Here is a 140,707-nt window from a genome sequence, read left to right as displayed (position 1 = left end):
GCTCTCCCCATAGTTACTCAAATGGGCTGGCATTCCCATTCCCTATATTCTTTAAAAGAATCTATATTAAGTTTATTTTAAGGAATCTATGTGAACTTAGATTAAATCAGCAACTCTTAACTGGGATCTATGTGTGACAATGGAAATTGGGTGTGGTTTTGTTTTGTGACTTTTATTTTTCCCTTAAGATAAAAAGTAAAAAAACCCAAAAAACTGGGGTCTGATTAGTCTAAAAAAACTACTGTGAGGAGGTTTGTGGTTTGGTTTCTTTTCTGTTATTTTTAGATGATGGTCCTTCCTTACCTACAAGGCAAAATGAAGAATTCCGGCCTTTCATTAGAAGGCTCCCAGAATTCAAATTCTGGTGAGTGGATCCATCTGCCTGTGTTCTGGTTTTGAAAAATACAAATATCTGCATGACATTCATGGTAAACTGGGCTTGAAGGATTAATTGTTGCTATTATTTTTCAGGCATTCTGCCACTAAAGGAATCCTGGTTGCTATGGCTTGTACATTCTTTGAGGCTTTCAACGTTCCTGTGTTTTGGCCAATCCTTGTGATGTACTTCATTATGCTATTTTGTATCACTATGAAGAGGCAAATCAAGGTAATTTGGCAAGAACAGAGAATTTGTGATGTCAGGATTTACAGCATTGCTTCAAACTGGCCATCCAGTGGAGCCCTTCAGGGGTTGAATGTGCTGCACACGTTTATTTTACTGGAGGAACTTCAATAACTAATACTTGAACATTAATTGTGGGGCATGTTTTGCAAAACTTTACTCTTGTTTCCAAAAGGTTTTGAGTGCAGTGTCAGGGTTTTATGCAGGTTCTCATCCACTTCCTGTGGCTATTTTGGATGCAGAAGTGTTGAACCATTTCTGGTGGGTGAAAAGGAAAGTTCTCACATGGTGGTGTGAGGAAGTAGAAGGGAGAAGGGGAAAGAACATAGGCAAGTGATTCAGAACATTTTAACAAATTTCTTATGGTTTGGTAGCATTAAAAAAACCTTAACTTTTTCTTAGATATTCAGAATTTTGGGCGTGTACTGTGATGCAAAGTGGTAAATTTAAGTTGAAAGGGTAGTAAATAATTAGTTCCTCTGTGCTCTCTCCAGTCTCCCATGGTTCCCCAATCAGTAATCTTCACTGCAGTGTACAATTTGTTGGGTAACCCAAAATCTGAGATTTATAAACTGCTCTCCTACTCCTATTTACATTTAAAAACTCCTCTCATACTCCTATTTACATTTAAACTGCTGTAGGATTAGCTGTTTCTTTACCTTTACTAAGAACTCTCTTTCTGGAAGACTCACTAATTTACAGTGTGTATTAGAAACCATTTTTCTAGATATTACATATATTTCTTGTCTCAACAACTGCTGTTTTCTCTTTGCAGCACATGATAAAGTACAGATATATACCCTTCACACATGGCAAGAGGAAATACAAAGGGAAAGAGGATGTGGGGAAGACCTTTGCTAGCTAGGAAGAAGCAATCAACCTGTTGACCAATTCTACTGCTCACTAAAGGAAAGATTTTGAGCCATTGTAACAATGCCTTTTTTCTTCATAAAAGTGATTAACAGAGTGGTGACAAAGCAGTTGAATTTTCATTTTACGAGGATCTTGCTATTTTTATCTGAAATATCAGATTCTCGAGGAAACTGGCATTCTAACCAAATTGCATTGAGTTTATTCTCTTTTGTAAGAAGTTGGAGAAACTTTGGAGAATCCCATGGATTTGGGATAATGTATTTCTTTCAAAATCTGTTGCACTGGAGAGGTTAATGGCCTAGAGTTGGATATTTTTACATAGTTCTCCTGCTCAACATCACCCTGAAGTGCTGTGCACATCTGTGGAGGAAAGTGTAAGCTGGCACACGTGATGCTGTTTTCTGCTTCATGGCCGTGTGCTGTTTTCATAGAAGAATTCAGTAGACCTAAATTAGATGCAGAACTTAAGCCAGTTTCCTAAATGCATGGTATTACTGAGTTATAACCAAACAAGTATAGATAGGAGTAAGAAATTACTAAATTATGGGGTTTGCAGTAGGGCAAAAATACTCATTTAGCTTCTAAAGCAACTCGTTTGTGTTGGGTTTTAATGCCAGTTTCACTGTTCCATCTCCCAGCAGATGCTAAAATTGGGCTCTTTCTGATGACTCAGAACTTTGTTCAAACTCTATTACAGTTTCCTTTGAGGACCTGGAATTATAAAAATATATATTTTAATTGTTATTGGTTGGAGTTTCTTTCATACGTAATGGTTTCTTCAATAATTGAAGTTGGATTCGTGCAGCCCCACAGGACGTGCCCAAACTGGCCAGGACAGAACAGACAGTCATGGGGGTTTTAACACAGATTTTCTTTTTTTATGGGGGGGAATAAAATGAGAGATAAATGGACCTGCATGTAAACTTTTTCATGTGATACAACTGCAGTTTTATTAAGTGACTTTTTAATTCCAAAGTTTATTAAAAGACAGTGTTCCCCTTTACTTGTTCTCTATCTTTATATACATCTCTTGCTCTAACACTATTTATGACTCCTTTTCAGTAATGGTTGCCCTCACTTTACCTTCATGCAATGCATTTTTCAACTCTTGAGGGAGCATTCACTTGGGTTAAGCATGGTTTATAAACCCATTTTTAATATGGTCGGGAGCTACATCAGAAGAGAAAGAATATATTCCATATTGAATCTAGGAGAAAGAATATATTCCATATTGAATCTAGGAGAAAGAATATATTCCATATTGAATCTAGAAGAAAGAATAGCTTTATTCTGACACACAGGAATGTAGTACCACCTTGCACAGGCAGTTTCCAGTTTAATGAAGCATTTCTTGGACCAACCCAAGTATGAGGAGACAGAAGAGGTTCCCTTTACATTTGGTAGTGCCGTAGGTAGATCAGTTTCTGAGGATGGAACTTCTCTCTGCACAGTGGACATTCTGCCTACAGAAAGAAAAGGGAGTAGGTGGATATAGTGAATAGTTTTATTAAAAAAAAAGGAATAGATGGACATACTGAATAGTTGTATTTAAAAAATCTGAATACAAGTGCTTAGCTACTTTTAGAAAATAATTTTTCAGTCCCAGCTGTGGTAGAAGCTCCCCTGAGCTGGCCCAGTGTTGAGTGCTGAGCTCACCCATGCCATTGTCACTGTGTTTCCAGAGCTCCCAGTGCTGGTGAGCTGTGTGTACTCACCCTGGTGCTGCACCAGGCCGTGATGCACTCCCAGCAGAAGAGGTGCCCACAGGGGGTGGCTGTGCTGTGCCTCCTCTCCTCCAGGCACAGCGTGCAGCGTGACTGGCGCCCGGCCGCCGCCTCCGTGCTCCTGCTTCTAATTAACACGGGCACAGGGGGGTTAATTGTGTTAATTGCACTCGCTCTGCTCGGCAGAAATGCTGGGCAACACATCCTGGGGTCAAACCCTTGCTCAAGGATCAGCCCTTTTCATGGAGGTCGCAGAAACACCAAAGCATGAAGTCCAAGACACACAAACCAGCAAATAATTACTTGTGCTAATTAATGAAATGTTTACATCAGACTGTAACCTAAACTGGGGTGTCACTCCTGTTCTTTCCCACCCCTTTCCTAAGAATTAAGAACCACCTCTTGCTTACTTCTGGTGGGTGAGGTTGCGGTGCAGCCTCCACTCCTGCCTGGCTCTCTGCTTCTGTTTGAAGCTGTACATCTGAACTCCAATGGTCAGCAGAAGGTGGAAGAGGGAAATTATTCCAAGGAACTTGTAACTTGATCTGATGCTCTGATCCTCTCCTTGCAGTCCTCCAAAATGCAGCTAGAGAATTCACAGAAAAAGAGGTGTTTTGTTACTGTGGTTTTAGGAAACTGTTCTCTCTCCCCATCTGCAATAGACTTAATTTGGGATTCTCATAGTGTCAAAAAATTGACATTTTAGGACTTCTCAACCAGCTGTCTCTCAGGAGGTGTAAGCACCTTCAGTCAGGCTGGACTTGGCAGCTGTCTATCCACAAAAATTGCAGTTTTAATTGGTTTGGTTTTCTTGTGTATCTCTGAGCAAACAAACACCTCTTTCCTGCACTGATGCTAGGAATTGTTAAGAACTCTTTTGTCTGTACACATTTCTGATGTTCTTTTGTAAAGATACAAAATTATCTTCATATAGAAAAGTGCTACCTAAATGTTTACTGGGTGTTGTTCAAAACAGTATTTCCCATGGATTTATCAACTCACCTCTCACTCCCAGTGTGATTGTGGCAGACAGACTGAAGTTACACAGTAACTTCATACACAGAATATGTATGAACATAATAAACATTGATGTTTATTACCTGTAACCTCCTGACTGCAGGGACTCATCACCCCCCACATAAAGCAAAACCTTCCTTCTCACCCCTCTGCTCTGCAACAACAACCAAATTTCTTATCCCTTTTATACATACAGCACCCCAGAAGAGGCCAAAATTCTGCATCTTGAACCAAACCCACTTACATATGAGATGCCTGTGACCCTTTTGGACAGGTGATAGAAGGTGCCCTGGATGTAGAACACTGCCAGGTGGAGCCGGTGCAGCAGGGGGAGGGATTGTTTGAGGACATCCACGACTTGGGAGGCTCTTTTCTTCTGCTGCTCACTGAGCTGCCCAACCTGCCTCCGAATCCAGCTGCGAATGAAGCTCCTGCTGGGAAAGCCAAGGGCTGGGGGGTTCTCTGGGCTCCTGCATTCCTCAGCCTCCACCTGCAGCTCGTGTTGGAGGTGCAGCAGTGCCTTTTCCAGGCAGTAGGGCACCAAGGTGTGCAGGGAAATGAAGAGGGCCCGACGAAGGAAGGAAGGCACCTTCTTCTTGCTCGGGTCAACCTGAATGATGTTCACATACTCTTCTCCCAGGGTCTGATAACCTAAACAATGTGTGTGACAGAAAACAGGGTGAGAGGGCAGCTGCAGCATCATTCTGGATGTGCTGAGAAGTGGGGACAGGCTGTTCAGGCTTTGGAATTTGGAAATAGTTTTTTTTTTTGTTGAATTAAGATAAGCGTCATGGTGACATCCAGTATCTGCAGTTGTAGGCTTGAAGCAGGATACTTTCCATGGTATCCCTGATTTTAAAAAATTCCTATTCCTGCAATCCTGCATTTAGAAGAACACATAGATAGAACACATCTATCTATGTGTTTGAACCCAACAATTTCGTGCTTTCATATTTACCAGAAGGCATTTATCCAAACCAAACCAACCCCCAGGATGATAAGAACAGACTGCTGTTGGGCAGTCTCAGGTGGTGATCAGCAGCACTGACCCCTCAGCTTTCAGATGTTGGCAGAAATGATAAAAAACGATAAATGCCAGAGAAGGTTACCTGATAGCGTGGTGAGCACGAAATAAGCCACATCGGAGAGCAGCTCCACCTCCCTCCTCCACGCCAGCCACGGCCGGGCACCTGCGGGACGGGGCTGTCACTGCACCAGCGCCGTGCTGGGCCGAGCCCTCACGGGGAATTCCTCCCGGTCCCTCCGACCCCCATCCGGAGCCGCTGTGCGGCGGATCCCGGAACACCCGCGAGGGCTCGGGACGGATCCAACCCCCCTCAGGCATTACCCGCCAGCCCCCTCAGCGCCGTGCCGGCCCCGCTGCGCAGCCCGGCCCGGTAGAGCTCGTCCTTCTGCCCGCAGCGCACCAGCCGCGCCGGGCCCGCCGCCGCCGCCATGGCGGGCGGACGGACACGGGGCCTCAGGCGGCGCCGCGGCTCGGGCAGCGGCGGAGCACCCGCCGGCCGCGCAGGGATATCCCGTCAGTGAGGGGCGGGAAAAGAGGCGGGAAACGCCTCCCCTACGCTGAGGGGGAGAAAAGGGTGGGAAAAGAGGTGGGAAAAATGGGAAAAGGGGCGGAGAGAGTGGGAAAAGGGGTGGAAAAAGTGCCGTGAGGGGTGGGGATGGGAGGGAAGGGAGGGAAAAGGGGTGGGAAAAGGGGCGGGAAGAGCGCCAGGGGAGGGAAGGGCTGTGAGGGGTGGGGCGGAAAAAGGGGCGGGTAAAGGGGCGGGAAGGGCTGTGAGGGGTGGGAAAAGGGGCGAGGAAATGGACGGTGAGGGGCGGAAAAAAGGGGCGGGAAGGGGCGGGGAAAGGGGAGGGAAATGCTGTGAGGGGCGGGGAAATGGGAGGGAAAAGGAACGGGAAGGAGCCCCGCGATCGCCGCTGAGTTGCTAAGATCGGTAAAAGTGAGATCTAGAATGTTTCAGTTCTAGAACACAATTCACACGGAACCCACCGAATCACCGCTCCCCAGGCAGGTTCCCTCCACAACCTTGTACAAATTCCAAATTCTCCAGCCCTTCCACAACTTTTTTTTTTTTTTTTTTTTTTTTTTTTTTAATTAAACATCATGTTGCCCTCCACTATCTGCAGTTTTAGGCTTAAAGCAGCGATGCCTTTCATGGTGTCATCTATTCCCACTTTTAAAAAATTGCTTTTTAAAAAAATTGGGGTTAATTCAGAAGGAAGGTGTGTTTAGTGTCCTACTACTGCTTTTTTCACAGCTGCGAAATGAGCTGTTTGTATGGGGAAACTGAACAAGCTACCCTTTGTTTTCTTCCAAAAACAACAAACGCAACCTCCACACGGCAAAGCTACAAACACATCAACATGTCAGTGCATCCTTCTCCAAAATCCTGGTACCAGGCGGATAAACCTCTACCTGTGTGTGTATTTATATATATTTACACTCTGAGGTCTGGTACATTCATTTTTGCCAAAATACCTTTTTTAAATTTTTTTTCCTAGCAGGTTTTAATGTTGCATTGTTATAAATTCAATTTTGCAGCACTCTGAAGTGAAAGGACAATTAAACAGCTCCACATTTAATTAATTTATTTGACAAAACTATTTAACTGAAAGTAAAGTAGGTGTTTTCCTGAAGAATTTACAGATTGATATGTCAGGAACTCACTGGAAAATTTTGGGAGAGCAGGAGATTGGTGGGTTTTTTCTTCTTTTTACTGAAAAGCAAAGAAAAGCTCCCTGTGGCCAAACATAACCACAAATAAACTGGATATTTGTAATCCTTTCAGCAGCCTATTAGTGCACAGATCGTGGCATCAAAGTTCTAATTAAACTGCACCAGAAGTGGTACGTGATAAGTAAAGCTGTGATGAATCTTACAGATAAGCAAAACATTTTTAATCCCTCCCTCCCTGCTCCAGGCGCTGCTCAGTTTTTATTTGTTAGGGTGTGTCGCCATCAGTGGAATCGCGGATTGTTCCCTCTGTAAAATCAATGGAATTAGGAAAAAAAAAAAATTGGCAGATTTTTCGCCGTTCAACAGCAGGGGACGCACCTGCATAAGGAAATATCCCACGGGAAGTGGGGTCTGGAATGGGACATTTTCACACTTAAATCTATTAAATAAGAATCTCGAAGCTGCCACCTTAAATTATAGAATTTTTACAATTTACAAACTTTACTGACCAATCCTTGGATCATTTCGTTCAGGATTCCAATCCAATCTCTCCTGGTTTGATTTTTGTTTAAAGGCAGAGCTGTGTGTATCTCCCACATCCAACAGCTCAATTGTTAAGAAAAATAGCAAACATATTTGTTGCCTTTTTGCTGAAGTGGGTAAATGTGATTTTCTTATTTTATGGGTCAAGAAACAAAAGAAAAGCTTGAGAGTTTTTTGGGGTTTTTTTTGCAAAGCTGAAATCCTGACTAATGACCACTCAATTATTAGATTGGAAACCATGGATAAAGCTAAATGTCAGACTCTGCCAACAAGTGTTAAAACATTTGAAATGTGTAAGTTCTGTGTATCTGCCCTGTTTGGCTTACTATATGGATTTTATTATATTCTAAAAGCTGTTTTGTGTTGTTTTGAGGGGCGGGGGTCCTGTCCTGAACTGAGGAGGTGCAGCATGCCAAGTAACCTTCCCATTTTGTGATATGCTTTCATACATATATTCATGCATAGATAAAAACACACACATGCATAAATAAAACACATGGATAAAACCACACACACGTTGGCTGTTACACTGTGATCCGCCAGGAAAATCTGATTCAGATTCTTATTGCAATTATTCAATCAGAATACAGACACTCCTCTGGTGACTTCAGAAAACCACCATTATCCTTTAAAACGTCGTTGCTGTGTTTTTGATTAAGTTTTTGGGAGTTTTTTCTTGATTTCCATGCCATGCTTCTCTGCTTTTCCTTCTAACACACCTGACAGGGGAACGAGCTGCTTCGCTGACGTTACCACAAGGAAGTCCAAAATGTGAAAAACCCTGGGTGCTCGGCAATGATTAACCTTTCCTCCCACAGGCTACTTGTCTGCGCATCACAAAATCTGATTTTTGCCTCTGCAGACCTGCTGGGAGACACGAGTTCGGGAGCGCAGCTTTCCAGCAGGGCAGCGGGCAGATGCTCCAGCTCCCAACCTGCAGAACAGGTTCGGCCGATGCCAAAGGAGCGAAACGCCTGCTCGGCATTGTTGCCACCCTCCCCTTCCCCCTGCCTCCTCCCACTCTGAACTTGTTACCCTGGAGCTGAACTGTTCGAGCAGGGGCTGCGAGGCTGCTTTGTGACCCGAGCCCTCCGCGTGTGAAAGCGGGGCGGGATTTCGCTGCAGACTCCTCTCTCCTCTCCCGGGTTTGTCCCGGGTGTGAAGGCTGGACACACAGGAGCGGGGACAGCCCGTCTGCACTGCCCGGCCGGGACAGACAAAGGTGTGTGTGTGTTTTTGCTTGGCTACTTTCATTGCAGCCATCATTGGGGTGTCATTTTAACACTTTTGTTCGCTCTTGGGCGTTAGAAACAAAGTTTAGAGTACGCTCCCCCAGCCTTGTAGCTGGAACAGAATTTGCTGCCACTTTTGCTCTGCTTTTTGAAGGAAAAGGGAAAATGGAAAGAGCATCATGTCTAATGCTTGTTTTATTTTATCATGCTTTCTCTTGTCCATGAAAATGTTCTGGAACCTTGGAATTCTGTTAGTCCTAAATTTTTAGATTCTCTGAGCTTGTAGGGATGAAGCAAACTGCATATGTGATTCAAGTTTAGATTTTTCTAACTGGACAACTGCTTTTTTTTTTTTTTAAATGAACGATTACTGCATTCATTCAGAACTGATAACCTGAGCCTTCCCAGGTGTACGGAGCCAAAATGAAAACTGACTTGGATAAGAGAGGTTGGATGTAAAATAAACTCCAGGTATTTAAATAAAATACCAGTTTAGCAACAGAACGTGGCTGATTCTGGGACTGAACAGCCAAGTCTTGACTTGGGAGGAAAGACATGCACAATGCTTTGAAAAGGTATGCATGTTTTTATTTTTGAAAATTTTTGAAATAAAAAAAAAAATCTCATTCTTTTGGGCTATAGAGAAATAATTTTCAGTTATTTCCTGGCATAAAAATGTGGGTAATGATTGCAGAGATGTGGAAAATTAGGATGGCTGGATTGCTGGGGCTGTGTATGCTCCAAATGCCTCAGGCTTCAGGGTTCAGATGTAGGTCTTAAATATACCCTGAATCCTCAGGGTGATAATTTCTAGAATCATGCTCTGTTTCATGGTAGAGGTAGGTTGTCTGTTATAAAATAAAACAGAAGCAGAGTACGAGTCACTGCTGGCTGTGGTTGGTTGGAGGTAGGAAATTGATGCCATGTTCAGAACGGAGCTCAAAGTTAACTTATTGTTTCAGAGAATGTGGGGAAAGTTTTGTTTACTGGGAGAGCTTTTCCTGTCCTTACTGAGGGTGCAGAAACTGTGCTGGGGAGAATTCCTTCTTGCCAGTGAGATTAGAGTGAGAAACTGTTCAGTGCGAGCGAGGGGAGGCCAGCGACTGCCGAGCACGCTGAGTTATCTGAGTGCTGTCAGTGTCACTGTGTTCTGGTGGCCTCGGGACTGCTGTGGGGACAGGGAGAAATGTCAGCTTGGCTCTGAGCCCTTCAGCAGCAGCACTGCTTGTCACAGCCTCTCTGCTTGGGGCACCAAGGGTTCATTACAGAGAGCACAGGCCATGGCCAGATACAGAAACATTTGGCATAACAGACAAATATGAACTGCAGGCTTTTTTATTCAATAAGCTATATTTCACCAGAACTGCTTCTTTTTATAATATAAACCTGGATAACTGAATCTGGAAACACTCAGGGCTCACTGAATCTTATATTTAATGACTCTGTTGGCAGGATGATCTCTTATAATGCAGTGTATTTTGATTATTCTCAGCCAAAGAACAAGTTTATTCTGGCTTTGTAAAAAAGAATGATAACATTCCATTTTATAGCCAAGCTCCTACATTGTCTGAAGAGGCTTTTGTTTTCATTCATCATTTCTGTAATTTTTCTGAATTAAAAGCTACTCCATAGTTAAAGTGGCTGAGAGTATCTTAGTGGATGGTCCTGCAGGAATAACAGAGCAATAAAATATAGGGCATGCAAGGCTTTTCTGAAATCCTGTACTCATAGTTTCAAAACAACACAATCTCAGTTTGGTTTTGAAATGAATGGTACAGAGCCCTCAGTTCCTAGATATAGCTCAAAGGGGACAACATACTTGTGAGTATCAGTAGAATTTGTTCTTGTTAATTTGTCCAGAGCTGAGAAAATTACTGTATAAATGAATCTGAGTGGGTTAGAGGATGAGGCTGAAGAGTTTTTTCAGGAAAGATAGTCTTGCAGTTACTAAGGACCATTTGAATTTACTGCAATACAATTTTCATGCACCCAGATATCTCAGTTCTGCATTAGTTATCTTTAAAATGACCCACTTCTTCCCTTGATAAGTTTAAATAGATCTGATCTTAATATTGAAATAGATTCTCCAGTGTTATGCCTGAATCTTCTTTCTCTTCCACTGTCTTGACCTCATTTTTGAGTTCACCTCTGCTTCCATTGCTCCCTTTGGACTCACTGGATGAGGGCAAACCTTGTGCCCATCCCTTGTGACAATTGCAGGTGGCAGCTGTGACATGAGCAGTAGGTGCTGGCCATGCATCCAGGCTCAGCTGGCAGAGAAGGAAATGCATGACACGAGCCAAACCCTGTTCTGGGGGTTCAGCTATCCATGGCCTCTGTGTGCAGCTCCTCAGCCACTGAAATTCTGCTCTCCACATCACTGCTTAGGGCACAGACTCCAAATCCGTGGGGAATTTCCAACCTTTTGATTCATTGTTTAATCTGCCTTCATTTTGTGGGGGTGGAGCAGTTCCCCTCAGCACACAGAGTCAGTGGATAGGTACCTGCACACTGCAGGCTGTGACAAACCTTCACACATGCTGGGACAAAGTCCTCAGCTTCCTTCCTGCTCTTTGCCGCCTGGAACATGAGAGAAATGCTGGGTGCAGACACCAAGGCAAGCATAGCCTGAGTGAGGATTTCAGATCCATTTGCATCACAAATACAGCCTGAAACTTGAGAGACTGATTTTGGGGTACCTGGTTCTGATCTTGGTCCTCATTTTTTATAGTTCATCACAGCCTCACTTGTTTCCATTTAATTAGGGAAGGCTCCTGTAGCATCTTCTGACATCTTAACAGTTGTCAAGGAGCTCTGGATTGCCTCAGACATGGCAAGGGAATTCAGGTGGGAAGGTGAGGGATCTTTCCATGTTGGCATTCCTGGGAGGGATTGAAAGTGCTGCACAAGCTCTGTAGTCCCCATTCCCTGAGGTGTTTGCCAAGGGCTGTCAGGTAGAAACTTACAGCAGCACTTTTTGTGTTGTCTGGTGTTCAGAGGATGTCTCTTTTTGTGATCATTCTGGTGTTCAGAGGATGTCTCCTCTCAGCTCTCCTTGCAGGATTAGTTACTGTAAGGTAATTTAAAAGAATCTCCTCCCTGCCACTTCTCCCCTTCAACATAACCCCCCTCACCACCCCTACACCTTGTTGTTCCAGATTTCCTACTGCCCTTAGATGCTGGAATGGATTCTCTGGAAGTTTTCTCTGCCCTTAACTGAAAACATGTAATTTGTGCTTTATTTAATAATAATAATAATAATAATAATAAACCCAAAACAACAACAACAAAAAACGCCTAAGGAATGGAGCCTGAGGAAACAATGGCAGCTGCAATTGAGGTGCCTGGAAGAAGTTCTATGGCCTGCAGAGGAGAACCTCAAAAACACAACTTTGGGATGAGTTATAATGGCATTATTTGGTAGGATTGCTTCAAGGACTATGTGAAATATTTTCTATTTAAACAACTTAAGAGGTTTTTGTCTCCTACACTGTAAAGTGACCTATCCCACTTCTTCCCCTCCTGTGAGTTTAGACTGAGATGAGGTTATTGAAGTAATGTTATTTATTGACTAACCAGGTGCTGAAGTCCACGATAAGGCGGAGACCAAAGCAGAGCTGTACTTTGAAATTTATTGGATCAGGCCCTAAAGACTTGGTGCCTTGTAATTCCCACGTGTGCGCGTCACTGCCCTGTGTTTGACAAAATGAGGATGGATTGAGTGGTTCCCAGACCCATTCCTGCTAATAGAGAAGGGGATTCATAATTTAAGAAATTGGTTTGGATTAAAAATTTAAACTGCAGTGTTCTCTTGAAGTTGCCAAGCAAAGCATGTTTTTCTTGTTTGCAATATTCTCTTGGTGTCTGTCTGCCTGTGCTTAGGCTCTTGTGCTTGGCCCTACCAGGCATCCTCAGGAGAAAGCTGATGTTTGACTTGTGAAAGGTGACAAGTTGCCACTTTAACTCCCCCAGCATAAATTGATCCTTAATATCCAAGAGATTCATCAGTGCAGCACTAAGATGTACAGAATTAAAGCAGTTTGATTATTCTTAAAAGAAATTCCTGCTCATTTACACGAAATTGAAGAAGAAACTTTTTCAAAAATCAGACTTGTGGGGAGTGACCAAGCCTGCCAGCACAACTGACAGCATGAGCATCATTTGAATTATAGACCTGATGACAAGTGGCATTGGAGCCCACAGTCTATCTCTCCTCAGCATGACTCACAAATTCCCAAGCGCAGCAGAACCTTTTCCAGCAGCCCTCACTTTCCGTCTGTCTCCCAGCAAGGAGATCTTCCTCCCTCCTTTCTTCTCTGAGGCTTCTTGTTTTTTGTGGTCTAGAGTATGAAACTTTCATTTTCAAAGTTCTTTTGAGCCGAGCTATTGGATGAGATGTAGAACTTTGCTTAATTAGTTCCTTTTGCCTCCTAATAGAAATTGCCCGTTCTCCCTTGCTAATACAAAATGCAAATTTTCTTCAGAAGCAGGAGGCTGCTGTGTTTCCATTGTCACTTCAGACAGGTCTGGGAACTGGCTGGTGACAGGGAATGATGGTGAAACCAAGAAGGGTTTTGGCAATTCAGGATAAATAGGGCAAGGGAGTACAAACAAGATAAAAATTGTTACAAATTTCACATTTTGTTTCATAAAGCGAATGCTAAAGTCATATGGCACAGCTCATACAAACCTGAAATAAATAATTTGGGTTTAATAATAAGTGTGCTTACTTGCATAAGGAATTTTTGGTTACATCATTGAACAAAAATGCAGGGCTCCAGCTCAGGCTGTGAGGAGAAGCTGACAAATGTTAAGTGGGATGTTCTGGGTGAAGGTGAACACAGAAAGGAATCTTGATGTCCCCTTGTGCTTTTCCTTCACTTTCTATTTGTTAACCGAGCTGTTTGCCACAGGACTCAGTGTCACCCGGTGCTGTGAGTGCGCCCGGTGCCTCTCCTCTCCTCTCCTCTCCTCTCCTCTCCTCTCCTCTCCTCTCCTCTCCTCTCCTCTCCTCTCCTCTCCTCTCCTCTCCTCTCCTCTCCTCTCCTCTCCTCTCCTCTCCTCTCCTCTCCTCTCCTCTCCTCTCCTCTCCTCTCCTCTCCTCTCCTCTCCTCTCCTCTCCTCTCCTCTCCTCTCCTCTCCTCTCCTCTCCTCTCCTCTCCTCTCCTCTCCTCTCCTCTCCTCTCCTCTCCTCTCCTCTCCTCTCCTCTCCTCTCCTCTCCTCTCCTCTCCTCTCCTCTCCTCTCCTCTCCTCTCCTCTCCTCTCCTCTCCTCTCCTCTCCTCTCCTCTCCTCTCCTCTCCTCTCCTCTCCTCTCCTCTCCTCTCCTCTCCTCTCCTCTCCTCTCCTCTCCTCTCCTCTCCTCTCCTCTCCTCTCCTCTCCTCTCCTCTCCTCTCCTCTCCTCTCCTCTCCTCTCCTCTCCTCTCCTCTCCTCTCCTCTCCTCTCCTCTCCTCTCCTCTCCTCTCCTCTCCTCTCCTCTCCTCTCCTCTCCTCTCCTCTCCTCTCCTCTCCTCTCCTCTCCTCTCCTCTCCTCTCCTCTCCTCTCCTCTCCTCTCCTCTCCTCTCCTCTCCTCTCCTCTCCTCTCCTCTCCTCTCCTCTCCTCTCCTCTCCTCTCCTCTCCTCTCCTCTCCTCTCCTCTCCTCTCCTCTCCTCTCCTCTCCTCTCCTCTCCTCTCCTCTCCTCTCCTCTCCTCTCCTCTCCTCTCCTCTCCTCTCCTCTCCTCTCCTCTCCTCTCCTCTCCTCTCCTCTCCTCTCCTCTCCTCTCCTCTCCTCTCCTCTCCTCTCCTCTCCTCTCCTCTCCTCTCCTCTCCTCTCCTCTCCTCTCCTCTCCTCTCCTCTCCTCTCCTCTCCTCTCCTCTCCTCTCCTCTCCTCTCCTCTCCTCTCCTCTCCTCTCCTCTCCTCTCCTCTCCTCTCCTCTCCTCTCCTCTCCTCTCCTCTCCTCTCCTCTCCTCTCCCTGGCTGTGCTTGGCGTGCCTGGGCGTGCAGGTTATCTCCGTGCAATTCCTGCTGAATGCAGCTGCATTCCTTCAATGAGCAGCGTGTCACAGGCAACCACACCGCAGCTTGAAAGCAAATCCCAGCTCTCGCATTTAAATTCTTTAAAGTGTTATTTTTTGCCTCCCATTTGATGGCGCTTTGATCTTTTATCCATTGATCTGCTTCCTGATCAAACTATTCAGGTTTAAGGGATGGCTTGGTTTTTGTGTGTTTCATCCGTGGTATCAGTGTATCTGTCCTGGGAGGATATCAGAGCTTGTCTGAGCTCTGTGGGTGCCACACAAAACCTCCCTGAACAAAAGCAGGTCTTGTGGTGTTAAGCTTTAAATACTACAGTGATATAAAAATGGCTAGAGAATTGTTAATGGTGTACACAGCTTTTATTGTCTGTGAGTGATACAGATCCTGCCTCTGGGGCTTTAAGTCCTTTTTTCCAAGGGAATACAGAACCTCACACAATAATCTTAGGTAGGGCTCTTAGCCTGAGCAGACAGTTTAAATCTTGTTCATGTGGTCTGAACAGATAGAGTTGCTCTCTTTTGGCTGTTTGATGTGTTCTGCCAGTGAGCAGTGCTGTTCTCAGAGCCACTGTGGTTCCTACTGTAACAGAGGTGAGGCATTTCCAGACAGTGCAACTGAGATTTTCCATCATCCAACCTTCACAACAAATTTTCCAGGAAAGCCAACGGAGCTTCTTTCATTTACTTTAATAGGAAATCTGCCCCCTGAATGTTGTTCTGAGATACCAATCTGTATTTTTAGAGATTCATTGTGTACTTTTCCATTGGCTGCGTGGGATTTGTGGGGATTGGTTTGGGAAGACACAGATATGCTGAAGAGAGGGAGGGGAGGAAGGGAACTCTGAGGAAGCTGTAAAAGGTGGGACTGAGTGCAGGAAGAACTTTTGCATGGAAAGTGAAAACGTTCAGAGATCAGCTGCCTCAAAGCAGCTTCACTTTCAGATCATAACAAAGCATAAAGAACATGAATTTGACATAACTCGAGACAATAAAATATTTAATGAGCCACTCAGCTGTTTTCACTGGAATGATGCTGCTCTGGCACCAGCAGGAGCACCCGTGCCCATTCAGTTCTTCCTCACCCTCGTGGTCATGTTCTTTGGTGTCTAATTAGTCACACTGATTGAACTTCCTCCAGAGGAAATGGCCTTTCAAATAAGCCCTGAAGCAAAGAGGTGAGAGAGTCAGCAAAGTAACTCCCCACCAGCTCAGCTTTCCCAAAGGAAATGGGCTGATCTTGGCTTGGTGTTAGCACAGTTCCATCTGTCCTGTGAGCCTGGATTGATCCCAGGGTTAAACACTCAGTGCACAGGTACCAGAAATGGCAATTTGTGGCTGGTGGATATAAAACTGTGGTCAGGAGTTGCCCAGATGACCAAAGCAGATGATAACTGAGGCAGTGCCTGTCATCTGCAGATGGATCTGCCCAGAGCATGCAATCGGGCAGCTCCAGAAATGCTGCTGGGTGCAGTTTTGGCTTTTTCACTGGACAAGTTTATTTAAGTCCTGACATGCCATCTAACATCTACTTTAGGTTCCATTCTAAATAAAACAAGTCAGCTTTTTATATGTAACTGTATTCTTGGTATAGATACAAGGATTAACCTAAAGAAAAAAAATATTTTTGGATGCACAAAATGAATACATGAAATGTATTAAATGAATGTATGGAAGTGTATTAAATGAATACCTGAAAGTGTATGAATTGATTTTGCTCAGTCTAAAGCAGAATGCCAGCTCTGTATTCTTTTACCTAATTAAGTATATGCCAGGGCATAATGAAGGGAGACAATTACAGGGACAGGTGACAGCATGTACAAGAATGAGTATATGGGGGGCACAGGATGTATCCTTGATAATGTTATCTTCCTCCCCTCTCAATCCAGTCAGCTTTGAATCTGCCCTAAGTTCATGATTTGGGTTTTGATTCCTCCAGCTGTGCTCTGTAATACAGATATTCTTTGCCAAGTGAATGTCACTCTCTGAGATGTCCATAACGATTGCAGAGCCACAGGATGCCCTGTGAGATATTTCCCATTTAAATATGGAAACAAATGATTGTAATGATGCTGATTTTTTCCAGGGTAATTATTGCCAAGCACCGCTGTCCCTTAGACGAAGTTGCCATGTATTTGGCTGCACTTAGAGGGTGTTACTTCACTGTGATGCTCCCTCTGAACAGAGGAGTTTTAACAGCGTGAGAATGGAGAAGGTGGGGCTTGGTGAAAAGATAATGGCAGGGAGGAAGTGACTTCCCAAAGAAGCTGAATGAGGGACCAGAGACAAGGAGAGAGGCACAGCTTCAAACAGGCAGATGCTCCAGCAGGGCATTCTCTTCCTCATTTTTTGCTACAAATGTCTCAAACCCCCTCCTCTATTTCTGATCACTGTAATTAATAGTGAGCTTCATTGCCCTCTCTCTTTAAAATAATGTCAAACTGGATCTGTGCTTTCACAACAAAACATGTTAGGGCAATGTTTCAGAGCTCAGCTTGTAATTACAAACTGAAGGAGCCTCCCAGAGATTCAAACAGTTACCAGCAGCAGGTAGGATCCCAGGTTTCTGTCTGCTGTGGTTGCTGTTTTGGAGGGAGCCTTCTTTGACCCTCTTCCTCTACGGAAGGCATCCACTGAAAGCTTTGGAAAGGTGAGTCTTGTGTAGAAGATGGGTAAGGAAAGGGAAAGGGAAAATGCCAGACAATGCCAGAGATACAGGATGGAGAGCTGACAACAGGTAAGAGGAGCAAAGAGCTTCGAGGGTTGGAGATGGAAGTGGATGAGGGAGCCATGCACGCAGTCCATGCACTTGTTGTGCAGAATGACTGAGCTAAGTGTGTATGTACATATTACACCTCTGTGTGTCTGTGTGTATAAATTAATTAACCCCAGCATGAGTGCTTTGGCTTCTGGAGAAGTTGCTGCTGGCAAAAATGGAACTTTGTGTGTGGAAAATCCTGGGGTGAGGGAAGAAAGAGTTGGTGCCTCTGTCTGCTGAGGTCAGTGCATTGCACATCACCTAAGTATGTTCCTGTGGTAAATATCTCACGGTTAAAGTAACTTCCACTGTTTAAAAAATGTCTTCTCCAGGGAATCCACATGCAAGAAGATCCAGGGAATGTTTGTAACTCCTGTGCTCCTGGGAAGGGCCCTCACACCCATCCTGTCAAGACTGAGCTCCGTGGTTCTTTCTCCACACTGATGCTGCAAATCCTGTTGGTCAATGAGTGGAATATGTGGCAAAAGAATTAAACCAGGACAGTCTCCTGAATGTGGAATCCCAGAGAAGGCACTCACTGGCACTTCCAAAGCAAGCAAAGCAGCAACATCCTGAAATTGTTGCTTTTTCTCGGCTATTTTCATTGCTTGGCTGAAACTTTCTGCAGATATCTGCACTGAAGTGCTTTGTTTGACTTGGAGCAAGCTGTTGCTACGCTGCTCTGAAAGCTTGAGATGGCTCTGACTTCTCCAAAATCTCTAGCAGGGGATTTGACACAAAGAGAAGAATCCAGTCTCCATGAGGGACACTGCTGCCATTTCCTCTCTGCAAACATCCTCCCAGTGGGTGAGTGGAAGGTCCCATCCTTTAATCTCATGGTTTGGTATTGAAAAGGCACTCTTTTCTTTTTCTCCAAATTTACTTTTATTGTATGGATATTTCATATGGGACAGCTAGTTTTTCTTAAATTTGAGGGAACTGTGCTTGAACATTCCTCATTCCCTTTTTTCTGTGTAGTTTGTATTGTGATTAGAGTTTGGGTAAAGTGTATTAAAAAAATCCCCAAAACAACCATTGCCCTGTACACTGAGAATAACTTTGAATCAATCTGTCCTTGCTGTACAGTCTGCGAGATTTCAGCTGTGTGAACAGACCTTCATGTGCAGGATTTGTAAAACCTGTAAAAAATGTAGATGAGTATCCTGGGATGAGACTGTCAAGAGATTGCAACTTTTTTCCTTGATCCTTTCCAATGCTTCTGGAAAATGTTTCTTGAAGTTGATGAGGCTGGGATTTATAGTGCCTGAGGTTGTGGCTCTGTGCCACGGAGTTGTCTGAACTGAGCTGGGAGATGCAGGGCTCAAAGAATAACTATTGTTGGCTGCTGCTCTTTTTTCAGTGTTGACAGCTCGCACAGGGGAAAATGAGCTCTTCTCTTAGGAAGCTCTGGAGATTACAGATGTGATTGTGCACATCAAGTGTAGACTGGAGATTGGGTAGGAGGGAGGGAATTGTGTAACTGATGTCTGTGGCAGATGAATTTGTGCTATGGGAGACATCTGAGGGAGGAGGGCCTGGGTTTTTTTGCATTTAAAATAAATAATAAAAAGATTATTTAGCCTAATATTTAAATCAAAACTTCATTTATTCAACACAGGACTCATTTGCTTGAAATGCATTTAATTTACTGCCTACAGTCATGAAGTAGACAGCACTGAAAGTTTTGGCTGGGTTTTCATAGGACCTAATTTTGTAATTTTGGTTAAATATCCAGCAATTGTGAGATCAATTTTGTTTTTTGTTGGCTTCCAATTTGTGCTGATAAGTATATTTTTTACTAGCTGAATATATTTATATTGTAGGTGTACTAAAAATGGCCTGTCAGTGAAATAATTAATCCATGATTGATTGTCATTATCCTGGTTCTTATCTTTCTTACACATTTACTGATGTTACTTTTCCTGCTAGAGCCATCAAGCCATTATCATTGTCCCAGTGTGCTCCTTATATTGATTTGCAAGGAGTTTGAAAGAGTAAAGTGCAGTAATTTGGATGTGAAATGGGTGTATTGCATCATTTGTGTGTTCTGGCACCACACAAGTGAGGTGATCCATTCCAGTTATGGCTATATCACACAAACTGACTGTTGGGGAGCTCATTTTTTATTTGTAGGCTGAGGACTCTGGATGAAGCTCTGTCAGTGTGCAGACCTAGGACAAAGTGCAAAGCAAAGGCAGAAACAGCTGGAGGGAGAGAAAGTCTGCATTGTGCACTTGCAACATTCCAATGCAAGTGGGTCTGGACCTGAACAAAAGCTGGGCTCAGGAATCCCTTTGCAGGCTGGTTCAGAACACCCACTTGAGCCTGGCCTTGTCTCCCTGTTTAACTCTTTCCATGGCTCTGCTCAAGTGCAGCTCTGATGTGGCTTTGCCTCTGTGCAGTGACAGACTCTGAGCCACCTGCACAGAGGTGACAGCGACAGTGCTGAGCTGCTCTGGAGCCTTCAGAAACAACATTGCAGCTTTGTCAGGCCAGCCTGCCAACTGCAACGCCTCTCTTTTCATGTTTGGGTGAGTTTATCTGCCAGAAAACTTAGGGAAGGATGGAGCTGCAGTTAAACCACTGGTTGCAATTACTCCACAAAGTCAATTAGTGCCCCTCAATTGATCCTTTGGCCCCACAGTATCACAGTTACCACAATCTCCTTCTGTGCTCACTCATCTTGGAGCTCTTGTGCAGCTTTCTGATGTTTCATCAACTGAGACACTTTTCAAAACCTGTTGCTTTTTTGCAGTAAAATCTCCGCTTTTCTGTGTAGGCTGTACATGGATGAGGAAGCAGATTGCTATGTAAAAAGGAAATCTGAGTGGAATGCAATTAACTTTTACGTAATTTGGTTATATATAATGTCATTAGTCCTTATTACAGCAGCATTGGGAGAGTCCAAAATCAAGGAGGGATATGGCAAATTCAGTAATCCTCTATTTTTCAAATATGCTCTGGCATGTCTAGACTCACTTTTCCCTTGTAATCTGATGAAAGAGTGCTGTGCACAGACATGCAAAATCCTGTTTGCTGAGATATGTGGTACATCAGATTAGCCTGGAGAAGCACTTGAGCTGCCCTTCAGCTGGGGCTCCAACATCTGCCTGGCTGTGGGCAGCTGCTGCCATGGCAGGGCTTGGGCTGGGGCATCTCCAGAGCTCCCACCCAAACCCCTCCATGGCACAAACTGAGCAGAAGGACAGACAGACAGGTGACATTTTGCGAATTGGCACCAGCTGTCTGACAGGAACTTCAATTTGAGTTAGATTTCTGTGAAACTGCCCAGTTTCACTGGTTTTTCAGCCAAAAATAAAATGTGACCTGATGCTGCAGTTCTGCATGTACAAGGCAGTGAGGGAAGGATGGGACCTGGTTTGGGTTTGAGTTTTGTTGGTCAGGTTGAATCCAATCTGAGCAGACACACTGTTATTTATCCCTATAATGATTGAACTCAAACATGGCATTCTCCTCAGGGTGCTGTGACACAGACAGTGGTGCTGCACAGCTGTGACACCAAATCCTGAAGGTTTTGCACAATGTCGACTGAGAGCTCTGTTTTCAACACCTTTTTTCCTTTCTGAATGGAGGACAAGGCTGTAGTGTAAGGAACACTGAGAGCTGCTGTTTGTCCTCCCTTTTGCTGCAGAGGCAGAAATGCACAAGTGAGGTTTGCAGAATGCACAATTGTTTCCTTTGTTGGCAGTGTCAGCTTATACTAATTTATGTTAATGAGTCCACAGACTGTTGTAATGAAGATATGAACCTCAGCACACAATACTGGACTGCTCAGATCCAGATTCTAGTTCTGATTCTGTTACTGCCTTCTTGTTTGGCTCTTTTTGTAATTGCATTTTATCCTTTTTCTGTCTCTTATTCTGATTACAAATGAGAGCTGCTGTTCCTGCACAACAGACACTTCTCAGTCATGTTTAGCTCTTTTTTTACGTGTTCTGAAATACAAATAATAATAATAATGTCCAACCTCAGCAATTCAGAACTGAAATAACTCTGGTAAGATCTAGAGAGTGGCAATAGTGGGTGCTGATATCAGCTGCTTGGGAGCTATTCTGCAACATGCAATCTGCAGACCACAAAGGAGTCTGAGCCCTGGAGATTTTTAATCTTGGTTGGTGGTGGCCTGGAGTAGATCTGAGGACTGATGGAACAGTGAAACTGAATCAAGTTTCATTTTGTGAAAAAGACTGGTTTTGGACGTCCAGGCTCAGTAAAATTCTTTAATACTGTTCAAGTCTTAGAAGGAAAATTGTTTGAACGCATTCAGCTTTTGAGAATTTTTATACCACATTAAGAGATGACAAAATTATAGGAAAGTGTCCCTTTGTGTGAAGCAGAGCGCACTGTGAAGGACAAGGAATTGTCTTGGGGCCACTGCAGGCAGAGGTGACCTTGGCTGGAGCTCAGCACCCAAGGGCAGCTCTCAGCTCTGCCCATTCTTTCACACTCCATAAATAATCCTCCTGCACCTGATGGAGGGCAGGGATTTGGGGATCGTGTGTGGCACAAGGTGCCTGGAGGATGTCTGGCTCCTCACTGCCAGCAAAGGGCTGAACAGGAGGTTCAGGAGTCCAGGATGAACTACTCAGCCCAGGACCTTGAACTTCATTATGACTGTAATACTGCTTAAGTGTTTTGTCTTTCAGCTGATGTGACTCAGATTCCTTTTTCCTGTCTCTGAGGAATGTATATTTGTTTCCTCAATAATTTTAGTTTCAGTCAAGTGACCATTTCAAGCCTTGCCATTTAGCCCATAGAGATTCAACAGGTAATGAAAATCTCTAAGGCTTTCTAGATTAACTTCTTTCTTAGATTTTTTTTGGTTGGGATTTTTGTTTGCCTGTGTTTTTGGTAAAGTGCATTGTAATGTAGTTTTTGGAGGCTCTGTGCCAAGATGCCTAAAGGTGTTTAGTCTCCTAACTCCTATTCAGGCTCAGACATTCCTGCTGCAATCTCTTGGAAGGCAGGACCTAAATAGCAATGAATTGTCACCTGCTATGGAGCAGGGAGGCATCTGCTTTGTCCCCAGCTCACACAGCCTCTGCCCTTGGTGGTGATTTTGTTTTAGGATCAGGAAATACTAATGACCACCTGTCTGTGCCTCAGTGAGGTTTGTTAGGATAAAGGTGGTAAATGTGACACGAAAAGGAATGTGCCCCATAAAGGTGCTTCTGACAGAGCTCTGCTTTGTTCTCCTTCTCCATGGTCCACAGGAATATTGCAGTTTGGCCTCACCTTTCTTTGCTCTGTGCTGGTGAATCATGAGGCTGTAATAAAAAGGGCAGCGTTACCTGGATACTCAATTTATGTAGCAGCTCTGCTTTTCCTGTAAAAGTTAACTGGGGAAAAGGAGATAAAAGGCACTGACTGAACTCCGTTACAGAATCAGTATTTTTTTCTCTGGATAAGAAACTGAATCACCTCAATGTTACCATCTGCTCCTTCTTTCTTCTCCTCTGCCCCCCTAAGTGCTCCTGCCCTATGTGATGTACCTCTCCCTGCCTGTGAGGATTTTGTGTAGTGGCAAAGGGACAAACCCAGCGGAACAAACCGCACGGTGTGCGCTCCATCCCCGATCCCGGACCCCGCTCATGCCGAGGCTGTGTCGCGGTTGCCATCTGCTGGGTGAGCACTCTCACAGCTCCATCCTGCCAGAACCCAGCCCGGCACCTTCCCGCTGCCTCAGAACCACCTGAGCGCCGCTGCCCCTGGAGCTTTGGTACCTGGCATCCCTTGAGAGTCACTAACCAGGCCAACTTCTACTTGTAACCACCGCTCCTTGCAGGGCTGAGTGAAAGTTCTTGATAGGTGTACCTGGTAGCAGGGAAGTTACCCTGGTTTGACCCTAATAACAGCGAATTAGGTAAAAATTGTGCTCAGTCAGATGGTTGGAATAAGTGCAGCATGTTTAGAGGTAGTAAACCAACTTCTGGGTTGACTGAAGCAGTGCTGGATCAATTAAAAATGAGGTCTTTACAATGCTGCGAGAGGAAAAATCTGTTCCTTTCATTCATTCATATGAGTGCTCAGCCTGTGTGTTGTCAGGGATGGGAGGGGTGGAAATGCAATATTGTTTAACAGTGTGCAACGATATTGGCATTATCTGTGGGAAGTTCTGGAGATGCTGCCATTAGCTGTGAATAATCCTGTCAGTCAAAGCCACTCACAGGGATGCTGCTCTGAGGCTCTGTAAACAAGAGCTGAGTCTCTCCCTCTTACACTTTCTCACAAGCAAATTATTTGTATCTGCTGATAGTTCTGGTGAACTTAGCCCCCCTGAAAGCCACCAAAAGCAGGTACAGCTAAATGACTACTGGCCTGTGTGTCTTACAGCATGGCTGGCTTTGGTTTGCATTTGGAGTTTGGCAAATTGTGTTTTAAAATCATGACTGTGATACTGTGAACCTCCCTGGCTTTTGGTGTTACCTCCCCAAACATTTCAATGCCCTTCATCTCCAAGCAGTTTTCTATTTATCTTCACATCAGAATCTTATCTGTCAGTTTGATCTGAGGTTAAATGCTTCATCAGAGAGAGGAATGCTTTGTTTCTTGAGAGAACAAATAACTCCAGTTGTCTTCTGAAGCAAACCATGGTGGTTTTCTCCAGTTATCAAACTATGAGGAACCACTTGATGTGTGGCTGCTGCCATCTCCCAGGCAAATCCAGGATCCTTCAGCTGCATTGCTGGCTCTGTAGAGAAGAAATGAGAATATTCTTGAACTCATGATCTCAGAAGTACAAACCACGAGTTAAACCTGTGTAGCCACTGTGAAGAGAGGCTGTCCTATTATGGCCCTTTTGTGCTGAAAATGCTCTGCACACAACAGAAGAGCTGTGAATAGTTTAGAGGAGAGTGAGTGAGATTGTTTCTGACATTATCAGAACCACTGATATTTCCCTGAAGTAATAATCTTTTTCCCTGCTGAAATGCTGCAGTTCCAGGCATTTGGCTCCGTGAAGAAGACAAAAGGTTTTAAACCTGTTTAGAGACGATTCTAATCCCCTTTACTGGTGTCTCTCTCCCTGAACTGAAAGGGGGGATGTTGGTTCCCAGGAGAACAGCAGGATTTGTGACTGGATCTGAGGAAGAAAAAGCTCCAGCTTGTGTCACAGTGAATGAGCTGTGGCAGGAACTTAGAATGAGTGGGACAATCACTGAAAGTCAGAGGAAAGTAATTCCTCCACATAAAGGAAGTGTGCTCCAGCACCAGGGAAGTCATTGGGATAGTGGCAGATACAGGAGCTGGGTTGCTGTCAAGATAATGCTCAAAAATCAAGGAATGAAACTTAATGAAAGTACAAAAATGCTCATTTGCTAGAATTAAGTATGAAAATAGAAATACATTAGAATCACTAGCATTCAGATCTATGATTGCAGAACAGGTTTTGTCCCCATTTACCAGCAGAAAAAAGGAAGAGATGGACTACAAAGTGCTGTTTGAAGTAAGGGGGGAAAAAAGGTTTGTGCTTCACCCTGCATGGTGTTCTCTGGAGGAAAATGGTTAGTGTGGAAAATCTAGTTAATTTGACTCGTTTTTCTCATAGACCTCTAAGTAAAAATTTGCATCAGAGAGGTTTTACTGTGGGCAGGGATTAAAAAGTTGAAACTCTCTCAAGAGATGCAAATATCTACAGAGTTTGATATATACATACATGCATATATACATATATTCATATATTTGTGTTTATGTAATAGTTCTCCCAGGAAAACACTAAACTTGGGGAAACCTTTGCTGACCTGGCTGAATGTGGAACTGGCTATGGGGTGGTGTTACTGAACTCTGTTTCTTTTTTAGAACAGGTGTTGAGAAAGTGAAGCAAGATCATTTGTTGTTGTCTCACTGAAAATTCACTGCAGAGGAATGAACAGGATTCTGTTCTGTTACCTTGAAAATGAAAGTGTTTGGGGATGGTGGGATACACAGGTGCACTCACATTTCATTCTTCTAGCAGCAGTGAATGTGGTTTCATTGCAAATAATTCTGTTCAATTTTGGATATACAGGGTTAGAGGTGTTAAATGTAAACCTGAAGAAGCAGCAAGCATTAATTGGTGGAGAATAAATCCCTACTGGAGACCTTTGTGAGTTTTAGAAGATGTAGGGACTGAAGAACGAATCTGTGACCCTTAGTCCCTCTGGCATTATTGAACAGGGGCACCTTGTGTGGTTGTAGATCATGGCTGGGGCGGTGTTGACTGGAGTTCCCAGTTAAACAGTGGAAGAGAAAAGCGGAGGAAACGTTAAAAGAAGGAACATGAGCATTTAACAGCTGTCAGAGAGAATCCCCTGTAGAGGAGCACACATTTCAGTGTCATTTCAGTGACAGGAGACACACCAGCAAGGAGCTGTCAGCCAGCAAAGAGTTAATTGTTCCAGCAAAAAGTAGTTTAGATCAAATCCTACCTCTCGTCTCTCCCCCGCTTCCTCGGTGTTGTGTAGAGGAAAGGAGCTTGTACATCACAAACTGACAGAGACTCCTCAGTGCCTGAGCTAATAAACGGGATGAAATTCAAACTGCCTTCTCACACAGACACAGACTTGCAGAAGAGGGAGCAAGACGGAGGGAAAATGCAGAGTATTTTTACTTCCTAACATAGGAAATTGAGAAAAACCCTCTTATCTCTACAAGATGATGGATTTAGGAAGCCCCTCGCAGAAACACAGTAGGTGGATTTATTCTTTTTTACCTCATCCACTAGAATTTTTGCTAGAAGATAAATTGTACTTGTGCTTATGGGCTCAGTTGTTGTTCAGTAGTACTTTCATAGCATCACATTACTCTTTTTTTTCCTCACTTGCTCAGAGATATTCAGCTATTTGACCCTGTTTGTTAGAGGATAGTATTTTTTAGATCTCATCAGCTCACTGTCGTTTCAAAAGATCTTTTATCTTTAAGAAGGCATGTTTTATTAATTATGGCCATAGTATCTAGATAAATACAAAGACTGCTAAGTAAATGGAAATCCATTCCACTTACAGCAAATGAAACATGTATTGCTTCGGAGAAACCATAATGCTAAGGACAGAGCAATTCCCAATTCTCTGAATGAATTGTTTACTCCAGAGCATTTTCAGCAGCTGTAGACATTGCATTTGAGTGTGCCTTGCAAAGTTTACTGATGGAGGAAGGGAAGGTTGGCTCTTAAACAGCAGAAACTCCACCACGATGCACTGTGCTAAACTCTGCCCATCGTTTCTTGGTGTCATTACTCACTGCTGTGTGCATAGAATGATTTCTGCTGGCACACAGTGCTGCATTCCTGCGTTCTCTCAGTGATTTTACAGGAGTTCTGCTGGTGTGGATTATGCTGCTCAGGTTGGGCTGTGCAGTCATCTCATCTTTACCTGTGGTGCACAGTTCATTAGAGCCATTCCCATGTGCATTCCCAGGTGGTTCTGCAGTGCTGTGTACACACGTTTGTCAGCTGCGTGTCTCGTGGCAAAGTGTGTTTGTGCAGAGGGGGCTGCTCCCTGGCTCTGTGGCTGCTGGAGGATCACACCACTGCACCTCTAATGATGGTTGTAACACTTCAGCTACCCTGGGTAATGAGCTATTTGGAGGAGATAATTAATCAACTAAATGACTGACAAGTAAATTACAATCAGCGCTCGGAATGCATCTCTGTTAGAAGCACCTGCAGGCATTCAGGTGCTGTGCAAGCCAGGTCCTCAGCTCTATTCTGCATTTTCCTTCTCTCTGTGGGCTTTATATAACCTTCCCCACTCATCTCACATGCATTTGCACAGTCCTACTGAGATGATTAATCCTCAGCTGGAAGAGCTTTTTTAATAGTACAAGTACCAGATTTTAGACTCAAGCTTCTTACAGACAGTGTAGGGATAAAGTCTGGATTCTCTGCACTGCAAATCGTGGTTGTGACGTCCTGTAAATGTGGCTGTGAGATCAGAGAGACTTTGCCAACAACTATCACCAGAGGGTCTCTGAGTTCTTCACTGTCTGCTTCAGAGCCTGATTTGCTCTCCTGCCCTGAGTTCAGGTGGCTGGACAGGGTGTGCTCTGAGCAGTTTGCTCTTTGCTTCTCAGTCTAAGTTGTGAGCTGCCTGCAAGCACCACACAAGATGTGCAGATTTCCTGCCTTGGCCAGAGTAAAATTTAAAGCAATAATAAAAGTTAGAATTGTGAAGATTGAGATTGTTGTGAAGATTCCATGCTTCTTTTTTGTTGTGAAAGGTGCAGCATAAGTAGGTAAATTAGGGACAAGAGACAGTGCAGTAACAGACTGTGCCATTCATTTCTATAGCAGAAAAACAGCTTTTCTATCAGTCTCCAGCACCCGAACAGGTGATGCTTCTCTCAGTGGATGAGCTGCACTTACTTGTGAGAGGAGGAGGCTCAGTCATTTCCCTGCAAGACGCTGCCTGGCTTGGCACAGCTCTTTGTGTCTCAGACTTGTTGTTCATGCAGCGCCCTGTGCACAGAATTCTTGTGCCCATCAGCCTGGTGGGACATGTGCAGGTCTGTTTGCAGTTTCTGTGAGGATGGAACAGCGGGGGCTGTGCTGCTCTCAGTGTGCCCTGGTGCCCTGGGCAGGGTTTGTGCTGCTCTCAGTGTCCCCCTGTCCCCCGGGCAGGGTTTGCGCTGCTCTCGGTGTCCCCTGGGCAGGGTTTGTGCTGCTCTCGGTGTCCCCCTGTCCCCAGGGTTTGTGCCGCTCTCAGTGTCCCCTGTCCCCCTGTCCCCTGTCCCCAGGGTTTGTGCCGCTCTCAGTGTCCCCTGTCCCCTGTCCCCAGGGTTTGTGCCGCTCTCAGTGTCCCCCTGTCCCCAGGGTTTGCGCTGCTCTCAGTGTCCCCCTGTCCCCAGGGTTTGTGCTGCTCTCAGTGTCCCCTGTCCCCTGTCCCCAGGGTTTGTGCCGCTCTCAGTGTCCCCTGGGCAGGGTTTGTGCCGCTCTCGGTGTCCCCTGTCCCCTGTCCCCCTGTCCCCAGGGTTTGCGCTGCTCGGGCCGCTCCAGCGCCGCCCGCCCGCTCCCCGCGCTCCGGTACCCGCGGGATGGGGACGCCGCTGTCCCCTCCTGGAGCCGCTCCTGGGCCACACCGAGCGCCGTTTGCAGCTGGGGCTGCTCAGCACGCTCTCATGTTTCCAGCTTGAGAGCCAGCAGCGCTTGGAACCGAGCTGCAGTTCTGGAGCGTGTGATGCACAACCTTACTATAAACGTAGGAACAACTTCAGCAGCCTTTCTTCACCTTTTTTCTTATTTGCAGGCTTTGTATTTTCAAATGGCATCTGTTGCCCTGACTGAGAACTCTGTTATTGAGAATTAACAGTGTATTTCTGGTGATAATTATCAATTCACTTGTGACCTTAACTCCCAGTTCAGGCTGACACAAGATAGCAAAGACGTTTGATACCCCATGTGCTTCTGGCAAGATTTTCATTTGGTGTTTCGTTCTTTGCCCGTGTTTCTGGGCCAGCTTTCATGCCATGCCCCTGCTGTTCAGCCATTCATGTTCATAAGGTGCTAGCTCTAACCCTCTTAAAAAAGAAAACCCAGCTGAGGTCAAGCCTGGCAGTACAGCTTTGATGCTTGCTGCTGTAGCAGAGAATTCAAAGTTTAGTCCCCCACAGCTCTATCCCCTCAGAGCAGTCTCTCCATTTATTCATACATTATTAACTGGTGATTTGAGTAACAGATGTGTATGGGGGGGCATCCATAATTTATTACAAGGATGAACAAACCCCGTGGACAGTGAGGACAGGCTGAGCTCCCTGCTCTGGTGGGGGCAGAGGGTTCCCTTAAGGAGAAACAGGAGGGTTTATGCACCTTTGGGAGTAAAATCAGCTTTGGGGGAAAATTCTGATCCTGGAAATACCCTCTGAGAGGGCAGAGCAAGCATAAACTGGGTGCAGGGTGTCACTAAGAGCAGTGAAGCTGCTGCTTGCAGGGTAATTTTTTGCTGCTCAGGCTGGCTAATCAGATAAACTGAGTTCTGTGCTTTCATTTAATCAGTGCAAACAGCTAAAAGGGGTGACTGTAATTGTGATTTAGCAGTGACAGGCAGAGATATGTGCAGAGAATTGACTTGCAGCAAGCTCCTGTGCCAAGGCAGGACCTGCAGCACCTCTGTGCTGTTTGTGGGACAGCCCTGGGATGTGACCAGGCCTTGTGCCTCTTGAACCCTCTGATTTGCTCTGCTGGATTTTGGGTCAGGTTTATGTGATTTTTCTGTCTCCAGTCAGAAAAGCTCATCTTTTATCTGCAAGACTCAGGTCCAGAAAAATTTTATACTGAACATCTTAACCAGAGGTGCCTTGAGCAACTTGAATGAAATCCCTTACTTTGGCTCTATGGGGTTTCACCAAATGGGAAATGCTTTGTAGAGTAGAATTTTTTTAGATTTTTTTTTTCTCAGGTCAGAACTAAAGTATTTCACTAAAGGTTCAAATAAACCTATTCTGTCAGTTTTAGAACAAAATATGCCGATTTTTAAATTGATTTAAACCATGATGTCATGTCATGTCATGTCATGTCATGTCATGTCATCTCATCTCATCTCATCTCATCTCATTTAAATTTATATATATCTAATCTATACTACATACTACCAGGTACATCTAGTCTATAATATATATATAAATAACATATACTATATACTATCTTATGTGCTTTTTAAGCCAGTAACTATTTTGATGAACCAAAACATGCTGATTCAAAATGCATGGATTATTTTGGGAACTTTCCTTTGTAGAAATCCTTAAACCTTCCCATTTATTTTCACAGTTTTCTGCTGCAACACTGCCCACTGATGCTTGCAATACCTGAAAGAAATCTAAGCATATATAGTTGTTATGAGACATGAACTGTGACTTGTAATAGCAGTAGAATAAATATAATTGCTAAAAGAAGAGAAGGGACTTTTGGAACAAACCCTTCTGGTCCCATATGTTTTAATTCTGCCTGTGCCAGTCTGCATTTGTGTCATGGCTGAGTCTTTGGTTCCTTCACAAGGTGATCCAAAGGAAGACTTTGGCACCCTTAGAGGTTCTTGGAAAGAAACTTGAGTTTTATTCTTGAGTCTCTTCCATGTCTAACTTCAAGCCCATCTGTGAAAGCCCAGTATTCTGGGTTAGGATTTTTTCAGCACAGGTCTGGTGTAATATTCTGCTGTTTCTGTGCAGAACAAATGGCAATGGAGGCATTGAAGGAACTGGGGCACAGTCAGTTCTTTCACTGTTGGGTTTTATGAATAAACAGCAAAGACCAAAATGTCACTTTTCATGGTGTTCTCATGGCAGTGTGTGTGGTAAAACCAACACAGCTGAGTCTGGAACTGGAGCAATCCTGGCTCTATCCACACACAATATGTGGAACAGCAGCTCCTGCAGCAGGCTCTGCAAGGAATGTTCACATCCCACACTGGAGAAGGACACAACACATCCCCTGAGCAGGGCATTACCTGCTACTGAGCACCAAAACACCTCAGCTGAGGGGGGAAAATCAGTGAGCAGGACACAACACATCCCCTGAGCAGGGCATTACATCCACCCTGAGCACCAAAACACCACAGCTGAGGGGAGAAAATCAGTGAGCAGGACACAACACATCCCCTGAGCAGGGCATTACATCCAACCTGAGCACCAAAACACCTCAGCTGAGGGGAGAAAATCAGAGAGCAGGACACAACACATCCCCTGAGCAGGACACAACACATCCCCTGAGCAGGACACAACACATCCCCTGAGCAGGGCATTACATCCACCCTGAGCACCAAAACACCTCAGCTGAGGGGAAAAAATCAGAGAGCAGGGAACTGCAGCCCCCCCAGAAGCTGTGACCTGGAACAGGGAACCAGTCTGTGGCTCCATGGGCTGGCTCCTGGGCATGGCAGGGCACAAGAATGCAATTCCATTTACAATAAAATGCACTGGGTGTTTTGTAACAGTCCCTAAGTGACAGCTGGGAGAAGGGGGATGAAAGGGGAGGTAGGTGAACTGGCTTGCAGGTATGAAACAGAGCTCAAGGATTTGAGCCGTGTAACGCAGTTTAAATTCCACATCTCTCCGCATCTTGCAGAGAAACCTAATTTTTTAAAATCTCCACAGGCTTCTCGGAGACAGAAGATGCTAATTTTAGAAACGTGGCAGCTCGTCTTCTTCCCCACCCCCTTCCATTTGCTGCCAGAATGCTTAACAATCCAGTAAACAAGCTGTAGGAAAAAGGGGAATAACCTCAAGAGCTGAGGTTGGTGTTGGCCCCTTGTCCGTGGCATTTTTGGGGAAGGTTTTGCCCCCTGCCCGTGGGTCATGAGTTTGAAACCGATTTAAAAATAGAAGAGTAACAGCTGAAGTGACGGTGAAAAGAAGTATTTAAAGGTGCAGTAATCGTGGCTGGCAGGCCCTTTGCTGACCTGATTAATTCTGCACCAGTACTCAGGATAGTCTAAATTAAAGCATTGCATAAGGAGAGTGCTGGGAAGTAAAGGAACAAGCCTGAAAATTTCATGTAGAACTCGGATATCTCATTTCTGGTTTCTCTACACGCCGAAAACGTGACACAGAAATCTCACGTACCTGCTATGGGAGTTTGTTCTAATTACAAAATACAAATACACCACAAAAAGGTCTGATTTGAGATACCTTTCTACTGTGCAGAAAGGTTCTTCTTAATGAGTACCCAGAGTCCTAATTAGTGCAGATAGTGACTGATAATTTCCACACTCTGTACTGCTCTTCTTGTGTTGCTGCATCTTCATCCTCTGCTTCAATCTTGTGTGGGCAAACAAAGTTTGGACAATGTTTATCCAAACCCACATGTATTGAGGCTGCAACCCTAATTATCTCATTATCAAGCCTTAGAGTGCAAAATGTTTTGTCCTCATTTTGGCAACAGGTGGAGTGATCTGAGTGTTTCATGATGAAACTTTTTTATTTAGGAACTTCTGGTGCAAAGCACCCAAAATTCCTGTGGCTTAAAAAGACCCAGCACTTCTCCACTATTATTATGCAAGTCTTTTATTGTACCTGCTCTTGTGGGCACTTGAAGCTGTGTGTGCATAAATAGATGGGGAAATGTTTAAAATTAGGTATTAATTGCTGCTTCAGAGCATCTGTATGACTAGAAGTTTTGTGTTAGACCTACACAAGACACACTTGTGTGCTCAGTCTAGAAAATCTGCTATTTTTAAAGTAGGAAATGTGAGGCACTGAAGTGTTCATTGCATTTGGAACACGTGGATAATAAATCTGCTTAAATTTAACATGCATCATAATTTCAAACACCCTCAAGTGCCTGGAAAGTTTAACAAAGCATGAATGCCTCATCTACTTTGTGCCTCACAGAGCAATGCATTTATCTTTTCCAATTTATTTGGGACAATGGAGCAGAGTGCAGCACAGCTGTTTTCTATGGATGCAAGCATATGTGTCTTCTATTACTAATTAGTAATCAATTCCACCCCACCGTGCCTTTTTCATGGCTCAACTGTCTGAGAACTGTGTCTGTGCTCAGAAATCCATGTCACAGTTGTGACTGAATGAATTGCAAGTTTTGATTTTGGGAGAAAATTAGCTCAGGAGATTTTGTCATATGTGTCAGAGTGCTGTCTGCTGAAAAATGAAATGATTAATTTATTTCTTGGCTCCATTCCTGTCTTGGGTATCTCATATCTTGTCCTCAGCACACACCAAAGATGTGATTTACCCTGAAGCAGGTTATTATCTGTTCACAGGGACAATCCATGTAGTTCAGCAGCCATCATTCTGCTCTGGTTGTGGTTTTTTGTGCTTTTTGCACAGCTCTCCCACGGTGCTGACACTGGATTCTCAGAGGCAGACAATGGGCTGCGGGCTGGAAATGTGTCACAAGCAGAAACAGGACCAGGAGCAGGGAGCTGTGAGCAGGATCCCTCCCTGCCAACATGGAAACATGGAATAAACAACTGTGCAGGGCTGCACCTGAGCAAGAATATGAATGCAGAAACATGGAATAAACAACTGTGCAGGGCTGCACCTGAGCAAGAATATGAATGCATTTCTGTTTTTAAGGGGAGAAAAAAGATTGCGTGGAGCAACCAAGGGATCTGAGGTAATTGAACATTAATTTCTGTGAACTGTGTCTCTGTTGCTTGGTTGCCTCTGGGATAACCAGACTCACTGGAGTGACTGAGGTTTAGCACCTCACTGGAGGAGTTGACAAAACCAAGTAGAAAAGGCAGGGAAAGTACAGTCACAGGGAGGGGAAATGATCTCCAGGATCATAATTCCAACACAACTCCTTGCTAGGACACCTGGAACATCTCCTGCCTAAGGTGTCCAGCTCCCAGCTGTGGCTGTACAGAATTCCTGCACTCTGCAGGGCAGCTTACACTGCTGCCTGTGGGCTGCCTGCAGCTTGTCACATATTCCATGACACCACAATGAGAGCAATTGTGCAGCAAGATATAACACAGGGTTTGACTTTCCAGTTATAAACCTCGGAGGGACAAAGAGGAGCGGTGAGCCAAGGGGTTTTTATGTTTTCCTTTTAGTGATCTGAGAAGAAGTAGCAGGAATTCCAGCAGCAAGCACATCTGTCTGCAGCTGTCACTGCAGCACCTCCAGATTTTATCACCTGCACACAGCACAGCCACTCACTGAAGTGTTTTTGTCTAAACAAAGCTGTCCAGCCAATGATCTTTCCCTCGTTTTCAGATTGTTAATCAGAAGTTTGAAAACACGTTGAAAATTTGTTTATAAAACAGCACAGGAAACAAGTGCTGCAGAGAGCTCGTGGTGTGTGTGGGGCTGGGGTTGTGGTGCTGTGGACTGTGGTTGTGGTTCTTGTCACTGAAGTGGTTGAGAACTCAGGACTAGCTCAGTCTGGTTGGTAGCTGAACTTTACTTCTGAAGGGTTTATAAGGCCCCAAGATCTATTTGGATCTGGTTTTGCCTTCTTTCATTACTGCCTTTCCCCCTTCTCTGCTAGACAGGAGCATCTTCCCATCTTATGTAACACAGATTTTCTTGGAAGAATGTGTGTTCCCTAAAAACCTCAAACAGCCAAGATGATTTATAGGTCTATAAGAAAATAGGCCACCAAAACACTTCAGTTCTTCCAATCTCCAAATCAGAAAAAAGATCTAAGACTGAAATAATAAAGATTGTAAATGTTGTTTATTCCGAAACTGCGCGGTGAAAAAAAAATCAGGTTAAACCAGCTCAGTTCAACCAACTTTCTCAGTGTTCTCTTTCCTTCTGGTGCTCAGTAGAAGTTTGGGAGAAGGGGGGTGAAAGGGAGACCCAAAGGAATGGCTGATACCTCTGAGAGCCGAAGGACTGGTGGTTATTTCTGTGTTATAAACAGACTGGTGAGCCCAGGGAGGTGAGCTGGTCACTGGCAGAGGCTTTCAGGAGCAGGTACAGTTTTGCTGTTGAGTTTTGATTCCTGTCCTGCTGTCAGACAGGATGGGAGCCTGCAGCACTGCACATGTGAAGGACATTGCCTTTATTCCTCTGCCTGAGGAGCAGCACAAGGCAATGGACAGCACACAGTCCCACAGTGTCTGATTTTATTACAGAAAGAGTCACAAAACTCATTTATGCAAAGCATCTCTTTGGTATTTACAGCACATTCAATGCCAGTCATTTTGCCCTCTATTTGTGTTGACAATGGAGAAGTCATTTCTTTCAAGCTGTGAGAGTTTTGATAGCAGCCTTCAAGGCAATGGTTGTTTTAGTTGAACAGACTGTTGGTGGTTGTTTTTACTGTTTCTACCCCACAAAGATAATTTTATTTGGAGAAATCTATCTTGTATACAGTGTGCTGGGCCTCTTCACCTTTCCTCTGCCGAAAGTACATGGGAAGGTATCAAGGGGACCTGGGGAGAATTTCAAATTACAAAGACAAAACTATTGCTGCAGTAGATTGTGCAATCCCATGGCATCATCTGATGCAGGGCTGGAAATTGATCATCCTACTGGATGTTGAATTTTTTGTTGTTGACTCAGGATTAAATATATGGAAGGATCTTAGAGTTTTCTAGTCTGATAGTGTCCGTCTTGGTTACTGTCTGTAAACATTTTGCAATAAAGCCTTAATTTGAAACTTCCCAACTCTTCATATGTTAAGAGAATGGAGATTTTGTTCTATGTCTTGCCACCTGCTGTTCTCTTCTGTGGTAAAATACATTGGTAACTATGGGAACAAAAACTTAAGAACAGACACCCACATGTGTTGAAGTTGATTTATAGAAGGTCTTGAAGTGATGCCACGGATTGTGAGAGATGGAACTCTCTGGATGGAGTTTAATGGCTTTCAAGGAGGGCTCAGTGTTTGACTTGCAGAAGTTATTTAGGACATCCCTGACGTTGTGGATGTTCCATTCTCCACTTAACCACGGTGTAACGTGGTGGTGCTGCATTTCCCAGCTGGCTCATTCAGTCCACAGCAGTGCTAACACCCCTCCCTTGTGCTGGGCAACGAGATCTCTGTTATTTCTGTCAGGAAATAGGTATTGGAATGTGATAAAATGTGGCAGCTGGAGCCTTGGGATGAAGGATGTATGTGTAGGTGAATGTGTAGTCAGATTATAATGTAGCTGTGCCATCAGCTTGGGTGCCTTGTGCTGTTTCTCTGGAAGTGCCCTGCTCCTTTCCAGGCAGCCAGGATGGGGCTGAGCCCTGGCAGAGGGCTGGGACAGCTCAGGATCCTCTGTGGAAGTGCAGCCACACAGCAAGGGCAGAGCTTTGTCAGGCCATGGCCCAGCTCCCCTAACCAGGGCCAGCTGCTCAGTGCCATCACCCTGGGCTTCCTCTGCACGTCCTGGAAAGAGGGAATGGAGAGAAGTCCTGGAAAGAAGGAACTGAGAGAAGTCCTGGCCCCTTTTAGTCCCTTCTTAGGGCTTTAAACCTTAGTGAAGTGACAGCAGCACTCCACCAGTCACTCTTCTGCTCTGCTTGGTAGAGCTGGAGAGCTGGGGATGGAGGATGAAGGAATTAGGGCATGCTATGCTCTGTGTGATATGGAACTGACAACGGGGCAGGTTTGCTCCATGCCAGCACTGTGCTCTCCAAACTGGAGTGCTGGTGACCTTTCCCAGCCATGAATAAACTTCTGGTGTGAATCAGAGCCCACAAATCCAGATAAAAGTTTGTCATTGGTTTCAAGAGTCAGCAGATTGTCTTTGCACAGAGAAATTTCCTGGTTTAGACAAGACATTACTTGGAATAAGAGAATCTTTTAATGTAAAATGCTTTGGTCTCGATGATAGCACAGTCTGTGTTCTCTTTATTTCAAAAAATTTGCATGTGTTGTGAAGGCATTCAAATGTTTCTCTGACGTTTGTTCTGTGACCCTGTTCTAACTGCACAGCAAAAAACTCCCAGAGAAACAAAACATTTCATTTTATGGAATTTATGTCATACAGTAATTAGCTACTGATTCTGAATCTCTAATAGTCTCAGATGGGATTATATTTTTCTTCTAAAGAAAGCATAGCCTGGTGAAGCAACAAGCTTTGCTCAGTTTGATGGGGTAATTAGTGAATTAGTTGATAATTCTTAGCTGTAATCTTTAAATTTGCTCTGTCTCTTGATCAGGCTGTGAGGAATAGGTGGTGTTGAATGGGAGGTTTGTGTCTAGCAGTGAATTGAGTGTGAAGATTTCCTGCCCTGGGATTCCCCAGAGGAATTGTCTGCCAGGCACTTTCTGGGCTCAGCACTTGCCCATCTTCTCCCTTCTGAAATGAGATGGAGATTTGTTGATAACCCACACTTGCCAACAGGAAATAAGAACAGAAATGAGAGTTACTTTTAGGATAAACCTGGCACATTGTGTGCAGTGCTCACCCTGACAAGCCTGTGTTGAAGCTGCAAGAGGAATTACCCAAATGAAAGTGGTGTAAATACAGGAGGCCCCAGAGGCTCCTGCAGTAAGTGCTCCTCAAGTGCTCCTGGATGGGTTGCTCAGGAGATGGGACCTCAGGGGACACAGCTAGTGCTGAAAGCCACTAAACAAATAGGATAATGTTTTATTGAAAGTAAACTTGAGCCAAGTCCTGGAGCCATTCCTTAGATGGCAATGACCATGGATTTGTGCCTAAATGAAAACTGCAGGGGGTTGTGTCAGATCTTGCAAAGATCTTGATCTTTCTGCAATAGTGATTGATACCTGAAATGCAAAGTTGATGTAGGATGGAAGCAGCAGGAGAATGCAGCTGCAGCAGCTGGGAATATGAACAAGAGTCAACATTCCCAGGGTGGAGAGCCTGAGTGGGGTGGGAGAAAGGGACTCTGTGAGCATTCCTGCGCTGAAGTGGGTCAGGATGGGGAGGTGCAAGGCAAGAGGGAAACACCAAACAGCACAACCAGATTGGCTTCAGCTCCTGCAGTCAGGGGGCAGAGGATCCAGAGAGATCCTGAAGGACCTGTGTGGGGTCACTGCCTGATGGCAGGAATGCCCTGGAGTGTCCTGGGTGTTGGGCAGGATGCTGTGACCCTGCCTACCCTGCCCAACCCCAGCAGCAGATTCCTTTCCCAGAGGGGATTCTAACTTTTCCCAATCCTTTTTCCCTTTATCCTTTATCATTCCTGTTTAAGTAGACTTCAAGCCCTCAAAGGAACAAATTGTTTTATCCTGTGTATTTCAGTGGCATGTAGGAGGGGCAGGAACTATTCCTGGTTGGAATTTTTAGGCAGCAGCCTCACACCAAGATGCTGAAATTCTTCTCCAGGATTTAGACAGAACTCAAAGGTCTGTGTCTGTCTCCTCCTGCACTGTGCTTTGGGACACAGGCTACAATAATGTGCATTGTTTCCTAGCCATATCCCATCAGTTCTGCATTAATATTTCCTTGCAAGTTAAAAAGGTGGGAAATTTGTCATCTTTGCCAAGAAAAGGAGTTAGAAAGAAATCCAAAAAGAACAGCTTGCCTATTTTTATCAGTAGCTGCAGACTTGCTTTCTAAACTTAAGCAAGTCTGGGAGGATCCCATAACAATGTGTAGGATGCTGAATGGACACAGGGGAGGCATTAACATAAAAAAGATGTTGGTTTTTTCCCCCTCTTAAATGAAGTAGCACCTCACTGACTTTTGCTGCCTACTGCAACACATCCCAGAGGAATTAAAAGTGAATTATCCTCCGTGCTTCTTTGCTGACATCCACAAGTTTTCCCTTCAGTAAAAGGGAAAGGAGTAAATCAAGAAAAACCATCCCCAGGTGCTGCCTGGGAGCAGGGAGGCAAAGAGTTAAGGAGCAGTTATCCCAGGTGGCTGAACACTTGAGTTGCAGGGAAAGGCTGGGAACGTTCATTGAGCTCCTGCACTGGCTCCTACCTGGCAGCAGCTCCTGCACAGGGAATAAAGGATGAGGCTGCTCGGAGCACAGGCAGCAGGCATCCCCAGGAGCCCTCGGATGCTGCAGTGAAACCACGGGCAGGGCTCCTCTCCTCCCTCTTTGCAAGAGTCTTTTCAAAGATCAGGGATGTGCATATGGTCTGTGCTGCTTCCTCTGGTGTTTTCACTTGAATCTCTCACTGGAATATGGATGATGCAAGCACAATTAAATGCCTCAGTCCTGAAAAAGGTAAGGGGGAAAAAAAATGTTGATTTTAACCACCTTTCTGAGGGAAATTAGTTTTGCTGTAAAGTGTAGTTTACAAAGCTTCCTTGGACACTTCTTTTCTGTTATTCAAACTTAAATGCTTTAAACAAATACAGCAGGTTCTTAAGGGAGCTTTTGCTGCACCTTTGCCTCCTACTATCACTAAAGCTTAAATAATAAATGTGTCTCTAATGGCTGTTTCCTCCTGCATAAAGTGTGCAACGAAGGAGTGCACCAGGTATGTTCATGTTCCTTTTCTGCTCGCTTCACTAGCTGCTGTCACCATAAGAAAGGCTTTCTATTTTTAACCTGAGACCTTCTGCTACCCACATTAGAAGAGAGAAAAGAGACTCTAGTACTGTTGTGAGTCAGCTGTATTGTTTTAATTTTTTAAAACAGGTGATTTGCTACTCGTTAGATGTAGTTTCTTTACACCCATCCAGCAAGAAGAGTGCACAGAATCAGTTGGGGCTGAAGTTTTCCCTGGTGGGATTAAACCAGGGGTGAAGTCAGGGAAGTGCCTCGAGCTGGGAAAACTGTGCTGCAGTGTCCTGCATGCTGAACTTGGAGCTCATCCCTCCTCAGCTGATGGCTGATGAATCTATGAACCCAAGACCGATTCTCAAAAGCCCAATTTTTATTTTTAAAAGCTTTATTTCCTCCTTGATTAACTCAGGAAAAGCCCAGAGAGAGAAACCCTTCCCTGTGATGTAAATTAATTGACTTCAGTGCCTGGCTGCTTGTCTGTATGCATTCTGTTATTTTATGCCTGTTAGGCTTGTGGTTTTACAGGAGTTATGCAACAAGTCAAGGAGGATGTCTTGGGTTCTGTGTGCTCAAAAAAGCTGCTCTGGACACTGGTCTCACACCTTGGTGTCTTTGGGAAGCAGAGCATATCCCTCACTCAGCTAATCAATGCTTAATGCCTGTTCCTCAATGCCTTTTGAAGGAAGAACTCCTTAAAGTTCTCTCTTCTTTTCTAAAAATCATTTCTAGATGAAAACTTCACCAAAGTGGAAAAATGCTTGGCTCTAACTTGGTGTTTGGCTGTCAGAATCAAAGCTCATACCTGTGAGCTCTGGTTTGGGTTTGCCTTGTCTTTGTTATTAAAATATCATAAATAAGCTCCAGCAATGCCATTCACTGAGAAAAGGACAGCAGGTAACTCAGGTGTGGCTGCTCCTGTGCAGTCACTCATCACTGCAGCAAATACTGCCCCAGAAACTCAAGAAGGATGTGGAGGTGAGAATTACAGCAAATTGACTTTAAAGGGTCCATTCTAGAGCAGAACTGTAATTAAAACAAGAAGAGGGTGACCACAGAACACCACATAGGAAAAGCTTCTGTTGTACATAGAAATTGCCTTTGTTTTTTCCATAGTTTTCTGGCCATTTTGGAAATTGTTTTGTTTATTGGTGAAATTAATATACAATCCAATAATGCTTCTAGGCTGCAACAGATTTAATGAATCTGAGAAGTATGCAAACAATTCAGGTAATAATGAGAGAGTCTCCATGTGCATCACAACAACAGACAAATGTTACCCAATTTCCTTGGAGATTTGTTCAGAATGAAGCAGAGATGATGAGGTGCATTTGGGCATTGTCAATATTTATTTTAAAAGCAAAAAAGCAGATTTTAATACTTGGCATAAGAATTTATTTACCTGTACCATATTGCTGGCATAGAGGCTGGAGATTTGGGAGCGTGGAAGCTTTAATTGAGCAATGTGCTGAAGAGGGAAAAACTATTTTCTGTAAGCAAGATTTTTTTTTTTTGTTTGAAGGAAAGAAGGTGGTTTTCTTAAATCTTCAGAACGTGTAAATCCTCAAGTTTTGGATGAGTTGGCTGAAGTGGTATATTATAGAATCCTGGAATGGTTTGGGTTTTGTTTTGTTTCATCCCTCTGCCATGGCAGGGACACCTTCCACTATCCCAGGGTGCTCCAAGCCCTGTCCAAGCTGATCTTGGGCACTTCAGGGATCCAGGGGCAGCCACAGCTTCTCTGGGCACCCTGTGCACCCTCACAGGGAACAATTCCATCCCAATATCCCATTTCATCCTGCCCTCTGCCAGTGGAGAGCCTTAACACACTTTTAATGACTGCATTTAAGAACAGAAGTGTTCAGGACTGAAAAGCAGAACAGTTTGGTTTTGAAAAGGTCACGATGGGACAGCCTGAGTATTCCTGATCCAGTTATTGTTCTCTGAAAATGCACCATAGGCAGTGGTACTTTAAACAGACAAGGTCCTCAGGGAAGGTGTGATGGAGCAGGAACTGTGTCACCCAAAGTCCTTTTGGCTTCTTCCTACTGGGTTCAGCTTCCAGCTTCTGAAAACAGGAATGAGAGAGGGGCTCTCACCTGAGGATCTCCCTGGAGATCACCCAGGTAGCAGCTACCCAGGGTGATTCCAGTAGGAAGCTGCTGAGGGTGAGATTGACTCTGTTTGTGCTTAAACCATCTCGGTGCTCCTGCCAGATGGTGTCCTTCTAAGCCAGGGAGTGGAAACACCTGGAAAACAAATGGGCTCACTGAAAAAAGCAGGGCTTCCATGGGCTGAAGCACAGGCAGGTGGTTGTGGTTCTTTTTAAGGGTTCCACTTCTTGCTGTCATCTGCAGCATTAAAAGGAAATGGAATTCTCCCCCCCCCCTTAGATATAAACCAGTCGTGATGCAACTGAAGCCAGTAATTCCCCAGTGTATGGAAGCCTCCAGAAGCCTTCACATGATGGTCTGTTCAAACACTCACAGTGAGAGGCACCAACACCCAAGCTCTCAAGGCTTTGGTGTTCCACTGACTTGCCACTCCTTTTTTAAGGGGTTCTGGCTGACTAGAAGCTGAGGAGTCATTGATGATATTCTTTGTTCCCAGTAATTCTGAAATGCTCAGCTATCAGTAAACAAACAGCTGATACTGTCAGTGCTGTTGGGAGGAGAATGGGCCATGTCCTGAGAGAAGCATCTTGTCTGGGGAAATCCTTCAAAAACGTGGCAGCTGGCAAACATCTTCCAGTGGAACAGCTCATGGATGTGGCTGCAGAATTTCAGCCTCCAAACTGCTCCAGACTCCCAGGAACAGCATTTGCACAAAGTTACTGGGGAAGATCAATACTCAGGTGTTCTCTGGTTCTCCACATCACTGCTCCTGATTTTGCCTTTTACTGAAGATGTTTCTGCTGATCTAACCCTCAAGTAGAGATGGTTTCCAGATGCCTCATCTTCAACTAGATTTAAAAAATTAGGGAAACATTGCAAAGAAAATGTCATGTTAATGCTAAGTGCACATCTCCAAATTAGCTGGTAGCATACGTGCAGATTGCTGATTCATATCCCTTCTGTCCCTGACAATCACTGGTGGGGGGGGTGTGAATCCAGTCCAGCTAAATGGGAAAGCTTTCCCACTTCAGGGAATTACAGAGGGATAATCAATATTGGCCTCTGTAGGTCTAAAGACATTATGTGGCAGAGAGCAACTAAATTTTTGACATGATGTGATCTGCCATGGAGTGAATGTGGACCTGCCAGTACTGAACAAAGTCCAGAACCGCTGTTAAATGTGGCTCTCTGTAAAATATTTTCCTGAAAGCCCATTTTTCCAGTTCAGCCAGCGAGCTGACACTTGCATCAGCCTTCAAATGCCTGCTTATCTTCTGGCTCTAAGCCCTGGGGAGAAATGAATCTGTCAGGATGCTTTGTTTCGGGCTGAGGTGGATATTGGAGGCCATAGCAAAAGATAGAAACAGATTTCCTGTAAGAGCTCAGGAGCAATTACTTTGCTTCCTGTACATTTACCTGAGCCCTGCTGAATCCAGGACCAGATGAAATTGGGGATCAGCTGTGAGCCTGCAGCCCCTGAGCTTGCTGTGGGCTCCAGCTCAGCACCCTGCACTCTCTGTGTTGTTTTCTGCTGGTGATTTTCTCCTCTGGGATTGCACCATGAGGTTCCTGCTCAAAGGAAACCACAATTATGGTCATCTTTCAAGCCTCCAGAAGGACCTGCCATTGGTTTCTGAGATTTACAGATGCTGGGTTCTGTTGAGTGATAAGTTTTTGGTGAGTTAAGGGAGATTTAAAGAACAGCCTGATAAGGCTGTCTCTTGGATGTCACAGAAGCTGAGAAAAGCACTGAATGAAGACAGAGACTGAGTTATTCCTAGAGCCATTGCAGCTCCTTTTTTCCCCCATCTTTCATGAAACTGGTCTATATTTGAAGAAATAGGGAGTCTGTCACATATTTCAAAATGTACATGGCTCAAAAGGAAGGTCTGGAACAGTTCTCCATTTATACAGACAGAATACATTAAAATTCATCCCAAATACAGAAGTAAAATTTGTGAGTTAAAATCACTTTCTGGTGATGCATTTCAATATTAGGTCTTTCAACGTGTCTTGCATTCCTGTGCCCATTTTTCCTTGGATTCTTGAATTCTTAGAGGGGTTTTCCTAGAAGGAGTAATCATATTGATGGATTGCTTTTGTCCCAACCTGCCCTAATCTCCCTCTCTGTGTTTATGCCCTATGGCCCTGAACAGATGGTCAAGCACTGAAAGACCTTTAAATGTAAAGGGTTTATGATCTTACTTCAATTAGGTGTGTAGGAACATTTTCTTACACGAGTTGGTGGTTGGAGACAAGGTGACCTCAGAGCACCATTTATAGTCTTAAAATCTTCATTTTATGCTGACATTTTTCTACAACTGACAAAATTTGTTTGTCACAGCTTTGCAAGGAAAAGACTTCAGCAGCTCAAATCACTGTTCTCACTTAATTAAAATAATTGCATCATTTTTTTCCAGATGAGCCCAAGAGAACTAAAACCATGGCAGGAGGCAGAGTAATTGTCATTAAATTAGTGCCGTTGTTGCTAATGGGTCCCCATTCCACAAACACTCCTTGAAGTGAATGAAGTAATTTAAGGGATTTCACAACTGGTTCATTTTAATAATGGGACTTTCCAAACAGTTTTGGGGAGTTCATGGTTGTGGTTGCCTAAAGCAGCTGTGCCAGGGTTTGCCCACTGTGAACTCCAGCATGGAAAGGAGCACCAGGAAAATGTGATTTACAGCCTCTCCCAGTGGATGGATGCTGAAGAGAGGTGGATTTCAGACAAGCTAAATAACTTGCTGAATATGCAGTGCACAAATATTACACATGGAGGCCTGGTGGGTGAGGCACAGGGGCCATGGAATAACCTGAATTCCACTTGATCTGGGCAAGATGTGCAGTGTTAATCTCGAGGGGGGATTACTGTGCTTAGAGGTGCTGTCCAGATGGTCGGGCAGGCTCTGCCCGTGCCCATGGCAGAGGGTGGAGCTGGAACAGAATCAGGGAAAAGGCAGCTTATGCACAGTTGGGATAAGGTTGTGGCCCCAGAGCAGGTGCTCTGGCCTTTCTGAGCCAAAACCATCTGAAAGTGATTGATTCAGTCAATTCTTGATAGAACTAATACAGAAGTTTTTAGCTGAAAGACAAAAATAGAAAATGTAACCGTGAATGTCTTTTTTTCCCATCAGCATCTGCTCCCCAAATCCCTCTTCTTGGGAAGAGCCCACACTGAAAGCAGTGGGCAGCTGTTGCATGCAGACACAGCTGTGAAAATGCAGAGTGCATTGGAAACACAAAGGCAAATGACTCCAGCTGAGAGAAGAGAAGCTGCAGCAGAGCTGGCTGGCCTGGCTGCCCAGTTCATGCTGCTTTAGCCCTCTGGGAAGCAGCATTTCTGGGGGAAAGGGAAGGTACATAAATCACATGTTTAGGAGTAGTGAATGGGCATCATTCACCTTTGGTTTCTCAAGTCCAGTCATCTCCTGCTGCTTGTGTTTGTGCCTATGTATGTGGGGTTTTCACCCTTTACCATAACTGAGAGTGTTCCTGACTTGTATTTAGTGATATTTTTGCTTTTGGTATTTCACAAACATCTTTGCATTTAGTGCTTCACAAGGTGGTAACAGGCTGGCTAACTCCTATGAAGATCTTGGCTGGGGTAGCTAAGATGTAGCTGTAAATGGAGTTTCTGCAGTTTTTATAGGGTATTTTGACTGGTGAAAGTGCAACAGGAAGGGTAAAAGTGAGAGAGAGATGTGCCAGAAGGCACTGATATCTTCTGTTTCCTCCTTGTATTTTATGACTGTCTTGCTGTTAATAATTCTCTTGTGATTCTACAGCCATTAGGAGCGAGATTTCCCTGGGTGGGAAGTGGGGAATGGGAGCAGCTGCATCAAAGATTTTGTGTGTATCACTAAAGCTGCCCATGAACAGCTCAGTGTTTCAGAATCAGCCTCCTGTGACCAGGTCAGTTTGTCAATCTGGTGAACTGGGTCTGTAGTGTGTCCATGCAAAGGCAAAGGGAGTGCAGGGCTGGGAAGGCACAGGTCTGCTCCTGGTGGATTTGCAGGTCAAACACATTGCCAGCTCTGTAACATTTCACGTATTTGGCAGTCAGGATATTGAAATTTCTAGGCTTGGCTTTTCTACTTTGAGGTCTGCAGCTGTTTCCTTTTGTATTACATAACTGTTCACACTTTTCCCACCCCTCAGCAGTCAAGTGAATCCCTCCATCCTGAAGGATTGCATTTGTGATAAACCCATTTGTCTCAGGAGGATCTCCATCCTGTTCCCTTTTCTCCCTCTCCCAAACCATATGTGTGTTGTGCTCCTGTGTCTTCCTCAAGATGTTCTTTCTGTGGGCTGGAGTCTGGCTCCTCTGGCACTCTCCAAGAGACTTTCTTCCTCTGCAAGATTCTGACATTCCAGCATTGTTCAAGTGCTCTGAGTTCCATTTTTAGCCTGGAGACTCAGACAATGTTGGTTTTAAAATCCATTTCGTGGCATGAAGAGCCTTTGTTACACTCAGACAATAATAAGTTCCTGAAGTGCTGTGGAAAGAAGTCTTTAATCTCCCAGTTGGGTCAGGTGAGCAAGATTGCTCTGAGGATGTCAAGAGAGGCAAGAATAGAAACCCATTTCAGTAGGCTTAGATCCTAAGTCCTCAGCTCAGTGTGCTTAAGAGTTGGGAGAGGGATTGTGTCCAATTTAACCCTTCATTATTCCCTGTTGCTTTTCCAGTGTTATCCAGTATAACAAATGGAGGAGCCTTCTAAAAGATTTTATTTTCCACAAGGATTTTCTTAGGAGGCCTGAAGGGGTGTATGGATAGTGAACTGAAATAATTTAAATTAACCTTCTCTGTGCGCTCTTAGGATTAAAAATCTAACTTTAACTTGAATATTGTAATAGTTCTTTTCCAGTGCTATAAATCACTGGCATTTCTCTCTACTTAAATAAAACCAAATCCATATTTGAAGCCCTGCATTTGCAGAATTCTAATTATGAACCATGAAACCAATATATTGAGCAATGCTGCAATGGGAGTTACATTTCCCTCTTCTCCTCCCTTCCCCTTGTACCCAGGTTGATAACACATAAATGGTGAATGCAGACTCTGGGATGTCCTGGCAGAGCTGATATTTGAATTTTGAAGGGAGAACCTTTAGCATTCTGTGCCTGCCACTGATTTTGTTGCATGCACAGCCTGGAAAACTGCAAGGAAACCTGATTAGTAGTGCAAGAGGGGGAAAAAAGGAGCTGAACAGCTGCAATACTTTTGGTTTATGCAGAAATTGGCCTTAACTCTGTCTCCTTGTAAATGAGAGCCTCTAAATTCTCTCTCCTTTCCTAGGAGGAAAGTGACAGTCTCACCATTTAAAGTGGTGTTTCTAAAGCATGGACATTACACAAAGATGTTTATGGGTTTATTTGGGGAATTCAGAGAAGCAGGTGATAGAGAAGACAATGAAACTCACAGATCCCAGCTCTCATCCTGGCCCAGGCTTCACGTGAAGGAAGGATTAGGATCTCTAGAACAAAGTTCCCTTTGTTCTTCCCTTCAGGGCAGAGTTTTCTGTGGGATGCATACATCCTTCTGAGCACTTTGCAGGAGAAGTTGCTCTTTCCCTGATGACAGTTTGCAGTCATCTCACTAAATTGCTCCTGAAAGATGCCTTAGGAGGGTGGAAGTCTGTGGTTGAAATGTTTAAATAAATAGTGGCAAGAGTGTACATAGCATCACTGCCTCCCGTGGTGCAGACCCAGCTTTATTCTAGTTTGGAATTAATCTGTGGTTAAACTCTGAGTCAAGCCCAGTATAAGAACTCTGGGCATTGGAGGTGAAATAAACAACTTGTAATTGAGAGTGAATCATCTCCAGAATTAACTACTCCAAAGCTTTTTTCAAACTGTGAAAGGAAGAGTAGGAAGCACTTAATGAATGTGTTTTTAAATGGGCAATTTGTGTTTAGCTCATCAGGGTAGAAGCATATGAGGCTCCTTGTACAGATCACAGATGGCAAGAGAGATTGTCTATTGTACTTAAAACTTAATGTAGCTTAAGTGCTAACCTATGTGACAGATTTCTGTATTTGCAGCTCAATGGGTGCATTTCACATGGAATGAGGTAGTGACTTAGTGCTCTTTAAAAATTCATCCTCACCTGCTTTTATCTGTCAGTCCCCGAGCCCCCTCAGTGCTCCTGGTTCTGTTCCAGCAGCTCTGGGCACAGGAGCTGCCTGGTTGTGCCCTGAGCAAGATCCTCTGTGGCTGTAAAGACATCCCTAAATAGAGGGTGACATGGAAAGATACTGGGGAGGAAGGAGAAGAAGGAAGAGGAGGAGAAGATGAAGAAGAGAAGCAGAAAAAGAATGCAATTATTTGAAACTTTTTTTTTTTTTTTTTCCAGTTGTAACATGTCACCTAAATCCCTTGACTGGATAGGGCAGGAGCACAGCTTTAGGATTAGTGCCTGTGATGGATTTAGGATTTGAAGCAAACATGTGTTGCTGTGTTTCCATCGTATCTAGTTTTTGCCGCCTAGAGAGAAATATTCTTTCTTTTATCAGAAATGCCCATTAAAATAGTGAGGAGAACCTTCAGAGAAGAGAAGAAGATTGGCACTATGATATTTTGAGGAGCTGTATGAGAAGAAAATGTGATTATTCTTTTTTTTTCCAGCCCTGGAAAGAGACTGAAGAGCTTATGCACCTGGGCAGATCCACAGTGAGAGGCAAGGGTGGCTCAGGAGGGCAGAGAGGGGAATGGATTGTGCTGTTAACTGTGCATTATTTACTGCAGGGGATGTTGTTGGCTGGTTTTGAAGAGCAGGTAGAGCCCCTGAAAGAGTGGAACCTGCAAATCTGTTTGTGACCAAAGAAAGGAAAGGGTTTTCTCCTTGTGGGAATCACTGTCAGGAGGAGGAAGTGGTGGAGGAGCCAACAACTATAAATTGCTGTAATGTCTTGATGATGCCAAGCAGTTGGGAAAGTACCAAAGGAAAAAGAAAATCAGCAGGAGGAAAAGAATATCATCAGGAGGCCTTGCTGTCCAGAAATGGTTTCATCTACATGCCAAATTGCCTCATGCTCCATCATGTGTCTTCTTTAAAATCTTGAACTGAAGCCTACCCAAGCCTCCAAAGTAGTCACAGGTAGATCACAATAAAAAGGATTTTATTGGGATTTTAATGTTCTAAATCTGGATTGTGAAAGAGGCTTAATTTAGCTAAGAAACTTTTCTGAAACAACCTGGAAAATACCTGAAAAACACCACTGGATTTTGGAAATCAATGGCTATTTTCTATTTTTCTGATAACATTTTTATTCTGCTACATGGAGAATGTGTACTATAAAATTTTGATACCCCCCAAGGCCATCAGTGCTTGTTTCCAGTCCAGCTCAGAGATGGATATCTCCAAATCTCCCTTGCTTCAGAATAAGTTCTCAGTGGCTCGTCTGGCTGAAGACTTTTTCTGGGTTGGTGGCAGCATCGTCGCCTCTCCGAGATGGAAAATTGGCCACTTTGGTAAGATCTGAACCCCTGCATTCCCTGAAATGGTGACACCTTTAAATCTTTCATGCTGAAATCTTAGTTAGTGGCACCTTTGTGTAGCAGCAGCGTGGGGAGCAGAAAAGAAGGAAGGAGGAGGCAGCCCTGGTCTGATGTTAGTGCAGTTCTTTTTGTCTTCAGCAAGCCCCCACTTATAATTTCATTATTGATTTATGTTCCTCAGGACAAGCTAGAGAAAGCTGTACATTTTGAAACTTGCTGACCCTTTTAAAAATTCTGTTGCATAGACTCTGTCTCCTTCTCCTTACCCACAGCACAACAGTTTTGCTATCTGCCAGTACTGTACACCTCTTAACTCTTCCATTTTATTTGTAGTTAAGAGCTTTAAAAATGAGCATTTGGCAGTATCTGTGCTGTCTTGATCCACACCTCCTGCACTGTTTAGAAGCTGTTTTCTGAATACAGACACACAAAACTCTCAAGCTTCACTGGCTCTGTGAGAAGGATCCCCTTTGGGTGCTCACAGCAGCCTTTCATTTAAATAGCTAATAAACCCAGCAAACCTAATTAGAGATGGCCAGAGAAAACAGCTGTTCTAGTAAAAGCACTTTAATAACAATCTTCTTGGGCCACTTCTGCATGGCCAGTGAGGAAATCTGCAGCCTGACCAGAGCCACCCATTCCTTGAGCACTTTTCTGTCCTATTTATCTGTCAGCTTCATCGATCAAAGATTTTTTTTTAGCAAGAAAGTTGGACACATAGATAGCTCAGCAAGCACTGGGAATTTTTGCAGAGGAGAAACACCATCCTACTCTGCTTCTGCATTTCCCTGGGTGCTGGTGGCTGATGGAGGGATGGAGAGCTGACAGCCTGACCTCAAATCAAGCCCCTAATTTCCACAGGATTAAGAACATCTCCCATTAACACCTCATTAATTAGTGGTGTGTTTTAAAGATGGGTTCAGTCTTACATCATCTCTTGACATAGTAAACATTGTCCCAACCATTGCTGGCAGAATCATAGAGAAATGTTCTTTTCCAAAGACACTTCCAGATTTTTTGGCCAATGAGCAGAACAGGAAAAGTCCTGGACTTCAGTGAAGCTTGAGACACTGAGCCAACAAGGGGCACAAAGCTGTGCTGGGAAAAAGGTGGTTGGTTTAAAAGGTGAGAGGGACCTGTTCATTAGGCTGGAGGGATGTAAAATGAAACAAATGAAGATTAATGAGTTTGGATGTGATCTGGTTTTTAACTGGATCCAATGCAGTGATGTGAGTGAGCCTGGTGTGCCTGGGCCAGGAGCTCCACAACCAGTTCTTAGGCAGGACTGGCAAAATATCTTCTGGACAGAATTCCCAACACACTCTGCTGGATATGTACTTGGATACATTACATATTTTATATCATTATATTGATATATTGATTTTTAAAAAGATTTTATGCCTCCTGTCTGGAAAGCAAGTGATATTCCTGGCAGGAATAGCTGCAGCCAGCTCTTTGGTTTACATATTGATGAGCCACTTATAGCTGTGCAACCATTTCCAGTGAGACTTTAAAAAAATGGGGCAGTCATTATGTCTTCAATGGATTGGCAGTGCTGAATGTGTGACAAGTGTGGGAGTCCTCTGGCTGTGTGTGGGAAGGCTGTTTTGGTTTGGTGGTGATATTTTCAGGGGATATTTTCTTGCCCTTCTGGTGCATGTGTACTGGGGGGGTTTCTCTGGGCTCACAAACATCTCCTGGACAGAAATGAGCTGCTGGCATCTGCTCTCCTCTCCTGATGTTGTTGAGGTGAGGCACACAATTGGGATTCACCCCTCCAGGATCTGTTCTGGGGCAGAGGGGTTTGATGCTCCCTGTCCCTAAGCCTGCCTGGGGCAAAGGTGTGACACAACCTGGGGCTGCCTCGAGCCCAGGGATGGGAATATTTGACAAAGCTGGTCCATGTACAAAAATACTCAATGACTCAATCTCCTGACTTCTTTTCATCCCCACATGCTAAAATACTCCCACTCCTTCACATATTTATATCAAACTCAGAGACTCCTAAAAGACAATAATGCTACTGAACCATAAATAATTAATTTGCAGACACTAGAACATCTTGCTAACAATAGGAATGATATCAGTCTCCTTTTCCCCCCTTGTTTCAGGACAAATTGTAGGGTTTATGGTTTGTTTAGTTTTGCTATTTATTGTTACTTTAACACTTTGTGTAGTAAATATAAATGTTATTAAGAAGCATGAGAAATCACTGGGAGTCTTTTTGCTGCATCAGTCCCGTGTGGAACTGGGTGTTCCACGTTTCTATTCCCTGCTCCTCTCTGCTCTGACAGTGCTCTGTGCTGCAGTATACAGAGATCCATCTTCTCTCCACAATTTTTTTGTTCTGATGCAAATTGAGGCAACTCATTAGATCAGAAGAGAGCTGAACATAAGCTGAATTCTGAAAAAAAAAGGAACTAATGAAGTGAAAAACAGAAAAGCTGTAATTCAGCCTTAATTGAAGATAGTTAAGAGCCATTTCTTCAAAAACCTGATTCATTGCAAGACTGGGGGATTTTTATCTGAAGTATAGGAATGAATCCTTAAAGAAGGAATGTGAACAATGGCAAGGAGAAGCAGTTCTACTTCTCAGCAGTGTGCCCTTTTCACTTACATGCTGTGAAAGACTTCAGGGAAAAAACCATATCATTTTCTGTTTGATAGAAGTACCACTAGGATTTCTTTTTTCTTTTTTTATTTTTTTTCTTTCTCCCAGTCTCTGTAGTGCTCTGAACTTTCAGTCCCCAGAAGGGACAGGTGTGGAAATGCCCCTGCTCCATCTCCTGGCCCTTGCAAACACCTCTGCATTCCCTTTGGGGTTTTCCTTCCACAAAATCTGCTCTCACACAGAAGGGAGGGATTTCTTGTGCCCTCCTTTCCCTGTGTCACCATCCCCAAAACCTGAACAACCCTGAAATGTTGGGGCTGGCCATGGATCACCCAAGCTCAGTCCAGAGGAGCTGGAAACGCAGCAGGCAGCTGTGAGGTGCTCAGGGTGGTTTGGGGGAGAAATCCTGCAGCAAAATAAACAGCAGCATGGAAAAAGCAATCTAAGGATGCTTATTAAAATTTTAACAGCAGAGAACGTGTTCCTGCTTCATGCAAAAACAAAGTAAATGGGTGTTGCAGAAAGTGTGGTTTTATTTTGGTGCTTCTTCATTATGTTCTGCTTTGTAACAGGTGTGATCTTTGATACTTTTCCCATTTCTACTCTTCTGGTTTCTTCCAATAAGATTATTTACTGCTATAATTCCCAAAGAGAAAGTTGGAAATTTAATGTGATTTGAAGTGTGTGTGATTACTGTTCAGAGAAATTCTTTTATTAGCTATTTTGACTGATTTTTTTTTTTCAAAAACCCTATGAGCCTTGTGAAATGAAAATAAGTTCAAGCTTCCCATAATTATTATTTCAGTTAATCTGAGAAACATTTCTCTTCTTCTGAATCAGAATGAAAGCAGATATTGAAAAGATTGAGTGTCTGGGAGAGGCTGAGTTTGGATCTGATGTTGCAGTGGATGTTTCTGGCACAGCTCTTGCCTTTATGGTGATACCTGCTGAACATTGATTTTCTCTAAAGGTATCTGTGCCTGAAGACAAGGGTCCAGCTTTAAGAAGTAAAATGTTACACCAGGGATTATCTTGCTCTCAATTCCACACCTTCCCTCCATGAATATTTTATTAACATGGACAATGAACTCTACAGAATTGTGCCTGCAAATTAAAATTTTCTTGTACCATAGAGGTCTGCTTTCAAATGAGTCTATTTTGCTGAACCTTTTCCAGAGTGAATTAATTGACTTTATCTGAACATGAGCTCTAAAGCACAGGGACATCAAAGCCTTTTCCCATTTCTTTTTACCTACCTTGCTTTTGCCTTTGCCTGAGAGGTGGACTTGAATCACCCAAGTTGTTGTGTTGATGTTGATGCATTTTGGAGCATGTGAAATCAGTGTTTTCATCTGGACACTGTTTCATCTTTTATCTTGATGGCAGAAGATTGATAAAAGAAAGCTGACCTCAGAATCTCCTTGCATTTATTTCTGAATTAGAATGTGTACTGCATGTATTAATTTTCATTCTTCGATCCAGAATCTCAGCAGTAATTTTCACTTCTCATCTCTAGGGCTGAAAAAAAAAAAAAAAAAAAAGAATGTTGAACACAGTAATAGTTTTAATTTTACTTAAACGGATCAGGCAGAAAGTCAGAGGAAAATCAGGTCACAGGCTCTGCTCTGTCATCAGGGGAAATAAATGGGAGACTTGGCAGAAAATGTGAGTCTGCATTTATTGCTGGGACAGAGCCAGCCACTCACAGTTGGATGTAGGTTTTTGAGCTCAGTCCTTGCAGCAGCTGGATTCCAGAAAGGCCCAGCCTGGCTCCCAGGATAGGGCAGGGTCCCTGCAGGGGCAGAGCAGACCCTTGCAGGGAGCTTCTCCCCACACTCGTGGCTTTTAAGGCTGCACTGTCTGGGATTCTGCCAAACCCTCAGGAATGGAATGGGTCCTGAGGCCCAGAGGCAAAGTACAGCACAGGTGAGAAATCTCCTGCTTGGAAAATGGGGGTTTGGGGGATTTGGGAGATGAAAAGTTTGTGAGGTTCTTGCTAAGCAAATCTAGATGATCAGTGACTTAATCCATAGGAGCAGTGGGACCTTGCTGGCCAAGGATTCCAGTTTCCAGGTGAAATTTCAGCCTGTGTCCAGCACAAGGTTTACATGTTGTAGGAGCTCAGATTTGAGATGGTCTTGAGAAAGGCACATACCTTGTGCTGGTCCCAACATATGATCATTTCCTATAAATCAATATGGGAATGAAAACTTTCACATTTACAGGTAAGTCCACAGCCACCAAGAATCTTTCTGACTTTTTGATCTTAACACCTGACCTCTTACTACAGGAACCCTTCTCCTTTGACTTGAGCTGTTGGCTTGGCAGCTGCTTGATGTGTTTTCATCCTGTAAAGGCAATTCCAGAGGGAGCAAGGTCTGGCTCACTGCTCTCTCTTCATTCCCCTCTCAGTGGAAAGATGTATGAGCTCCATGCAGGCGGGCACCCAGATGATCAAACTCCGAGGAGGCTCCAAGGGGCTCGTCCGCTTCTACTACTTGGATGACCACAGGTCCTGCATTCGCTGGAGACCCTCTCGGAAGAATGAGAAAGCCAAAAGTGAGTGTCAGCCACAGAAACCCCCCTCTGACCCCTCCTGGGGACTTGTAAACAAAGGAGAATGAAGGGTCTGGCTCAGTGAGAGGTGCTGTGTGGCAGTGTGGGGTTTTGATGGTGGATGGTGTTGCCTATTTCACAATGAGCATCTCCTGTGGAAAAGCTTAGTGGGAAATAGGTAACACCATCCACTATCTTGGGTAAGCATTCAGGGAAAGCAGTCAAGTCCACCCACCACACTCACCACGGGTAGCTCAGCAAAGAGAGGCAGAAGGGCCTTTTGTATGATAAATTCCAGTGAAGGTTTGCTCCACCACGCTGAAGGGAAATCAGGGACAAAAGACAAGAGCATGTGCTGTGCACAGACTTAAGTATGGGGTCAGTGGCCAATGACCTGAGGGAAAAGGGGCTGGGCAAAGGGCAGCAACCTGTAGGGGCATTGAGGGATGAATAATTGGGGTGGGCAGGGTCATCTGGCCAATGGGGGAAGCAATCTACATTAGATTGGCAATAGTGCTGCAGAGCACCATGGGCTGAGTCCTCTCTTTCAGCCTAGGTGGGGAAAACTCCATCTATGGTACCTTCTTCCAAGGCAAGGCCCTGGGGGTTTGCCTGAAGGGTTCAAAGGATTCCACAGTGTTGTAGTTGACTTTAAAGGGCAGTAAATGATTTAATGATGGGTTGTTTATGAAGCTGAAGGTGCTGGGGTTGGCTGTGCAGGTTCCAGGGGTGTAGGGTGCTGTAAATGAGTCAGAGGCAACCCCTGTATGCTGTATGAACTGGGGCCTTGCAGGGTGGGGTTTGGGCTCTCCCTCCCTGGGATGTCTCTGGGCCTGCTCCCAGCCATTGCTGTCCCTGCAGTTTCCATCGACTCCATCCAGGAGGTGTGTGAGGGGAAGCAGTCGGAGATCTTCCAGCGCTATGCCGACGGCAGCTTCGACCCCAACTGCTGCTTCAGCATCTACTACGGGGACCACATGGAGTCCCTGGACCTGGTGTCCTCCAGCGCCGAGGAGGCACGCACCTGGATCACAGGGCTGAAGTACCTGATGGCAGGCATCAGTGACGAGGACAGCCTCTCCAAACGCCAAAGGACCAGAGACCAATATCCTTCCTGTGCTGCCTGGGACGAGCTCAGGATTCCTTACAGTGTTTGCTTTGCTACAAGTAAGCACTAGGCTCCGAGCTTCAGAGCAGTTCCCACTGTATTCCCTGGTTCCAGAGACAGAGTTCCTGAAGAGGATTGCTCTGGAGATGGAGATGACTGAGTGCAGTGGACTGAAAAAGACACAGCTACATTCTTCAGTCTCATTCCCAGTGTAAAACCATCCATTTAATTTGGTGATGTAGTGTAGCCATGATATTTTCTGAAAAATCCTTTCCTTAAGATTTTTTCTCCTGAGAAGCCTCAGGAACAACATGCAAACAATGGTTATCTGCTGCTGTGGAATGCAACAGGTGGATCTGTGATTGGTCTCATGTGGTTGTTTCCAATTAATGGCCAATCACAGTCAGCTGGCACAGACAGAGAGTTCGAGCCACAAGCTTTTGTTATCATTCCATTCTTTTTCTATTCTTAGCTAGACTTCTGATGAAATCCTTTCTTCTATTCTTTTAATATAGTTTTAATATAATATATATCATAAAATAATAAATCAGCATTCTGAAACATAGAATCAGATCCTCATCTCTTCCCTCATCCTGAGACCCCTGCAAACACCATCACAATGTAACACTGAGATTCACTCAGAAATTTTTCTTCTGTGTTGTCAAATAGGCACAGAGCACATGTGGCATGTTGAGCACAGCAAGCCTAGAAGCTGTTACTGAACTAATATGAGGAGAGTTAGATATTAGCTTGACCTTTCATTCCCAGTCTCATTTGCAGGGTTTCCTAATGTGAAAAAGAATCATATATCCATGATGTTCAGTAATATCCTTCAATATATCCATGATGTTCAGTAATATCCTTCAATATTCCATGCTGTTCCTTAACTCCTGTTCAATGTGGTTGAAGCAGACATTTGATGAGGCAGATAAAAATGGGGATGGCAGTCTGAGTATTAGTGAAGTGCTCCAGCTCATGCACAAACTGAATGTGAACCTACCCCGACAGAAAGTCAAGCAAATGTTTAAGGTAAGAATTATTTTTTTTCCTGAAAAAGTAAGGATTTAACACAAAATCCAGTAGGAGAGATAGCAAATACTTCAGCAGCTGGTTTGTTTCCACTCTACTGAGAGATACTACACAGTCCATTTGGTAAATTGGAAAGAGCTCCAGAAACACGTCACAGATAAATTGTTATGCACAGAAAAAGGCAACACACCAGGTACCTTCTGGTGTTACATAACGTGAAGCACACAGTTCCAAGATTGCCCTTTTGCTAGAATTTTTAGGTCAGAAACCCAGTCATGTTTCTTCCTCCAATAATGTTCTCTCTAAAATTATTATCAAATAAAGCATCCAATATCCTCTGGTAGCTGGTACTAATAAAATACCCAGCATGCAAACTTCTGTATCAGTCAGATTTTGGAACTGCTGAGAGCTGTTTGTTTGACATTGCGTTTTGCTGACCTTGGCCCGATTTAGTGAGCAACAATGGAGATGTGTAGCTTTTGTTATCACAAAGTCCCTGCAGGGACCAGCAAGCCTTTATGTGAAATCCCTGATGATTTTTTTCTTTGCTTGCAAAATTAGTATTCTTCCAGATCTTATTAGTTTATGGCCATGGATTTTACAGATATCCTCTCAAATCCTGGATAGAAAATTAATTTCAAGATGACTTGGGCTCCAATGATATTCTGAAGATGTGAGTGGGTAATTCTGCCAGACACACACATATTGTTGGAGGGGAACTTGCCTTCACTTAATTGCCATAGACAGAAGAAATCCTTCAGCAGGGTTCCCTGTGGAACAATTAAAACCTTCAATGTTGTTTTTGGCATAGATGTGTCCATGGGAGAGGTTCAAAGCTGTGCAGGGGATTCCTGTGACAAGGCTGATAGATCAGTCAGTTCCATCAGCCACATCACGCAGCTTCAACCTGCATTTAATTCCAGTGCTTCACTCGCATGCAGGGGTTTGTTTATTTATCTAAAATTGGTGCAGGCAGTTGGGTTGTGACTGTGTGGTTGCTGTGTGCTGCAGGAGGCTGACACAGATGACAACCAGGGCACGCTGGACTTCGAGGAGTTCTGTGCCTTCTACAAGATGATGTCGACGCGGCGCGATCTGTACCTGCTGATGCTCACCTACAGCAACCACAAGGACTACCTGGACACAGATGACCTGAAACGCTTCTTGGAGACTGAGCAGAAGGTAGGCCCAAGCCAGGAGCAGGATTCCAGCTGCAGGCCTGCTGCTTGCCACTGGGAATTAATTTAAAAAGGAGTGGGGACTTCGATGCTGTTCATGTGAAAAAGAGACAGATGTGTCTTGATTTTCATCTAAGACTGTTTCTTGAATTTTCTTGCTTTCACTACCTTTTTGCCCTGTAGGCTCTTTTAGTGTGCTTCTAAATATAATCTCTAGAATTGCTTTCTTTTTTCATGTGTTCCCCTTGAACAATCCCATCAGCATCTGTCTGTTCCCAGTATTCAGTACCTTGGAGCAAAGCTGGTGTTCCTGGCTCTGCTTGTGACACAGCACACAGCCCATGATGAAACTCTGAATTACTTTGTCACACTATCTCAGTGTGTAAACTGGAAGATTATCTTTCAAGGAGCAGTTGAGAGGATGATTAATGTATAGGAGAGTTTTTGAAACACATTGTAGTACCTAAGGAATTTTCTCAGAGTGATTTAAGTCCAGTGCTGCAGGAACAAATGTTTTGACTTTTCTTTGCCCTTTTCCTCTCATGGTCTCCTCTGGAGCTTCATGCCTATAAGCCATAAATGTCCATGATTTTCAGTCATTGTCCATGAAAGGAATGAATAAAAAAATCCACCTCTCTGGCAGTTATCTTCTTAGATAAGTGGGCTGTGTTTCCATTTCATTGGTCAATTGATCCTCCAGATGCTGAGGGGAAAATGAACACTCACCACAGGACAGAAATCAACTCAGCTAATTACTGACATGGCCAAATCCTGCCTGGGGCAATTCTCTCCCTTGCCACCTTTTCTCATACAACATGAACACCCTTACTCCATTCCAGGCAAACCTGGTGTTCCAGAGCTTCATCTTTTGAACCCAGGATCATCGATGTACAAATCCAGAGTTAGAGATTTTTGTCTTCTTCTTTTACTTTTATTTAGTAGGTTTTAAATTGCCAGAAAAGGCATTGATCTTGCTGCAGATGTGCTGGTGGTTTCATTTTCCCCCAGGCAAAGATTCTGTGTTGCCAGATTGATGGTCACTTTATTGCACTCTGATGACAAGGGCTGTGTTTTCATGTACAGCATCTAATAGAAAGGATTTGCTGGAGCATTCAGGACAGGAATGTTAAATAATGTCAGGATAATAGAGAATACATCAACAGTTAATAGCAGGAGTATTAATTGTGTTAAAATTAAGTTACTAAAACACTGCATTATGTAAAGAAAGTTACAGCTCAGCATTAATGACCCTGGTTTCATAAATGACAACCTTTACAGACAAATATTTCCCTTTGTACTCTTTTCTTTTTCAGTTGAGAATGCAGAGCAACCTTGAAGTTAGCAGATTCCCTGAGAACATTATGTCCTGTTTCTCTGTTTCCCTGCTACTAACAGATTTTTCTGTCTGCTGCATAAAGATGAGACATTTTCTTGTTTTATTTTAAAGGGAAAAAAACCCTTTGATAATGCAAACTAATCCTCTAATCCTACAAGAGAAGAGATCCCATTGGTTTGTGGCAAAGCTCGTTCTGTTTGGACGCTCTGTGGTGCCTAACAACAGATCTGACCTACAAAGCAGAACTCTGGCATCAGGCAGCTGCCAATAGCACAGAAACTTTTCACAGAGAGCTCGCCTTCTGATCTGACCTGACACTGATTGACAGGAGTGGGAATCCCTCTGGGGAGCTGGAAATCCTCATTCCCACCGTGGATTATCTGCCCAGTTGTTGGATGGAGATGGAGAGAGCTCAGAGGAGCTGTGATTAATGGTTAACACTGCATTTCTGCTGCTTTTCCAGATGACAAATGTGACTAAAGAACATTGCCTGGAAATCATCAGCAAGTTTGAGCCATGCCCAGAGAACAAGAAGGAGGGAGCCCTGGGAATTGATGGTAAGCTGGCTGGTGCAGCTTTTGTGGGGAAAAGGGAACTGGCTCAATGCTCAGGAGAATATTGCTGCTGCTTGCAGAATATAGAGATGTAGAATTTCGTCATGTTGTATAAAGTATGTTTCCAGCCTTTTTGCTTTTTTAAAAAATATCTACCATTTACTGAGCAACCTAAAAAAACCAGATCTCTTTGGATGAGTTTTGAAAGGTACATATCAGGATGAAGCAGCAGTCATTGAAAGTCAGCTGGAACTGGAGGTGTCTCTATTTGTGCTTTTGGAAAATACAGTTGAATTTAGTTGCATCATTCCTGCAGGTATTTTTGGAAATCAAATCAATTTGAAAATCAAATTAAGTCTTAATATAAGAGGAGTGATGTGATCCAGAGTAAATGTCTGAGTGGGATGATAGATGAAATTGGTCCTGCCTTCCTGACCTTTGCTGCTGAAGCCTTCTCTCTAAATATACCAATGCTGCACCACCAGGGTGGTAGCTGTTATTTTGGGGGCTGGCTGTAAGTCCTTTCCCCTAAATAGTAAATCTTCAGCCAGATTTATTGGCCCCAAGAAGGGAGCACTTTCCTGAGGAATAAGGTTCTGTGCAAAAGTTCTTGGACGTTTAGAAAATCAGCCCTGTCCGTTCCTGTGGGTGTGTTGTCATCCTGAAAAGTGGCAGAACAGAAGTTGTTTGGTTTCCTGCAGGAAGAAGTGGGTAGTTTCTGGTACAATGTGTAAGGTGGTTGCTTAGGATGGGTCAAGGTCTGTTCTACTTCCAGACTAAATTTTCAATTTATTTTAAAGCTTATGCTAATGCCAGTGGGGGAGCAGATGACATTCTTTTCATTTTCTGGTCTTTACAGACAGTTGCAGTCACATAAATAATGAATAAGCAAGTTCATTATCTTGCTTTCCTCATACCTAAAAAAGTAAAGAGTAGGCTTTTCAAAGTATTGTAAGTTTCCATAGAGAAAAACAATAACAACAACAAAATCTGTTTCTTTGCCTCAGAATGGGTGATAAAACATCAGAGAATTTATGGGTTAAGGTAAGAGAGAGTCCAGCATGGTGACATTGTGCTGGTGTCTGCTCCTGATCAGGGGGAAGGAGAAGGTGAGGTCATTTGGAGACAACTGGAAAAGGCTTTGTGACCTTAACCCCTCCAGTAACTTGCTGCAAGTGCATAGAACAGAACAGACCTTATCTAGAGCTTAATTAATGCAGGACATTTCTGGTAACACCCAAACAGAGGCGACAGAGGAGCTGACAGGGGCTCACTGCTGGGCTGTGCTGATAAAGGAGGAAGAGCTGCTTAAAAATCATAAATCTGTGCAGGTACATCATGTATGAACATGTGTGCACACACACACAGAGGAGTTATTCCTCTCTTGTTTTTGTGTGGAGTTGAGACTTGAGATGTCTCCTGTCTCCTGGAAAACAAGTCCAGAGCTGCCCTGGGGACAGAAATGCAGCAGCCATGGAAGCTGAATCTGCCTGATTATTCCTGAGATTGGTGCAGCCCTGACAGGAGCATCCTGCCCACACCTGGCTGCACCTCAATAGTAGTGAGATAACAGAACAGTGCTCTTTGTCCTTTCCTGTTCATTCCCGTGCCTGCCCTCAGCTGTGCTGGCTTTTGTCGTGGAGCCCCTTGGACTGGCCTGTGACCATGGGCTCATTCACAGCCTCTAAAGAAACCCTTTACCTTTGTGTGCTGATCAAAGTGCCACCGTGCACTTCCCTGGGTGCAGTCCTATGGGGCTCACTGCCACCAGCACCTTCCTCCATTCCTGTTTCTTCTTTGTAGGACTGATAGATCTAGCCAGTGCACCTTCCCTGCGTGTCACCACTGCAGTCCTGTGGGACTCAGCTTCCTTCTTTCCTCTTTCTTCCTTGTAGGGCTGATAAATCCAGTCAGTGTGAACTCATTGCAACATCATATTTTACCAAGAGTGCTTAAAGCAAACAATGGTGCTGCTGCAGCACCTGCCCTCCCAGTGCTGGGTGGAATTAACCTTGCAGCAGCTGAATGGTTTGCAGGAAGAGCTGATTGCCTGCCACCAGTGGTGGCTGTGTGTTTGCTGACACACTCTGTGCTCTGTCCATTTGCCACAGTGGCTGCTCTGCCTTGGTTCATCTTTTGTTTTCACCCTGACTCTATCACTGATGTGCTCATTGAGCATTGGTGCTCCAAAAGAATTCAATATTCAGCTGGGCTGGGTTGAATTCCCTGCCACTGTGTCCCAGTGTGCTGCTCAAAATGTTTTGGCTGCTGTTTGTGTTTATCAGCTCTTTTCCTTCAATAAAACTTTCATCAACACCAAATGTGTAGCCCAGAAGGACCATCATAAAGGTGACATTTTCTCTTGTCACAGTCAAAGTGTGTCAAGACCTTTGGAAGCCTGGCAGGATTTTTACAGGGGCACTGATTCATTTATGGAATGAGTGAAATGTCAGGAGAATTGGAAGTCTTGAAGCGGAAACCTACTGACCAAAGGCATCAGCACTGTCAGCAAAGCCAGGGTGTGAATGGGAGTCTGAGTCTTTTCCTTGGTGGTGAAAGAAAAACCTTTGGGGGAGATTTGAAGTGGAAGTTACAGTGTTTTGTGTCAGTCTGAATTGTGAAAGTGGCTGTGATATGTGCACAAATGTCTGCTGCAGGTCTGAGAGCAGCAATTTCACACAAAGATTAAATCATAACTTGCTAAAACTTTGCTCCTGAACAAGAGTAGTGATTGCAATATACAGAGGGCCCAGGTGATGATGCCTGCAGGATTTTTACAAGCTCTGGAAAATAAATTCTTCTGGTAGCATCACTGAAAGCCCCACAGATAATTGATATTTCAGTGCCAATTCTGGAGTGACATGAGTGCAGCACTGCAGAGCTCCCCACTCCACAGGCAGGTTTGTGGTGTCATTTCCAAATTAGAGAGTGTAGCTTGTACAATCCAATGTGTACTGTCATTATTTTGGTTTGTTTTTTGGAAAATACTGCAAGAGGAGAGGAGAGGAGAGTGTCTTCTTTTGGGCCATCAAAAACTGTCTCAATGCATCCCAATACTGTAGATCCTACAAGATTTCATGAGGAGCAGCTCCAGGATATGCCTGCAGATCTCTGGAGGCTTTTATATGCCATGTGACCCAATGTCCTAGCAGAATCTTTTGACACAAATTGTAAGTTATTTGGATTAAATAGACATATTTTTCTCAGGAAAGGCAGAGCAGGAAAATGTACAAAGCAATGAGAAAAGCAATAATTGCACTTGGTCATGGTGACAGTTTGGGTGTAGTGATGCTATTTATTTATCTTAAACATGCTGGTGAATATAGGGATGCATTTTAGGCTGGTTTTAGGGAGGTTACAGCAACAAAAAGGATGAAACTGTGAAACATTAATGAAACCTTATTTGAAGTGTTGATTGTTGACAGGTTTCACCAATTACATGCGGAGTCCATCGGGGGACATCTTCAACCCAGAGCATTACCAAGTGAACCAGGACATGAGCTACCCTCTGAGTCACTACTTCATTACCTCTTCACACAACACCTACCTCATGGGAGATCAGCTGATGTCCCAGTCCAGGGTGGACATGTATGCATGGGTGCTGCAGTCTGGCTGTCGCTGTGTGGAAGGTAAAGAGCAAAAAGGAGCTGCCAGTGAGCTCTGTAATTTTGTTTCTCCTCTCTGAAGAAAGATTTATGACTTTTGCAGAAGGCATGGTAGCTGGGGAGAGGAAAAAGCCTGGGAAAATGGTGTTTTCCTTTCATAAAGAACAACAAAATAATGTTGTGATAGAATGGACAAATTTTCTTGAGACAGACATTTCAGGAGTGGTATTGTTGTAGTGAGGAAAAAACCTGTAAAACTCCTGTTATAGAGAGGATGCTGATGTTGGGCAGAGTGCACTGGTGCTTGTTCTGCCTTAGCCAAGTCTGTGACATCCAGACTGGCAAATATGGCAGAGTTCCTGCCACACCTGAGAGGAAAGTGGGTATTTCTGCTCAGGGAAGTATTCTGTGAAATGGTGACAGTATCTGCAGTGAACAGGAGACCTTTTTGTGCAATCCCTACTTGTGCTGCCTTTCTGAGACATTGCCTCTTTCATAATCATCCTTAATGTTCTCACCATCAAAGTGTTTGCAGTTTTTCAGAAGGCAGATATGGTTTGTTTTAGGTTGGATTGTGGATGTGCCATTGGGTGCTTCAGAGGAGTAAATCATTCCATGGAAATATGATAATAGACAAATATTTTAGACAAAGGCAAAATCCAGGCTGGGCTGGGGATGGGCAGGTCTTGGCTTGGCCTGTGGTGTGAGAAGCCTGGCTGAGAGTCTCTGCTTTCCTTTTCAGGTTCAGCAGGAGCACAATGACAGCAATGCTTCTCTCTGTCACCTCTCTCCTGTCATAAAGCCCTCAGCAATTTTTAAAAGAGTTTCTTTGCTTGGGGCTCTCTCAGACAGTGGGAACAGTCACCTGGTCCCAGCACGAGGCCTAGTTCAGAAATTCCTTCCGAGGAAGGATGTTCAGCACAGAGTGGAGGGAGGGCAGGGTGGGAATGGACCTGGCTGGGCTGCTGAAGGGAATTTCAGGGTTTTGTTGTCCCCACAGAGGCTGGCCCAGCTGTTCCTGCTCTGATGGTGTCTCTGTTTCTACAGTTGACTGCTGGGACGGGCCAGACGGGGAACCAATTGTCCACCATGGATACACCCTGACTTCCAAAATCCTCTTCAAAGATGTGATTGAAACTATCAACAAATATGCCTTTATCAAGAATGAGTATGTATCCAGCCTGCCAACCTCTGAGTCTCAGGGCTAGGAATGGGATCCTTGTACATCCCTGACCAGGATTCCCGTCAGAATTTGGAGTTGTTTTCTGGGGAAAATCCTTCAGATCCTTCAGAAAGAAACAGCAAGGCAAAGCTGAGTAGGGACACTCTGCACAGAGGTGTGGAGCTGGATTTATTGAGCTTGTACAACACCTGAGGAACAGCAGGTTTTGCCAGTGAATGTTTTTAGCGGCAGTTAAACCACTTTGTCTCTCTGGATGTGCACTCTGGTGCTGCCAAGGCTACACCTGGGTGCTCCAGGGATAGGAAACAAGTCAGGGAATAAAGGAGCCAAAGAGAGAGTAGCATGATTGTGGACAAAGCAGAGTGTTCATCAGAAAGAGGTTATTTTCCCTACAGGTACATTGCTCAGAAAATCAGCATTATTCATGGGAAGTTTCATATACCTTGGCAGTTGCTGTTCTCCTCCTCCACACAGTCAAAATGTGTGTGGCAACCTTTGGTTTTTTTAAATAGAAATTACTTTATCACTGTAAAAATTTTCCAGTAGCTCCCCCAAAGCAGCCCATCTGCCTTTACAAATAGAAAATAAACTTGCACTAAATTTTCAAACCAGGTAAACTTCTTGTGAGCCTGATACTTTTTGCAGTTTGCCTGAAGTCATGGTAAACAAATCAAAGGCAGTCCTTCTGAAATTGCTCTGTTTTTAAACCTTTGCAAAAAGGGTAACTGGGACCACAGAATCAACTGGGAAAGTTTGGTCCTGGTGTGGCTCAAATCCTCATGAGGAGCTAATGAAGGCCAGATGTCAGGATAGAAATAATTGATTTTTAATGAATGAATCCCTGATAATTTGATCCTGCAAAACTCCTTTATAGACTGTCTGTTGTGCTGATCTTAAAAAAGCATAATCTCTAAAGAGAAATCCACCATCAGTGTGGTTTTACTGGCACTGACCACACTGGAGGAGATGCTCCACAAGTCTTATCTTCAACCAGGCATTGTTGTTCCTTGGCCTTGGTCTGGATAATCAACAATAAATGAGAAAAGTGAAATTAAAACTAGAAACAACACTTGCTGTCTTTGTAGAAGAGGCTCTGTCTGCAGGTTTATCTGTATGACCCTGCTCTGCTGTTAGTGGGAAAAGCCCTCATGGTGTAAAAGCCAAATTTGCAGCTGGTGCTTTTTGCAGGTACCCAGTGATCCTGTCAATTGAGAACCACTGCAGCATCGTGCAGCAGAAGAAGATGGCTCAGTATCTTACAGAAATCCTGGGAGACAAACTGGATCTGTCTTCTGTGCACAACGATGACTCCACAAAACTCCCCTCACCAGCAAGTCTTAAAGGGAAGATCCTGGTTAAGGTAAACTCCTGCTTCATTCCTTTCCCTTCTCTTGTTTGTGGTGATGATTTCTGCCTGGTTATCACTGTACCCTAACTTAAATCACTTCACAAAAAGCAGACCATAGGAAACTGCTACTTAAGGTTCAGAAAAAATATCTTCTCAGCCAGAAGAACCTGGAAATAACATGCTTTGAATAATTTGGGGTTTTTTTTAGAATATGTCATAGCAAGAGCTGCATGCTTCCCTGCCTCTGTAATAAATTTGTCTTCTAGGGCAAGAAACTTCCAGCCAACATCAGTGAGGATGCAGAGGAAGGAGAAGTTTCTGATGAGGACAGTGCTGATGAGATTGATGATGACTGTAAACTAATGAATGGAGATGTAAGTGAAGTGAATGTAAATGCCTGTCAAGGCTTCCATCCCAGTGAGAGGAAACCTTGGGGGAGATCTCTGGATTTTGGGTGTGATCTGATCTTTGGGGTTCATCAAAACTGGTTCAGGTTCTAAATCTTCATGGGGGCAGATTGACAAAAGTGCACAGGAAGCAGCATCTGCTCGAGGGTTTATGTTTCAAGTTTAGAATAATAAAGTTTAGAGTATTAATATCTCATGATTCTTCAGTGCATCACATTGTGCTTCCCCTGAAATACAAAAAAAACCAAAAGAAGATATTCTATTTACATCAAATTGTGGTCATTTTTACAGAGCATCCCTTTGCTTTGCTGAATGCTGAGCTTGATTGATTTTTACTGTAAGAAGAATCTCTGCTGGTTTCAATCTGAAAATCCCTTGTTTCTTCATCCTTTTTTAAAAGGTCTATTTTTTTGTCACTTTAATCTTTTGGCAAATTCCACTGCACCTTGCAGAAACAATACAAAACACAGCAAAGCTATTTAATGACATAAACCAAATTGCCTTGGAGAGAGTTTGCATTCTCATTCTCTCTCCCTCAGGCTATTTCCTCGTTTTGTATTATGGATCTGATCTAAAAGAGAAACTTCTCTGTGAATAAGACTACCAAAGGAGAAAAATAATTTCTTTGCTTTTTGGAAGTTATTACATGTCAGCATATCACTTTTCAGTATTTTACAGCACCATCTTTGTTATTAACAGTTCACTTTGCTGAGATTTACTGATGCTTTGAATCTGAGGTTTCCTACACCTGGTTTGCTTTCCAAAATGAAATTTTGAAGAGTTCAGAAAATCAGAGCTTGTTTCATGACAAATGGAACTGGGAATTCTTGGGGTCTACAGAGAGAACACAATCTGTCATCCCTTAAAAGACCTGAGTGGAAAAGAAAACCCTTCATTTTTATTTTTAATTTTATTTCTCCACTTCCCCACATGGGCTGTGGTGCACACAGAGCAGGGAACAGGAGTTCTCTGGCATCTGCTAAAAGAGGATTCTAAAGCATCTCCCATCAATTCCACCCAATAGATCTTGCACCTATTGCAGCTGCAGAATCAGCCTGGACATGGCATGGAATTCACATGATGCTTTCTTCATCATTGCCTTGCTTAATGGTTCAATGTTTTGTTTGCAGGCATCTGCTAACAGGAAAAGAGTGGAGAATATAGCAAAGAAGAAACTTGACTCACTGATAAAAGAATCCAAAATCCGTGACTGTGAAGATCCAAACAATTTTACAGTTTCCACTCTCCCATCCTCAGGAAAGGCTGGGCTGAAGTCTGATAGTAAGAAGGTGAATTTGTGTTTAATTGTATTTGTGTTTCATTGTTTACTAAATATATCTTGTATTGACTTCAGCTTCATAGCTGAATTCATGCAGTTAATGATGATGCCAGGTGAACATCACTGTCAGATACACAAACTATTTATCTTGCTCACACAGCAATTGGAGCATGAAATGTACTCTGAAATGACTTTTCAGCAGAAAGATTTTGATTTTCCATTATAAAAAAACTGCTTTTGAATGTTGGGCTCTTTTTGTTCCTCAGTTCTCTATGTTCTATGCATTTTCAGTATATTTTAATTTTATATTAACTCTAATTTATAAAAATGTACTCAGCCCACAGACTACACTTCATGAGGCATTTTCATTTTAGGCTTTGTAATAAGCCACAAAAACTTTGGGAAGATTGTTCCATGCAAATGAAAAAAGCAGTGGAGATCTGCCAACAATAAGCAGGTGTAATAACCAGGGATTAAAACTAAATTAGGGATGAGAACTAAAAATCAGCTTCCCAAAACATTCTGTGGGGTGAATTTGGATGTATTTTAAACCCAATGCTTGACATGATGTATCAGAGAGTTCTTGTGAGAGCAACTACAAGGCCAAGGCTTGCCAGACCCTTTAGCAGAGATGTTACCCAGAATAGTCAGTGCTAAAATCCCTCCTGTTTGTGCTGATATCCAGAGACTGCCTGAGCACTCTGTCTGAGCTCCTGTGTTATTTCTCCTCTCTTTGGTTGCTTCAGAGTAAACTGGAGGATGATGCAGATTCTGGGGAAGATTTCAGTGCCAGCAAGAGGCACAGCAGGTCCCTCATGGGCAGCTTCTCCAAACGCAAGGTGAGCCCCTGCCAAGGTGAGGGCTGCACCACAGCCTGGATTCTTGGAGGGATTTTTATTTTTGCATGCAGTGGAGAGGAATTTCATAACTGCAACATCTGCAGCACCTCACTGTGAGGCTGTTCAGTGAACAAACAGGCTGGGGAGCTGCTTATCACTGTGCATAACAACACAGATTCAATCTCCATGAAGGTCTGAGGGCATCCAAGATCTAACTGAGAACCACAGAAATTAATTTACACCTTTTATCTGAGGATTTGTGCTTCCTTTGTAACAAGGTTCAGACCTTGGGCTGAGTTTTCCCCATGTGCAGATTTTGCTGCAGAGCTGAGTGTTACAAAAGCTGTCATTTTCCATTTTCTCTAAGTAACACACTCATTGGCATAACAAAGCAGAATTGTAGCCAGCTGCTCAAACTTTGATCACACACTTATGATATTATGGTTTTATTTCCTTCTGGCACAGAAAAAAGGAAGCAAATTGAAAAAGGCATCAAGCCTGGAAGAGGGTGAAGACGATTCGGATTCTCAAGGGAATTTAGCCAGGAGCTCTGTACATTACAGCAGGTTTGTTAAATGATTTGTTGCTAAAATATGCCTGCAGAAATGCACTCACTAAATAGGTTTCCTTCTGGTCTAGATGCCAGTTTGTTGATGGCTGCAGTGGGGAGATGTCAATGTCTGCCACAAAATCACCAGAATGATCTCTTGGTGCTGTTCAGATTCATTAGCCAAGCACATTGAACCTTTTATGCATTTTGACCTCTTACTGCCTCATCCATTTCTTTACCCTGATTTATTTTTAAATATGAAAGATTACATTTACCCCTGAATTGGTGGGAAGTTAATTTGTTCTGTTAATTTGTGACCTTCCTAGGGTAAGCCGACAGAAGAAGACAATGAAGCTGTCCAGGGCCCTGTCTGACCTGGTGAAATACACAAAGTCTGTTGGCATCCATGATGTTGAAACTGAAAGTAAGTTGAACTAAAAGTTTGGTGAAAATAGTTGCTGCACAAAGAAATGGAACGGTTCATGTTCTTAAATATCTTTTCATTAAAATAAGAGTTCTTAATGAAGAATGAGGTCATCATCGTATTCAGCTTCACTTTCCCAACCATAACTGCCCCAATAAGCAGAGTGTCAGCTGTAATTTAGGGAAAACAGAGTTCCCTCTGAGTGGCGTGCACTGAAATGATGCTTGATAGCTAAAAAGGAACTAATGCTATGTACTTTTGAAAGCTTTATCTAGATAATAAATAAATGAATAAGGAGATTACCTCTAATCTCCTCTGCAGTCTCTTCCAGCTGGCAGGTTTCATCTTTCAGTGAAACCAAAGCCCACCAGATCCTGCAGCAGAAGCCGGCCCAGTACCTGCGCTTCAACCAGCACCAGCTGTCCCGCATCTACCCCTCCTCCTACAGGGTGGACTCCAGCAACTACAACCCCCAGCCCTTCTGGAATGCTGGCTGCCAGCTTGGTCAGCTCAAACTTCTCTGTTTGTTGGGTTTATTTTGGGAGGGATGCTGTGGGAAATGGATTTGTAGAGGATTCTGTCCGCGGAATAGGAGAGATGTTGTTGGGAGAGAAATGGAACCAGAAAGAAGTTTGAAAGGATGGCCTTGCAAATAAGACTGGTTACTTTGGAGAAATAGAACTGTGAAAGATGCATTGTAGTAAGGCTTACAGGGGTAATTTTAGATTATTTGCTTTAAAACATTTACAGCATAGTGTAACACAAGCTGATAGGCCAAGGAATGCTTATAGGGTATTGTAATTAGGAAATAGTTAACTCTTGATTGTGATGGTGTGAATTATAACATCTGTATTGTCTCACCCTTCACATAAGACTGAAAATGGAATAAAAGTTTTTGAAACACCTCTCAGCTGCCCCATCTCTGGGTCAAAAAAGAGCTTAATCCCAGGGGATGTTTGAATAGGAGCACTGGAATCACCCCTTAGGACACTCTGAGTCCTCTGCTTATCCAGCTTTGCTGACCATGGAGTCCTCCTTGGTGCTATCCTTGCATTGATTACCTTGAACATGTGTCTTACAGGCAGGGAGTTGTCTGGTAAATGGAAATAAATGAACTTCTCAAATGCAAGAGGGCTTCAGAGTTCAGCTCTTCTGGAGAGCTTCTCTCCCTGAAGCTGTAATATAAGAGAATAATGTTCCGTAGAATTTCTAAATTTTTTTTTTGCATCTAAGAAGTCAAATTGGAATCTGATTTTTTATTTTTTTTTTATAGTTGCACTAAACTACCAGTCAGAGGGGAGAATGCTGCAACTGAACCGGGCCAAATTCAGTGCCAATGGGAACTGTGGCTATGTCCTCAAACCCAACTGCATGTGTCAAGGTAAGGAAAACCAGCAAAACCAGTGGAACATTGATTGCAGGACAGGACTGAGTGTGAGGATTGGTACAGTTTGTTTAAAGATTCATTTCTGATGCCAGAAGCAAAAGAGCCAGAAGGTATCAGTAATTAAAGTCATGCTGCACTTTCACATTATGGGATTCTCTATTCTTACAGGTGTCTTTAACCCAAATTCTGAAGACCCACTGCCTGGTCAGTTGAAGAAACAGCTGGTTCTAAGAATTATCAGTGGTCAACAACTCCCCAAACCACGTGATTCCATGCTGGGAGACAGAGGAGAGGTATGGGATAGCTGTGGTTGTTACTTTGTGGTGCACAAGGTTTATTTCCATTCTGACTGGGCTAAGGATGAGGATTTCACACCCTACAGTTACTTGTCAGGAGACACAGACCATGAATAAATTAGGTCATGAATATCCTACGTCTTCAGGTGATTTTTTTTACTTTTAAGCATCACAGCAGTGTTTTGATGGTTTTCCTCAATCGCCAACACAGTCCTTCCAGTAGAAGCAAAAAAAAAAAGGGAGAGAGATCTTTATTAATTTAATAATTTAATAATTCACTCCATAAGGCTCAGGACCAATAATTACCCAGACATTCATGTCCAGTGCCCATATTGTAAAAGCCATTTGCTTGGATTCCACTTTTGTCACGCTTTCTTTACAATATTTGTTGCTTTTTGTTTTTCAGATCATAGATCCATTTGTTGAAGTAGAAGTTATAGGCTTACCTGTTGATTGCTTCAAAGAACAAACCAGAGTAGTTGATGATAATGGTAAGAAAATCTGAGATTTTTATGGCTGAAATATCCTCTTTCAGGCAGGTTTTTTCATAAAATTAAGAGTAGATAATATTTGGTGCCTATTATGCCAAAGCACGGAAAATTGGATTTCAGCATTTTAATGTTAATTAGACTTGGAATTTGACTTGTTTGACTGAGTTGGTATAAATATGCTGCAGGTCTTGGTATGAAACAAAACATTCATTTTCTCATTATGTGTGAGAGAAGGGTGTTTTGACCTTGCTATGGTCAAAAGGCAGGGCCAAATTTAGGCAAGACCCAGCTCTGTTCCTTGTGGAATTACTGGATTTTCCAAGAACTATCAATCTGTCAGGAAAACCAGAATGACACCACAGCTTAGGCAGCCTTGTTGTTTGCTGTGAATGCGATTCCTGAAGCTGATTCCCCCTTTGGAAGGTTTTAACCCCATGTGGGAGGAGACCTTGGTGTTCACAGTGCACATGCCAGAGATCGCCCTGATCCGGTTCCTGGTGTGGGACCACGACCCCATCGGGAGGGATTTCATCGGCCAGAGGACAATTGCCTTCAGCAGCATGATGCCAGGTGAGAGAAAGAGTCATCCCAAATTAATGGACTGGGATTTTTCCTGGGAAAAATCAAAATTAATGTATCTGCTGCAGAAATTTCTAGTTAGAACAAGAGGCTGGAGTTTGGGCCCTGAGTTCTCTGTCTGAGTCAGCTCCTGATTGATATGGTCATGAAGACTAAATCAATTAACTCCAGACTTTTGGGACTAGATTTTGATAAAATGGGTAAGATTGCTAAGCAGGGTAGGCAAATACTGTGGGTTTTAAATATTTTACTCCTTTAGTGCTTTGTCCTCTCTTTCTTCACACCAGTTTCTGAAAAAACTCTAGAATTTTCCTTGGTTTTGTGACTATTAGTAGTAGTTTAACACAGAACAGAAAGTTACCTATTCTAATGATGGGATCCAGGCCATTAAATGCCATTTTCCGACAATTTCCTCTTTCTGTTTTCATTTCAGTCTTCCTTCACATTAAAACTTCTTGTGTGTGTATTTTTCTTTCCTTTCAAAGTCAAGAAAAAAGTTTCTCTTTAAGATTAAAAAAACCCATCTAGTCTCACTAAACTGACCTTGGATGAAAGGTTTGCAGTCTCAATAATGAACTAAAAGTCCAGAGGAGAGAATGTGGTCAAGTTTAAATCATGGCTTGACAGCAGCAATAACAGAGCCTGGATGAAACAGGACAGGGCTGTTTTATGAGATCCTGACAAAAAATGGGGGTGAAATTTGCAGGTGTTGTGGCTCAGGTACACCTGAGTGTGGCAAGGTGATGGATCCTCACTGTGAGGAGGAGCTGGGAGAATCCTCCTTGATCTCTTCTGCTGCTGACAAAAGGAAAATCTCCAGCTGCTCCTCCTGTCCCAGCCTGTTCCAGCTCTGCTCCCTCTGTTTCAGGTTACAGACACGTGTACCTGGAGGGCATAGAAGAGGCTTCCATCTTTGTGCATGTGGCAATAAATGACATCTGTGGTAAGGTGAGTGTCTCTGTGGTGTGCAGGTGTGCAGGAGCTGCCAGCATCTTGTATCACACCAGGGAAGATCAGGGGGTGAAGGGCCAGGCTGACATTTTTGTTCATTTGGAGTAAAATTGATCTCTGTGCTTGTCATGGTAGCCTGAGATCTTTCTGAATATCCATGGAGATAAAGGCAAATCACAGGGAAAGTGGTAAAAGAGATTATTGCAGTGCCTTTTTGAGGAAGCCATGGGGGAAGGTTATTTCCTTGCAGCACACACTTTTATATAAATAATGTGATTATGAGTGCACCTTGCTGAACCAAAGGTGACACATCTTAACCTTGAACACTTCTTCCTTGCAAAGCTGATGCTTTAAAGGGGCTCTGCCTGATGTTTCAGCATTTTATATTTAATTAAATTCCACAAGCTTATTTGCTTTGGTTTTTTTTTGCCATAATAACTCTTAAAATGCAGAGGAAGGGTGATGCTGGTAATAGCTGGACATATTTACACTCCTTGTGTGTTATTAGGGGTGTGATTGCTTCACACACAGGAAGTAAACAACTCTCAGTGTGCCACATCTCAATTTCCACGAAAGTAAAGCCCTAATTTCAGACTTGTTCTAGGCCAGATAAAAACGAGGCAGCTCCTGTCCTCTGAGTGCAGTGATCTGTGCTGTTAATGCCAAGGAAATCAGGTACAGAGCTCCTTGCAGGATCCCAGTTTGTCCCGCAGCAGTGAAATGCAATTTCAGCATCAGGACAGCAGGAGGAGGCATCCAGCGGGCTGGGAATGCCCAGCTCCTCCTCCAGAGGGAAATTCGAGCAATCCTGAACAGGAAAACAGCTTTTTTAAACTTTAATCATCACTTAGTTACTCAACTCAGCTTCCAAGTTGCCTTGCCAGCAATGTTTAATGGAAGGGCCAATGTTCCTCCTCTTCATCACTGAAGTATTTTCAATTCAAACCTCCTCTGGCAAATTCTCTCTGTTTAGCCTTAATTTCCTAAGCCTTTCATAATTATTTGCTCTTACTAACTTCTTCATGAGTGACTGGCTGTGATAGTTTGCAGAAGGGTAAATGCCCATTGAAACTTTGGCAGTTTTTTGGGGACACAGATTTTTCTTGGTGTTCCCTGAGTGCTTCTCATTGTCACTGCAGTCTCTCTGGGCTTGCTGGTGTTAGGAAGTGATTCTGTGCACTGACAAAATACAAGGATTTGGAAGGAAAATCTGTGTGTGTTGTGGTTTTGTTTTGTTTTTAAATTTATATTTTTTAATAAAAACTACTGAAAATGCGGAACAAACATTACACGTCCCTTTCTGGTTTGGTCTACCTGAATCACTTTTTGCTTTGATTTTTGTTTAACAGACTACTGTCCAAATTAGAATTTTTTTCTTTTCTCCTCTCTTAATTATGGACAGAAAAATCACCCCAGTTATCAGCCTGGTTTGGTTTTTACCCATTCTTTATTAATTGGTTTTACCCATTCTTTATTAATCCAGGGATTCTAATGCAAACATTTACATTCTGTGACTTTTTATAAATGGCTGTAGCTTGGTATTACTAAAACAGTCTTAGGTTAAAAAAAAAATAATCTTAACTTATGCGTGAAATCTCTTTCAGATTGCTCTGTTTCCTGGAAAGGCTTTTCTTGGTTTCTGTCTCTTCTGTGGTCTGCTGATGTAGTGCAGAATTTCTTGTGGTTTTTCTAGATGTGCCTATCTCTGAGCTCCTCCCTCACTGTTACTCTGCCTTTACTCTGTCTGTTTGTGATTTCAGTGGGCTTCTCTATGTCACAAAAGTCTCCTTTTAGAAGCAGAGCGTTTTTAGACGCCTTGAAGGTACCCCTCCTGTGCCAGGGAGGTGCAGACACCACCACACACCTGCATGCCTTGAGCTGGTGGCTTCATTAGCATCAACCTCTCCCTGGTAGCATCTTTGAGCTCTCCAACTCATGGGACATGAGCTGTGACATTTGGCTGGGTCACCCCTGTGGGGTCACTGACAGCCACAGAGTGAAGCAGATCCAGGATAAAATTCCTGCCACTCTCCCCCTTCTCTGAGCCTCTCCCTCTCCTGCCCTTTCTCTGGAGGGCTGCAATTCAAACCCTTTCTTTCACACAGAAAACAACATTGACAGTGAATAATTTGCTAAACTGGGGGAAAGCCTCTTGTGCTGTTTTTCAAGTCTGCTTTCCAAAGTGAAACAGCCCTGTAAAAGCTGGGCTGGAAGCTGAAAGCACAGTGTCCTGGATCTCCCTCAAAACTGCTCTCTTTTATTTTTTTCCTTCTTTTAAAACTTTTTTTCCCCCCTAAGTTAATCAAATCTGCCTTTGTGTTCTTGAATCACTCCATTGATTCAAGCAACAGTGTCCAGCTTAATAAAGCTGCAGCAAACAAGCCAGAATGACACCTTGGGCCCTGCACTGCGTGCCACCCATTCCATCAGTGCTTCCCTTTTCTTTTTGGTGGATATTATTTGTCTGTGTTGTTTGTATGACAATTTTTTCTGGGTTTTGCAAATATTTATATTGTCTGATTTTTATAGCAATAAATTCATGTACTTGCCAACTTGTCTCCCAGTAATCCAAGCAGACTGTTCAATAGTCTGGCTATCAAAGAAGATTTTCCAATATTTAATATTTGCCTTGCATGGGAAAAATCAAACCTCACTATCTTTTATCTGATCTTAAAGGTAATTTTTGATAATGTCCTACTCACACTGGAAATTGGCACATGATAACTAAACTCCAGTCAATTATAATTGACTAAATATTGTATAAAAAATAATATTATAAACACTTTTACTGTTTCTTGTGTCAGCCATATAAACCTTGGTCCCACATGGCAGCTTGGGGTAAAATCAGCTCTTAGCCCAGGCTCAGTGCACAGGGCAGCCAACATCTGCATTGTCCTGCACAGCAGGACTGGAAATGCTCAAGCAGGCACTCAAATATTTATTTTGGGTGAAAGACCATTGTAATTTAAATGAGACCCTTCTGTGCCATTGTTTGGCACTGCAGAAATGTGACCTCATGTGACATCACAGGGCAGAACTGGAACTGACAGTGAGCGTGGCTGCTGGTCAGGTTCTGTCACAGCCTTCCTAAAATGCACTTCAGTCATGATCCACCCTGGGTTTATTCATTCTTGATGCTACAGCTGCTCAAAAGTCTGATCCAGCTGGGAAATAAAGAGAGCAAAGGGGGAGAAGTAGATTGAAAGAGAAAATCCTTTCTGTGCCTGAAGTGATGTCAGTGCTCAGAGCAAACCAGCGCTGAGTCAGGCATCAGCCTGGGCTTGGGAAGTTGGCAAGTACACCTGGAATGTCTGCAGGAATGCTGGAACTCTGTCTCATTGAAATGTAAATCAGTTGTATGGTGGTGGGAGATTTATGAGGGTGAATTTGTGTGTTCAATGCTTAAATAACTACTGAAGGCTGTGGAGAACTGTGATGTGACACTGACTAACTTCCCTTGTTTGTAGTGTGTTTCCTCAGTGCTGAACACATACACCAGTGTCTTGGGATAAGTGTTGTATGGTAGGAAAAATTACCCCAAAATGTAATTACACAGGTAGAAAATGAAATACTCCATGATCTTTTGTGTGTGTATAGTTAACTGCTATTCATGACAAAGCTCAATTCAATTCAAATGTAGATCTCCTTTATATTGAAAAAAATATTCTATTTTATGGTCAGTCTTTATTTCCCAACAGTTCCTAGAAAATGCTTTTACAGCAGGAATTTTAAATACATCTGCTTTGGGTGAAACTGAGAAACTCTTCAGCTTTCAGAATGAAAGCCTTGTAGACAGAAGTATTTCCTTTTTTTTTTTGTTGTCTTTTCAATAGCTCTGATGTTTATGTAGATGTTGTAAGTAATTACATGCTAGAAAGGAAACGATGACAAATACAGAGATAAGTGTGGCTGCAAAATGTTATCTAAAAACATAGCTGAGAAAAAAAAAAAGAGATGTGTTATTTTGCAAGGCTGCTGTTAGTGATTTTTTTTTTTTTCATTTTTAATGCCTGTCCTATTTCTGGGTTAGTTCTCATGCTGATGGGAGGAATATATCAGGAAAGTGTGTGTGAGCGATATTTGTTCATGAGTTCCTGTGATCAGAGGAAGAGCCTTGTATTTTTTATGAGGGACATTTATATATATTTTTTAATTTTTTTTAAATATATATTTTTTTTTCTTATTTCTTTTGCAGGCCAAACAAGCTCTAGGTCTAAAAGGGCTGTTTCTCAGAAATCCAAAGCAGGCCTCTCTGGACAGTCATGCTGCTGGGCAGCTCCATCGCAAACATTCCTTTAGCAGCCACATCCTGAGACGGACGGCCAGTGCACCCACCAAGAGCCAGAAGAAGAACAAGAAGGGCTTTCCAGAAATTGCTTTTGACACAAAGGACAGCAGCCCTGCAGGGGCTGGAGAAGGGAGGGAAGTGGAAGCTGCCTCCCAGCCTCGCTTTGTGCAAGAGCCAGAAAGCGCTTCCCCGTCCCCAGCTCCCCGAGACGCTGCCGGTGGGGAGGCACCTGGCAAGGGCTTGAAAGGTAAGGCCCAGGGCTGTGCCCAGGGGCCAGGGCAGAGCTGTGCCCACCCCGGGGCTCCCTTCAGCGAGCCCTTGCCCAGGGCACACAGGGTGAGGCTGCAGGAGCCCCTGGGCGAGAAGCCGAGCGTCTTCGCCCGCTGTGCCATCAACAGCTCGGGCAGGATCGGAGTGGCCACCAACTGCATGAAATGCATGATTGGCTCCAAGGAGAGCCCTGACCCCGAGGGGCCGTGGAGTGACCACCCTGGCAGGCCCAGAGAGCCCCTGCAGGCCGGGCAGGGCAGCAGTGCAGAGGAGAGGGTAGAGCTGCACACCTGGGTGGTCAGGGGGCAGCCCAGGCCGCTGTCAGATTTGCAGCCTTGCAGCAGCCCTGGACCTGCAGGTGACCTGAGCAGGAGCAGCCAGGCCTTTGTGAGCCCAGGCAAGACGAGTGGTGACTCTAAGGGCCACGGGATAAAGGCTCAGCCCCGGCAGCGCTGGCAGTGCCACTCTGGTGGCAAGTATGGAAGCACTGTCAACCTGGTTGCAGCCAGCAATGGCTCTGTGTCCTCCAACTCCAGCAGTCTAGAAAGCCTTGGAAGCCCAGAGTTCCCCAAGCACTGGGCTGAACCTTCTCGAAGGCAAGTGGGCACCCTCCAGAGGGAAATGAACGCCTTGTTCGTTCAAAAATTGGAGGAAATTCGAAGTAAATCCCCTATATTCTTTACTGGTAAGACCAGATTTTCTTCACCCTTCTCCACTGTAGATCACGTCATTGTCTCAGCTTCTGCATAGCATCCTTACTTAGAAGCTCCTCCATGTTGTTTGGCTGTCAAGAGGTCTTTTTTTTTTAATTTTGGCAATGACAGAAGAAAAAACATCTGCATAAATATTTTTATTTTCTTTTTTTTGTAGACGTGTCTGGTTTAGCTTAGTCCTTGCCATGCCTAGTTAACCATCTGCAGTAGTGGCACTGTCAGTAGTCCATAAATGTTGGGGTTGTTTGTTCAGGGCTTTTTGTTTCCTTGATTTTCTTAGTGATTGTGGTATGATACTAAGTAAATTTTAAGATCCAAACCAGAGCATTAAGTGAGATTGAATATGGAAAACCCACATCAACAAACAGTATTTCCATTTGTGTTCCACTGAGGAAAGATGTCTAATGTGCTCTCTGATAACATTAAACCTGCTCCCTCCTCAAAGATCTTGCAGAATCACTGCTGTCAGTCCAAGAATTACTGGATGGATTTCTCTGCTCTCTTCAGGAGATTTTATTTTATTTTATAAACACAGCAGCCCATTCTGCTCCTAAATGTGTGTGCAAACATTTCTGCTGTGCTGTGATGTTCCTGGCCTGAGGGCAGGGTGTGTGATCTGCTGCTCCCTGGCATAGCCAGGCTGGGGCACTCCTGCCATTCCCCACTGCCACCCAAAATGTGCCCAAAACTTAGAGGAAAGTTCCTAAAGCTGCAGCATTTTGTGGTTGTTTCAAACTGGGGCTGTGTGGCTGCACCTGTACCATGGACTGGGGGTTTGTAGAGATGGGAAATCAAAGCAGAGGCAATCAAAGGATAGCTTTTAGTAAGAAAAATGGTGTTTTACCTCCTGATTTGGCAGGAATGGGACAGAAGGAAAGAGATTTTGATAAGAATGTTCTGCTTCACAGAACTGTAAGGAGAAAGTAGGAAATGCAGCTTTTGGCTGTGACTGCAAGAGCTCCTCCTCAAAGGCCTCACCCTCCTTGTGAACTGTCCAAGAAATCTGGACTCTGATGATTACATGTTCAGGAACAGTGAAATGATTTTGGTGCTTTTCCTAAGACGCAATCCCTTTTTTAATTACAGATTCTGACTGCCCACCTATAGTGGGCTTCTTTGAAAGCCTCATACAGAAATTTGATATATTTTATTTATTTGACCAATTTTATCTGCTTGGGTGTATGAAATTTACCTTCTATTTTTATGCCATTTTTTGAAACATATTTTTCCAATATCTGCTTCAGGCTTTTAGGAAAATACCAGGACAATGGGAGGGGAGAAATTTGCTGGTTCCCGTGACTTGCAGTTAATCCAAAGCAGCAGAACTCTTTCTATGCCTAAGTTATTGGCATTGGGCTTTTCACAAACTCTGAGGACTGTGACATATGAAACCATTTCCCATTATCAGTGCCAGCTCCCCTGCCAGCCCCCCAAGTCACAAAACAAATATTGTGATATGCTTGAAATTTGATTAAATCCATCTGACTTCCCAAGCATGGAATCAGCAAACCCTTAAAATGGTGAAATGGTGCCTTGGACTGGCTGCTGCTGGTCCAGTGACAGCCCCTCTGTTTGCACAAACAGCTCCCTTTCCCAAACTCCTGCAAGGCCATGCCTTGGGCCAGGAAACCAGGGAAACCAGCTCCAGGGCTGCACTTGGGAATTGGCATTCTGCTGGGGGAAGTGCCCTGGGATAGGGCAGGAAACTATAGCTGGCCCTTCATTATATATTAAATAAATATATTTAATAACCATTATCTATATAATATAAATATATAACAATAATTTAAATATATCTTATATATATATATGCAACATATAAATAAATATAAATATATAAATCTATATTTAAAATAATATATAATATGAATATATTTAATAATATTTATTATTACTATAGTTGGCCCAAAATTACATTTTCCAGGGATTTCCCTTCCCAGTGTGCCCCAATCCATGCCACTGGATGGGCAGAAGGAGAATTTATAAATCTGATCAGCTCTGGGCCCTTCCTGACACTTCTCCAGGCACTGAGAGTCTGGAATGTTGGATCTGGGTTATGGAATGTTGGATTTGGGTTATGGGCACAGGTGCCTGGTTCCCTTCCAGCACTCCCAGGTAATGCAGGGCAGGGCAGAGCTGCTCCCACCCCTGAGTTCTGCACTGGGCTGGAAATCCTGGTATTCCCTGTGCAGGTTCTGGGAGTGATGTTTCCCATTAGGAGAGGGCTTTGGAAGAGTTTAAATTCCTCTGAGCAGCCTGGAAGGTGTCCTTGCCTATGTCAGGGTACTTGAAACTTGATGATTTTAGGGTCCTTTCCATCACAAACCACTCTGTGATTCTGTGATTCCATTCCCCCATCCAGTGGAGTGTGTTCCTTCAATGCCAACAAATATTTTCATCCTTCTATGATTAAAAAAATTAAACTTAATATCTGTCCATGTGCGGATTCCATTGAGTGCTCTGGTTGGTCAGAAATTCTTAGGATCCTACAACCATGTGTGAATATTCCTGTATGTCTCCCATCCCTCCCTCAGCACTAATTTATCCTGTTATCTGCACCTGCCTTCCCTACATTAATTGGATTTTTCCTCTGTTCTGTCCTATTATTCTACATGCACACACTCTCTCTCTAGTTAAGAACTGAAAGGACAAGCAAGTCAAAGGTAATGTCTGCTGAGTGTCCCTGATTCCAGCACCTTGTTGCCTGTGCTCCTGGTTTTTCCCTGTTTGCTGCCCTATAATTACCTGCTCCTGTATCCTTGAGGTCGTGGTCTGGCTTGGTGGTGCTTTGTTAGCTCTGGGATGCATGTCTGCACTGTGCTTTGGAGATATGGGGAATCATCTTTTTGGCATGATTGCTTTGGCTCCTGGGGTGCAGGTGATAAACACTGCAGAGAATGGAGCATTTTCTCCAGGTAATTGGTGGCTGCAGTGATTCTCCAGGGTTGCACTCACAGCCTGCTGTTCATGACCCATCTGTCTGCAGAGTTGTTTTTTTTTTGAAATAGAAATTACCAAGTTTTTTTTAGGAAGAACAAAGTCTGTTTAAAGCTTTTGTTTTGTTTTTAAAAGTCCCATTGCCAACATTCCACTGTCTGCAGATCATTTGTAATCTGCTCCACAAGTCCTGTGCTGCTTCTCTTCTGAGTGGTTGGTCACTGGGATCACATCTGCTGGTCACACTGCTGTTTGATCATTGTACATGCTCTGGTTGTGCTCTGATACCCTGACCTGTCTGAGTGCTGGAAGGAAGGAAAACTGAAAATCAAGTGGTGCTGGATGGTGGAGGAAGAAAAGCTGGTTTACAAAAGGGGTCACAAAGGGCAGAACTTGCTGGGTACTGTTGTTGTTTGATAAGAAAACCAGAACAGTCACATGGTGCTGCTGTGCATGGACTGAGATTTCTTGAAGCAACAGGGCTTTGTGCAGCTAAAACTGAATGTGCAAAATGTCTCGCTGCCTTTGGCCAGGCATTTGAAATCTCAAGTTATTTTTAAAAATAATGATTAACATGGGCAACTTGTACCTTGAGAACAAAATGGTAACAGATAAGGAATGAATCTTAGCTCAGCTGTAATTTGTAAGAGATAACTAACCCTGTATCTCTGTTTTTCTTGTTTCTTTCTTTTTCTTTTCATGCCTCCCGAGTAGAAGTCTGCCACTTCTCCATGCAGAGGTCAGTCACTTCTTTATGCAGCCTAGAAACGATCACAGAAGAGCCTGTCCTTGCCAATGAGGGCCATGACTGCAGCCTTCTCTTCCCCCTGCCCGTTGCCCCTTACAGTGACTTTGAGGAAGGATCTGGCTCTGACCATTCCACTGAAGCTCCATCAGAGGGAAGCAGAACACCCAACCAGCCTCAAGAGCCCCTACCCTCCAGGGAACAAGGAACCAATCTGGCTGCAGAAGACCAAGGGCAGGATGTCCCAAGAGCAGCTGACACAGGTTTAGTAGCCCCAGGGTATGAGAGGACAAGTGTGGCAGGATGTCCCACAGAAGGAAATGGCTGGACACAGTGCAGTGAGGCTGAAGATCAGGGTGGATCAGCGGCACATCCCAAAAAAGCCAGGCTGGTGGAGGCAGCAGATCACGGTGCTGGCCAACCTGTAGGAAACTGCCAGAAGCAAAACCAACCAGGTCAGGTATCAGCAGACACAAAAAGCACCTCTGAATGCAAAGGGCAAAACCCGGGTGCAGCAGCTGTTCCACCCCAGCAAAGCAGTGTCAGTAACAGCCCCCAGGCAGATTCTCCCCAGAAAGCCTGGGCTGCACAGCCTCTCCCTGTCTCTGTTTCCCAGACAAGTTCTTACACATTGGCAAGAAGGGCAAAGAGTGAAGGACTGAAGACGTCAGACTCCTCAGCCTTAATAAAAACCCCGAGCAGCCAGTCTCCAGCAGCTGAAGTGTACTTTGATGCCACTGTCAATGACCGGATCTGGAGCAAGCTGGACTGTGCCAGCCACCGTGACAGCATGTCCTCCTCGTCCAGCATGTCCTCCAACGACACCGTCATCGACCTCTCCCTGCCCAGCCTGGCCCGCAAGAGCCTCCCGGACCTGGGCATCCGCCAGGACAGCCTGGAGCCCCTGGCCATCAGGAAGGGCATGCGGCCCCGCTCCGCCACCACCTGCAGCAACGAGATGCCAATGGTCAGCAAGAGCAAGTCCAACCCCAACCTGAGGTCTGGCCAGCTGCCGGCCGATGAGCTGTGCCCCCGGCCCCTGGCCAGGAGCCCTCAGGATGCCTTCTCGTCCATCCCTAGAAGGCACACCTGGAGCAGGCTCTACATGGAGAGTCTCAGGCAGTCCTCTAACAAATCCAAAGCGCATGACACGGTCGGGAATAACCAGGCAAAGTCCAAAAGCCTCGGGGACCTCACCTCTGACGACATCGTGTGCACTTTTGAGAGCAAATACCGCAGCATCAGCAGGAGCTTCGTCACGCGCTCCATGCGGGAGCAGCGCCGCTCCGCCAGCCTGCGGCCCTCGGCCAAATCCCGGGACGAGCTGACGGAGCAGCTGAAGAAGCTGACGGCCTTCCAGCAGGAAAACGACATCACCTCCCCCATCAGCCTGGAGCCCAGCGAGTCGGAGGAGGAGGGCGAGAGCGTGGGGCTGCTGCGCCGCTCGTCCTCGCGCAGCCAGAGCCGCGTGCGCTACATCGCCAACAGGGCGCGGCAGGCCCAGGAGAGGCAGCGCCTGCAGGGCCGGGCACAGCTCGGGGGCAGCCCCATCGAGGAGAGGGGCAACCCCGAGGGCGCCTGCAGCGTGGGCAGGGCTGGCTGCACCGACCCCGCTGCCCACGCGGCCCTGGCGGCCTTGCCCAAGGCCCAGCCCGACTGCGCGGCCGACACCGAGGTGTTCTTCATGCTCAAACTGTGACCCTGGCAGCGAAACACAGCAAAACCTGAGAGGCCCAAAACATCCTGTGCTTCCTGGCGCTCCCCTGAGTCAAGGGTGCTTGATGTCACAACTCCAAAGGAACTGGCCCTGGCGGCCTCACCCAAGGCCCAGCCTGACTGCACGGCCAACACCGAGGTGTTCTTCATGCTCAAACTGAGACCCTGGGCACTGCTGGTACTCCTGGCACAGCAAAACACCCCAAAACCTGAGAGGCCCAAAACATCCTGAGTTTCCTGGCCTTTCCTTGAGCCAAGGGTGCTTGAGATCACAACTCCAAAGGAGCTGGCCCTGGCTGGGCCTGACTGCATGGCCGACACCGAGGTGTTCTTCATGCTCAAACTGTGACCCTGGCAGCGCTGGGCACTGCTGGCACTCCTGGCACAGCAAAACCTGAGAGGCCCAAAACATCCTGTGCTTCCTCGCCTTCCCTTGAGCCAAGGGTGTTTGATATCACAACTCCAAAGGAACTGATGAGGATTCATTTTTAATTGAGCTTTGCCCAGCCTCCGATCGGGCCTCCTCTGTGTGTGAGCACTTCTTGCATTTGCAGTTTGCTCTTGGTCTTTACTAATTTCAATAATTCTTCTGACAATAATAACCTTGATGTGTAATAGCTAAATGTGATGCTAACGACAGCTAAGGTGAATTTTGCTCTTACAAATCATGGATCCATGTAAGGAGGCTGGACTTAAAATCACATTTTATTTTCTGGAAGAGTTTGAGGCCTCTGAGGGTGTGAATTAATAATGCAGTAGATACAGTCCATCTTCCATCGTGGACCCGCTTATTTCAGTGAAAATCCATATTTTCTCTTTGAAGAAAAGCTCTCTTGTTCCAAAGCAATGCTTTTACAAACTCAGCCTGTTTATATATCTATATATATATATATATATAAATATCTATATATATACACCTGTGTGTATGCAAAGATATGTCTGCACATGTATGTACACATGCACACCCTGAACCTGAACTGTGACTGCTCCTTGTCTCAAGGCATTGTCTGAGGGAATTGAGACAGGACAGAGAAGGGAATGGCTAAAAATAGAAATATCTTCTGACTTTACTTCAGAAATGGCTACAAAGCATGTTAGTCTTTTCTTGAAACAGCACTGTCCCTTCTTATGGTATTTTAACAATGCTGCTGTACATAGCACTTTTTGGATGAATTTTACTATTTCTGTATTGCACTGCCATGCAAAATTTTCAATGATATGTTTAAAAAAAAAGAGATATTTAATTTTTTTAGATGGACATATTTAGAATTAAATAACAACCTAAACAGAGTAATAATTTTTCCTCTCCCCTTTTTTTTTACTTTTTATTTTTAGGGATGTTGTCATGTGTCCCCCCCATCCCCAGTTATGATGTCATTTATTATAGATGTACATTTTATCAGTGATGGAGAAGAATGTTTACTGAGATGCATTTTAAAGAGAAACAGAGGTTTAATTTTATTTGAGGCTGCATAGAGTCCCTATTATTAAGATGATATTTTGCCTTTGTAATGATTCTTTTGTGTATATTGCAAAATTTAAGAATTTGTTTGTAAAACCACCTTATACTACTAAAATAAACATATTTAACCTCCCAGCTGGTGACTATTTAGCTGTAACACAACACTGGGGTCTGTGATACACAAACATGGTTCATTCTGTCTGCTTTGTTTTCCAGCTTCCTTTGTGGATAATATTTAATTTTACTCTTTTTCAGAGGGGCAGCCAGTGCAGACCCACTCAGATTTTCTCAGGTCCTCCAGAATTTGTGCAAGAGACTGGCATTGTGTGGCGTGAGACACAGCACAGGGGCAGGATGAAAATTCTGGGGCAACTGGTGGAATTAGTAACCAAACAAACAGAAGGAGCTGATCCATCCTGGAGCAGCTGTACAAGTAACACAGATGGCCCTGTTTCATCACTGAGGGGGTTTAAAGTCTGCCTGAAAATGCTGCAGCTCAATTTTTGCTCTTCACCTGTCACTTGATTGAAAAATCACTTCTATTCCTGTCCCAGCAAAGTGCACAGTGAAAGTGTATTTTGCTTTCTTCACACTCCTCCTGGAAGGGTTGTCACTTGTGGAGCTGGGAAGGGGCTCTTGGTTCTAATTTTAGAATCACTTGGCCACAAGAATTTAAACTCTGAGCTACCAAAACAAAATTGAAACTCTGAGATACCAAAATGTAAGGCTGACTCTGTTATCACCATAACACGACAATGGGGCTGGAGGGGTTAAATTTCCTGATTAAATCTTTTCAAATTCCCTTCAGCATGAAAATATTCCCTCAGTTTTCCAGGCTAGCTCAGATCTGCCCAGCTTGTCTGCAGGATATGCAAAATGTTCAATTATATTTTTTAATAAAAGAGATATTTAATTTTTTAGATGGCCATATTTAGAATTAAATAACAACCTAAACAGAGTAATATTTTTTTATTCCATTATCAGATCCCAGGGCAGCTTTGTGCAGCAGAATTTTGGGATGTGCACTGAGGTGACCCCACAGCATCACTGCAGGCTCTGAAGGGAGGGAGGTGAAGCTGCAGCAGAACGTGGGATCTGCCAAGAGGAGCCTCCCATTGTGTCCCAGCACAAAGCAAGTTTCATTAACATTCTCTGGATGAAAAAAATCATTCATGTAATACTTTAATTTCGGCCTGAAAAGCTGCAGGGAGTCGCTGCTTTTGTAACTTTAATGCTTTTGCAGCTTTAATGTCGAGTACATGCAACTTGACAGCTTTGGAAAGTTAATGTTTAAAAGGCCTATTTGTGTCTTCTCAAAGGCTGAGTCTCACAATCAGGTTATTTTCATCTTTAATTGATTAAGCACTTGTTAAATTAATGCCCCTCACAGGAGGCAGCATCACTTTAAAACATTTACCTTCATTCAGAATTTTAACCAACAGTGTCTGGATTTAAATCATTAGGGTACAAGTGAAATTTGCCCTCTTGCTTCCAAATTAATAGCAACCACTTTTGCAGCTTGTTTTGTGACACTATGTAAGACTGACTATTCATCATGTATTTATTTATTCCTGTAAGTGGAATTTATCCCAGCATCTAAGAATTATTTGGAATTTAAGTCAGCAGAAAGTCACAGTTTTGCTCTTCATTCTTCTGCTCTTCCTGTGCACCCTGAGTCTCCAGGATGTGCATTTCAGTTCATTAAATGGTAAGATCTGAAATCCAGAGTCTCCAGATCACAAGCAGTGTACTGGCCATGGCTGGATGTGCATTTATAGTCTGATAATGAACATTCAATTGTGATAATGAACATTCAGTTGTGATAATGAGCATTCAGTTGTGTCTCTCAAAGCTGATTTTGTCTCTGTGATCAACAGGCAGGAAAACGGGCACAGCTCCAAAGGGAGGAATTTTACAGCAGCTCCACAGGACAGAGAGAGAATTCCGTGAGTCCTGATGCAGCATCCAGCTGTGGGACCCGGCTGCTTCCAGAGCTCCTTTGGTGAGGTCTCCTCCTTCCCCCGAAGGTGTCCCCTGGTCCAGCTGGCACGTTTAGAGCCACTCCTCCTCTTCCTCCTCCTCCTCCTCCTCCTCCTCCTCCTCTCCCGGGTATTTAACCCAGCAAGGGATGCCCAAACCTGCAGGATCCTCACTCCTGTGCCGGGCATCCCGAACGGACGGACAGACGGACAGACAGACGGCCCCAGGGAGTCGCTGTAAGTGAGAAACCGTCTTCAGTTCGTGCTCTGCTTCTGGCAAGGGGCAAAGCCCGCTGCCACCAGCTCCTTCCTGGCTTTTTAACCCACATTTGTACCCTGTTTGTGCTTTCAGATAAGCAGCGTGTTTAACAACTTTCTGTGCGAGGCGATGCCAGCAGTACCAGCTCTGATAGTTTGGGGTTTTTTGGAGGAGCTCTGATCAGTTTGGGGTTTTTTATTAGAGGCCACTTGAAACAGAAGTTAATTTTGTTGCATATACCAAATTGTAAGAGGAAAGGAACAGGAATTTAGAGGCTAAACCTACCAGGAAAAGCACAGCTCAGCCTGAAGAGTGCTGCTTCTTTTCAATTTTTATATTTTTTTCCCTGTGGTTGAAGCTGCTCAGTTTTTGTGCTGCTGTGGCAACAGCCAAGAGCAGCAACTACTTTGTCTAAAAAGCAGTTGTAGGATAAAGTCAGTGTTTGTTGGTTTTCTCAGCTTTTACAGAGATGGGGCAGCTCAGAGGGGTTTTAAAAGTTTTTATTCCTTTATCAGTCTCTTGTGAGACACAGGAGATGTAAAACTCAACGCCATTCCATCAGAAGCCAGCCCATTTCCTGGTTACAATGCAATGCATCTTTCATAGCTCTAATTCTCTAAAATATCTGGTCTTTTTGCAAGGCTGTATTTTGAAACTTGTTGAAATTTATTTCTAGTTCAATCTCTCAACAATGTCATCTCTATTCCATTCCTAAATCAGCACACCTCATCTCAGTATTTGCATACAGATGTACAAGACTGTATAAGCTTTCTATCAGGTTTTGAGAATTCCTTACAAATCCATTTCCCACAAGTGTTGTGGGATAAGCTCAGATCTCAGTCCTCTCCTCTGGGATCCTTTCACAAGGATCACCATTTTCCCATTTGGCAGAATATTTTAACACCAGCAACAACAAAATCAGCATTGAAATTTAACCTGGAGAGAACCTCCTGTGGAGGTTTGAGTTATTTCTCTCACTAGGGGAAATGAATGAGGGAAAGTGCTGAGCTGTAATGCTGAGTTTTCATGGGATGCAGGATTGGGAAATTTCCTAAAAGCTGATGAGGTAAGATCCCTAAATCCAGTGTTTGCCAGTAATGCCACATGTAGTATATTTTTGCCTACACTCTGATAAATGTTAAGTTTTCTTGAGCATTTTAAATTTACTTTTTATAATTTCTGGTGTAATGGTGTCCTGTATCTTGTTGGACAACAAATACCATTAAAATATTGCTGCTGCTTCCTCTTCTGCCCTTTCCCTGGGGGAAAACCCACAGGGAGAGAACCACCAGTGGGTAAATGGCCTTTTTTTAGCTTTGTCACATCCTTTTTGCTGCAGTGGGGACTTCACCAGAGCCTTTCTTTAGTGTTTGTTCTGGCTGAGCTCAGCAGTGACTGTTTTCAGCTGTAGACTTGATTTGGAATTGTGGCTCCACAGAAAAAGGAGCAGAAAATCCAGCACAAAGTGCTCTCAGCCAGTGATGGGGAACTGTAGAACCAGGTTTAACTGCTTGCCTTTCACCTCCAGCAGGAATTGCTGCTCCCATGGATAAATCACTTCACATCACAATCTGTGTGCTCACAGCCCTGCTGCTCCTGAGGGAATCAAGCCAGGCAGGTGAGGAAAAGCATCCAGAAGTGTTGCCTGCACCCAAACCTGCTTTTATTTTTCTTTAAATCATTAATTCCTTCAGTTTTTACCTGCAAATGCTTGCAGGATTTTGTCCTAATCTCAGAATTTGCTTTTAAAATGGGTTATTAAGAAATTCCCCAGGGCTCGCCTGGTGGCTGGGACTTTGTGAGTGCCACCAAGTGTCTTTGATGTCCCCAAGTGTCTTTGCTGCTAAAAGATGGCAGAGATGGGGGAAGATGAAAAAAGCCAAGGAAAATGGGTGGGTTTAGGTGTGGTTATTGTGGTTAAAGCTGCATTTCTGTGAGTTTATGGTCCCTTAGCTGCAGCAAGGTGTGCTGAGGATGGGGGAGAAAACTGAGGGGAGGTGGCCAGTCCTGAGCAGTGCCAGGAGCTTTTTGCCCAGGAATCCAGCAGCAGCCTCCTTTTGGAAGGCTGGGCAAGCCCAGGGTAGCAGGAGCAAAGAAAAAGCTGATTTTTTACAGCCACAGTCTCTTCCTACAACCAATGGGGAAGGGAGGGATGAACCTTTCCATTATCCTGTGCTGCTGCAGCCTCTCAGGAGGATTCCAGGAGGAATCCCAGGATTTCCAGGAGGATTCCCAGCAGAATCCTCGATGCTGGGCTCTGTCCCTGCCATGACCTGGGGTTGGTGCTGCAGCCCCATCGCCCCTGGGCCTTTCAGGAGGGCTCACAAAGGGGCTTTGAGCTGGGAGCTGGAGCCCTCAGAAGGCCCTGCTGCCTTCCAAGGAACCCCACGGGGCCTCCAAAAGCTGCTGCTGGCTTTAAAGGGTTTCTAAAGGGAGACAAGAGAAGTCCTTTGTGGAGATTTCCAGCCCCCACGGAGAAGTGGAGTGGAGAGGGAAAAAACAGGTTTTGTTTTACAATAATGTGGAGTTCAGCGCAAGGCCAGAAAATTCAACACCAAAGAAGGAGAAATAAATACATAATGAATGAATATGCTGTTATATTTAGAGGAAAACTCACAGCTTTTGCTGGAAAGAGTGAAAACATCCTGCATTTTTAAATTTGTCTTGAGGGATTTTTGGCTTTTGTGCTGTGAATTCTCTGAGTCCAGGGAGCAATGCTAAGCAGATTCTAGAAAAATCATCCTGGGCAATTAATGAGCAATATATTGATAAAATTGTGGTTTTAATTCTGTATCTCAGATGCAAAACCTGCCAGCAGCAGGGGAAAGGAAGAATAAGAAAAATCAGTGGGTGAGGAGGAAATTTTGGCTTTTCCTCAGGGGAAGATGGGGCTGTGTGAGGAAAAGAGGAAGGTCTGGGCTGTGTGAGGAAGAGGAGCTGGTGCTGCCCCTCCTCAGGGGTGGACTGGCTGTGCAGGACTCCCTCAGAGGCTGAGGGACATCAATGACACCATTAAGTGACACCAGAACCTCCTGAGCCCCTCTCTGCTGTCTCTGCCTTCTTTTGTGCCCTGGGGGAGGAAGCAAAGGGAGTTTGGGAGTTGGGGGTGATTGTTCTGATTATTTCAGTGTGCTGTGGAATGAGGAGCTGTGAATACAAACCCCACACAAATCTGATTTTGTTGTGTTTTTCCAGGAGCTGGGAGGAATGATGATGCTATGAGTAAGGTATGTCTGAGTTCATTAGTGCAGAGCCACTAACGAAGGCGTGGGGCTGATGATTTTACATATTTAATTCAGAAATAGTGATCAGAATGTAAAATATTTTCATCTTTGAAGAGTTATTATTTTAAGTACACTGTTCATGGCTGGCTGTGTCTCTGTGCTGTTTTCCTTTGTTTGTTTTTGTGGGTTTTTTTTTTTGGCTGAATTTTTTGTACAGAGCTCAGAATTCAGTTGTGCCCCAGGGAAGAACCTGCCAGCAGCCCTTGTCTTCATGGCTGGTAGAGTTGGGGAACTTGTGATCACAGCTTTCCACTCAAAGCTCGTCCCTCAAACCCTTCCATTGCACAGAGAGAATTAAACAAGATCCTTTGGAAGGACTGAGTTTTCTTTTGCACGTTTTGTACTGCATATTTATATATTTATATATTCACACACACATATATACATCCTCTCTCTGTCTAGTAAAATCACCCTGTAATTTCCAATAAGCAGACACATTTAAGACCAACAAACCTCACAAAATCTGACACTTCACTAGAAAAAGCTTCAATTGCCCTGCAGTGCCTTTGATGAGGAATCCTCTGGAGTGAATGTAAAATTGGAAGATGTATCTTTAACTCACACAAATGAAGCCACTTTTCCTCTCCTCCTCCTCCTCCTCCTCCTCTCAGGTTTCCAACTGTTCTGTGTCTCCTGGAATTGCTCTCTAATGAGACCTTAATTGGCTGCTAATTCTTTTGTCTGCAGCAGGAATTGGTCTCTTGGGGAGGCTGCACGCACCATCCGAAGATGTGCAGCAGCATTTGCAGCGATTTTTGTTTGCAGCAGGCAATGAAGTGAAACGCTGTGATTTATTAATTAGGAAACAGCAGCAGCCCCTGCAGGTTTAGGGCTGGTTTAACCCCCCTGCACCTCCCAGGTCACCCTAAAATAACTTTGAAAAACCTTAAAACCCAAGAGTTCCTCAATTTCTGCTTTGCAGGGCATGGACCCTCGGGGAACAGGAGAGGGACTTCCAACCCTGACTGTCACAACCATCCTGGTAAGGCCCTGACAGGGCAGGGAGCAGCTTTTTTTTAAGGCTAATTCTCCTTTTCCCACCCAAAACCATGTCAGGAGCCTAATTTCACTAAAGGGCGGGTAGGGAATTTTTGGGAATTCCGAGAATTTTGAGAATTCTGGAATTTTCTTTGGAGGGGGCCTGTGATGAGAACCCCCTGGTTCGAGGCAACCCTGGGAATTTCCATGGATTTCGCATCTCAAAAATCCCCAATACCCAAAAAATCCTTCTGGAATTCTGGGAAACTTTAGGAATTTGAGAATTTTGAGGGGGAAAAATCTTGGAAAATGTTGATATCAATTAAAAAAAAAAAAAAAGAAAAGTAAAAGTAAAGGGGGGAGGTCAAAAATTTTTGGGAATTTTAGAAATTCTGGAATGTTTTTGGGGGGGGCTGTGATGACAACCCCCTGGTTCAGGGCCAACGCGAATTTCCATGGATTTCGCATCTTAAAAATCCCCAAAATAAAAAAAAATCCTCCCGGAATTGCGGGAGACTTTAGGAATTTGAGAATTTAGAGGGGGAAAGGATCTTGGAATATGTTGATATCAATAAAATAAAATAAAAAGTAAAAAAAGGAAAAAAAAAGGGGAAAAAACGAGGAAAAAATATTTAAAAATAGAAAAGTGGAGAGGAATATCAAGGCAGTTTTACCAAGGCCGGGTTGAACCCCCCTGGGCTGACCTGGCTGTGTGTCCGTCCCTCCATCCCAGGAGGATCCCTACGTGATGGTGCGGGGAGCTGAGCTGGAGGGGTACTGCATGGAGCTGCTGGCGGCCCTGGCGGGGATGCTGCGCTTCCAGTACCGGGTCAAGGTGGTGGGCGACGGCCAGTACGGGGCCGTGGCGGCCGGGGGCAACTGGAGCGGCATGATCGGCGAGATCCTCCGCAGGGTAAGGGAGCCTGTCCCAGGCACCTGCAGGGGTGGGGTATTCAATATAGGGGTGTTGGGCTAGTACCCATGTCCAACTGTGGTTTATTGAAAATAGGGATGCTGATCTAGTGCCCATATCCAACTGTGGTTTATTCAAAATAGGGATGCTGATCTAGTACCCATATCCAACTGTGGTTTATTGAAAATATGGATGCTGATCTAGTACCCATATCCAACTGTGGTTTATTGAAAATATGGGTATTGATCTAGTACCCATATCCAACCATTTATTCAAAATAGGGGTGTTGGTCTAGTACCCATGTCCAACTGTGGTTTATTGAAAATAGGGATGCTGATCTAGTGCCCATATCCAACTGTGGTTTATTCAAAATAGGCGTGTTGGGCTAGTACCCATATCCAACTGTGGTTTATTCAAAATAGGGATGCTGATCTAGTACCCATATCCAACTGTGGTTTATTCAAAATAGGCGTGTTGGGCTAGTACCCATATCCAACTGTGGTTTATTGAAATTAGGGATGCTGATCTAGTACCCATATCCAACTGTGGTTTATTCAAAATAGGGATGCTGATCTAGTACCCATATCCAACTGTGGTTTATTCAAAATAGGCGTGTTGGGCTAGTACCCATATCCAACTGTGGTTTATTGAAATTAGGGATGCTGATCTAGTACCCATATCCAACTGTGGTTTATACAAAATATGGGTATTGATCTAGTACCCATATCCAGCCATTTATTCAAAATAGGGGTGTTGGTCTAGTACCCATGTCCAACTGTGGTTTATTGAAAATAGGGATGCTGATCTAGTGCCCATATCCAACTGTGGTTTATTCAAAATAGGGGTGTTGGGCTAGTACCCATATCCAACTGTGGTTTATTGAAAATAGGGATGCTGATCTAGTACCCATATCCAACTGTGGTTTATTGAAAATAGAGATGCTGATCTAGTACCCATATCCAACTGTGGTTTATTGAAAATATGAGTGTTGATCTAGTACCCATGTCCAACTGTGGTTTATTGAAAATAGGGATGCTGATCTAGTGCCCATATCCAACTGTGATTTATTATAAATATGGATGTTGATCTAGTACCCATATCCAAACTGTGATTTATTGAAAATATGGATGTTGATCTAGTACCAATATCCAACTGTGATTTATTCAAAATATGGATGTTGATCTAGTACCAATATCCAACTGTGATTTATTCAAAATATGGATGTTGATTTAGTACCCATATCCAACTGTGAGAGATGAAACCTCTCTAACAGTTTAAAGTTAGAAAGTGTATGTTTATTGTGGGATAGCTCCCAAATACACACTGCAATTTACAGGTGATTACAGAGTCCTTTTATCTATAAGTATATAAGAGTATTGAATACCTAAAAATATAAATACACATTCATGGGAAACATGTCCTATTCCTTGGGGGTCACATCCCAAGGCTGTTGACCTGGTGATGTGATGCCATTTCTGTGGGAATCTTTAAAATGAGAGGGTTTTGGGAAAGCTGCAAAAGGCAGGCTTTAGAGCCAGTAGAACTATGATTAGAGCTAAGCTGTAACTGTAAGATTTGTCAGTAGAAAACATTTATAAGAAATTGAAAAGTAAGAACAGATAGAATAATGGTTTGTGTATTAATGCTTGTCTAAAATACTTCTCTCTAAGTAACAAAAAAGTATATCTAGTAAAATATTAGGAAGTTCTAAGTTTAATAATGGAGCTCTGTAATAATGGAGCACCTGCCTACGCAGCCAGGGGAGCACCTGCTTGAGGGACAGAAATGTTTAAAGGGACAGAAATGTTTAAAGGGGCAGAAATGTGTAAAGGGACAGAAATGATTGAGGGACAGAAGTGTTCCTTAGGCTGGTGGCTGACTGGTTTTGTCTCCTTGGCAGGAAGCTGACATTGCAGTGGCTCCCCTGACTGTCACCTCAGCCAGGGAGGAGGTGGTGTCCTTCACCACCCCCTTCCTGCAGACCGGCATCGGGATCCTGCTCCGCAAGGACACGGCCTCGCAGGACATGTCCTTCTTCCACTTCCTGTCCCCTTTCAGCAAGGAGACCTGGACAGCTCTTTTGTTTGCTTACCTGCTCACCTGCTTCTGCCTCTTCCTTGTTGCCAGGTACAAATGCATTTCTTTCACGGGTTGTGTTCAAGTCAGTGCCTTTCTTACCTATGAACAGCTCAGATAATCCCAGGAGTTTTGCTTTTTTTTCCCTTTTGCTCTGAGGAACCTCCTGTGCAGCTCTAGTACAAGGGCTAAGAATTCTTAAACCCTGTCAAATTAAGCCAGCATTATGAGTGGGATCTCCCCGTGAGGAGGACCAGATCTCTTGATGGGGATTATTTTTATTTTTTTCCCTCTGAATGTCTGGTTTTACCCTGTCATTTTCCCACAGACTGAGCCCCTGTGAGTGGAACGAGCCAAAGAATGAAGAGAACCACTTCACCTTCCTGAACAGCCTCTGGTTTGGAGCAGGAGCACTGGCCCTGCAGGGTGAGCTGGGAGGATGATGATGGTGCACCCAGCTCCTTCTGTGACACTGGGGTGAAAAGGTGTCCTAGCAGGGACACTTGGAGCAGTAAAGCAGGTTGGGAAGGTGTGAGCACAGACCCGCTGGGCTTTTACAGGTGATTGATTCTGGTTGGGGAATATTTTCTGCTCAGGGCAACCATTGCTTGGGGCAATGCCCAGATGAGCGTGGCATGGCTGCTTTGTACAAAGGAGAATTTTTGTGCAGCTTTGTACCACTGCTGCTGCTCCAGCCCTGCCCAGAGCAGCACAGAGGGACCCTCCAGGCTCAGGCTCTGCGTAGCTGCAGGGCAGATTTGCAATTTGCCTTTATTTCAAGTGAACTCTAACTGAGGCTGGTGTATCTGCAGTTCGTGGTGTATCTCTGGCTCCACATCCCCTCCTGTGTGATTTATGTGATTTTTTGGCTCCCTGTGGTGCAGGTGCCACCCCCAGGCCCCAGGCACTGTCGGTGAGGGTCATTGCTGTGGTCTGGTGGCTCTTCACCCTGGCCCTGCTGGCCGCCTACATCGCCAACTTCACGGCCCTGCTGAGCTCCGGCAGTGAGCAGCTCCCCATCCAGACCTTCGAGGACCTGGTCAAGCAGAGGAACCTGGAGTTTGGGACCTTGGAGGGCTCCTCCACCTTCTACTACTTCAAGGTGCAGAGAAATCTCCTTGCGCCCACACACAGGGGCTGTAGGACTGCAGGGCTGGGGCTGTCTCACAGCTCAGGCCTTGTAACTCCTACAGCACCCTTGCCACTGCTGACTCGCTCAGTTTTCCTGGCATACTTCAAATAACATTGTTCATTATTGTTGATTATTATTGATTATTGTTCTGTTCAGCCCTTCCTCCACCTCTTCTCACAGGAAAGCAGGCACAGAATTCTTATTTTTATTCTGAATTCTCCTTTGAAAATCTCTCTACCCTTCAGGGGCTGCCCTTGTGTACCTTAGTGCCATCTGTGACACTTGTACCCCTGGTGATGCTTGTCCCCAGTGTTAGGGACAATCTGTTCTTGCAAGGATTCACAAATGGGTTAAATGCTCTTCTTCTCCAAACTGTTTTACAACCCTTGCACATACAGGCAGATTTTAATTTGTTTGGTGGTTGTCTCACCCTTGAGTTTGACACTTGGATTTTTTGACACTTGGGCTTGATGTTTGAGTTTGACACTTGGATTTTTGTGCTGCAGAACTCCAAGAACCCCATCCACCAGATGATCTACGAGTACATGGAGAAGAGGAGGGAGCACGTGCTGGTCAAGACCTACCAGGAGGCCGTGCAGCGCGTGATGGACTCCAACTACGCCTTCATCGGCGAGTCCATCTCGCAGGACCTGGCGGCCGCGCGCCACTGCAACCTCATCAGGGCCCCCGAGGTCATCGGGGCCCGTGGCTTTGGCATTGCCACCACCCAGGGTGAGTCCTGTCCCCTCTGTTCTCTGGGATACCCAACAGGGAGAGCCAGCACCGCTGTCAGGGTGACCAGACTGAGAACGCTGCGTGGCGGGGTCGCTGCTCTGTGGGGAGTTACACTGGCTCTTAGTTTGGACTCTAATCCGCAAATATTCCATCTCCTGGTGGCCTTGGCCCCAGGAATGCAGAGCAGGGGACAGTCTGCTCATGTTCTTCCCAAAGCACTTTGCTCTGCCCCTATCCCACAGGTGTTTAGGGCAGGGTCTGTGGCCAGGGCAGGATCATTGTTAGCCAGGAGAAGCCTTTGGCAGGCGGGGCTGTTTTCAGTGACACCTCTGCCCCCTTTAGCAATGTTTAACTAAACCATGGCTGGGGGCTCTGCCATCCTCCTCTCTCTCCTCTCTCCCCAAGCATCCCCCTGGACCAAGCCCCTGTCCATCGCCGTGCTCAAGCTGCGCGAGTCGGGCGACCTGGACTACCTGAGGAACAAATGGTGGGAGAGCAGCTGCCTGCGCCAGAGCCGGGAGCGCTGGGGGCCCCTGGAGCCGCCGGCCCTGGGGGGGCTCTTCCTCACGCTGGGCATCGGCCTCGCCCTCGGCATCCTCGCCGCCCTGGCCGAGCTCTCCAGCAGCAGCCGCCGCGCGGCCGCGCACGCCAAGGTGGGCCCTGCACCTTGTCCTGTGTTCCTCTATCCCCCCTTCCACCAAAATGAGCCCTGGCTCCTGCTTCAGGTCCTATCCTGCATCCCTGTGTCCCCCCTTCCACCAAGGTGGGCCCTGGCTCCTGCTCTGAGCCCCGTCCCGTGTCCCTCCTTTCTCCAAGGTGGGCCCTACACCTTGTCCTGTCTCCCCATGTCCCTCCTTTCTCCAAGGTGAGCCCTGAACCTCGTCCTGTGTTCCTCTATCCCTCCTTCCACCAAAATGAGCCCTGGCTCCTGCTTCAGGTCCTTTCCTGCATCCCCATGTCCCTTCTTCCTCCAAGGTGGGCCCTGGCTCCTGCTCTGAGCCCCGTCCCGTGTCCCTCCTTTCTCCAAGGTGGGCCCTGAACCTCGTCCTGCCTCCCTGTGTCCCCCCTTCCACCAAGGTGGGCCCTGCACCTTGTCCTGTGTTCCTCTATCCCTCCTTCCACCAAAACGAGCCCTGGCTCCTGCTTCAGTTCCTTTCCTGCATCCCCGTGTCCCTTCTTTCTCCAAGGTGGGCCTTGCACCTTGTCCTACCTCCCCATGTCTCTCCATCCATCAAGGTGGGCCCTGTACCTTGTCCTATGTTCCTATTTCCTTCCTTCCACCAAGGTGGGCCCTGGCTCCTGCTCCAGGTCCTGTCCTGCCTTCTGTGTCCCCCCTTCCTCCAAGGTGGGCCCTGGCTCCTGTATTTAACCCTGTCCTGTCCCCCTGTGTCCCTCCTTTTTCCAAGGCGGGCCCAGCTCCTGTCCTGCCTCCCCACGTCCCTCCTGCACCAGCATTTCTACCCTGACCTTGGTTTTCTAAGGAAAGCTGTGCAAGGGGTGAGGGGAGGCTGTGCAGTTACTCCTTAAAGTGCTAAAATTTCACAGCTTGGGCTGTGGGATGGGTTTGTAGCCTGAACAGCATAAATGTAATATATAGAAATAAAATAAACCCCTAGCACCCCTTTCTCCCCCCACAAAAATCAAATTAAATCACATTCCCTGAACTCCCAAGTCAGCCAACCTGCATTGCACTGCCCTGGGTGTTAGAGAGGACAGTAGATGATCCTTAATGAGTTTATTCCCAGGGGTGGCTGTTCTTTCTGTTCTTTAGTCATCAGACAAGGAAAACACACACACAGTGAAACTGCACCAGTGCCCCTTGGTGCTCCTGCTCTCCAGCCCTCCCAACGTGCACATGGAAAGGATGGATCCACAGAACAACCACCCACAGCCTTCTCTCTCCCATTTCTCTTTCAGAAATCTTGTTGCTCTGTTTTCACAGAAGAAATCTGCACTCGTCTACGCATAAAAGGAGCTGCCAGACAAAGCCAGGACACGCCAGGGAAGGCAAATGCTTGAGGAGTTTTTGCTGTGTTAGGGTTGTGCCACGTCCTAGGAGCTGTATCAGTGTAGGAAGATGTTTTTCTGCTAGCCTAGAGTGTTAGTTTGCTAATTACAGACACACACAGCACTTCTGGAGTGGTGGTGGAGCTGCAGACACAGGAAATTAAGTGGCTTGGAAGAAATTGCATTGCTTAGGGGTAGAGTGGAGCTGTGACAAATGGATAAACTGGAGCAGAGCTGGCCAGGATGGTGGATCCATGTTTAGGTTTGAAGTTCACCCTGTAAGTCCATGAAGGCCTGAAGGAGGAAGTGACTGGGGACAGGTTAATGTGAAGCCTCTGCTAATTCCTGTGTGAGGAACAGTCGTGGAACATTAAAGCTCTTGTCTGTCTCATAATCAGGAACAGCAGCTTAAGCATTGCAGCTCTAAACAGCCTCACCCTGCCCTGCCTGAGCAGCAGGGGCTGGTCCCTGGAAGGCAATTCCTGGATCAGAACTGACAGGGCTGCTGTGTAACCCCAAACAGGCCCTGCCTGCACCCCAAAACGGGAGCCCCTGCCACCAAGGTGGCACCTGAGCTAAGAAATGCCAGGCAGGGCTTGTCCTTTGACCCTTCCCAGCAGAGGAGTGACAATGTTTTGTTCTTGTTGCCCAAGAATTGAGGATTGACAGTGGAAATCCATCAGTACCAGAGCAGGGAAGGAATGTGGGGATGAGTCAAACACAGCAGAGCCCCAGCTCCCCTGCAAGGGGAGATGTGAGGGTGTTTTGCATCACTCCCCTGCTCTCAAACAATGCTGAAGTTCAGGGGAACAGTTTTCTCAGCTGCATGTTAAACACCTTCCTCATTAAGCTGCTTTCCCTTTCAGAGCTGGGATGACTGAGGCATTTAAGTGTTAGGGCAAATTGGTGGTGAAATCACTCCATTTACCAACTGCAGAGCTGAAGGAGGGAAAAAACAAATTGGGTTCCTTGAGAATGGCTGTAATTGCACTGCAGGAACAAAACCACCAATCCTTGTCAGTCCTAGGAGGGAAAACTGAAGGGAAGAGAAACCAGGGGAGTTAAGGATGGGGAGTTATGGGTGATCCTGAACCCAGCACTGCTCGTTCCCTGGGAGGGAATTCAGTGAGACTCAGCTTCAGCTGCTGTGTTGGAATTCAGTGCAGCTCCAGGACTCCCTCATCCCTCCAGGACTCCCTCCCTCATCCCTCCTGCTAATGGGAACAAACAAGGGGTTAGGAATTCCAGGTGTTGGGAAACCAGGGCTGGTCCTTAACTCAGACTGCAACAGCCCTGGCTCAGTCACAGCCTGAGCAGTGTTTGTGGGGTGAGAAGGTGGATCAGCCCTTCCATCAGCTGAGCTGCACAGAGCAGCAGGGATTTAGGTAAGTGTAAAAGCTGAAAATGCAACATCAGGAAATGCAACAACAGGTTCACTTAGCAGTTAAAAACGATGTGGTAGGTGCTGTGTCACTGCTGGCAGAGTAGGCAGAGATGTATAAAAAAAGGTTTCATTGACATTTAAATATATTTCTATATGAATGTCTCACAGAACAAAAAAATAAAGTCTTTTCATCACAAATACTGCAGCATTAAAATAAACACTTACCAAAATAAACAATGAGTGATATACATATATATATTTGAGTGTGTAGACTATAGAGTGAATCATATTGTCGCTTTTTAAGTCACAAAAGCACAATATAAATACGGAATTTCCTGTGAACTCTTGTCCCTGTTGTAATAAAAATACATTCTTTACAGTTAAAGTAAAACTAGTGCAAGTCCGTGGGCCGTGCCAGCTCCATCATTTACAGGGCACTTCGTACTTGAAGATGACGCTGAAGATTTTGCCCCCGAGGCGGTCGGCGAGCCACGAGTTCTTGATGACGGCCAGCTTGAGGCTCTCGCACCTGAGCACGGCGTAGTAGTTGGTGTGGATGGCCCTGCCCATGCCCTCGATGACCACCAGGTCTGTCTGCCGCTCCCGCACCAGCACGGCCAGGCCCTGGTCCAGGCGGCTGCAACGCAGAGCGGAGGTGCTGAGGCCACACCACGGCCACACTCTGGTCACATCTCAGCCAACCTTAGCTCCACCTGCAGCCACACCATGGCCACCACTGCAGCCACACCTCAGTCACACCTCAGCTCCACCAACAGCCACACCTCAGTCACACCTCAGCTCCACCAACAGCCACACCTCAGCCACACCTCAGCTCCACCTGCAGCCACACCATGGCCACACTGCAGCCACATCATGGCCACCACTGCGGCCACACTTGAGTCACATCTCAGCCACATCTTAGCTCTATCTGCAGCCTCACTGCACCCACACCACGGCCACACTGCGGTCACATCTCAGCCAACCTTAGCTCCACCTGCAGCCACACCATGGCCACCACTGCGGCCACACCTCAGCTCCACCAACAGCCACACCTCAGCTCCATCTGCAGCCACACCACGGCCACACCGTGGCCATCCCTTGGCCACCACTGCAGCCACACCTTAGCTTCAACTACAGCCACACCATGGCCACCACTGCGGCCATACCTGCAGCCACACTTTTGCTCTATCTGCAGTCACACCTCAGCTCCACCTGCAGCCACACCACGGCCACACTGCAGCCACATCATGGCCACCACTGCGGCCACACTTGAGTCACATCTCAGCCACATCTTAGCTCTATCTGCAGCCTCACTGCACCCACACCACGGTCACACCTGCAGCCACACCTTAACTCCACCTGCAGCCATACCATGGTCACACGGCGGCCACCCCTTGGCCACCACTGCAGCCACACTTTGGTGACACTTCAGCCACACCTGCAGCCACACCTTAGCTCCACCTGCAGCCTCACCACGGCCATACCTCAGCCACAACTGCAGCCACACTTTGGTCACACCCCAGCTCCACCTGCAGCCTCACCACGGTCATATTGTGGCCACCCCTCAGCCCCTACTGTGGCCACACCTGCAGCCACATCCCAGCTCCACCTTCAGCTACACTGCAGCCACACCATGGCCACCAGTGCAGCCACACTTTGGTCACACCTTGGCCACACCTGCAGCCACACCCCAGAGCTGCCCCGAGCTGCCCACTGGGACTCTCCATGGAGTTTCTGGTGCCCACAAACAGCGGCCCCTGAAAGCCAAGGGGATTGACTGAAATGTTGCTTAAATGCACCCAAGCTGGGATTTTGATACAGGTAAATTCTGTCTCCAATAGAGGAACTGATCAGAAAAGGTTAAACAGGGTGAAATGGTGCTTCTGTCCCAAGGGGGTTTGGCCACCTGCAGTACCTGGCACCAGCCATAACCACAGCTCCTGACCCAGCTGTGTCCTGCACACAAACACCTCACCAAGGGCTGTAAGGCCTGAGCGGTGTCACAGCTCTGTACACCCACACTAAGCACCTCCTGATGGGTGTGCAGAAGTGATTCCCAGTGGGAAGGGTGCCTGGGATGCTTCACAGCCAAACCTCTGACCATCCTACACCAATCACACAGTGGGGCTTTGCCCACGTACCTCAGATCCAGGCACGGAGAACTGGAGCCCGTCTGAACCAACAGCAGCTTCTCATCCCTCAGTGCAGAGCTGTTAAAAAAGACAAAAATATTAAACAGCTGCTTCAGCAGGGCCTTGCACATCTGGGAATAAGCCAGAGGAGCAGGAATATCAAACCCTCTTTTGCAGAGGCTTCCTTTGCTGCAGGGACTTCACCAGGAAACACAATGTTTCCTTGAGCATCCTCTCCTGGGGACACTCTGTGTGTGACAAACATGGATTTGCCTCTATTAACACAGAAAATTCCTGGTAGAGCAGCTGCAGTGCTTGTCAGGGGAAGACACAAAAGGAAATGTAACTACAGGCGCGCCAGAAAGACCCAATTTCTGAATTTTTCACTTTAATGAAAGCAAAAGCTCTGCCTTGGGCTGAGGCTGGAGTTGGAGATGAAGAGAGAGATGCAAAGCCAGGCTGGGCTGTCCCCAGGGAGGGGGGCAGGGACAGGGGTGCTGCTTACTGGATCACGGGGTCCATGGCCGCGATGCGCTCGGTCACGATCAGGGACTCGCTGTAGGTGACGTCGTTGAGGGCAGGGCCAGAGTTACAGGCCAGAATCACCTGGGGGAGGTCACACAGTCAGGCCCTGGCATTCCAGGTGCTTGGATCATTCCCAGTTGGGCAGAGGAGTGTCCTGCTGGTGGGCAGTGATACCTGCCAGCAGTTACCGAAACTCCAGAGGAATGGGCAGGGAGAAGCACTCACCTCTGTCCCTCTAGAAAGGAGCTCTCGGACAAAAGGAAAGACTCCTAAAATTATGTCTATCCCACTGTTATCTGCGAAAATTAAGGCACATTTATGAGGGGGACCCTCCTGCAAGAGAAAACCAATGCATTCAGGATGGAGCACCACTCACCTCAGGGCAGTTTGTTATTCACAGCTACTCCTCCCACATTTTACAGCCTCAAACACCTGAGCCTTGGGGTCTGGATTGCAGCAAACCCCCAGCACACAAACAGGAGGAATGGGGCTCCCTGATGGTGCCTTTGCACAGGGGTTTAAACAGTTCCTGTTTTAAAACACCCCTCAAGCTCCTGCGCTGTGTTTGAGACAGGGCTCTCAAACTCCAGCAGTAAAACCTCCACCTGCCAACTCAAGCCAGGCCTAACTCCAGAGCCAGGCTTTGATCCTGAACGCGCTGGGTGCCAGCTGGACCTACCTTGGAGGGTGTTTTAAGCCAGCCTGGTGCTGGCTGCACAGCATTGCCTTCTGCCAGGAAAGGGCAGCATGGACTGTGGGGGCAGTGACATCCTAAAATGAAAAGATATTGCCTATTCTCCATTAACCTCTTCATTTGTTCTCAACCTGGTGTTATGAAACTTAGTTCACTCCAGTTCATACCAGCAGAAGAACTGAAAAATGCTGAATTCCTAATAAAACCTGACAGGACAGTGCCTGTAGTTCCCTAATTATCCCTGTTACACAAGATTAGCTGGTGCTTTGTTTTAGGATGGAGCATGTAATGATTTGCTATAGCCTGCTCATCCTCAACCTTTAAGCTGCCATTTTCAACTGAGAGATTTACACAGAGACACAAAAGCTTTTTAATTAATCTTAATTAAATGGTAAAAGAGATCACATGGGAAAAAAAAAAAAAACCTTTCCTAATTGGTAAGTTCATTAATTCCAGCAAGCTCCTACATTCATGCCAGGTTTAGCTTGGCTACTCAGGGGGAGGAACAGCTCAAACACTACATTTGGCCCCAGGGGTTTAAATTCAGGGCTCTGGGTATGGAAATAGGAGCCCTGATAAGGAGGGGAGGCTCTGGAGCAGCTGGGCTCCAGTGGGAATTCAGGGAAGCAGCACATTTTAAACTAATTCCTTTATTCCTTTCTTTATGGTGAATTACTGGGGTTTGTTTTGGGCTGTCTGAACAGAGTCTGCTCAAACCCCACAATTCCCAAGGTGGTTTGATGATTAAGGGGGTTAATTAGTGGGTTTAGGGCCACCCAGGGTCGTACCTTCAGTCGCTCCAGCCACTGGCTGTAGGAATCTTCCAACCAGGGACGTTCTGTGGCACAGACAGAGCAGTGTCAGCATTTCTTATCAGCAGCCACTCACTCTTATCAGCAGTCACTCTGCACATGGCACAAGCAGGAGGCTCATGCTGCACTCACTGAAGCATTGAAACATTTGAGCTCAGGTTTCCCAAGTTAAATGTGAAGGCTGGCAGAGTTCCTGAGCTCTGTTATGGGAGTGGCTCCATGACAGGAGGCCTGAAGTGGAATTTTCACACTGAAGCTCTGTGTGAGTGCTGTGAGCTGGGTGTGAACCTCCAGGACTCTGTTCCCTGGCAGGGACACAGCAGTGAGTGACCATTGCTGAGTTTAAGGAGAGAGTCTGAAGGTTTAATTAAAACTCTGCATTTATATAACCCTAACAAGCCCTAATGATTTTTTGAACCCCACTCCATTCCCTCATTAACACCCAACCACCAGCAGGGATCTCCCCTTACCTTGGAGCTTTGACTTGGCTTCTTCAAACCCAAACTGTGGCTCAGACTCCAGAACACTGGGACAGGAGAGAGACAAAGGGCACAGCTCAACACCTCCACCTCACACCAGTGGAATTCAAACATTTCTGCAGCTGGGGCCCAGCAATTTTACTGCACTGCTTGTACTGGGGGTGTCTGTGGGTCCCAAAACTGGGAAATGTATTTTGTGATCATGTTAAAAACAAAAGGCTCGTCAGGACATGAAATCAGAGTTCTGATGCTAAAAGAAAACAGCCTCAGCAATGTACAGATGTTTGCAGGCAGAAGGGTACAGGCAAAAAAAACCATTTTGGGGTCTGCAAACCACCATGAAATGTAATGACTTAAACCAGCTGCAGGCTGTAACAGTGGTGATGGGGAGACTGAGGAACTTTTGAGGAATTTTTTACATTCTGTAGTTTAAAGGGTGCTGTTAAAGGATGTAACACCTACTCTGAGACTGCCTTTGCTCCCCAGTCAAAGACATTCCCTGCCAGGAGTCCTTTCACCAGTGCAAACTGCCTCTCCTCCCAGCCCAGGGAGTCCAGGGACTCGATCACACTCTGGAAACACTTCAAGGCTATTCCATTTTCTTTCTGCTTTACCTGTAAGACAGACAGGAAACACTGGATTTACAGACCAACATTTCTTACCCAGCTTTGGCTGTCTCAGTCCCAAGGCCACTTTTAAGCATCTCCTCTGTGTTCATGGACCAACCAATTATTGTCAGTGTACTTAGGAGCAAGGAAAAACTTTACTGGATTCTCACAAAAAGTGTCATGAGTGCCAGATATAATCTATAGCCCAAGAATTGCTTTTCTTAGCAAGTTAGAGGTGCAACAGACCTTGAGCAGATTGGGAAATGGCTCTTGGGCAAGAATGGGAGAGCAGACACACAAAACCCTTGTGGCAGTAAAATGATGCATCAACTCTAGGAAACCATCACCAGCAGTCCCACAAAATCTGAAGGGTGTTTATTTTTTCTTTTGCATCATCCCAAATTCTCAGCAGCTCTGAGGTTTTTCTTCCTTCTCTGTCTCCAGTGAGATCAGTGTTACAGGGTGAGATTTCTTAGAAAATTTAAAATGATTCTGGGTACCAAAATCATGTCCTGGCAGTAAACTTGTCTGAATTACAAGAAGCAAACAGAAGCAAAGGCCACCTCCCTTTTATCCCTTTCTCAGAGTGACGGTAGCACCTGACAGTGCAGCCAGGGAGAACTTTCTCTGTATTTTGCAGAAATATGTCAAAGTCAGGAAAAGAGTCTTGGATCAGCCACCAGCACTGTTGTTATTTATATGTCACACAAACAAGTGGTGAGGAATGGACATAGAGAAAGTTGTTTTTTGAGAAATAATGACTTGAATGTCCTTTCCCCAATCATTTCATGTCACAGAACAAAACACAGAGAGAAAGCAGCTGCATAGGGGTCATGAATGGAAAAGTGTCTTGAACTCACCTTGGAATAGGGGTCTGGAAAACTGAACTCATTCAAACAGTGTTCCCTTGTATCCAAGAGACTCCTGACTGTTAAGGTACCATATGCACTTTAAAAAGGGAGAAGCGGGGGAAAACAAATCAATTACTTCAAACAGAAAAAGTTATTTTTCCCTCTGTTTCCACTGTAAGTCACAGCCCCTCACACGAAGCTGAAAGTCCCAGGTGCTAAATCCTGGTTTTACCATAAGATTATTGAATCTACAATTAAGATCATTTATTGTAGATTCAATAATCTTAAATTCGAAAATCTACAATAAGATTATTTAAATACAATGAGGGAAAATGTTCAGAATTAACTTGCTGCTATTTTTAATAACCACATACAAAAATTTTAATAACAATTTTTCTGCCAAGATGGAGTTGAGCAGAGAAATTCTAAGACATGAAATCCAAAATCCCTGTGCAGAGGATGTTTGGCACATCTGAGCCTTCAGCCTGCTTGGCTTTGTTTGCTCTGCTTCACAACCTGGTTAGCTTTTGGTGGGCTTTCAGTGCTCAAAAGAAGCAGCAAGTGATGCAGAAGGGAAAATAAAAACTTACAAGGGCTGCTGCCTGAGTGTCTGGAGCTTATTCCAGTATTTCTGGCGGAATTTCTCAGCTCTCTCCTGTGCATCCACAGAGTCTGGCTGGCTGGCTGCAGCTCGCTTTGCCACCTGGCAGAGGAGAGAGGCAACACTTTTGGAGTTACCAAATTAACTCTTCTTCCTGGAATTGATGTGAAGTTCAGTCTGAGCAATAACCCCTCCATCTGCCTGCCTGTTCTGTGCCTGCTCCCTCCCACACAGCACCTCCCAGCCTCCCTTCATTCCAAACAGTAAACAACAATTTTAATGGCTCTTTTCATCCCAAAAGAGTTAAAGTTTGTTTTCCAGACTGTACTGTCAGAAATTAAGCACAAGTTCTAACTACTTAGAGGAGGGGAAAAAAGGTAACAATGCTCATACACTAAAGGAGAAACAGAAGCAGAAATTTAATGGTGCACATCGACCCCTTGTGTTCCCTTTTTGTTTACTCCAGTGAACTGCCTGAATCAGCTTCAGAGCAGGAAAAAATAATTTATAATTTGTGCCTGGTTCAATTGTGCCCTTCCCATGGAAAAGTGTCTGTGAGGCAGCAGGACTGCTCCCAGAGGAGGAACAACCCAAGGATCTGTGGCCTTTGGTTGTGTAACTGTCCTGCTTCAGCTCTGTACAGAGAGGTCCAGGTGCCATTGAAGAGAGAAATGCTTTGAAAACACCTTTCAGGAGCTAAAAAAAAGCACCACAAAAGAACATTTCTGCCTTTGAAGGGGTCAAGCCCTTCTTTAAGAGACTGGGACAACTTCCCTCTGCCACAGGGAAAGAGGGGCTGGCCTTCCAGAGGGGTGCCACAGCAGGAACATTTTCCAGGACAAACACAGGACAAACATGCTGCTCCATAGAAGATTTATTTCTTAAATATCTGTGTCACTCACACAGGTCTGTTCTTACCCCATCCAGTGCCTCCTCAAAGCAGGTGAGCCAGTATTTTCTGGCCATGGCATCATCTGTGAGGTCAACAGTGTCTGGGATATAGGTGGAGGGGTCTTTCAGCAGTGGCAGGTTAACAAGTGGTCTCTCCAATCTGTCCATTTCCAGCATGTCAAACTAGGGGAGAAATGAAAGAGATGGATGAGAACTCACTCAGAAATTAATTCATAATGAATTAAATTAGCACAAGGGCTGCAGAAGTCCAGCCACTGTTAAGACTGACAGATTTGCAGACAATTATAGGTCATCATAAATAATCCAGTTCCCTCTGTGGATTATTTTATCCATGCCCACCCTAGAGACAGAAGTTGTCCAGTGTGAAAATAATCCACTGTGGAATCAGAACTGCTGTACTGTCAGTGACTTTAAGAGATGACTGGGCTTGTGCCCTTCTGTCCAATCTTGTATTTTTCTTCTCACAGGAAGCAAATTAACACTGCTTCAAGATGGCTGAACATGACATTCCAAATTCTGAGCTATTTCAGCTGCAGCAAAATCCAGCTGAGAGACAAGCATTCCCCCAACTTTGGTGAAGAGAACAAGACAAAGTAGCAGCCGGTCTGTTTTATGAAATATTCCATTCAGCACTACACAGGCCAGGAGACAACACCACACCAACAGCACACTGGGCACTTCTCTGGGAAGCAGGAGAATGATCAGCCATGTCCAGGTGAGCAGTGCTGAGAGAACACACACAGGGCAAGGAAAGACAGCACATACTGTACCACTGCGTGTTCTCTGCAAGGGGGAAACATCAGGGGATGTGCTCATGAGCCCAGAACTCCCAGCATAATTCTCTCCCCAGCTGTACTGGTTTGGATCTAGAAAAGAGAAAGACACAGACACACATAATCTGAAAATAAAACTGAGAATAGTGCTGTGAGTGAGTCTAGAGCCAGCATCCCTCTGAGCAGCTGCTGCACTACACAAGCCAGATCCCCTTGTCTTTAAAAGCAAACAGAATTTTTCCCTCTAACCCCCAAGAGATGTTTCAACCACTCAATGAATTACCTGCTCCAAGGAGCTTCAACCTGAATGAGACAAGAGACAATTTAAGTTCTAAAATCATTATTTTTAACCCCATTTCCTTGTCATTAATCAGCATGCCTTCAAAGCACTATCACTGAGCATTTATTTCTAAATCTAGATCCATTATTAACCAAATAGTATTACAGAACTCCCAAAGCACAATGTAAGCTTCAGAGAAACACTAAAGCTATTTCCAGATTTGCTTTATTTGAGGAAAGTTTAATGAGCTCAGATGTACAGTTCATGCTGCAGAAGCAATGTCTTTAATTCCTCAGTAGCTGCTTCCTTGCCCATCTCTATCAAATGGGCAGGAAAAGAATTCCACATCCATTTTTTGGAGGTGTGTTTGATATTTGCTGAGCTAAGGACCACTGGAACCAATGTACTGCCTGCCTTGCCAGTACACCCACAGGGGAAAAGGAAAACTGAACAGGCAGAATTCCACCAAAGCAGCCTGAATCCAAGGGATCTGGACAGAAGGGTCTCCTCTGGGAGGCTTTTCACTCTCAGACAAACAGTTTGGAGATGCTGGTCTTCCTCAGCACATTAAAGGAATTCAGAAGTGGCCTCTTAAAGAGGGGGAGGCTCTCCAAACCCACATTTCTCCAGCTGGATTTAGAGCTGTGGCTGCTCTTTGTAGGAGTGCAGAGAAGAGAAATGCCCAGTCCTGCTGTCCTCTCAAAGGTGAGCAGGAAATCCAGTGAGAAACTGAGATGTCCCTGCCAGAATGTATCAAACCAAAGCCCAGCATCTGTGTTTATTAGTGCCAAATGGATTTATTTAGGCAACAGCTTACATGCAGCCTCTCAAGAGAAACTTGGACAGTACACTGACATTTCAGAACACAGCATATACAGAACAGAGCAGTGCTGTACTTACTGTCTTGTTCAGCTCCTTTTAAAAATGCCCCAATGGCTCCCAGGTAGCCTTCATGTCTCAGGAACAATGCCTGAACCTCTCCCTGCCACAATATGAAACATTGCAATTGGATGGTCCCTGAGGGCTAACAGGCACTTCTTTGTCACTAGTTTCACACTTTATTTAATAGAAACAACCAGAAGATGGTAATAGTCATTTGTGCTACATTCTCACACATTCAGCAACTTCTAATGGTGCTTCTGGAGCAGCTCAGGGAGGAACTGCTCACACACCTCATCCCCCAGTTATCACCCAGCTGGAAAACACCCATGCACCAGTGGTGTGAGGTCTATGGCCTTCCCAGGAACATCATTCCATGAATATTCAACTCCTCTTGCTTCAAACAGGCTGGAAATGGGATTGCCAAGGTGAGTGTGTGCCACTGCAGCCAACAACACCTTTGGGAAGCTGCTCCTGGTGTTTATTTTATTGCACTGCTCTTCAACACCACACAGACGCTGGGCATTACCCACAGGCAAGCATTCCCCCATCAAATAATCCAATTATTAATGCAAAATACAGGAATGCTGGCGAGGAGAAGCCTCGCCCAGGCTGGGTGAGACGTGGCCTCTTCCAAGGAATTCCTTTTCCAAGGAATTCAGCAGTGACTGGGAAACAGCAGCTCCAGCTCACAGGGAGATCTGGATTTCAATCCCTGGCAAAGTGTCTCTTACAACAACCTAAAGCTGCAGTTTTGCAATGGCTTTCTTGGAACAGAAAGGGCCAACAATGGTGAAATAAAGAGGGGAAAAGGCAGCACACAGGAGTCTCTTGCATAAAGCACTGAGATGAGAAAAAATTGGTGTCCTCTACTCTATAAATTCCCAAAGTTCAGGACTAATCTACCTGCAACAACCATTAACAAGCTTGTGGATTGGACCTTTCTCCTAGCCAAAAATCTTCAGTATTTTCCACAGCTTCAAAACCTGCAAAGAACTTCAGCTTGGTTGGTTTGAGGTTTGATTTTCTCTTTAGTAACAAAACCCCACTGATGCCAAGTGCCTCAGCACAACAACCCCACACTGCATGGCCTGGGGGTGGAAAGATGCAAATCAGCAAGAGGAATTGAATAATGATGGTGACTATCTAAGAACACAGTGGAAACTCATTACTTGGAGCTACAAGACAGATTGTCAGTCAAAAAATAATAATAAAAAGAGAGAGAGGGAGGTAGGGAGAGAGGAAAAAGGGCCAGACACAACTCCCAGACATTTCACACTGATTTCACCCCTCCCACAACACATCCCTGCCTTACCTACCTAAGGAGCAGCATTCTAAGCTTACTTCATGTACAAATTCATTTATTAAGGTATCCCAACAGCCTAGAAAAACACCTAAAATGTGACTTTGCTGTGGGGAAGCCTGTGTTTTCCTTACCTTGGAGAAGAAGTTGATGCTGTAGGTGATTGTGCGCATGGTGACGGGGTGGCCCCGGATAAAAAACCCTCCAAAATAAATTTTATCCAGGTTGTGCAGTTTGGCATGCAGGCAGGCCAGCTGGCCAATGTCATTGCTGATCATGTGCAGCAAACTTTTGGCCATATCTTCTTTGGAAAACTCTGGAAGGCAAGGGAGAGTAAAGCAAATGAGACACAAAGTGAGGAAGCTGCAGCGGGCTGTGCTTTTCTAACTGAACCTGCAGCTGGGGAAAGAAAAATCCAGGGTTGGAGCAGTTTTCTTTATGTGGGGAGAAGAAAATAAAAATCTCACATATATAATGTACTTCTAACAAGGAGGAGTGTGATTTGATTTTAAAAAAGCCCTCACTAAGCCTATGTGAAATATTTCTTGAAAAGAAACCTCTGGATGGCAGGATTCCATTTCTTCTCTCTAGGAACCAGGGGTGAGGGTTCATCCATCCCTCCTGGCCTGAAATCACTGCAAGTATTTCATTAAGATACTGCAAATTGGAGTAAATCACTGCCAAAGGGCCTTTCTGCAGCCCAGAAAGCCACATCTATTTCCCACAGGAATGGATTAACCCTAGGCTAACCAGACAGCTATTTTTTAATTTTCCCTTGGCTTAGGCAATCCCAAAGTGAAAATATAAATATCTGCTTTTAAAGCAGTACTGAATAATATTTTAAATCAATATTGTGCAGGCAAACCACAAGATCGTGAAAGAAGCTGGTGATTATTTTCAGCTCTATTTGTTAGATCAGGATAAAGTTAATTCCCAAGAGCCAGAGGAGATGTTTGGGGAGATCTTTTTGATCCCAGTACCTTTGTCTGCTGTGGTGGACTTCCCAAAGCTGCTGGCAATGAGGTTCCCACTGAGCCCCAGGGTCTGGTAGGCACCTCCATACACATCCTTCACCAGCATGTCCACGTTGGTGTGCTGGCCCTTTGAGGCCAGCTGCAGCAGTTCATCAAATTTCTGAGGGTGAGAAGCACAGGCAAATTTACAGGAAAATCTCTGACCTGAGCCAGAGCTCTGCAGCATCCTCACTGCCCAAAATCAGTGTTAGAATGAACCCTGCCAGCCAAAGACAGGCTGTTCCTAATTACAAGGATGTATCCACACTGATCAAACACACAGATCTCAAGTGGAGTTCCTTTAAAGATGAAAACCACAATCAACCTTTGTTATCTGCAGATATTTTGTTGAATTTCCCTTGAAAATTAGGGTGGGTCAGCACATATAAAACAGTCAGAAGCCTCATGGCATCCCTTATCTTAGAATTCAGAAACACAGGAACTAAGAGGAAACAGAATTTTGTCTTGCTGAAGCACAATAAAAGAGAAGTTTGAGAAAAAAAGTCTCAGTGTGCCTTTACTGCCCCTGAAATTAAACTTGCAGGCAAGCTCCATTATGCCAATACTTAATTTATAACCCTGTTAACTTGAACTTCTTCTACAAAACCAAGAGAGAACTGAGAGCAGGCACTGCCATGGTTTAAGATCTCTTCTTTAGGAGCATCAATCCAAAAGCCCAGCCCAGGCTGTGCCCTCCCTTTGACATTTTCCTGTCTGGTGCATTTGTAACTCAAGCTTTTCCCACACTGCTGACATTTAGGACACTCATTTAAGCCACGTGGCTCTTTGGGAAGCCCAGCATGAGCAGGACTAAGCCAGGCCTTGCTCATCAGCCCAGGATTTCAATTTGAATTGGCAACCAAAGAACCAACCACGAGGCAAAATTTCTCCTCTCAGCTCCCAGACATTTTGCAGCAATTCTGTGCACCCTGCTTTCTTCTGCAGACAGTGCTGCAGGAACTGGGCTGGTGTTTTAAGTTGAAAAGAGAATAAAAAATTACTTTGAGGAGGCTCTTGTCCATCATTTGTCCTTGATTGCTTTTGGTCACAATAAGCATCTTCTAATTCTTGTCCCTACATTCCACCAGTATCTTCTTTTCATGTAAAACTTCCTTTTATGCATCAGAAGTGTCAAAAATATAAACACAAGCCCAGGACTCAGCCTTCTTACCTAACATTCCAACATTTCAGGTTTCCTCCCAGCATTTAATTTAATCCCACCCCATTAAAAGAGACACTTGGGTACCTTTGTTTTGGTGAGCAGAGCTCCCAGACCCCAGAAGGTTCCACCTCCAATTGAGCTGCCCCCAATCCATTCAAATTTGTCTTCTGATTCTACCTGTGAGTCAAACAGGGCAGATTTATTCAGAAAGTCCTTTTATAATGCTGAACACATTTAAATGTCAGAGTGTGCAGAGTTTTGGAGGAGTGGAATCAGTGGAGATGGAATCCTTCCACTGTGGAAGGGGCAGGTGAGAAGGGAACGTTGCACACACACCACGAGCAGTTTTGGAAATCTTTGTATTTAATTCTTGGCAAATAATGCTAAATATAGACATTAAACTTGGTCTCTTCAACAAACAAAAATCACTTTGATCTGACAGCCTTTGTCCTCATTGAGTAATCACTTCTCTAAACATCACATTAAATGTAATTTTAAAAATATAGTGAATAGAAAAGCATTCAAAACTCTGCAATTAATAGAAATAACTCAATAAACTTTAAAAAGGGCAAAATTTTATTTTTAAACCTTGCACTACCCAGGAACAAACCTGAACCAGGGAGAGGTTTCAGATCACCTGTATCAAATCTCCAGCAGAGCATTTTGGGCACCACTCACCTTGACTATGGAGACCCCTGAGCCAATGTTGACCAGCAAATAAGGGAAAATGTTGGGGTGGTTGGTCTGGAAGCGGAATTCTGTGTCTGAGTCCTTCTGGTAAGCAAACACCTCGTGGGGGATGTTCCTCAGCACAAAGTTGCACCCCTTAATTAGGCAGGTCATTACATCTTCCTTATCAACTCTGAGGGGGAGGAAAAAGCCTTAAATAACTGTGCCAGCCCTCCTGATAAGGCAGTTTGTTTTTGGAGCAGGATTTTTGCACAGACTTCGCAGAGGGGAATTTTCACAGCAGCTGGCACAAGCCCAGCTCCATGGAAACATGAAACCTCCATCTGCACATGGCCTGGTGCTCCCCTCCCATGCCAGGAGCCCAGGCTGGGGTTCTGTTACACAGTAACTTTAATCATGTTGTCATTGAAAATAATCCTGTTTGCTTGTTTACACTGCTCCTTTCCTGCCCTGCTGCTTTCATGGGCTCTGCACCCCTGCCATAAAGTAGGTCAGGAGGCTCAGCTGGAAATTAACCTCAAAAAACAATTTCCCAACGTGGAATAATTGCCTGTTTCTCTTCCCCTGACTCTAATAAAGCACAAAAGGCCCCCTCAACATTTCAGCACTTGTTTAGGACAGATTCAAGGGGTTGGGAGGAGCCTACAAGTGGGATTAGCAAACACAGGAAAAGACTTCTCACAAGAGTAGCGGGATCCACAACAGGATATCCCCAGTGTGGGGTCTGGGAATGTGATACAAAACTTAGAGAAGACGATTGATAAGTCAGATAACACACACTGATTTCTGTGAACTTCTGTGTCTCTGTATGGAAATTCCTACAGGAAATATCCTGAGGCTTGCTGGAAACACAAACAAGGCACAAACTCATCTCAGCTACTGCAGAATGATTTGTGTGTTCCATGGTGGAGAAGCTGCTCTGGTTTGGAGCTGGGGAAAAGCTGAGCGTGTCAGAACCAAATAAAAACCTAAACCAGAGGCACCACATGAGATAAGAGGGGAAAGTGCCTCCTTATCTTGATCAATTCATCTTTAGTACAGCCAATAAGGTACTAAAGGGGGCTGGTGTGAAATAAAGAGATAACAGAGCCCAGCTTATCAGGAGAAATAAGAAATTTGCAAAGATAATCTAAAAGATGAGCACAGGCCCTCAGGGGTTGAGGAATCTCCTACACAGATCACAGCAGAGGTGCCTTGAAGCTCTCCCCAGTGTTAATATTGGGGTAAATTAATGTTTTTCTACACTTACAGCATAGAAAGTGTGAATTTATAGGCACCACCATCTGTGGCTTTGATGGCTTTTGTCTCTATATAGATAAGATGGCCTTTGGTGACATCTAGGCAGATTTCAGTGTCAACTTTTTAGGATTTGGTGTTTGATAATGGTGCTTGAACAGTAAATCCATAAGGCTGTAAGTTCATGGGGCTGCCCTTTGTTCTCCTGCAGGCCTTTGTATGAAATTTAGGTAGGAGCTGTACAATAAATGACTGTCACATGAATTCCCTCTGAGCATGCCCAGGAAAATGACAAAAGCTTTAGGAGTAGCTGTAAGTTAACTCCTCACAGAAGAAAAAGCAGTTCCACTTACTTCAACCCCAGCTTCTTCTCAATAAGGTCTTTGAATTTATAGGCACCACCACCTGTGGCTTTGATGACTTTTGTCTCTGTATTGACAAGATGGTCTTTGATGAAATCTAGGCAGGTTTCAATGTAAGTGTTTTCAAATTTAATGAAGTGAAGTCGAGCTGTGATCTCCTCCTGGACAGATATTTCATACAAAGGTTCATTGTCTATGTCCTTCAAAAGAGAAAAGGATTTCTTAGAGAACATCAAGGTTAAATGCTGAACTACTGAACATCAATACTTGTGCTTTTCTTGCCCTTGAAACTGTGTTAATGCCATTAAACATAACACCTCAAGCTGTGGCAAAGAAGAATAGAGTTTCACAGCTCTTAATTCTCCTTAAGCTGACATAATCAATTCTCCCATGCAGCTGACGTGCAGGAAATCCCTCTGCATGAGGAAACTTATTTCTGCACAGGAGTAGGGATTTTTAACAAAAGTACCACACTTACTGTCTTATTAAATATTTATTAAAATAAATATTTTAATCAATTAAATATAAATAATAAAATTGAATATAAATAGTACCTGGCAATACAAACACTTCTCAGAAAGTTTTATATAAGCAAGTTATTAGATGGGTTTGGATATAATTTCTGTTCTAGGCAGTCCAGAATCTCACTCCTGTGAGTCAATCCCTGATGGAATTCTCACCTTTCCAGAATGATCAAAGGATCTCACTCTTGCCACTTTGTGCTGTACAGTTGAGTAATAAGCCAGCTTGGTTAATGAACCACCTGTTCATAAAGAGATGACAAGTTATGATTAATGCCTCACCTTGGAGCAAACAATAGAATTTGTGTTTATGTCAGCTCTTGGTTCTCCAGGTTTCCTCAGGTAAAGCCAGAGAAAATTAATGGGAATGCAGAAAGAATCCTTGCAGAAAGAATTCTTTGCTGAGGAACTTCTTGGCCTGCTTAACCCCCAGAGCATCACAGGAGGGAAAAGCTCCATAAATTCAGTTTGTGCCTGACTGATGTGGGACGAGGATGAGCAGTGGAAATTCTCAATTAGCCAGGCTAATAACATGTACTGCTGTTATTCAAATGGTTTGGGAACTTTATGAAACCCCCCAAATCTGTACCAGGATTTTCTCAGCTGGTTTGGCACCGCTGAGCAACGCCCCTCATGTGCACAGAGTGTTTCAGAACAACACCTAAATAACATTCTCACCCTGCTTTTAGGGACAAATCTGCAAACTCCTGGCTGGTTAGAAAATGACCCTCTGTACTGAGTCATTATTTTGCAAGACTCATCTTGGCTTTGGGGTAAAGAATGCTCAGAGTGCTGTTTCTCAAGCACACAAAAGTGGAGATGCTAGCAACGTGCAAGTCTGAGCAGAGCAGCCTCATCACCCCCTTCAGGCCTCCAGTCTGCTCATGGCAATAAAACTTTCAAACTTTCAACTCTCCCCTTGAAAAAGAGTTCAACCCCTTGCCCTGTCTTTGCATCTGGCCTGCAGAAGTGGATTTCTGGGGTTACACTGAATAACTTCAATGTTTTCCAGCACAGTGCTCCAGGTCTGAGGGTAACTGTGATCCACTACTGGGTTAACATTAAAGTCCTGAAAGTAAATAAAAACCTGGCAATGTCAGATCCTAAATAATGGCTAAGTTCAGTGGCACTGCACTCTGCTGCCTAATAAAAACCAAGAAATGAAGCAGCAGAGGTGAAAGACACTGTCAGCTCTTCCACAATGCTCAAACATTTTTGTTAGGAAAATATTTGCAACCTGTAGGAGAAAAACAGGCAGTTTACTCCAGGAAAATTTAAGTGAGGTCAATGTAGAGTGACCATGGACAGAAACCTACATTGACAAAAGCAATAAAGCTCCCCTGACCTTGGATCTGATTTCAGTGTCCCAGGCACTGCTTTCAAGTTTCTGGTAAACAAAACCCACGGTCTGTTCTGCTAAAAGGTGAGGGCTGGCACAGCTTTTATGGGAAAGTTTCCCTCCACAGCTCCAAGCTGAGGCTCAGTGCTGGAATGTCACTTTCTTTACACCGACAATGACACAGGTGCTGCAGGAATTCCCCACCAGCCCCACGGGATGCAGAGCCACGGCTTTGTGCGTTATCCCCTTGCTCTCCCAGTTTTTAAAGACTTAAATCCATTCAGAACACCAGCTGAGACATGTAACTAGGTTTTATAACTAATCCCAGGACTCTAATTCCGAGCTGACCCGCACAAAGGGCCAGCTCCAGCTGTTACTTTCACAGGCGTGGAACCAGCAGCTCCCGAGGGGCTGAAGTGACACAACAACATTTTCTATTATGGTGCAGATTTTATTCCTGCTCTCCCTGAGTCTCCAGCACACAGAGCAGTGTTCACCTGAGCAATAACAGCTTGCTTTTCTTTTCTCTGGCTTTTCTCCTAAAAACTTCTGCTGATCTTGAGGCAGTAAAAAGGAAAATGCGTGAAACGGCACTTGTGGCTTAGTGGGTGTCCGCAGAACCACTGCTGATCCCTGCACGGGAGGAACTGGGAAGAAACTCAGCCTGTCCCTGCACAGCTCCCTGTGTCACCCTGACAAGTGTCACCCTGACAAGTGTCACCCTGCCCCGTGTGTCACCCTGTCCCGCATAGGCTGCTCGGATGTACGCACAGGGCAGCGGGTGGTTTGGGGGTGATTGAGGCAGCAATGACAGACCCTGACACCCTGCCCTGCCCAGGCAATGCCACAGCCGCCGTCCCCGGCTCTTTTTGCTTCTTCCAGGCCGGTTCTGGGAGCCGGAGGAGCGCCCGCAGCATCCCGCGGGCCGCGGCCTGGGCCGGGGGGCGGCTGAGGGGCTCCGCACTCGGGCCTGGCGCACTGGGGCAGGGCCCGGCGCGCTCTGAGGGGGTGCAGCCGATGTTCCCCAGCCCCGCCGCCCCCCGGCCGGTCCTGCCGAGCCCTCCGGGCTCTCCCCCGTTCCCCCTTGGCCGCCAAGGGCAGCCCCGACCGGGCCACCCCGCCCGGCTCCCCGCGGCCCGTTACCCGCGCGGGGCCCGCCGGGATTTGTAGTGCCGCTGCTCGCCCGCGCCGCGCCGGTACCCGGCAGCAGGACTACAATTCCCGTCGTGCCCTGCGCCGCCCCCCATACCGCGCAACCCGCCGGGAGCTGTAGTGAGTCCGCGCCCACTCGCGCTGGCCCGCGTTTCGTGGGGGACTACACTTCCCAGCGTGCCCCGCGCGCGCCCGGCCCGGCCCACCGCGGGCCCCTCACCGGGGCTGCAGCCGCCGCCCGTTCCCCGCCGCCGCCCCTCCCCGCAGGCCTCCCCCGCCCGGTTACCGATGTCTATGGCGAAGCGCTTGGCGTTCTCCAGGTTGCGGAAGATCTCGTCGGGCGGGAGGGTGATGCTCTTGTCCAGGCTGCCGTGACCGCTGCCGCGCCCGCCCCGCTCCGCCATTTTGAACGCGACCCGCTCCCTCCCTCACCCCGGCCTCATCGGCATGCAAATGTATGCGCATAAATCTGCATACGAACGAGCGGAGGCGCGGGAGAATCAGGCGGGGAGAGCGCGCTGGCCCCGCCCACCGGTGGGGGGCGTGGCCTGAGGGAGTCCGCCGTGAGGGGGCGGAAAAGCCGGGAGGGGACGGGCGGAGAATGGGGGAAATATCGGGGAGGGGTCGGTGAGACCCCGGGGAGAACGGGGGTAGAACAGGGGGAGACCCCGCGGGGAACGGGGGGATACGCCGGGGAGGGGTCCCTGAGAATCCAGGGGTGGAAATTGGAAAGAAACCCTCGGCGAGGGCAAAGAGATCCCCGGGGAAAACTGAGGGGGAAAAGGGCGGAGAGACCCCCGGGGGAAATTGAAGGGGGACCCCAGGGAAGGGGCGAGGAGACCCCCGGGGACGGGGAGAGACCGATACACGGAGCAGCCCCTGGTTTGGCGTGTCCCCTCTAGCCAAACCCCTGAATTTTAACCCCCCGCGTGTTTCTAGGTGATTTATGACCCGGATACATCCCCAGGAATGTGAAAACTTTAAATTAAATAAAAGTACTTTCTGTGTTTGGTGTCCCTGCCTGTCACAAAGGGTTGGAGTTAGGTGATATTTAAGGTGCCTCCCAACCAAACCATTCCATGATTTTTGTCACCCTCACAGTGACCTTTCTTGCTCTGGATTCCCAGAGAATTGGCTGCTCGGGCGTGCTGTTATTTTTGTCTCACATTGAGAGAGCTGGGGTTTGATATTCCCGAGCTGTAGAAAACAGCATTGCAGAGGTCCTGATGGGAAATTTGGTGTTAAATATGAATATCTCTGCTTTCACTGGAATCTGTCTTGTGTCAGTTGACCACAGGGAAACCAGCTGTAAAAACTACTTAAAAAAAAAAAAAAGAATTACTTTGTTTTGATTAACCAGATTTTTATTTATTTTTGACCTTTAAAAGTTTCTGCAACTTCTGATGTTCAAGACAACTCTGGCACAGGTCATACATTGGTGCAGCTTGCACAGAACACATCATAACATCCTCCAAGGACAGTAACAAATTCCCATTTTCCCCTGGCAAAAGGGTACCAAAAATTAAATATAATTTATACACCTGCCTTTCATGAAAGACTTAAATAAATATTTCTTTTACAATGGACAGCACAGCTGTAACTTCCAGTCCTATAAGGATGCAAAAACGAGCTCCTGCCTTTACAAAAGGCACACACACACATCCTGAACCTCACAAACAGCCCTGGCTCGTGAGCAAGACATCCCGAGGAATTTCCTCTACACAGTTTTGCGCTATGGTTTAACCATTCTCAGAGCGTGCTCAGTACACACTATAAATGTTATAGATTATAAATATTATCGATTATAAATATTATAAATATTATAGAACCCCTCGTGGCGCCGTGGGAAGGCCAGATTCCCCAATGTGTCCTGTGAGACACATTCCAGGCGTGGATGCCCTGGGAGGAAAAGGAGAGAGGAAAACTGGGAATTCTGACCATCCCAGGGTTACAGCATTCCCAGCAGAGGTACAGGGACAACCTCACAGAGGTTGAGAGCAGCCAAGCCCTCCCAGCAGGAGGATCCAGCTCACATTCATTCCCTCAGAACAACTTTCTCTCCACGCCATGGGGTGGCTGCAGTCCCTCAGGGAGAAGGGGAGGAGAGCAATGACCTGCTCAAAAAAGGGGAAACATTCTTCCCTACTCGTGAGAGGAGCAAGGGTGACTTGTACAGCAAGTCATGGGCTCCTCTGGAATACGGAAAAGTCCAAAAATCACAGAATTGGGAAATGCTGGCGCGTCCCGAGGCTGTGGCATCACTGCAGTGCTGGAGGAAGAGGCAGAGTCCCCAAGTGCCACCAGGAGTGGCAGCTCAGCTTCTCCATGGGATGGAGGGATGGGAATTGCAGAGGAGCCCATAGGGATTATCCTGCTGAGGGCTTCTGGAACGGGCTGCAAGGGCGGGAGAGGAGGAAATGTTACACGGGGAGACGCTTTTCCTAAAGGAAAAGGGAGTGAGAGGGATAGGGGATGGGATCAGTGGGGTGGGATCAGTGGGGTGGGATCAATGGGATGGGATGGGATCAGTGGGATGGGATGGGATGGGATCAGTGGGATGGGATCAGTGGGATGGGATCGATGGGATGGGATCAATGGGATTGGGTGGGATGGGATCAATGGGATTGGGTGGGATGGGATGGGCAGCACTCACCTCACCCACATCCCAGCTCGCTCACAGCCATTCCTCCCACGATTTCTCCTTTTTCCCTCTCAGAGCTGGGCTGGTCCCTCTGAAATCCCTTCTCCAGACAGTTCCGGCTGCTGTAAATCCCACCCGAGGTTGCCGAGCTGTAACACAGAAGGGAAGGTGAGGGCAGGTGAGCGCAGGTGAGCAGCGAGGTTCCCCCAGCCCCGCACATTTGTGTCCCTTCCCTTCTCAGGTACTCACCCTCCGGGCCACGGGATGCTGTCCTGGCTTAGGACAGACGTCCAGGGACAGAGCAGCGTTATCCCAAGGGCTGCTCCCAGCTCGGAGTGCGGAAAGCAGCCGGGATCTGCCCTATTTATACCCGGCAGCCGCATTACAAAGCCTGGGTCCGGAGCGAGCCGCGGTTTCCCACAGTCTGCAGCCAATCCGTGCGTGCCCGGGACAATGGGAAAGCATCCATTACAGCATGGCAAATTGGCTGTGAATCGCCTGGGGATAATACCCCGCTCCCAAAGGAGCAGGTGGGCCGGGGAGCGGGGCACACAATGGGGTTTGGCATCGCGGAGCTGGGCAGGGAACGTGGGAAAGCGTTGCCCGTCTTTATCATCCGGCTTCTGCCTGATGTCGGGAGCTGCCGCAGCTCAATGTGCTGCCTTTTCCCAGGCTGGCTTGAAATGAGGCACAGAGCGCTGATCCCAGGAGGAGATAATGCTCTGCGCCCCGAAGAGAGGCTGAAAAGGGAAAGATGCAGAATTAGAGGGGCTAAACCCTTTCATTGACATTAAACCGTGCTTAGATGAATACAGTACCAGATAATTTTCGGGCTAAAATCGAGGGGAGAGCCCTTCAAACAGTTAGCTTGGAATATTTTCCTCTGTATTGCTGAAAGTCCCTCTGTAAGTTATACCCAGAGCTCTTCCTTGCTTTTGTTTGGGTAATCTGGGCTTTCCTACGTGTGGCATGTCGTGATTGTGATGTCTTTCCCAAACACGTCCTGTTTAATTTTATGCCACTCTGTAAATGCCTCGCTGTTCCTGAGCCTCCACCTAAATATATTTCCCATTTACAGACAACTGAGAGGGAGCAAAAAGTCAATTCCTGACTGTTATTTTGCTCCATTATCCCATTTTTCAGGTTGTTCCAGAGGTGTGAGGCCCTCCTGTGGCTCTGCTCAGTTTTGGGATTTCTCTGCAATGAAGGAGAAAGGACCAGGCAGGATCCTGGATTGGAGATGCCTTGGGGCAATATTTATTATTTTTTTTCCAGGCTGTTTTAAGCTGCCAGCTCAGGTTTGCTGCCCCCTTCCAGCACAACCCAGTACAAACTCAGTCGTGTTCAGGATCTGTCAGGCATGGGAGGCCTCACGCTGTTTTTGAACACCTGTTTCTTACAACATTGATGGAAACCCTGCTTATTTCTTGTGTCTGCCTTTCAAAATCAGACAGGAAACCTCTGATTTAATAATCAGAGCATCCCTCCCCTGGCCAAACCTGTGTCTGTGGATACCTGGATAGCAAAGTGTCCCATCACACTGGTGAATAAAAGGATATAATTCTGCTAAAGGTGATCCTGTACTTTTAATTATTAACCTGAAGATTTTAAAGCCTTTCCCACAATTTCCACAAGCCAGGTGTGTTCCCTTCCCAGCCCAAAGACACTTTATGTTTAGATGGATCACTTAGGGCACATCAATTTTAATTCTTGGTTATCAAAATGGTTTGATGGTTGTCAAAAACCAGAACTGAACACCATGAGTCCCATTCAAAATCAGCTCACTGAATTATTTTGTCATCTTGTAATCTGCAGTATTCCTGCAGTAATCTGCAGTATTCCTTGGTGCTGGGGCTATCCCTGGCTGCAGGTGTGGGAAATGGATTTGTAGAAAATTCTTAAAATTTGATAGAAGGTTTATATAGCTTGTATTTGTATATAAATTTTGAGATAGGAAATATTAATTTATAAATATCATAGAATAGGATAGGATAAACGTTGTTGAGAGAGAAAGTGAATTAGAAATAAGTTTTAGAGGATGGTTTTGTAAGTAAGATTAGATATTTTAGATAAATAGAATGATGAAAGGTGTATTGTTGTAGGACTTATGAGGGATAATTTCAGATTATTAATTTTAAGGTATTTAAAGCTAATAGGCTAAGAATTAGCCTATTAGCTTTAAATACCTTAAAAATAATAATCTGAAATTATTAATTATCTGAAATTATTAATAATCTGAAAATATTATTATTACTTATTAATAATATTTAATTACCTGTTGTAATTAAAAAATAGCTAACTTCTAATATTGTAGCAAAACATTATTGCAATTTTATAAATTATATTATTATAATTTTATAAATTATAATAACAAATTATAATATCTGTAGCATCTCACCCTTCTCATAAGACTAAAAATGGAATAAAAATTTTTAAAACACCTCTCAGTTACCCCATCTCTGAGTCAAAAAAAAAAAAAAAAAGTTAAACCCAAAAATGTTAAAAATTAAAAGTGTTAAGGGAATTAATCCTGGGGTTGTTCCTCAGCTCACAGCAATCCCACAGGTTCCCCTCTGGAACCAATCAAACACGCACCTGTTGCTAAACCATCTCTAGACCATGTTCCAAAGCAGCAAAAACAGGAGAAGCAACAAGATAATTATTGTTTTCATTTCTCTCTGAGGCTTCTCAACTTCCCAGGAGAAGAAATCCCGGCAAAGGTATTTTTCAGAAAACATCATGGAATTTTCAGAAAATATAACGGAAAATACAGAAAATATCACGGAAAATACAGAAGAACTCCGGAATTTGGGGGTGTTTGGGAGCAGAGGGCTGCTGTGCGCCTGGCTCAGCATTCCCAGCGGATGGAGGGGGCTGCCAGGATTTCCCATTTTGCTGCCCAACAATGGAAGTGTGCCTGGGAGGGTCCTGGGGAGAGTCCCCTGCCCGCAGCACCATCTGCAGGAAGGGATCAGCCTTTAATCACCCCCAGCCCTTCGGAGCGTCGTGTTCCAGCGTGGCATTCCTCAAACCCGCTCATCTCATATTTCCAGCGCTGGAAATTGGGTCAGAGCTTCCCTCCCCTCTGCCAGCATCCTCCCAGGTCCAGCATCCTCCTTCCTCCCCATCCCCTGCTGTCCCTTCATCCCTGGAGGGATCCAAAAAAAATCCCAGGATGGGATCCAGAAAATCCCATTCCTCACTTCCCTCTGCAGCAACAGCACAAGCACACGCATGGATTCAACTTTTAACTTTTAATTTTTGAGAGGAATGGTGGATTTGTCTTTCCAAACCAGCTGTGGGGCTGCTGGTAGATAAAACTGAGAAATAAAAGAAACAATGGGAAGGATTCCACTGATTGATGGATGGAAAAGGATATTTGCTTTTACAAATCAACTTTAGGTTTGCTGATAAATTAAGTTAGACATTGAGAGGTGAAAGAAGCGATGGGGAAGAATTCCATAAGAATTAAAATGAAATGAATTCCATAAGAATTAAAAATGAAAAGGGAGGTTTGTACATTAAGAGGGGAATCTTTGGTATCAGGGAGTCTGAACCTCTCAAGTACCTCAGAAATGGGGAAAGACCCCTAAATGCCATAAGAATTAAAAATTAAAAGGGAGGGTTGTACATTAAGAGGGGAATCTTTGGTATCAGGTGTATCAGGACGTCTGAACCTCTCAAGTGCCTCAGAAATTGGGAAAGAGAGAAGGGAAATGTGGCTGGAAATTGGGATAAAAAGGAGCCTGTGTCCTCCAAAAATTGGAGAGACCCCAGGGGATGCCCCATGGCCTCTCCCTTTATTCAAATAAAGCAAAAAGGGACACCTCTGTCTCCTTTTTGGACATGAACGTGTGGTGTTTGTGGATTAATTTTCTTAACAAGGGGAGCTCAGTGTGCTGCGATGGAGCAACAGGTCTGGAGGAGGGTGGGCTACCAGCAAAGAGCTTGGAAACTCAGAATTTCCTTGTCAAGCCCAGAATTTCCTTGCCAAGCCCAGAATTTCCTTGTCAAACCCAGAATTTCCTTGCCAAGCCCAGAATTTCCTTGTCGAACCCATTATTTCCCTGTCTGTGTCACTCAGATTTAAAAAGCAGTGCCCTATACCTCTGTGGCTACCAGCACACAACTCATAGCTCACACCAATTTCAGAGCATTTTCATTTTAGACCATTTCCTACATCCATGCCGGCCTGTCTCCCAGATGCCACTGACGGCGTTTATAAAGAAATAATTACGATTTTAAATTTTTTTTTCCCCCCCTTCCCTTAAATGGTTTAAAATCTTTCTGACAACCCCTCTTGAGACACCTATTTAGTGTCAAAGAGCATAACGTTCCCAAGTTTTAAAAGGGCCTTGGCATAATACTGATGGATCAATGTGCTCCTTGGGAAAAAGAGCTCTCCAGATGGTCCATCGGGACAGGAATTGCTGCTCCTCACAATGAGGAGCCAAAAAAGCGTCACTAATGTGGGCTGTTGTGAGGCACGCTTCCTTTGTGGGCCTCTGAATGCCCTAAATAGGGAAGAAAGTGTGGGAAACTCCGAGAAACTCAGGCCCACACTCTGAGGTTAATAGGGGCTTTGTCAGCGGAGTATTCCTGAGCTGTGGGATCAGCATAATAAACAACATTTTCCCTAAGGGTGGGAATGTGTTGGGAGCAGGGCAGAGTCACCCCAGGGGCAGGAGGAGGCCTGAGAGGCTTTGAGTTCAATTATGAGAAGTGATAATAATTAATAAATTGTAAACATAACCTTTGGTGCGCAGGGGCTGGGCAGGTTGGAGGTCTGGCTTTTAGCTCGGGGGTAATTGGTAAATTAAAGCCCAGAGGGGGCAAGGCTGGGCTTGGTGGTGAGAGGAATGGTGGATTTGTCTTTATGGACAAGCTGTGGGGCTGCTGGTAGATAAAAACCAGCACTGGGAGAGGAAAGAAACAATGGGGAAGATTCCATCGGTTGACGAATGGGAAAAGATATTTGCTTTTACAAATAAAACTTTAGGTTTGCTGAGAAATGAAATTAGATATTGAACTATGAAAGAAACAATGGAGAAGAAAAGCCCCTAAATTCTGTAAGAATTAAAAATTAAAAGAGAGGGTTGTATATTAGAGGGAAGTCTTTGGTATCAGGTGTATCAGGAAGTTTGAACCTCCCAAGTACCTCAGAAATGGGGAAAGAAAGATCCCTAAATTCTGTAAGAATTTAAAATTAAAAGGGATGGTTATACATTAGAGGGGAAATCTTTGGTATCAGGGCATTTTGGGAAGTGTGTGTCTCTCAAGCACCTCAGAAATGGAGAAAACCCCCCAAATTCTGTAAGAATTAAAAATTAACAGGGAGGGTTGTATATTAGAGGGAAATCTTTGGGAAATCTTTGGTGTCAGGTGTATCAGGAATTCTGTGCCTCTCAAGTACCTCAGAAATGGGGAAAGACCCCTAAATGCCATAAGAATTAAAAATGAAAAGGGAGGGTTGTACATTAGAGGGAAATCTTTGGTACCAGGTGTATCAGGAATTCTGTGCCTCTCAAGTACCTCAGAAATGGGGAAAGAGAGAAGGGAAATGTGGCTGGGAAATTGAGATAAAAAGGAGACTGGGTCCTCCAAAAATTAGAGAGATCCCAGGGGGATATCCCATGGCTTCTCCCTTTATTTGAATAAAGTAAAAGGTATTCCTCTGTCTCCTTTTTGGACATAAACCTCTGGTGTTTGTGGATTAATTTTCCTAACAGTGGAAAGCAAAAGGGGACACTTGCACCACTTGGACCGCAAAAAGCAGCTTTTCCCGTGGGTTTGGTCCCTTCCCAGTGCCCAGGGAAGAGAAATTTAATGTTTCTCTGCCTCACACTCATTTTTTACCCAACCTGCAGAGCTGTGACCCTCACACCTGGTTCCTTGGATGGAATCCTATCCCTAGAAGAGCAGCCACGTGTGGCTGTGGTTCCAGCAGCGCACATCAGGCTGGGCTGAGCCTGAATTCCCCCAAAATGCCCTAATTAGGCTTGATTTAAATCCCCCCAGGCATGGACAACAGCTGGAGTTTGCTGGGGTGCAGAAGCCTGTGCTAATTGGCGAGGACAAGTTGAGCACACAGAGGTTGGAGTGACTTCTTCAAGCTCTCCAAGCAACCCAAAAATATCTCTTGTGAATTATTTAGCAGCTCATTAGGAAGAATAAATCTGGAGCTCTGGTAGAGACCTGTACCAAACCCCCACCTTGGAGAGCACTCAACCAGCCTGCGCAGAAATAGAACTGTTAGGAAAATTAATCCACAAACACCAGAGGATTATGTCCATAAAGGAGACAGAGGGGTCATTTTTGGCTTTATTTGAATAAAGAGAGAGGCTCCTCTGTCTCCTTTTTGGTCATAAACCTCTGGTGTTTGTGGATTAATTTTCCTAACGAAACCAAAATGATCCACGGCCCAAAATGAGGCAGAGCAGCACATCCCTGTTTGTTTTTTGGGGCATTTCTGTGTGGTTAACAGAGGATTTCACCACAAAGCCAGCGAGGACTGGGCAGGCTCAGTGATGGATGCAGTTTGATCTGTCAGCTGAGCAGATCTCAGGTTACTTTTGACAAGAGCAGGTATTGAATGTTTGCTTTTGTTTGGGAGCAAACCCTGAGTTTCAAACCTTGAAATGCAGCTTTTCAAGGGCAGCTTTCCCAGGGAGTCTGAGGAAAGTTGGATTTTTGACCAACATTTGTGTTTTGTGCTGTTCCTGTATCTCTGAAAGAAGGAGGTACCCTATCATAAACCCAAACCAGTGAATTACTGTGTTTAGAAAATCCTTTTGTGAAACGATTATTTGTGCAGATTTATTTTGGAGAGAAGGTAAAATAAAAGGAAATAATTTAGGAGAGGAAATGCTTCCTCAGCCTCTCCTAATTATATTTTTAGCCAGATGTGGGCTAATTTCACTTCAGTAAAGGGAGCCTAACAGAATTTGTGTCATAAAATTAAACCAGCAAAATTAGTTCATGTTCACCCCATTGCAGGTTGCTTCAAAGATCCCCCAAGCTGAGGCAGGTGCCAAACCCTTTGGAAGTTATTGGGAAATTTGCACAGGCAAGAAAGCACAAGGCTGATCTCTGCTTGGTGGAAAAATTAGTGGGGGAAATGAAGTTGGCTTTGGAATCAGTGATTTGTTGGAGGCTCAACAGGTCGCTGTTAAATCTGAAAGGTTGCCACTTTTCAGCACCCCACTTCAATTTCACTTCCATTTTGATTTTTGATAATTTTTCCAGATGTTGCTTCCTTACAGGATCTGAGATCCAGCTCTGCCAAAGGGATTTCCCAGGTGTAATTCATGTACATTATTCATGTACATTATTCATGTATTGGAGTGAAGGGCTCAGATCTGACACCTCCTGATGCTTCCCCACCCCAGCAGTGCCAGCCCTTTTAATCATCCCAAAGCAAAGCATTAATGACTAAGACCATTTTTATTGTACTGTACAGCGAAGACATGCAGGTTGAACATCACACAGGATGAATACATCACAACTTTATAAAAGCTTTTTAAGCTCCTTAGCAGTGCTCAGTGAATGATTATAAAGTACTTATTGCCTCCCTCCCTTCCTCCCCCTTTTCCTTAAGGTATAGCAGAGGTATTTCCTTTACAAAAGGCACCAATCATCCCTCAAATGAGAGCAGCACAAAGTGAATTGTCCCCAGAGCTCTCTGTGATCATCACAACTCTCTGTAAGAAGGACACTAAAAACAGCAGAGGAGCTTCAGCAGAATCAGCATTTCTTAATGACATCTTTCACTCAAAAGGGAAAGGCTCAATCCCCTCTTTATGATACAAAACACATTCTCCGAAGGGCTCCTTCTTGGAGGAAGGTCAATACATTATCAGGAGACAATGGAGCACTTGAACTGTGACCCAGGCAGTCAGCAGAAAGATTTCCACTGACAGCCCAGTGATGGAAACCAAAGGTCACCTGCTCTCTAAATCACCACAGAACTTGGTCCTGCCTTTGGCCAGGAGCCACCAATAAAAGCAACAAATTTGCTGCAAGATACACCCCAAATCCTTCACTATGAAGGGAAACCACCCAGCGACCCTCATTTCTGCTGACAGAAAAAAAAAAAAAAAACCACAATAACCACCCCTCTCCTCCCACCTTTGGAAAGCAACGTTTCCTACTTCGAAGAGGAACTAACAAACCACAGGTCCCTCTGGTTTTTTTTTTGGAGCAAAAACGTGTGAATAAAGTTCAGCATCTCTACCAGGGTCTCCAGATGGTGGGAGCAGCAGGCAGGCTCTTCTGGGCAGGCTGTTTTCTGGGGGGCACACAGGGAGACAGGGGGGAGCCACGCAGAGCTGCAGGGTGGGAGGCATCTGCAGCCAGCTGGGCCTTGCAGAAGTGCTTGATCAGCTGCACCTGGGTCTCCTTCTTGGGCTCGTAGTAGGACAGAAAGTGCATGGCCTCCTTGAGGCACCGCAGGTAGCCGCTGTTAAAGTCCTGCTCTGGGCTCTTGTGCAGGAAACCTGAGAGAGAAAGGAAAAGCAAATGCTGGGGGTTAAAATCCTGACCAAAACATGACCAAATCATGACCAAAACATCACCAAATCATGACCAAAACACAACCAAATCATGACCAAAACAGGACCAAACCATGACCAAATCATGGGGCACAACCCAACACCCTTCATCACCCAGTGACCCTGGCATCAGTGGCATTCCTGAGCCTGGCACGTGCTGGGCACAGCCACACTTTTGGGGGAAGGTGGGAAAGGGAGGGAAACCCTGCTGGAGCTCAAATCAACAATTTGTGCAGTGACTTTCACGTGCCCGGGGTGCTCCATCCCCTGCCTGGCTGGATCTGCTAGAGAGCAGCTCCAGGTGAGCAATACCTGCCCTGCGCTCACCTTTTTGGTCCTGCAGCTGGCTCTGCTGCTTCAGGTAGCTGACAGCCACTTCCAGGATGTCGGCTTTCTCCAGCTTGGAGTTGGGCTGGTGCCTCTGGAACTCCTTCTCCAGGAGCAGCTTCAGCTGCTCGATGCTGCTGTTAATGCGGTCCCGGCGCATCTTCTCCACCACCGGCTTCCTCAGCTGCAAAAAGCAAAGGGAGAGAGCCCTGTGATTAAAGGATCCTTGCCCTGACCCTCCATTGGCTTCCTCAGCTGTGGGAGAGGGAGCAGATCTTCAGAGATTTGGTGAGATCTAACCCAGTTTCCCCTCTGATGCTCTGGTATCTTCAACGATGCGTATTTTTGGCAGGAGAGCTGTGTGATGCTGCCTGCCCATTTCCCACTCGTTTTGATTTTTAAAAATCTATACAATCCTCCTTATGTCTCTTTAACATGTTTGCTCTCCCCCAGACCTCTTCTCCCACGTTATATTTATTTTCTACGAGCAGGCCAACCCTTCCAACCCCCTCTGGGGCCCTACTTACTTTATTCTTTTCCTTTGGCAGCAGCTTCTCCTCCATGTGGATCATGAGAGCATTGCTGGGAGCCATTGCGAGCGCTCAGCCCTGGGCACAGACCCCAGGCAGCTGCTGTGTGCCGAGTGTGATGAGATGCTCTGGCAGCTCCCAAATCCCTCTATTTATACCCGGGGAGCCCGGGCAGATACGTGAGTGTGGGGATGGCCGGTGTTTCCCACAGCCCCGCAGCCAATCCAGCCCCGCACAGGGACAATGGGGGAAGCATCCATTAGTGCATGGTACATTGATTGCCAATGCCCCCGGGGAGAATAACCTTCTGCCCACGCTGCTGGTGGAGCGTGGGGCTGGGAAAGCGCCGAGCCTCCAGCTGGTTGGGCTGGCATCAGTGGCATTCCCGAGCCTGGCATGTGCCTGGCACGGCGGAGCAGGCACGCTTTTGGGGAAGGTGGGAAAGGGAGGGAAACCCTGCTGGAGTGTAAATCAACAGCCCCAGGGACATCTCTGCCCTTCCCAGAGCTTGGAGGAGCTCTGTGTGTGTGTGTGTGTTGAGTTTGTGTGTGTGTCTGTGTGTTGGGTTTGTGAGATTCTCCAGGACAAGGTGAGAGATGAGAATCTGGCTCCATGTTCTCAGAAGGCTGATTTATTATTCTATTCTATTCTATTCTATTCTATTCTATTCTATTCTATTCTATTCTATTCTATTCTATTCTATTCTATTCTATTCTATTCTATTCTATTCTATTCTATTCTATTCTATTCTATTCTATTCTATTCCATTCCATTCCATTCCATTCCATTCCTATTTCTATTCTCATCCCATCCCATCCCATCCCATCCCATCCCATCCCATCCCATCCCATCCCATCCCATTCCTCTACTAAAACTGTACTAAGAAAGAGAAAGCTTTAACAAGAATGAATAATAAAAACTCGTGACTCACTCCTCAGTCTGACACACCTGGACCGTGGTTGATCATTAATTAAAAACAATTCGATTGTTTGGACAAACAATCTCCAGACCACATTCCAGAGCAGCAAAGCAGCAAAGGAGCTGAGGCTCCTCATCTTGCCAGGAGGAGAAATCCTGGCTAAGGGGGTTTTTCAGAAAATATCCCGGTGACAGTGGAGTGTGGAGCTGGGGAAGCAACCATGTATTTTGTGATAAAGGTGAGATAAAGAACGAAGCTTTGAGGGCATTGGAGGTCAGTTCTGATTTTGTGTTGTGAGTAAAAAGGAGGGTTATAATATAAAAGCCGAGTAAATATAATATAAAAGCAGAGTAAATATAATATAAAAGCAGAGTAAATAACCCAAAAGCTACCTGGGGAAAGCTGCATCCTGCCAGGTGTGCCCCAGGCAGAGGTGTGCGCCTCCCCTGAGCATCTGGGCATGGCAAGGGAGGAGGGAAATGTGCAGCGAGCTGAGAAAACCAAAGAATCCCTTGCTTGGAAACGCTGCAGCGGAGCCCTGGGGGTAAGGGGCAGTTGCCGGGGAGGAGGGAGGTGTCTCTGCCGCGGGGCTCATTGTGGCAGCCTGAATGGAGCCAGCGCTTTGTGCAGGGCAGATGTTGTCCTCGGAGCCCTTTATTCCCCGCCTTGTGGGAAAGCCGGGGGACAAGACATCTCATGAGCACTTTGAAGCAGTCAAAGGATTACGGTACAAAATAAGACACAGCTCGGAGACCAAGCCCCGGCTTCTGCCAGCTTTAATGAGGTGTTGCCTGCTTTCCTGTGCGCTCTGCTGGCCTTTTTCCAGGAGCTGCCATCCCGGGTTATCCCTTCCCGTGCTGGCGCACAGGTAGGCACGGACCAAGCTGGTTGAAGACACTCGAGTGTCAAAAACCATCTTTTCCCCCGCTCCTGAGAAGCCCTGACCTTTATTGCTGCATTAGCACTGATAGCCAGATGGCCTTTTGGGAGCTGGATTCCTTCCCTTTAAATCATTCAGGCTCAAGCACCGTCACTAATGCCGGGAGGAGTCGCAAGGCACACTTCCATTGTCCCGGCCAGAAATGTTATCAATGGGGGAAGAGTCTGGGAAAGGCAGAGAAACCCAAACCCACACAGCCTGCTGCTAATAACCCCTTTGTGGGGCTGTGCTGCTGCCGGGGCACCATGAACTCTGTGGCTTTTTCACCCAGCAAGGCTGAAACGGGCACGTTTCACCATCCGAGGGGAAAGGGTGACAAGGGCAGGGACAGAGGTTCATGCAGGGGTGGCTCATGCAAGGATGCTGAGCTGCAGCTCAGGCTGTCCTGAGGCTCTGGTTTGTTGTATTCTGCCTCAGTTTGCCCTTTTGGGGAATGGGAGAGTGGTGCTGAGCTCTTCCAAAAAACCCTTTGGGAGATGGGAGCTGATCTGTGCCCGTGGCAAGAGGCAGGGATGGGGCTCTTGTGGCCCTTGTGCTTTTCTGGCATCACCTGGGAGCACCTCAGGATGTCACAGACATCTTTTATGGAAAACCCTTTCCTTAGGATTTTTTTCTCCTGAGAAGCCAAGAGGCCTCAGAAACAAAATGTAAATAACAATTATCTGCTGCTGTGGAATGCAACAGGTGCAGTTTTGATTGGTTTTATGTGGTTGTTTCTAATTAATGGCCAATCACAGCCCGGCTGTCCAGACTGTCTCAGCCAGTCACAAACATTTGTTATCATTCCTTTTCTATTCTTAGCTAACCTTCTGATGAAATCCTTTCTTCTATTCTTTTAGTATAGTTTTAATATAATATATATATATCACAAAATAATAAACCTTCTGAAACATGGAACCAGATCCTCGTCTCTTCCCTCATCCTGAGACCCCTGCAAACACCACCACACCAGGGAGCAGAGTGGAGGAGCAGCAGAGCTGGGGGTGCTCAGAGATCCTCTTCTCCTGGTCTATTGGAAAGCTTTCATAGCCAGGGGAATGGAGGGAGGTGAGGATGGAGCCAGCTCTGATCTAAATTTAACGGGAAATGTGCTGGTGGCAGCAGTAACTCTGCCAGAGTCCCAGGCAGACACACTTGGGGGAGGAATCTTTGGATTATTTTTGGATTATCTTTGTATGATATTCAAAATGATGAACTCTGGTGAGCTGCTGGCTCTGTGTGTCACAGCTGGGTGACCTGATCTAATGGTGAAGGCTCACAGAATTCAGCACCACAAAACCTTGCAGTGTTGGCACATCCCTTCATCGCCCTCCTGTTCTCACAATTTCCTTCCTGGAGGTTCTTGGCCAAGGAATTACCTGTTTGAGGCGAGCACTAATTATCTCTGACAGCTCTTAATTGAGGATTCTGCTTCCTTTGGTATCTCAGGTGAAATTCCCTTCTCCCAGCCCTAACCTTGTCCTTAACCCCAACCCCAGCCCTAATCCTACCTATCAAGCTCTGCTCAGGGTCTTCAGTGACATGAAAAACAGAAAATAATATAAAAAATTATTTGGCTGGAAGGAAATATATAAAGAAATAACCATGAAAAACTTGTTATTCAGGACTGGCCTCTGTTCCCACAGGGAACTCTGCATGTGAACCAGTTGAGGGAAATCTGCCTCCTCCAGGGGAAAAGGTTATGTTGTTATTAGAACTGTTGTATGAAATATTCCATTAAATGTCATTAACGTGGCATTATCTTGCCTCCTTGAGACACCAGAACCCACTCAAAAAGGGATCTTAATACTGTAAAGTCAATTCTTCACAGATTTAACCTTTTTTAATTAGTTTTTCTTCGGATCCAGAATGTTTAATATACTGCCTTTCCCAGGTGCACAAGTGAAGGAAAGTGGACTTTGATCATTAAGAAAAAACGTGTAAGACAACTTGATCTGCATTTTTAGGGTTGTTAGAGGCAAAAGCAATTTTCTATAGCTGCTTGTGTGGTGACCCCCAAGCAGCCACATAGTCCCTCTACAGTGAGCATCACAAATAATTAAAAATTAAGGAGAATTTATTATTTTCCTGCCCAGCTGAAATTCCCACAAGTCACCTCTTGGCACATTCAAGAGTGCACAAGAGGGATTTATTATTTCCTGGTATATTGACTCTGAAAGGTCTGGGGATTACAGCTGCTTTGCACATGAATGGCTGGAGTGTGTTGTACAAAAGGCATGGTCTGTGGGATAATGGGCTTGGATGTGGGAAAGAGCTGACCCTGGGGGAGAGCAGGCTGGTGCCTGATGGCAGGAATCAATTATGGCTCAAAGGAACACATTGCCCTGGGAGCAGGCTTGGCGGGAGCCACCACGGGCTGCGTTTGTCACCCTGCTCCTTCCCAACCTGGAGAAAACAACCTTGGGATGGATTCTGTCCTTCTGCTCCTTCCTGGGGCTCAGGGCTGCGTTTGTCACCCTGCTCCTTCCAATCCTGGAGGAAACAACCTTGGGATGGATTCTGTCCTTCTGCTCCTTCCTGGGGCTCAGGGCTGAGTTTGTCACCCTGCTCCTTCCAAACCTGGAAAATGGATTCTGTCCTTCTGTTCCTTCCTGAGGCTCAGGGCTGGGTTACTGAGGAGTTTGGGAATGTTCCCGTTCCCCCATCTCTGGGATGGGGCTCAGGGATCTCCTGTCACCCTGATATTTTTTTAGGTTTTCTAAGCCTTCTCATGTTTACATTCTTATAATGAATTTTCAGGCTTGGCAGGAGCCACCATGGGCTGTGTTCATCACCCTCCTCCTTCCAAACCTGGGAAACACAACCTTGGGATGGATTCTGCCCTTCTGCTCCTTCCTGGCTCTCAGTGCTGCGTTACTGAGGAGTTTGGGCATGTTCCTGTTCCCCATCTCTGGGATGGGGCTCAGGGATGTCACCCTGATTTTTTAGTTTTTCTGAGCTTTCTGAGGTTTACATTCTTATAACAAACTTTCAGGCTCGGTGAGAGCCACCATGGGCTGTGCTCATCACTCTCCTCCTTCCAAACCTGGGAAACACAACCTTGGGATGGATTCTGTCCTTCTGCTCCTTCCTGGGGCTCAGGGCTGAGTTTGTCACCCTCCTCCTTCCAAACCTGGAGAAATGGATTCTGCCCTTCTGCTCCTTCCTGGCTCTCAGTGCTGCGTTACTGAGGAGTTTGGGAACGTTCCTGTTCCCCGTCTCTGGGATGGGGCTCAGGGATCTCCTGATTTTTTGAGATGGGATGTGTGTCTGGGGAAAGTGTCCCAGGGCTCCTGTGGGGTGCTGCCCTGCCAGCATCCTTAAGGCTTTTTACAGGGCTAACATCTGGCAGAGATTCTGGGGCAAGGCTGTTGTTGGTGCCCTGTTTCAGACATCCACATCTGTGGTGGTCCCGGGATGAGGGAAGAGATGAGGAGCTGACTCCATGTTTCAGAAGGCTGATTTATTATTTTATGATATCTATTATATGAAAATAAAATTATCTATTAGAACTATACTAAAAGAATAGAAGAAAGGATTCCATCAGAAGGCTAGCAAGGGATAGAAAGGAATGATAATAAAATCTTGTGACTGACCAGAGAGTCTGAGCCAGCTGATTGTGATTGGCCATTAATTAAAAACAACCACATAAACCCAATCAAAGCTGCACCTGTTGCATTCCACAGCAGCAGATAATTATTGTTTACATTTCATTTCTGAGGCCTCTCAGCTTCTCAGGAGAAAAATCCTAGCAAAAGGATTTTTCAGAAAATACGTCCGTGCCATTTTTGCCACTCTCAGCTGGCAGCAGAATGACGAGAGGGTGTCTGATCAAAGCAAGAAAGGTTTTCAGGAGGTGGAAAATCTGCTCCTGAACCTGGCAAAGGACTGGCAGAGGGGCACACACAGGAGCTGCCAGGCCATGGGCAGGGTTGGGTGCTCTTATTTCCATCCACAGGGCAAAGCACGTTGTCAGATTTCCCTCAAGAGAGAAAATTCAGAAATTCAGAAATTTCAGAATGTTCAGAAATTCTCTCAGGAGTCCATTCAGGGCACACTGCATCCCATCCCTGAGGAGCTCCAATCCCAGGATAACCACCCCTGCTGGAAGCAGCTGAGCAGAATTCCATGGTGCTGACAGACAGACAGACAGACAGACAGACAGACAGACAGACAGACAGACTTGCCCAGGGGCTAAGCACAGCTGCAGGGGTATGAATAAGCAACTGAAAACTTGGTTTACTTTCTGGAGAGACTGAGTTATTTTCTGTTGAGCACAACAATAACTATTTCCTGACTGGGGATTTATCTTCCTTTCCAGCTGTTTCATGGGCTTAGAAAAATCATACTAAATAACATTTTCAAAGCCCACTGCTGCACTTGAGGGCAAAGGAGAACTTTGGTATCTGCTTGTCTGGGTGGTGCATGGCTGTGAGTGTGGTCCAGCCTGGAAATCCAATTCCTCCCACAAGCAAGGGAGCTGGTCCCATTCAGAAATGCCAAAGCTAATTAAAACAAAAGTTGGTGCTGAGCATTTTTGCAAACCAGATGTCTCAAACAACCTCTTGGCCATAGAAGCCCGCGACCTGCAGGCTGTTTGAAATCTTGAAATCTTGGTTTTTCTCCTCTCAGCCTCATTTTCCCTCCTCTGTAACACCACTGTGCTAATAATACATCCTCACCCACGGAGGAGGTCGCTGAGAATTCATTAGCTGGTATTTGTAAAGCACTCTGAAAAAAATGCAAAGCCCAGTGCATTATTCCTACTCTTCTGGATGCTTTCCATGTTATTAAAATCAGGATTTCAGAAAGGCTTATCTGGGATCAAAACAGCATCCCAAACTTGAAAGGGAGCACGACTGTTAAACCATCAAGTGTCGCCTCCCCCTCCAGCCAGATGTTAAGCCCCAAAGAACTGAAGTGGCACAAGGAATTACTTTCCCAAGTTCCCCCAGCTGGGCTGACAGGCCCTGATCAATGGTTTTCTCCACGGTGAGGGCTATGCAGATGGTCTGCCCAGAGCAAGGTTTCTGCGCGGCACAAAGGGAAGTCAAACACCATTTCTAATTCAGCTTGTAGCATGGCACACTTCCTTTATGCCGAGCCTGAATGGCCTGAATGGGAGAGCAGTGTGGGAAACTGGAGGGAACTCCACACTCACCAGGACTTGCGGGGGCTCTGAGACACCCCTGTCCCCAAACCACATCTGCCTGTGACAGCCAGGGGGGGGAAAAGGAGTGACAGATCGAAAAATCAGATTATAAAACCTGCACGGAGGGAAAGCAAGCCACGAGGAAAAAGGGAAAAATAATAAAAAAAAATAAAAAGGGAAGGAAGCTGTGAAGGCAGACAGAAATTGCAGCAGCCAAGCAGCAGGACAGGGAAGGGCAGGGAAGAAATGTAGGGAAGGATTAGGAGGAAAAGCAGGGAGGAAATGACAGGGAAAGGAGCTGCAGGGCAGAATCTTGCTCATCCACCAAAGCCAATTATTCCACTGGAGGTGGCATGGGTGGGTCAGATCGCTCTGAGAATTCTGAGGCACATCCCCTGTCTGCCTCTTTAACCCCCCAATCTGTTTAAAACATCCCAGGGAATGCAGCAACTCCTGTGGAGCGTGAGGGTATTGAGGGAGTTTTGTATGGCCCATGTGGAGCTATGGGAGCTGAGAAAACTCAGCCAAGTTTTATACCAGGTGGAGAAAAGAAATGAGAGACAACAGATCTGATTCTTGTTTTGGTATTTGGCAGGAAAAAATTCAAATTTTGATACATTCTGGGGTAGGTATGGAGGTAATTTGTATTTACAAATTTACAGAGATCAGGAAATTGCTCTAGAGGTAGGAAGTCTGCAGAGCAAATTTGGAGTCCAAATTCTCTGCTGGCCTCAGTGTGGATCTCAGTAAGGCCTTTGGGACTAAACCTATTTTATTTTCCACCTCAGGATGCTCTGCAGGACTCAGCACTGGCTAAATATCCCAATTTTGCTGTTTTTCCTGTTCCCAGCTCATCTCTGCCCCTGCTCCCCTTTCTGAATGACCTACTAACACACAGCTGGGGAAGTTTGCTGGGGAAGTTTGCTGGGGAAGTTTGCCTGCTCCTGCTCTGGAGTTTCCCACACCTTCCTTAACCACATTGCCTCCTGCCACAAAGGAAGTGTGCCCCACTACAAACCACATTAGCAACGGTGCTTGGCTCTGCTTTGTGTTCAGTGGGAAACCCCTGCTCCCAAAAGGCCATCTGGGCAGCACGGGCTGCCAGGGCAGCCGTGGCAGCATCTCTGCAGATTTGGGAAAGCAGCAGCATCCTTAGGGCTGTCCAAAGGGCTAACATCTGGCAGGGATTCTGGGGAAAGGATGTTGTTGGTGCCCTGTGTCAAACATCCAGATCTGAGGTGTTTGTGGGGTCCCCAGCATGAGGTGAGAGATGAGAGTCTGACTCCATGCTCTCAGAAGGCTGATTTATTTTATTTTATTTTATTTTATTTTATTTTATTTTATTTTATTTTATTTTATTTTATTTTATTTTATTTTATTTTTTATTTTATTTATAATATAATTATGTTAAAAGAGTGCTATACTATACTAAAAATATGTATACTATATATATACTCTACTAAACTTATATGTACTAAATATATAGTATATACAGTATTTATACTATATATACTATATATTTATATAGATATATTTTATTTATATATTAAATATATATTTATTAAATAGAATTAATTTATACATATAAATAAATATATTATATATACACTATACATATATAGTATATATAGTATGTACAGTATATATATAGTATATATATATTTATATATATTTATATATATATAAATATATATATAGTGTATATATATAGTAGTATATATATAGTATGTATAGTATAAATATAGTATACATACTATATATGTATATATATAGTATATATACTATATACTATATATAGTAACTATTTACTATACGTTGTATATATATATATATATATATACTATATATATATACACACTATACAATACTATATATATACTAAATATATACTATACTAAAACTATACTAAAGAAAGAGAAAAAATTTTTAAAAAAATTTTTTTTTTTACTGGGCATTTGGACTTTGTGTTCAGCTTCTTCTGGGTCAGTTTGGATGCTGGTGGAGAGGAAATTCTGAGCATTTGGCCAATGCACAACCACTCCCAAGAGCAAGGAGGGTAAGGTTGACATGGCCGTTCCCATGGAATTAATGTAGTTTTTATCTGGGTGCTGAGTGGAGAATCAGAGGAAAGCAGCAGGAAGGAAACAGAAATTGTCTCTAATAAAACAGGACTGGCACTTTCCTTCTTCCTGTGCTCAATTAACGAGCTGGAGAAACAAATCCCAGTTCTGGAGTTTCTGTTTCAGGGACTCTCTTGCACAGAGGGCGGGATTGGTTTCAGAGGTGGCATTACATGGGCTCAGAGATAATCCACGGGCTTTGAGGAGAACATGTGAAACGGTGTCACAAAAGCTTTCCCACAAGTTGACATAAAAGACCCTGAGCTCAACAGCTGCTGCTCTGTGCTGGGAGAGGGGAGCCCATTCAGGGCAGCACAATGGGGATGGAAAAGCAGAGCCTGGAAGAGGCCTCTGGAGCCTTACCTGGTGCACCACTAATGAGCTGCAGAGGGAGGGAGAAATGTCCCTGTGCTCTCTGGGGGTGTGTGCTCACATTGATGTGGCCACACGCACGTTAACGTAAAGGTGAGCACACCTACAGGTGTATTAATGTGAGTACAAGTGGTATAATAAATAATAAACTGGTGTTTACTCACTGCAGTAAGAGCTCCACAAACATAAACCCTGACCTTACCTATTGGATAAATTGCTGGCAGATTTAACCAAGTTTTCCAGCAGGAATCCCTGGCTGTGTTTTTATCAGCTGTCCCAGCTGCAGGCACCTCCTGAGCACAAACACAGCCACTGGCCCAGGGGAGAATAATGAGGAATCAGGAATTTGATTTCTAACAGGTTTATGAGATATAAATCCCTTCTGCACCCAGTTTTCCTTTGTTTATAGACTAAATGAAAATAATTAGAGTGAAATGTGATTTGGGGAGGAAGCAAGTGATACAGAACTGATTCTGAAACAATCCCAAGACCCTTCTCCACAAGTATTTGTCTTGCAGGTATTTGGAAACAGAAATATAAAGTGCTTATGAGAGTTTTCTAAATGGCTGCATAAGGTTCTGAGGGAAGGGAATGTTAGGAAAATTAATCCACAAACATCAGAGGTTTGTCCAAAAAGGAAACAGAGGAGTCCCTTTGACTTTATTCCAATAAAGGGAGAGGCCATGGGGCATCTCCTGGGGTCTCTCCAATTTTTGGAAGATGCAGCCTCCTTTTTATCCCAGTTCCCCAGCCACATTTCCCTTCTCTCTTTCCACATTGGCTGAGGTACTTGAGAGGTTCAGACTTCCTGATACACCTGACCCCAAAGATTTCCCTTTAATGTATAACCCTCCCTTTTAATTTTTAATTTTTATGGAATTTAGGGGTTTTCCCCATTGTTTCCCTTTATTGGAATACCGTAAAATGACCCCTCTGTCTCCTTTATGGACATAAACCTCTGGTGTTTGTGGATTAATTTTCCTAACAGCTATCACCTAAAACTATATTTAACACATTACTTAAGGAAATGAATACAACATAACTTCCTAACATAACACATATAACATTCATTTTAATATTTGTGAAAAACCAATCATAAAATACACATTTTCCACAATATTCACGTTAATGTTTGCAGAAAGCTAATCATAAAATACACATTTTTTGCATAACCTAAAACTATATTGAACACACTACTTAAGAAAATTAATACAACATAACTTTCTAACATAACACATATAATATTCATTTTAATATTTGAAAAAAGCCAATAATAAAATACGCATTTTTCATAACTTAAAACTGTATTTAACACACTACTTAAGAAAATTAATATAACATA

The 140,707-nt window shown here is 45.0% G+C and overlaps 6 protein-coding genes across 7 annotated transcripts in view; 3 read left to right on the top strand and 3 right to left on the bottom strand.

Annotated features, from left to right (window-relative positions):
• RER1 (retention in endoplasmic reticulum sorting receptor 1) overlaps positions 1–2,498 on the top strand; it is a 7,930-nt gene extending 5,432 nt beyond the window's left edge. Inside the window, exons 5-7 of the mRNA XM_058039470.1 lie at positions 286–364; positions 472–607; positions 1,398–2,498. Coding sequence (XP_057895453.1) covers positions 286–364; positions 472–607; positions 1,398–1,487 — 305 coding nt within the window. The 3' untranslated portion in view covers positions 1,488–2,498. The remainder of the gene's footprint in view (positions 1–285; positions 365–471; positions 608–1,397) is intronic.
• Positions 2,499–2,763: 265 nt separating this feature from the next.
• PEX10 (peroxisomal biogenesis factor 10) lies at positions 2,764–5,693 on the bottom strand. The gene is made up of 6 exons (XM_058039468.1): positions 5,585–5,693; positions 5,346–5,426; positions 4,481–4,887; positions 3,630–3,805; positions 3,211–3,346; positions 2,764–2,958 (listed from the first exon to the last, which is right to left on the bottom strand). Exons 1-6 carry the CDS (start codon positions 5,691–5,693, stop codon positions 2,887–2,889), a joined length of 981 nt encoding a protein of 326 aa, XP_057895451.1. The 3' UTR covers positions 2,764–2,886.
• A 33,003-nt stretch (positions 5,694–38,696) lies between these two features.
• Positions 38,697–84,900, top strand: PLCH2 (phospholipase C eta 2). The gene is made up of 22 exons (XM_058039311.1): positions 38,697–39,024; positions 53,947–54,093; positions 54,952–55,195; positions 56,098–56,227; positions 57,239–57,409; positions 59,205–59,298; positions 62,721–62,924; positions 63,948–64,068; positions 65,272–65,443; positions 65,698–65,805; positions 66,969–67,127; positions 67,864–67,956; positions 68,422–68,522; positions 68,833–68,930; positions 69,252–69,434; positions 70,204–70,311; positions 70,486–70,610; positions 71,020–71,104; positions 71,528–71,674; positions 72,552–72,631; positions 76,830–77,877; positions 81,557–84,900. The coding sequence occupies exons 1-22, from the start codon at positions 38,982–38,984 to the stop codon at positions 83,284–83,286; spliced, it is 5,391 nt and encodes a 1,796-aa protein (XP_057895294.1). The 5' UTR covers positions 38,697–38,981; the 3' UTR covers positions 83,287–84,900.
• A 915-nt stretch (positions 84,901–85,815) lies between these two features.
• Positions 85,816–99,903, top strand: LOC131092556 (probable glutamate receptor). 2 transcript variants are annotated; one of them, XM_058039316.1, is made up of 12 exons: positions 85,816–85,901; positions 86,647–86,981; positions 88,532–88,621; positions 90,199–90,230; positions 91,210–91,269; positions 91,999–92,178; positions 94,079–94,305; positions 94,583–94,680; positions 95,139–95,356; positions 95,893–96,118; positions 96,527–96,774; positions 98,039–99,903. In XM_058039316.1, the coding sequence occupies exons 2-12, from the start codon at positions 86,894–86,896 to the stop codon at positions 98,138–98,140; spliced, it is 1,569 nt and encodes a 522-aa protein (XP_057895299.1). In that variant the 5' UTR covers positions 85,816–85,901; positions 86,647–86,893; the 3' UTR covers positions 98,141–99,903. The 2 variants fall into 2 exon arrangements, with proteins under 2 accessions (XP_057895299.1, XP_057895300.1); XM_058039317.1 differs by lacking the exon at positions 85,816–85,901 and having other exon boundaries at positions 86,918–86,981; positions 88,535–88,621.
• On the bottom strand, positions 99,638–118,311 carry PANK4 (pantothenate kinase 4 (inactive)). The gene is made up of 19 exons (XM_058039315.1): positions 118,123–118,311; positions 115,505–115,587; positions 114,816–115,024; positions 113,215–113,398; positions 112,621–112,713; positions 111,342–111,495; positions 110,496–110,677; positions 109,080–109,161; positions 107,892–107,992; positions 107,133–107,288; positions 106,204–106,316; positions 105,623–105,710; positions 104,617–104,768; positions 104,146–104,201; positions 103,652–103,701; positions 102,395–102,502; positions 102,150–102,250; positions 101,654–101,722; positions 99,638–100,149 (listed from the first exon to the last, which is right to left on the bottom strand). Exons 1-19 carry the CDS (start codon positions 118,238–118,240, stop codon positions 99,936–99,938), a joined length of 2,313 nt encoding a protein of 770 aa, XP_057895298.1. The 5' UTR covers positions 118,241–118,311; the 3' UTR covers positions 99,638–99,935.
• Positions 118,312–128,706: 10,395 nt separating this feature from the next.
• On the bottom strand, positions 128,707–129,946 carry LOC131092635 (transcription factor HES-5-like). Its single transcript, XM_058039432.1, has 3 exons — positions 129,881–129,946; positions 129,354–129,537; positions 128,707–128,972 (listed from the first exon to the last, which is right to left on the bottom strand). Exons 1-3 carry the CDS (start codon positions 129,944–129,946, stop codon positions 128,707–128,709), a joined length of 516 nt encoding a protein of 171 aa, XP_057895415.1.
• Between the last annotated feature and the right edge of the window lie 10,761 nt (positions 129,947–140,707).

The sequence above is a fragment of the Melospiza georgiana genome, chromosome 22 (assembly GCF_028018845.1).
Source record: "Melospiza georgiana isolate bMelGeo1 chromosome 22, bMelGeo1.pri, whole genome shotgun sequence".
In the NCBI taxonomy this organism is placed as follows: Eukaryota; Metazoa; Chordata; class Aves; order Passeriformes; family Passerellidae; genus Melospiza; species Melospiza georgiana.
The sequence above is the reverse complement of the archived record's forward strand: the minus strand, read 5'-3'. Positions and strand labels throughout refer to the sequence as shown.

What these genes read in the sequence shown, in the direction of transcription:
- PANK4 (XM_058039315.1), bottom strand. Translation starts at nt 118,240, where the DNA reads ATGGCGGAGCGGGGCGGGCGCGGCAGCGGTCACGGCAGCCTGGACAAG. An exon ending in CCTTTGATCATTCTGGAAAG is followed by an intron (nt 115,025 to 115,504) that starts GTGAGAATTCCA and finishes TCTCTTTTGAAG; the next exon opens with GACATAGACAATGAACCTTT. An exon ending in GAGAAGAAGCTGGGGTTGAA is followed by an intron (nt 113,399 to 114,815) that starts GTAAGTGGAACT and finishes CCTCCCCCTCAG; the next exon opens with AGTTGATAAGGAAGATGTAA.
- LOC131092635 (XM_058039432.1), bottom strand. Translation starts at nt 129,946, where the DNA reads ATGGCTCCCAGCAATGCTCTCATGATCCACATGGAGGAGAAGCTGCTG. An exon ending in TGCCAAAGGAAAAGAATAAA is followed by an intron (nt 129,538 to 129,880) that starts GTAAGTAGGGCC and finishes TGCTTTTTGCAG; the next exon opens with CTGAGGAAGCCGGTGGTGGA. An exon ending in CCAGCTGCAGGACCAAAAAG is followed by an intron (nt 128,973 to 129,353) that starts GTGAGCGCAGGG and finishes TTTCTCTCTCAG; the next exon opens with GTTTCCTGCACAAGAGCCCA.
- LOC131092556 (XM_058039316.1), top strand. Translation starts at nt 86,894, where the DNA reads ATGCCCAAACCTGCAGGATCCTCACTCCTGTGCCGGGCATCCCGAACG. An exon ending in CCACCTTCTACTACTTCAAG is followed by an intron (nt 95,357 to 95,892) that starts GTGCAGAGAAAT and finishes TTTGTGCTGCAG; the next exon opens with AACTCCAAGAACCCCATCCA. An exon ending in TGGCATTGCCACCACCCAGG is followed by an intron (nt 96,119 to 96,526) that starts GTGAGTCCTGTC and finishes TCTCTCCCCAAG; the next exon opens with CATCCCCCTGGACCAAGCCC.
- PEX10 (XM_058039468.1), bottom strand. Translation starts at nt 5,693, where the DNA reads ATGGCGGCGGCGGCGGGCCCGGCGCGGCTGGTGCGCTGCGGGCAGAAG. An exon ending in GGCGCTGAGGGGGCTGGCGG is followed by an intron (nt 5,427 to 5,584) that starts GTAATGCCTGAG and finishes CCCGTCCCGCAG; the next exon opens with GTGCCCGGCCGTGGCTGGCG. An exon ending in CGTGCTCACCACGCTATCAG is followed by an intron (nt 4,888 to 5,345) that starts GTAACCTTCTCT and finishes CACATTGTTTAG; the next exon opens with GTTATCAGACCCTGGGAGAA.
- PLCH2 (XM_058039311.1), top strand. Translation starts at nt 38,982, where the DNA reads ATGGATGATGCAAGCACAATTAAATGCCTCAGTCCTGAAAAAG. An exon ending in GCAGCTTCTCCAAACGCAAG is followed by an intron (nt 67,957 to 68,421) that starts GTGAGCCCCTGC and finishes CTTCTGGCACAG; the next exon opens with AAAAAAGGAAGCAAATTGAA. An exon ending in TGCTGGGAGACAGAGGAGAG is followed by an intron (nt 70,611 to 71,019) that starts GTATGGGATAGC and finishes TTTGTTTTTCAG; the next exon opens with ATCATAGATCCATTTGTTGA.